The following is a 115,004-nucleotide window of genomic DNA, read 5'->3' on the forward strand; positions in this document are numbered from 1 at the left end:
GATTTGTTGCTGTTGCTAGAAAAAAAACAAGTTGCTAAGGAGGTACCTGGAGTCATCTTGGCACCGAGAGGGGAAAACCTGAGTATGATGCATCCCAGAGGAGAGCAAAACCAAATAGATGGAAAGACGTTCTGGACGAGTATCTGAATCCCTGGATCCAACTATGCCTGAAGCCAGATGTAAACCATTACATTCCCCTTCTTTGCTTAAACCGAGAGAGACAGATGTTCCTAAATCTACAGCCAGACATCTGGCTGGTCCTCACATCTCTCCCACCCTTTCCCTGGGGGTCCCCAAACCCTCTAAGAATGTCAGCAAGGTGTTGGCAGTGACAACTTTATTAGGGGAGGGTGACTCTGGCTCCAGAAAAGGGGGGGGGGCAGTGGGGGCCTAGTAACAACGACCATTCCAAGGAAGCCCTGGCCCTGAACCCAGGGCTCTGACAGGAAGCAGGGAGGCACCTGAGCCCTGCCACCCCACCCCACCCCGTCCCCCGCCCAGGACCTGGGTATCCAAAGGCACCATGGCGGCTGTGTTCAGAAGGAAGTCTCATTGAGCTTCACCTTGGGGGGTGCAAGGGGAGCCCCGAGACCCGTGGAGGGCCGAGGCGCTGGTGTCGGGGGCCGTCGGGACTCTGGCCCACTCCGCACCAGCTCCTGGCAGCGTTCCACAAAGCTGCCTCCCCCGCGGCGCCGGGCCTCAGCCTGGGGGGGGCTCAGGCTCCCGAGACGGCCAGACAGGGAGGCTGAGTGGAGACTGGGGGGGCGGTGAGGAGGGTCAGTGAGGGTCATCGTGGGCAGGGAGGCAACTCCCCCCCCCTCCCCCGCCCCTCCCCCATTGCACAGAAGGGAAAGTGGAGTTCAGTCTACCTGGTGAGAGAGGTGCGAGGGGAGGGGCTGGGGAGAGAGCTCCGAGAGGAAGCCAGTGGCACCGGCTCACCTTGCTCCAGCTGCTCCATCAGCTCTTCCTCGGTCAGCCCACCTGCTGGGGGGGCAAGACAGGGGCCACTGGGCAAGGGACAAAGGTCACACGCAAGGCTTGAGGCCGGGATAGGAGCAAAAACACAGAGGTCAAAGGCTAGGGGTCAGAAGCTACGAGAGGGTGGAAAAGCGAGGGCAAGCTGGGGTTCAAAGGCAGAGGAAAGGGGTCAGAGGGCCAGAGCCTGGGGAGGGAGACTGGCAAAGGAGGTTGTGGACAGGGGCCGGCACGGAGGCCAGGTATAGGGAGTACCAGGGGCCTGGCCGAGGCCGTCCATGGCGGTGGTCAGGTCCCACATGGCCAGGCTGCCATTGGCCTGGCCGGTGAGCAGGTAGCGCCGGGGCCGAGAGCCGAGCCGCCGGGAGCCCTCACACTCGAGCACCGTGAAGGCGGTGGTGGGGGAGCCGTCCACCGAGCGCACCGAGCACACCCTGAGACGGAAGGGAGAGGGGTCACCCTGGCCCCGGTCCCTCTCCTCACCTGTACTCCCCTTCCCGGGCCACAGTCCCCACCATTATGGCTTTAGTCGCTGCCTCTCCAACCGCCACCCCAGGCTTCTTTCCCCTTCCCCCATGTACTCTCGGGGTGCAGCGGCCTCTGGGATGGCTCCTGTCCAGCATCACCCCACGTCCCCATGGGGATTCTCCCCCAAATCTGCTGCTCTCCCTTCTGGTTCCTGACTCAGAGAAGGCCTGTCATCCTGGGGGCCTCCCTCCCCTCCTATCACCAGCTTCCAACCCCCTGCCCCATCCCTTCAGCCTCCAGGGCCCCCTCCTCCCCTCCTGTCTGGCCCTGGTCAAGCCCTGCCGGCTCCTGTCCCCACCTGTCCCAGCCTCTTCCCTGGACTCTCGGACTCCTGTCCCACCTCCAGTCCAACCCCCATGGTGGCCACGGCTCCCCAGCAGCCCAGGCCAATCTCAGCTCCTTCGTGCCCCTCAGCAGCCTGTTCGGAGGTCCGGCCCCCAGACCACGTGCACCTCACTGGCTGTCCATTCCCAGCCTTCACCCGCACTGTTCCTTCAGCCCGGCGCACCCCTGCCCCTCCTTTCTTCTGCTCATTGCTGTTTATCTCCAAGGTCCTCACGAAAACCCTCACAGGCCCCCTCCCCAGACTGGAGCAAGCACCTCCTCTGGGCTCCTACAGCTGCCTGTGCCCCCCCCCCATCCCCGGCACCCCCACCTGTGCCTCCTGCCCCGATCCCGGGCTCTGGCCACACCGAGTGACCTGCGTGAGGTCCGGCACAGGCACCTGGGGCTTCCCCAGCCTCACTGCTACCCACACATGTCACACCTTGAATTCCTCCAGCCCCCAAACCCAGGGCCAGGCCTCGTGCCCCCTCCCAGCCTTTGCTCCTTCAGGCGTTCCTTGGCTAGGACCCCCTTTTGGCCTCCGTGACCCAGCTGGTGTCCTGCCCTCTCCCCTGACCACCCTCCCCGTTCGATGGGACGGTCCTCACCGCTGGCCAGTGGATGAAAGACGCACAAAGAGCTGGCTGGCGGTTGGCACCACCTTCTGAATGAACACTTGCTGGTCGTCCCGCTCGCCGTAGGGGCCTGGACCAGGATGGTGGGGGGAGTCAGGGCCAGCTGGGCTCCCTGGGACTCCAGACCCTAAGGCTCTGCCCCCTTCTCCAAGATGAGCCCCCTCCCAGGACTAGGTCCCCATCCCCAGCTTTCTGGAATTGGGCGGGGTCAGAGAGGGCTAAGGGTCAGTCAGTGGAGCTCAGGGCTGTGGGGTGGGGGTCCCGGGTCAGGTGGCGGTCAGCAGGAATCAACGGGGTAACAGAATTCAACGGGGGTAGCTGGGAGTAAATGGAGATTGACAGGGGTCAGGTGGCAGCCAGGTCAGCTGGGTGGGTCAGGAGAGGTCTACAGGGGGTCAGGGAAGGAGCCAGTGGAGGCCAATGGGGGTCAGGCAGGGTGCATGGGATGGGGGGCCAGGGGCTAGTAGGCACCAATGTCATTGCCAGCGCTGCAGCCACCATGCCCGTCGGCCGACTCCAGTGCCAGGATCTTGAAGGAAGCGAGTGGGGTGGAGCCGGGCTGGGTGGAAATCATGCCCCGGAAGCGAGTCACGGACCACGTGCGCACGTGGTTGTTGTCGGCACAGACTGAGGAGCACAGGGGCAACGGCCGGTCAGGCCAGCTGTCATCACCGCGGCCCAACCTTCCCGAGCCCCAGGATGACCCTTTTCAAAGGTGTCAGGATTCGGGCCCCTCTGGATTCTTCCCTTTCAGAGAATTCGCTCTTCCCCAGAACTCCCAAATGGTCAAAAATCCTCTTGGTTCTTCCTCTAAAATTGTTCCAGAGCCTGATCTCATCTAACCCTGTCACTGTCCCCACCCTGGTCCTGTCCATGGCAGCAGCCTCCTCCTGCTCCTGTCCTGCCCCGACGCATAGCCAGAGAGTCCCTGTGAATAACTGTGTCAGATGATGGCCCTCCTCTGCTCACAACCCTCTTTCCCATGATACCTACCCAGTCAAGGGCAAGGACAAAGTCATCTTCATGGCTTACAAGGTCCTACTGTCTCCCTTGCCCACTCTGCTTCCTCAGACACATCTATCATCCTCCTGGCTCAGAGCCCTTGCAATGCCTGTTCCCTCTGCTAGAATGTTTGTCCCCACCGAGCTGCACTGCTTATTTCCTTGGTTTTGCTCAAAGCTCCTTCCTCAGTGACCCCAACACTCTCAAGCCACTCGCACAACTTTTGTTTTTATTCATGGTCTTCATCGTTGCCTGTTGGTGACTTATATTCTGATTTATTTATTTGTCATCTGCCTTCCCGCAGAACATCAGCTCCCTAAGGGCGGGCACTTGGCCTGTCTTGTCCATCACTGTATCCCCTGGGCCTGGCACACAGTAGGTGCTCAACCAGTGTTTGCTGAATTGATGAATTTCTTACTCTTGCTTAGATGGGTCCCCTTACACTATTCTCTCACTTCTGCAATTGCTGTTCCAGGTTAAAATTCCCTCCCCCCCCCCGGAAGCCCCACCCCCTGGTTTCATGCTCCCCTCCAGGCCATCCTCTTGCGAGGAGATGGGCAGTTGGGGCAGCCCGGTGAGGCCCACCTGAGATGAGGTGCTTCTCCGAGAGCATGATCTTGGTGACGGGGCTGCGGTGCACGGTGAAGGTCTGGAAGAGCTGAGGCCCGGAGCCCACGGTCTCGGGGTGCTGCACAATGACCCGCACACCCCCCGAGCTGGTGCCATAGGCAATCTCGATCCAGTTCCCGCTGTCACCTGGTGAGGGGCCGAGGATGAAGGCAGCGACAGGGCCACAGGGAGACAGCAACCACGGCAGAGAGAAAGAGAAGGACAGAGATAGAGTCAGAAAGCAAGGAGACAGGGGCAGACAGAAATAATAAGGCAGTGAGATGTCAGAAAGGGAGAGACAGAGGGAGAGATCAGAGAAAGAGAGGAGCAGGGACAGAAAGTAAGGCAGAGAGAGAGACGGAGCTAATAAGAGAGGGGACAGACAGAAAAATAGAGGGGCGCCTGGCTGGCTCAGCTGGTTAAGCATCTGACTTTGGCTCAGGTCATGATCTCACCGTCCTGGGATCGAGCCCCGCGTCTGGCTCTGCACCGACAGCTCAGAGCCTGGAGCCTCCAGCCTGCTTCAGATTCTGTGCCTCCCTCTCTCTGCTCCTCCCCAGAAATAAATAAATATTAAAAAAAATTTTTTTTCTCTCTCTCCCTGTGCCCCTCTCCTGCTTGACTGCATGCGCTCTTTCTCTAATAAATAATTTTCTAAGTAAATGATATTTAAAAAAAAAACAAACCTAGCCTAATTTTCTGCATTTAAAGCCAAGAAACCAAATCAAAAAAACTGTCCCCAAGTGAGAGAACTCGGTTTCATCCGCCGTAAAACACGCACCCTCTTTGTTTTATGAGCGTGGAAACATCATGTCCTCATTGCAGAGGTGGAAAAGAAACACAAAGACGAACTGCTCGTGGCCAAGTCAGGCCCTGGTTGGAGAGACCTGCCACAGCTTACATACAAGCGGTGCCCGGTGTTTGTTGAATGACTAAGTGAGAGTTGAATCTTTTCTCCTCCCAGTAAATCTCACAGGGTCATGCTACACAGTGGTGGGGAGGCGGCTGTGGGCTGGGGCTGCTGGCAGCGGGGTAGGGGGGGTAGATGGGGGGAGCCGGTCATAGCTTACTGGTCTTGGGGGTGAGGTAGACGCTGAGGGCCGTGACTCCGTCCTCTGCCGGGTCCCGGTAGAGCTCACTGACAAGGAGGTCGTTGTCCTTCATGCGCAGGGGAAACTTCTGCACATCTAGGGCGGGCGGGGAGAGCAGCGTGGGCTCGTTCAAGGTGCTCAGCACCCCCCCCCCCGCCCCCTGCCTTCCCGGGGAGGTTCTCGGGCACGCGGGGTACCAGCTGCTGCTCACCCACGTAGTAGATAGAGCCGTTGTCACAGCCCAGGAGGAGGAAGGAGCCCGCCGCGTCGTAGCTGGTGATGGGCTGCACCTCCTGGACCTGGGGGCAGGCAGGACCGGCTGTGGCCGGGAGGTCCTCCCTGCCTCCACCTCCACGGCACCCCTCAGGGTGCTCCTCGCCCCCCCCCCCCCCCCCACCGCTTCCAGAACCTACCCGGGGTTTCTAGGCCCACTTCTCTCCAGCCTCACCGGCTCTAGTTCTATCTCCATCTGCGTCTCTCTGTCTCTGGAAGTCTCTGGGTCAGCGGTTCTGCCTCTTGGCCTCTCTTTGACCCCATATTGCTGGCTTTTCCTATTTATTTCTGTCTGTCTCTCTACATCCCTTCGGCACCACCGCCTTCTAGTCCCGGCTTCACTCTGCCCACCCTTCCCTCTCTCCATCACCTCTTTCTGACTTCCTCTATTGCTTTTTGTCTGTCTCCCCCCCTCTTTCTCTCTCTCCTTTCTCTGCTTTTCTGTCTCTCTCTCCCAAACATACTTTACAGGAGAAAGCAATACCGTAGGTATATTTTTCTTTATGTTTTGCACATGGCTTGGGAGGGAACGACAGACGTGTGCACGTCTGTCTCCTACGGCATCTTCACTCACCTGCTCCCCCATCCAGTGCCTGGAGAACCCGCTCTCCTCCTTTGCAAACCCACCATCTTCCCTGTCAGCTCAGCGGCCGCTCTTCCAGAAAGGCCTCCCTGACTCCTCCTCCTTAGGCCTTTATCACCCCGGCACCCCCACCAGATCTGGCCCGCGGCTGGGTTCTCCGGCTGTCTCCAGTTGGGCTGGGGCAGGAAGGAACCCCTCCCCGGGTCCATGCAGACTGGACGCCTGGGAAAGAGGCAGCCAGGCCGGCCACCCCTCTGACCTGCCAGTGCTTGGTGACGGCGTTCCAAACCCCGATGCGCCCCGTGTGGCTCGTGGCGATGAGCTGGTTCCCAACGAAGAATAAGGCCTCCACGGGCACCCCCAGATGGAAGACTCCTGCAGAAGGCAAGGAGCACTCAGCCAGGACCCCGCTTCCTGGGGGAGAAGGAGGAGGACTGGGGGAGAAGCCAGTCGCTCAGTGGACCAGGAAGAACTCCAAGGGCCAGCGGATTCGGTGGGGCCACAGAATCTTTATAGGCTAGAGGATTCCAGCAGGAATTACAGAGGATTACACAGGCCAGATTTCTGACAGCGTGTGGGACTCTAACATGGTCGCAGTTTTCAATAAGGCAAACTGACGGGCGCCTGGGTGGCTCCGTCGGTTGAGCGACCAACTTCGGCTCAGGTCATGATCTCACATTGTGAGTTCGAGGCCTGCATTGGGCTCTATGCTGACCGCTCAGATCCTGGAGCCTGCTTCGGATTCTGTCTCCCTCTCTCTCTGCCCCTCCCCCACTCACACACACACACACACACACACTCTCTCTCTCTCTCTCTCTCTCAAAAATAAATAAAACATTAAAAAAAAAAAATAAAGCAAACAGAGATGTCTAATGGGAACATAGACTCTAGCCGGCTCTGGGATTCCCCTGGCATGGAGGTCTAACAGGGCAGGGAATTCTGGACGTGGGTGGATTTTTCTACAAGCCAAGGAATTCGAACAGGATACGGAATTCTAAAGGGTTGGAGTATCTTAATAATGCAAAGAATCCCCATGGGTGTAAGAACTTACAGAGTGGGTTAACAGGCCAGAGAATTCCAACGGGGTGGAAGAGAATCCTAACAGACCACAGGGTGAAGCGTAATTCTAAAGGGCAGAAAGAAGGTTCTGGAAAAGTCGCGGCGCCATACCTATCTCGGAGCCCCCGCCTTCTGCCTGCAGAGCCCACAGCAGGATCTCGCTGCCTGTAGCCGCTGCCACCATCTTGTCATGTTCACCCAAAGCCCCACCGAGCGCCCGGGCTGTGAGTGCCAGTCGCTCGATGGGCCAGTCCAGGCGGGGACTGGAAAACACCAGCTGCCAGCCAGAGGCTTCTTTTAGCCTGGAGGATTGGGGGATGTCATCAGCCCTCACCGCAAGCCCTCCCCACCAACAGGGCTTGAGCCTCCGGCCACCCCCCTCCCCGAGCACCTATAGCAGACAAGAAACTGGGTATAGGCCACAGCGATCCAGTTGTGGTGTCCACACACCAGGCGCACGATCCCCGGCTCCTCTGGTGGCCCTTGGGGGGGAAGAGCAGGGATCAGGGCAGGGTCGCAGGGACCCCACTGGCTGCCCCAGTCTCCCAGGAGACAGAAACATACCCGATGGGGAGGGAGGGGCCCTCTCATCCAGCACTCGGCCCAGCAGCCCTGCATTGCCCAGGTTGGGGGGCATCGTGTTGCTCCGTCGAACAGGGGCTGGGCGTCCCCCCGACTGCTGGGGCCCCACCAGGCTGTGCCGGTTCCGCCGCTTCACTGGGAACGCTGTGGCGGGGAGAAGGAGCAGAGTGACAATAGCTGTAATAATTGCCACGTAGCAAGCGCTTCAAATGCGCCAGAAGCCGACTTCCCCACACGTGGGGGCATAGTGTCCCGGGCGAAAAGATTCTCAGTGGTGTGGGGACGTGGCACGAAAGGACACGGAATCACCCAGCAAGTTACTGCCTTTTCTGTTCCTTTGAGCACATCACAAGGGCCGAATCAGTTTGGTGCTACCATAACGGTGCTATCTTTTCAGTATTTGCTAATCTTCTGTTTTAAGAAATGGAAGCCTAGGGGCGCCTGGGTGGCTCAGTCGGTTAAGCGACCGACCGACTTCACCTCAGGTCATGATCTTGCGGTCCGTGAGTTCGAGCCCCGCGTCGGGCTCTGTGCTGACAGCTCGGAGCCTGGAGCCTGTTTCGGATTCTGTGTCTCCCTCTCTCTGACCCTCCCCCGTTCATGCTCTGTCTCTCTCTGTCTCAAAAATAAATAAATGTTAAAAAAAAAAAAAAGAAGAGAAAAGAAATGGAAGCCTAGGGGCGCCTGGGTGACTCAGGTCATGATCTCACAGTCTGTCAGCGCAGAGCCCGCTTGGGATCTTCGGTGCTCACCCCCTCTGTCCCTCCCTGGCTCCCACTTGCGCTCTCTTGCTCTCTCTCACAAAAATAAATAAAACATTAAAAAAAATTAAAAAAAGAAAAGAAAGAAATGGAAGCCAATTTCTTTGGCAGGCAGTAGCATCATAACTGTTATTTCAGGGTTTCATTTTCACATTTACTTATTTATGGTATGAAGGCAGTGATAGAAAACTTCTATTTATTTTTTTAAGTTTATTTATTTATTTTTTGAGAGAGAGAGAGAGAGAGAGAGAGAGAGCGCACAAGTGGGGGAGGAACAGAGAGGGAGAGAGAAAGAATCCCAAGCAGGCTCTACACTGTCAGCACAGAGCCCAACGCGGGGTTCGAACTCACAAACCGCAAGATCATGACATAAGCCAAAGTTGGACACTCAACTGACTGAGCCACCCAGGTGCCCCTAAAGCTTCTACTTAAAATGACTCCTTTATGGGGTGCCTGGCTAGTTCAGTCGGAAGGGTATGCAACTCTTATTTTATATATGTTTATTTTAATTATTTTTGAGAGAGAGCGAGCAAGGAGAGGAGGGGCAGACAGAGAGGGGTACAGAGGATCCAGAGCAGGCTCCATGCTGACAGCAGCCAGCCTGATGTGGGGCTTGAACTCACAAACCATGAGATCATGACTTGAGTCAAAATCAAGAGTCGGATGCTTCACCGACTGAGCCACCCAAGTGCCCTGAGTATGTGACTCTTGATCTCGGGGTTGTGAGTTTGAGCCCCATGCTGGGTTTCCAGTAACCACTGAGGCATATCTTCCATGGCCAGTGGGGTTGCTGATCTAAGGTCCCATGGAGATTATGGTCAATAATTCCCCTTAATATTTCCACCTCCATGCAAAATGTTTTATTTTATTTCTTCTAAGCTTCCTCACAGGGAAATCAAACGTGGACTGCAACCCCCATCAGGCTCCAGAACATACATCCTAGCCTCAGGGGACTAGCTGGCCCACTGCCTCATTGGAAGTGAGTTCCTACTTCCTTTCCAAGCATCAGTCCAGCCTCTGATATAAGGCTAAAACTCCCATCATGTCTCAGGGCTCACAGCACAGGTAAGCACAGGGCTCACAGCAAGGGCTGTGACCTTATGGGAAATGTAGTCTTTAGTCCACCCTCCCTCCCCTCCATCCCTTAGCTGTGCCCACCTGGTGGAGGCAGGTAACCGTTGAAGAGAACGTTTCCACAGGAAGATCGGTCCAACTCCTCCCGCAGCTGCAGGCGTCGAACTGAAGCAGAATAACTCCATGCTGGGACTTGGGGGGTACTGAGGCAGATTCTAACCCCCTTACCAATCTCATTCTCCACCCCCATCCCCCAGATCCAGGACCAAATCCAGTGCTCTTGGCTCTAACCCAAACTTCTTTCAAGAGAGGGGAAGAGGGAGCATCTTGAGAGCTGGGGCTTGTTTTCTATGCAGTGAGGATGCTCATGGGGCCCCCACTTACCCAGAGGAGTGAGCCCATAGAACTGGGCTTCGTGGAGGAGGCTGGAACCGTGGACACCCCTGGGTAGTAGAATTGACTAGGGGTCAGAGTCTGGGAAATGGGAGTGAGTGGAGAATTCTAAGGAGGAAGTTTTCAAAACTGTACAAAGAGTCCCAAGAGGTAGCAAATTTTGACTGGATCAAGACTCTAAGGAGTGATGTTATTATATATGGGCAGTGAAAATGTGCGTGTGTGGTGTTTGGGGTAAGTTCTAAGGACACGATTTAAATATGATCGAGGAGCTTAGGTGAACATTCTGAAGGGAAGAAGGTGAAGACAGTGGGGTCCCTTTATCCCCATGCAAACCTGGGGTCCAACTCTTTGGTGCGCAGGAAGTTGAGGATGGGGGCGAAGACGGTGGGGTCCCTGTCGATGAAGATCTGCGGGAAGGGGGGCAGAGGATGGATGGGACAAAACACGGGGCTGAGTGGGGCTCCTGTCCCTCCTCCTACCCGCTGCCCCGTTTCAGCTCTTGCCCTACTCACAGCTCCAGTCTCATCTTTCAGTGTAGAGATGCGTCCGCTGAGAAGACTGTTGGGAGGGGATGCAGAGTAGGTGTAAAGGGCAAGGGTGTGTGTGTGAAGGGGGTGGAGGGTGGGGAGGGTGAGTGGGGCATTAGGTTTTCCCATACCCTCTCGTCCTGCCCCCCACCACCCGACCCAAACTGTCTCTCCCGATCACCTGGAGAAGAAGGAGTCTGGGATCCAGGTGAGAGTCTGGCGAGAGGTACTGAACCTAAGCGGGGAAAGTGAGCGCACAGTAGGGGATGGAAGGATGGAAGGAGGGAAGGAATGTAGCTCCTTACCCCACCGCCATCCCGGGCGCCAGTCCGAGCACTCGCGCTTTCAGCAGGGGGCGGAGCAATCCTTGATGGACAGGGATTCCCCCAGAGAGAGGCGGTACTCCCACCCCGTTCCCGGTCCCCGAGGTGGGGGCCTCAGGAATCTCCTACACTCACCTCTTGCCTCCCACGTTCAGATGAATCACCTCCCCCGGAGGCCCCCGACTCGGGACCCCTTCTGCTGCAGGTGCCGCGGCTGCCATGGCCCCCGGGCGAGCCGGCCGGCCAGCACCCGCTTCCGGGTCTACACTCGGGTCCCGCCCCCCACTGCCTGCTCATTGGCCTGGAGACTCCCAGAGCCACCGGCGATTGGACACAGCGCTCACCGGTCGCAGTTAAATTCTCCGCCTCCTTAAAGGGACCCGCCTTTCCTGTGCTGGACGGGGCGCACCACAAGGCTGTTTTGGGGAAGTTTAGTTACAAGGGCTAGCAAAACATTCCCCTAGGAATGGTTCTCATTTTAGGAATGGAATCTAGGTGCTTCGTCGGGGACGTGTGTTTAGACCCCGAAGTTAGTTCACATCAAGGGGACATCTAAATGTTCTCTGCAGCCGCAGTCTCTCCCCGCGCCACCCTCCATTCCCCTCCCCCCGCACCCCCTCTCAGGCGCAGCCCATGAAACGCGAACAAACCAGCATAGACCGTCAAAGCCAAAGTATTTATTATAGGTACATACAGTGTGCGCCTGCCACACCGCCCCACACCCCTGGGCCCCAGCGGCTCCTCCAGGTGGCTCTGGGGGCTGCCCACAACCCGGTTCCCCCACTCCCTAGGGAGGTGCTTCTGCCAGAAGCATGCAGGGGGGAGGGCTTCCCCTCGCCCCTCCCCTCACGTAGCGGCATTTACAGCTGGAGGGGGGAGGAGAGAGGAAGACAGTTTTGAGCTTTGACGCCCCTCCCATTAAAAGCCTTCGCGGATGCGGGGCGGGGGAGGAGGAGGTCGACGTTTTGCAAAAATAAACTAAGTCAGGAATTAACCGCATGGCTCTGAGACGGCGGAGTGCAGGGGCTAAGGCCCCTTCACTCCTCCTTCCCAGACAGAGATCAAGGCAGCATTGGAAGTGAGGTAAAGGCGGGGAGGAGACGTCCCCTCCCCACCCCCTAGCACCCTGGATGGTCCAGGGGACCTCACCAGCGGCCCCATGCCCATCCCTAGGGCGGAGAGGGGGGCAGGAATTATCGCCCCTACCACCCCAGCTTCTTGGGGCAGGATCTGGGGATCGGGGCAGGGGGCTTGGCTCAACTGGCCCCTTACCCGCCCCTCCCAACTCAGTTATTGCATAAAAATAATGGAGCCCCAGCACCTGGGGTGGGGTGGCGAGCAGGAAGGGGCCGAGATATGGCTATAGGGGCAGCAATCCCCCCACCACTTCCTGGAGTGCAGAAGTCCCCTCCTTTCCAGTGCCCATCTTGGCGCGTCCGCAGTGTTGGTGGAACTAGGGGCTCCCGCCCCTGCGGAAGAGAAAGTGTCTTTGTGCCCACAGTGCGGAGAGAAGGGGCGGGGATGGGTCAGGCCCAGGGGGTGGGAAGTCACTTCCGGCGCCCGCTGGCCCTGCGCTCCCCTGCCTCCCGCTTGGGGTTGCCCTCATCCGTGGAGGACGTGGTAGGTAGTGTCTGCCCCCAGCGGGCGATCTCGGCGTGTTCTCCCACTGAAGCGGCCACAGCCTCCAGCCAGCCGTTCATCTCCTCCTGGGGGAGAGAGACAGGGCACAGAGTCCGGATTTGGAAGAAGGCAGACTGAGTAATAGATGAGCCTGGAATCGGACTGCCCTCTGAACTTCCGTTTTCCAGTCTATTAAATGGGGGTGATAACAATAATGCAAACCGTCGCATAGCACTTCAAGATGTGCCAGGCTCTGTTGTAAGTGCTTCTGTGGATTAATTCACTTAATCCTATGCAATAGGATTATATCTAACACCCACTATAGAGATAAACAACAACACAAACAATGATAACATCAGCGACATTTATAGAGCACTGACCTTTACCAGGCCATGTAAGTACTCTGTATGTATCAACTTAGTTCTCATAAGAACCCTAGAATGGAAAACTGTTTTCATCTCCATGTTAAAAGTAAATTGGCAGGGAGAGAATACAGGCCTACCCCAGAGCCTCTGGTAAGAATGAATGAGATGATGAGCATTATTATTTTCAACATCTCTTTAAACCACCTCCATGCCTGCTCCTCCCCTGACCTCTCCCCTTAGCCTCAGTCCCATGGTTCACTCTCTTCCACCCCCTCCTCCCCTCCCCACAGGCCGGCTGGGGGCCAGCCTTGTGCCCTCACATGTGGGTGCCTGTCCTGGTTGCCTCCTGGGCTCCACACCTCCTCTGTCCCTCTCCCCAGTCTACCCTGCACATTGTTGCCAAAGGATCTTTCTTAGACATCACTGTAACCTCTACCCCCCAATCTTGCTCAGACTCTGCCATGGCTTCCCAATGCCCTTAGGACAAACGCCAACCCCCTCCAAATGGCCCACAACCCCTGGGAACCTTTCTGGGATCCTTCCTCCTTGAACCCTCCACCAGCTCAGTTAATGCTTTGTATTTCTGCACCTCTGGTTCTTCTCTGCCTGCATCATCCCATTTTTTCACTAACTCCCATCTTTTATCTTTCCAGTGGTGCTTCAGGGGCCAAGGCAAGGAGGTTGGACTTTGTCCTGGGGCTTCCAGGCAGCCCTCCAGGTCCCTGCCTCCCCTCCCCCCCTCCTTAGGTTAGGAACTTCCTCTGGGCTCTCACTGTCAATAGGCTTTCCCATCATAGCCTGGTGACTCTGGCTTGTGTTTCTGGCTCACAGTTGCATCACTCTGGGCCAGAAACCAGCCAGCCAGGTTGCTCCTGAGGTCCAGAGAGGGGAGAGAAAGGACCAGATCTCACCTCATCTTTAGCCTGGAGCAAAAACTCGCTGCCATCCTGGGTCCTGTAGGAAGGGGACACAGAACTTGGGGAATCTGGGGCAGGGGCCCGGCCCACCCATCCACCAACTATCCTCCAGGGAAGCAGGGTATTGCTGGGGGGGAAGGGGAGTCGGGCCTTGGATCCCTCCCCCTTGCCCATTGGGGGGCTCACTGGAGCTTGAAGACGTGCTTCTTTTTCTTGTAGTCACTAGCCACCTCGCTGGTGGCCTTGTGCAGGCTGAGCAGTGGCTCCCCGCCGTGTGTGCCCCCAGACGCCGGACCCTTGGCGTCCTTGTAGAAGCCCAGCTCCCCCTTGCTGAGAACGCAGTACAGGCTCACCCAAGACCTGGGGTGACGATATGGGGCTCAAGGCAGAGTCACAGCACTCTGCCTGGGAACTCTTCATTAATACCTTTCATGGCTGAAAACACCTGAGCCTTCCTTCTTCTTGGGCCTTTGCCTTAGCCGGGCCATGTGTCTGGGGTGCTCTTCCTTATGGATGTTCCTGAGCTAAGGGGAGACTCTAAGACTCTCAGTTCCAAGCCTTATGCTGACCCCTGCTGGGCCTGCCCTTCCATTTCCCCTCCCATACTGAATTTCCTGAAGGCAAGACTTAAGCTGTCTTCTCCATAAGCCTTTGCTTGGGCGTGTTCCTTGCCTACTCCTTCACCCACCATGGAATCCCCTGAAAGGAGATCTCTGCGTCTTGTGTCTTGTATGAGAAATGCCTATCTCCTATTCGGCCAAAGCCTCAAAGGAGAAGGAAGTCTCTTGAGTGAAATACACAGAAGGTGCCCCTTTATTCCCACCTTGGCCTCACTACCAGGAAAAAAGACTGCCTCAAGGCAAAACCTCAACCTGTTTTGCTCTTTTCACATCTTGGGTCTAGGCCTCACTCTGCTCGCTGGCCACCTCTCCCCAGATTCTGCCTCACAGTTGGACAAAAAAAGGGTTGGACAAACATGAGCTGAACTCCAAGAGTAAGTCGCTATTTAGACATCTGCATGTGCCCCCTACCTCAGACCTCAGAGCTTGGGCTCTGTCCCTTTTCAGACCTCTCCAGCCACCCCGGCAACAATTTGAAACTTCGAGGATGGATCCACCCCATTCATTGAGAGGTTGGATGACCTCTCCAAGCTTCACCTTACAAACCATTGGAACCCTGTAGGCTAGACCCCAAATCCAATTTGCCATTAGCTCTATAGTTAGCTCCTGAGTTGGTTGCTATGAGTTTGGGTGGCAATTTATTTACATTTGGAATATTTTCTTCCTTTACGGTCCAGCTCCCCACCTAAGCTCCACCCCCTTGGCCACCGAACTAAACCCTAAGTCCCGTTCCTCCAATTCAAAGATTCGAGTCCTTGGAGCCCCGCCCCTCTTCAGGCCCCGCCTACCCCCGCCACCCGTAGGACTCCAGGAAGTTTAGTACCACCCCCAGGCCCATCTATTCATTTATTGGACACTCTGAGCTTGGGACCCGCCTTCCAAAACCCCGCCCACACGCTCACCGGTTGGACGACTTGCGGTTAGCGTCGAGCTCGCGCTTGCGCAGCAGGAAGCCCTCGTGCTGCACTGTGTGAGTGGGCGGTGGCGGAGGCGCGGGGGCGGAGCCGCCCTGGGCCGGGGCGGAGCGCGAGCGCCGGCTTCCCCCGCCCTCACCACCCTCTCTGGGCCGCGGCCGCCGTCGCGGCTTGGGCCGGTCCCGTGCCCGCGGCCGGTCCGGCCGAGGTGTCCGCTCGGGCGGCTCAAGCCCGTTGGGCAGGCGGCCTGGGGGAAGCTCACGAGGCTGAGGCAGCGACGGCTGTGTGGAGGGAGGGGGAAGAGGGGTGCTGTCCATAGGGGGGGTGTTGGAGCCATCTGCCTGGGGGACTCACGAGTCTGGGGGATCCCATCTGTCTTGGAGGCGAGTATGGGAGGGCCTCAGGGCTGGAGACCCAACTTTTAGGGGCCCCATCGGTGTCGGGAGTGAGACTGTCAGGACTCCTGGGTTTGTAATCGCTCTCGATCTTAGGGAGGAAAGCGCTAGCTCTTTGGAGGTGGGTGTGCAGGCACGTTGATGTCCCGGCTGTCTGTAGGAGGAATCTGGGACTTCTGTGTGTGTGTGGCTGTCTGTGAGGATATGTGAACCCCCCACCGGGTTAGAGAAAGTCTAGGACAGATGTGGGAAGAGTGTGGAGTCTGTGTGTAGAGGGGAGTAGGAGTCTCCTTAGGTTGGTGGCCTTATCTTTCTTAAGGAGAGATTTTCAGTTTGTGGGAGGCATCTGGGGGCCCTTTCCATCACCCCCTGAGAATCTCTGCAGGGTTCAGATGGGGAGGGAGAGGCGGGAAGCAGGGCTAGGCATTGGTGTTTCTGACTCCTGCTGGGAGGAGAGGGTTCCCCATACCCCCACCCATCCTGAGGCTCAACTTACCCCAACAGGGAGCCCTGGGCCTGCTTCTTTCTCCTGCAGCTGCTCCACAATGTCAGCCAGGGTGGCCTTCCTGGGAGGGGGAAGCCGAAAGACCCAATGGAACTGGGGACACCCTCTCCCAGGGACCAGCTTGGTTTTGGCTGGAGGAGCCTCCACCTCTTAGCCTGAGATGCCAGGCCCCTGTTCACTTCTTCAGCTACCTTTCTCAGATGCTTGCCTTGTACACCATAGGTACTTGGAATATGTCTGCTGGAGGACAGAACCTCTCCTTTGAGTTTTAGCCATAGAAAAATCCAAACTGGTGCCTTCAAGCCTTTGTACATCATGCTGCCTTTTTTCCCCACCCACCCCCTGAGATCCCAAGCCCCTCGGACTTCTTTGGTCATTTTGGGTCATCACTATCCATTGTTTCCCCCGCTGGACTGGGATCTCCACCCAAACAGGGCTGAGGCTGGTGTGGCCACTGCTCTAGCACATACCACATACAGAATGGGGACTCAGCAAACGTTCATGATATGCAAAATTAAAAAGGAGTCAAGAAGTCATTGTCTCCAAAACATATTTGACCAATGGTCTCTTAGTGGGGATACAGCTGATAAGATCAATCTGCCCATCATGCTCTGGTTAACACTGGACTCTGAAAGGCCTGTGTTCCAGTCCTGCTTCATCCAAACTGATCGACTTGCCCTCTCTGAGCCTCGGTTGCCCCATCCATAAAATGGAGATGACAGTAGCCCCCAGTTTAAATGGTGGAGAAAGCCTGTGATGAAGGGTTAGAAGATGGTTTCACCATTAGCCCAGTAGAGAAACTGAGGTGCAGGGAGGACAAAATCCCTGCCTGGACCACCTAGGCAGGGGCCAGAACTCAGTAGCTAAGTCCTTTCCTCCAACAGAACTGCCACTGTGGGACCATGGGCACCTCTCCTCGTCTCCTTCAGCCTGTTTGCACCTCTGCAAAATGGGTACCAGGGCAGTAAGCAGTTCTGAGCCCCAGCAGCCCCGCCCCCCCCAACGGGCCCGCGTGGCTCCAGGAGCTCTCCGTGTCCCCGCTCCCTCATTCCCTGGGCACCTGAGGGCCTCACCCCTTGGCCAGCTCTCCTCTGGTAGGCATCTCCTGTTCGCTGGACTCCTGTCTCTCCAACCGCCGCTCGCGCCGCTCGCGCCGCCGCTCCATCTGCTCATAGCGGCCCAGGGTGAGGCTGTGTGCCGCCTCGTGGTCCGCGGATTCCTGCCGCTCTGGCCGTCGCCTCCGCGCAGCCTCCTCGGGTTGATCGGCCGATTCCTGACGCTCCGGTCGCCGCCTCCTGGGCAGCTCCTCGGCGCGATCAGCTGACTCCTGGCGCTCTGGGCGCGGCCGGACCTGCTCCGCCGCCGCGAGGGCCCCGGGGGTCTCCGCCGCATCCTCGGGTGCGGCCGGCGGGGCTGGAGTCTCCACCCTCCCCGGGATCTCCGGCAGCCGGTCGATGCGCGGCTGGAGGCGCTCGGGCTTGAGCTCCTGGCGCACGTACCCCACCCGGGTCCGCACCTCTGCGGACAGTGTGTCCGAGGCCCGACGAGCCAGGGGCTCCAAGCCCCTCTCGTAGCCCCCTGGCCTCAGTAGGGGCGCTGCCTTGGCCGCCAGTTCCGTGGGGTCTCCAAAGAACTTGCGCCCCAGCAGGGGCGTCGGGGGCTGCTTGCTCTGTTCCGCCTTGAGTTTCTCTATCTGGGAAGGGAGGGGCCAGGGTCAGGTAAAGGGGCGTGGGGAGGGGGGCGGTCTGGGAAGACGCCTCTGGGTTGCCTCCCACACCATGCAGTTTAATAGTTTCTATTACTGACAAGGCAAGGTTGTGCAGGCCTGCGTCCATGTTTTCTCCCTGCCAGGAACTTAATTCCTTTCTTCCTTGGCAAACATCTAGGGCATTGAAACAAGGGTCTTTCCTCATTCTTCAAGTCTCACTCAGATAGGCCTCCCCCTACGCCAGGACAAGTGCTCCGGGCTCCCACAGCACCTTGTGTTTCCCCCATCCCAGCCCTGGGCTGTCACTGTCTGGTGACAGGTCTGTCCCCTTCCTGTCCCCCACTGGACTGGGAGCCCAGTGAGGGTCTGCCTCAGCCCTCACTCAACTCAGCACTGAGTACCAAGTTCCAGTCCCGGTATGTCTGTCTCATATAGATGGATGGGGATGGGGGGGTGGGCAGGATCTCGGGTGCTGACCGTGGTCAGGCGCCGCAGAGAGCTGAACCTTTCTTCCCAGGCTGCAGCCGCTTTGCGGAAGGCCTCGTGTCGCCGGATAAGCTGTTCCACCTCATCCACGCTGCTGCCCAGCTCCCGGCTCTGCAGGAGCGGCTCTTGGGCTGTCAGCCAGGCATCGGCCACCACTGCCTCCTGGGCAAATTGGTGCACTTCCAGCACTGAGGGGAGACATTGGGGGTGAGGGTGAAGGGTGCACCTGTGGGCCCTTCACAGGGCACTGGCTGTTTTCTCTGGCCCTCCACCCCGCCCCCTCCACATCTTCCCGCTTCCTGTATCCCAGCCCTGACCACTCTGGGCTCTGCAGGAATGAGAGGGGCTGGGGGTATTTCTGAGGGCACCAGCTTCTCCCCTAGGTGTCCACCACCAGAGATTCAATGGCAAGACAGTCCTCTTGTCCACCGCCGCCCTCCAGGCCATCATGTTTGCTGCTGGGCACCCATGAGTGGTGTACAAAGCATGCTGGGTCACCCTCTGGGCCTTTCCAAACATGCAAATCCCTGTGCCCTTGAACCCCATGCATCTGGGCCCCCACTCACTCTGCTGCAGCCATTCCCAATGGCGGTCCCACTTCTCTGACACCTCCTCCTTCCTGGTTCCCAACTTGTCCAGCTGTGCCTGGATCTGGGAGTGGTGGGTGGGTAGGAGAGGCGTCAAGGGAGGTTCCTGCCCCAACGGGCACAGATGGCAGAGGGGCACCCCCGCGCCCCTTCCCACCTCGTCAGCCATGGCACTCTTGTTGAGCAGCAGAGAGCGCCCCAGCTCCTGGCAGGCTGTCAGCTCAGGCACCCGTGCCTCCAGCTCAGTCTTCAGGCCCTGGTGGTAGTTCATGAGCACCTCCACTGACGACACGTCCCTACAGTGGTCGGGGGCGGGAATCTGAGCCTCAGATAGCCTCTCCAGGCCCCCATGGCAGATGCCAGTCCCGGATGAACCCAGATCCCTGAGCCAGCTGTTTGGTAGCATCTCAGGACACCCACCTTGTCAGGCCAGGTGCTGAGGGGCCAAGCTCTTCACTGACTCAGTGACTCCAACTTTTTCCAAGGTGCTCAAATGGCACATTCTGGTGATTCTAACCTCAGGCGTCAAGATCTAATTGTTCTAACTTTTAAAAGCTAAGCTTCTGAAGGCTCCACTGGCCAATGATCTGAACTTTCCAAGTCTGGGCTATCCAAACGGCAGGCAGCCGCTAGACCTGGGTAGCAAGTGAGCCCTTGAAATGTGGCTGGTCTGAATTGAGATGTGTTGAAGTATAAAGTACACATCCTATTCTGAAGACTGTAAAATAGCCCAATGATTTATTAAAAAAAATATTTTGGGGGCGCCTGGGCAACTCAATTTCGGTTAAGCGCCTGACTTTGGCTCAGATCATGATCTCACAATTTGTGAGTTCAAGTCCTACATTGGGCTCTGTGCTGACAGCTCAGAGCCTGGAGCCTGCTTCGGATTCTGTATCTCCCTCTCTCTGCCCCTCCCCTGCTCACACTCTCTCTCTCTCTCTCTCAAATATAAATAAACATTAAGATATATTCTTAATTTTTTTTAAATAAGCTCTACCCCCCAACATGGGGCTCGAACTCATGATCCTGAGATCAAGAGTCACATGCTCTACCGACTGAGCCAGCCAGGTGCTCCTCAATAATTTTAATACTGACTACATGTTGAAATGATATATATTTGGGTTAGTAAAATGAATCACTGAAATTAATTTTCACTTGCCTCTTTGTACTTTTTTATTGAGTTAAAAAAAAATTTTTTTAAAGTAATCTCCACACCCAACCTGGGGCTCAGACTTACAACCTTGAGATCAAGGGTTGTGTGCTCTACTGCCTGAGACAGCCAGACACCCCTGTACTTTTCTGATGTGTTTAGAAGAAAAGCTTAAATTATATATGTGGCTCACATCTGTGGCTTGCATTATGTATCTACTGGACAGTGCTGTTCTCAGCTATCCTATGCCGAAACAAATCCCAAACTTCTGAAGGTTCCCCCAGTCAGCAAGCATAGCTTTGTAAGACTTAATACAGCCAAACTTGCTTCTGAAGATCCTGAATTATAATGATTCCTGCCTAAGACTTAGTACGTCTGGAATGATCTATTTCCCAAAAGTGCCCTCCTCTGAAGTTCTCCATCTCAATAAATTCACCCATTCATCCATGGACTCCTCTTTTTCTCTCAGCCCCTGAAGCTAATTCATCAGTCAGACCGGACATCTATAACTTTAAAACACACTGTGAAATGCTGTGACACCTCTGAGATTTTGTATTAAAAGAACTCAGCAAGGGGTGGAGGGGGAGTTGGGGAGCACACAGATGAAACAAGGTGGGCCAAATGTTGATGGGTGTTCATTCTCTGCGTGGGGGTTCACTGTACTGTTATCACGACTTCTGTGTACATTTGAAATTTTTCCTAATAAACATTTTTTTTAATTCCTAAAATGAATAACTTCTCCCCATCTCTACAACCATCACACTGAACCAAGCCCCCATCATCTCTCACCTGGATTATAGCAGCAGCCTCCTGGCTGGTGCACCTGTTTCTACCCCTGTTCTCTGTACTCCTTTTCCCACAAGGCATCTGGAGTAATCTTTCTCAAATGCACCTCATATCACATCACTCCCCTGCAGTGAAGTCTCCCACGGCTCCCAACTCAGGGAAAAAGGCAAACTCCTCACCATGCCCTATTGCCCCTCCCAGCTCATTTCCTACCACTCTCTACTCTCCCCCACCCCCACTCACTCCATCCAACCGTAATGATCGTCTAGCTCCTCCTCAAAATACAACCTACCTCGGGGTCTTTGCACTTGCTGATCCTTCCACCTGGAAAACTCTTCCCCCCCCCCCAAAAAAAAAAACTTTACCCAACTCACCATCACTTCCCCAAAACTTTACCCAACTCACCATCACTTCCCCCAAACTTTACGCAACTCACCATCACTTCCTTTAGGCCTCCATTCAAACATCACATCCTCAGAGAGGCCTTGCCAGCTAGCACCTCATCCCCTTACCTTGCTTTGTCTTCCGAGCGCTTATTACTACCTGAAATAATATTAGGTGCTTTTTAATTTATTTGTTGCCTGCCTCTATGCTCAGAATGTAAGCAGCATCAGGGAAGCAGCTTGGTCTTGCTAACCATCCACGCACAGTAGGCATTCAAGAAATATTTGCTGAGTAAATGAATGTAGGCAAGGCCTCACAGTCAGAGTCACCACTCTCCAAATCCCTGTCTTCCTGGACATGCTGCTGAACTACATTTCCCAGCCTCCCCCGCAGACAGGTTGGGGCTCCTGGGCTGACAGATGGGAGTGCAGGTTTAGTCCCTGAAACCTCCCATGCGATCTTTCTCTCCTCTTCAGCGACTGCAACTTCTGGGGCCAAGTGATGGAAAGCCCTTGGGTCCCCATCACCGCAGGATGGGTTTCTGTTGGCCGCTCACTTTGAAGCATCAGGTCAGCAATAAATCAGTGCCCTCCACCCACTAGGTTAAGCCACAAATGCAGTCCCACACCTTGCTTTCCCTATCCTGGCTGCAGCCCACTCCGTGATGTGACACAGGGAGGGCAGCAGTGGGCAACTGGGAAGGCCAGAAGGAAAGAGGATGCCCTGAGCTGCCAAGGCCAGGCCTGACAAGGGGTCATAGCACACATGAAGCATTTCGTCCAGTGCCTGGCAGTTGGGTATTGAGATTTCTTCAGGGAAGGGGACTGCCGATGGGCTGCGACGGGGAGGGGGGTGGTGCCCAGAGGCAGGTAGGGAGCCCGAGGTGGGATGAGGGGCACCTGGGCTTGTCAGCTGCCCCAATCTGGCCGGCGATGCCGTCCATCCAGGAGAGCAGGTCACGGGCCTGGCTGTGGAATCGCAGCGCGTCGGCCGTGGAGCTGACGTGCAGGCGGGCGTCTTCACAGGCTGCCAGCAGCTCCTTCCAGCCCTGCAGCACCTCCTGCTCCCGGCTGGCGATGGCCTCTGCGTGCTCACCCGCGTACACCGTCCGCAGCTGGGCTGCCCCCTCCTGCAGCTGCCGTACCTGCGGGGCATGCCAGGTCCAGCGCCGGCCCTCCTCGGGAGCCAGGCCCCGCCCCCCGGATCCGGGCCCCGCCCCGCCTCCGCTGGCCAGGTGTAATGAGCCGCCACCCTTGTGATCCCACAACTGGCTCTCCCCCTTATCCGCTGCCTGATTTCTGTTTGGGTTGCCCACTTTCTGATTGCTTCTTAGACGCATACCATGTTTCACTCACGTCTGCTGCCTGTTTGTCACTGACTCACCTGCGTTCTGACTGCTTTTGGACCTATGACCAGGTTTCTTTCAGTCCGCTGCCTGATTTCTTTTGGTCTGAGAGCCCTACTTCCACTGGGTCTGCCTCTACCTCAGTACAGACCGATCTGATTTCCTTCAGTAAACCTCTTTCCACCCTGATGTTGAGTAGACATACTGTCCATTTTTTTCTTCACTCAGTTTTTTTTTTTTTTTCAGACTCACTACCTACCGCCCAAGTTCCTTCAGAATGCTTATTCAGTTACTATTAGGTCTCCTACTCAATTTCTATCGGCTTTGCCATGTGAGTTCTACCAGACCGGCCACTCACTCCCTATTGGTTCAGCCGCCTGACTTCTTTTGGAGTGACCACCATATTTCTATCAGATCCACTGCCTAATCACTATCAGTCTCCCTGCTTGATTTCTAACAGTCTGACAGTCTAACAGCTCCACTGTCATTTCCATGAAACCCACTCCCATCAAAGTTCTTGCAGGAAAATCATAGGATACCATCCGAGACCTATCAAATTTCTATCTGCCCCAGAGCCAAATTTCTCTTAACCCTCTGAAATTTCCTTTAGGCTCTCCATGTGGATTTGGAAAAGATTCCCTTCACAGTTTCTAGGAGAACCCCTGCCATTGGAGAAACTGTCTGAAATCTATCAGACATTCTGTACCACCTTTCCCCCCACACTGCCTGAGTTCTACGCACCAAGCAATCAGGCGGTTTTCTGCCTGCCCCATCATCTGGCTTCTCCCTGTTCTGTGGTCTGTTTTCATCTGTTCTACTGTCTAACGTCGATCTGTTCTACAGCCTGACTTTCGCCTGCTCTGCGGCCCAACATGCCTTGGCCACGCTGTCCAGGCCCTCCCACCTCCCCTCTTGGCCACCGGCGCCCCACCTGGGACACGAGGAGCTGCAGGTCATGCTCAAAGGCCCGCAGGGTCCGCTGCATGGAGCTGGCGCTGGGTCTCGGCTCAGGGGGGGCGGTCAGACGGGGCAGTCGCCTCCGCTTCTCCTCGATCTGACCCTGAAGCTCTCGGGCATCGCTGAAGAACTTATGCAGCTCCCGAGAGGCGGCCAGCAGCTGAGCCCTTGTGCCCATAAGCTCCAGCAGCTCGGCCCAGGCCTCGTTCAGCCCGTCCTTCCACTCAGCCATGGTGGCCGCCGCCGTGTGGCCGCACTCAATCAGCTCGTCCACCATCTGGTTCACGGCCGCCAGCCGCTCCCGCCCTGCCGTGCCCGTCTCACTGGCGAACTCGGAGAATTTCTCCTGCAGCACCTGCCACCAGGAACACAGCATGGGCCAAGGCCCTGTACACACGAGCCCCCCTCCAGCCCACAGAGCACTTGCTCTGTAGCAATAACAGCAGCAAGAAAAATAATCCGATGACAGTAACCGACACCATCTTGGGCACCGTGTGTGCTGGGTATTGTCCTAAGCGCCTTCCATTCTGGTAAATTCTTGGGGCCCACAAAAGAGCCAAGAGGTGGTTGCTATGATCATCCTCGGATTCGGGCTGGGGAAGCTGAGGCCCAGAGAACCTCAGGAGCATACGCGGTAGCCGCGGGTATCAATGTCATGACTGGTGGTGCTCACCGTGACGTGCTCAAAGTCCTGGCCAAGCTCAGGGGAGCCGGCCACCACCTCCTTCTCGGCGATCCAGTGCTCGAGCTCGTCCACCTGGCGGCTGAGCTGGTACAGCCAGTACTGCTGCTCTAGGCTCACCCTGCGCTCTTCGCCCAGCTCCTTGAGCGCCACGTACAGGCGGTCCACCTGAGACTGCCGACGGCTGATCTGCTCGCTGACGGGGGACACGGAGGGGCAGGGATGGAGCCCCCCGAGACTTCAGGACAGAGCTGTGACCCCCTGCCACCACCCCCCTCTCCGGGCAGGGCTGTGTTTCCTCTGAACCTTCGGCCACAGTAGCACCTGCTCGGACTCCTTCGCGGGGGCTTCTGTTTTCTGCAAGACTCGGATTCAGTGAACCCAATACTTGCATCTATCTCAGCGCTCAGGGGATACCGCTTCCCTAAGCTTGACAAGCTCACTGCCCCTCCCCCCTCCCCCCCCATCTTCTCTGTGGTCCCACCCCCTGCCCCTCCAGTGACCTGGGCGGGGCTCCCGACTCCCTACTTGGGTCCCCAGCCAAGGCACCTCACCTCCAGTCCATCTCCTGGCTCAGGAGGACAGAGGTCTAACCCTGGGCCCCCTCTCAGGTCCCAACCCTCGTCCAGGCTTCCCAGAGATGGCCCCTACTCTTGACCTTAGGGAGGCCATACACCTGGCCACCCAGGAGGTCTCAGGCTACACCCAATCACAGCACTCCAGGGTTTTCTGTCCTTCTGGACACTTCCCAGACACTGGGTGGAAAGAAGGCCCTTCCCTGTCGAGCTCTTCCTTCTCTCCTCAGTCTGAGGCATCACCTCGCATCCCTACACTCAAATTCCAGTACCCCTGGCCCCACCCTCTCAACCATCCCTGGGCACTGCCCCTCCATCCGGGGCCCCAACCACGTGCTGAAATCCGAGGGCTCCAGCTCGGGGCAGTGAGGGCCCCTCCCACCCCAATGTCCAATTTGGGACAGTGTCCCAATTTCCACCAGCGAAGCTTCAGATCCTGCTGGGCCATTCCTTAAGAACTGGCTCCGCCCCCGCCTGACCCCAATCCCCCTCCCCCCCCCCCGCCCCCGTCCGCCCACCTGTCCGGGTGCCCCATCTCCAATAGCGCCCGGCACTGGCGCGACAGCTGCGCGATGCTTTCCTCGTAGTTCTCCACGCCCTGCTCCAGCTGCAGGTGCTTCTTGAGCAGCTGCAGGGTGCTCTGTTCGTCCTGGGGGCACACGGCGCCCGCGATGAGGCGGCAGCGGCCGGCCCCGGGCTCCAGAGCCCCCAGGTCCCCCGCACCCCCCAGCCCGGGCGCACCTTGCCCTTGTCCTCACTCATCATGAGCAGCTCCTGCTCGCCCAGCCACGCCTCCACCTCCGCCACGTCGAAGTAGTACTGCTCCACCTGGAAGGCGGCGTCCAGCACCTGCTGCCGCCGCTCCGCCGCCTCCCGCAGGCCGGCCCAGGCGCCCTGCAGCTGCTCCTGACCTCGGCGCACGGCCTCCGCCTCCGGGCTACGCAGCGAGGCCAGCGTGCCCGCGCGCTCCAGCACCTCCTCCAGCCGCGGCCCGTGCGCCTGGATCTCCCGTCGCAGGCCCTGGGGGCGGGAGGTGGGGGTGTGGGTGGAGAGGGGCTTTCCGAGGCCCGGCAGGACCGCGTGCGCACAGCCCACGGAGGGCATCAGGACCCCCCCCCCGCCCCCCGCCCCGCAGACAGCCCTCCACCTTGCTCCAGGTACCACGGAAGCAGTTTGCTGTAACTCGCTCACTCACACCCCCATGTTGCAGGTGGGAAAACAAGCAATTAGTAAGGGGGTGACAGGACTTGAGCACAGGACGCTGGCCCCAGAGACTGTGCTCTCAACCAAGCCGCCTGGTGGTGTCAGATACCCTCTAATGGTTGAAACAGGCTGCGAATCAGGTTGCTTAGGGGCAGTGGCTGTCTAACTCACGGGCAGTGAAGTGTGCAAATCTTTTTACACGTGGGTACACCGTGTACCCAGGGCAGGATGTGGAACACTTCCATCACCCTCCAACGTTCCCCCTCAAGCAGCTCTGCACTTGCCGTGTGCCTTCCTTGGCTTCTGTGCCTCAGTTTCCTCAAGTTGCAAACGGAGATAATACTTGCGGACACTGAGCGCCTGCTGCCTGGCTGTCAGGCACTTTGCCAAGCAAGGGCTCTGCATGATGTAGCAGCTCATCTGGTCCTCATGGCAGCCCCAGGCGTCTGACTTCATTCTATCTCACTTTACAGATGGGGAAGCTGAGGCACGGCGGGGTGGGGGTGGGGGGCGGGTGGTGTTGAGGAACTCGCCAACTGCACATGGCTGGTGGTAGCCCTAACATCCACCTTGTGGGGTTGTTACTATGGCGCACTCAGAACTGTACCTGGTATGCAGTAGGTGCTCAATCAGTACCAATTGCTATCACTCGTCCAACAGCTCCTGAGTGTCCAGCACTCTTGTGCAGGCACAGCTGAGCTCCCCCAGCGTTAAGCACGAAGTGCACTTGACTGCTTGCCTCAACCGTGAAAAGGACAGGCCAGTTCTGCTTGTCCTCAACACTGTCAATGGCCAAGAGTGTGTTCATCGAAACAGAGACACGAAAGCTGGGGCGTCTGGGTGGCTCAGTTGGCTAAGCGTCCAACTTTTTTTTTTTTAGAGAGTTTATATATATATATATATATATATATATATATATATATATATTAACGTTTATTTATTTTTGAGACAGAGAGAGACAGAGCATGAATGGGGGAGGGTCAGAGAGAGGGAGACACAGAATCTGAAACAGGCTCCAGGCTCTGAGCTGTCAGCACACAGCCCGACGCGGGGCTTGAACTCACGGACCGCGAGATCATGACCTGAGCCGAAGTCGGCTGCTTAACCAACTGAGCCACCCAGGCGCCCCAAGTGTCCAACTCTTGATGTCAGCTCGGGCCGTGATCTCGTGGTTGTGGGATCGAGCCCAGAGTCAGGCTCCATGCTAAGCGGAACCTGCTTGGGATTGTCTCTCCCCTCCCTTCTCCCTGCCCCTCCCCTGCTCATGAGCTCGCTCTCTCTCTCTCAAAATAAATAAACTTAAAAAAAAGAAGAAGAACGAAATCTAAAAAAACCCTCCATCTGTGCAGCGTGGTCACAAACTTTTGAGAATAATTTGTAAACCCACCTCCCCTCCATCTCTCAGTGCCCATTCTCCCAACTCATATTCTTTGGTAAAGGGGGTAATGAGAATAGCTGGTAGGGTTACTGTGGGGATCAAATTCAACAACGAACATACCCCCCTAGGATGGCACTTGGCACACAGTAAGTCTTTTAATCCATGTGTAATTATTATCGGTAGTCGTAGTATTCCTCTTTTATGTGTCTTACACTAGGCTTTGACTGAGTTGCTTTGACTGAAGAGTCCTTCGGCTAAGTGATTTGAAAATTTAGATGTGGAACTAAGGCCCGGAGAAGTGAACAGAGATCCAGAGAGATCTTTGGGGCTCAAAAGCACCCCCACCTTGATCAGCTGGGGAGTCAGCGCTCTCCCACTGATTATCTCGTCCTTTCTCCCTGTGGGTGGTTTGAGTTCTCATCTACTGTTGTTTTTCTTTGTCCTTGCCCAACAGCCATGCTTCTCTGTTACTCATGGGACCCTGGCTTTCCTTTGAGGAACCCCCTTGCCTCAATCTCAGCCCAGGTGATTAGCGCTGACTCCACCTGCAGGTTCCAAGAGTGGGCCCTGAGTCCAGACCAGCTCAACAGAGCAGACAAATCCCTGGCCACCATGATTAGTTCGGGGATGGGTATGGGACTCAAGCTTGGCCAGGGAGAGTTTATCCCTGGGACTATTGCTGAAAATATTGAGAGAGAGAAATCCTCTTCAGTTTTACTGGTGGGATGTACACTTGAATCTGCTGGAGGTCTTTCGCTACCAGGGGAGAAGAGCTGGCCCTGAGAACAAAGCTACCACAGAAACATACACCCACACACCCACACTCACACCGTGTTGAGAGATTCGTGACATCACGGAAGTACCTGGATGCATCTATACCTGCTGTCCATCACAGTCTTCCCCATCACAAGAGCCAGCGAATTTCCTTTTTGGGGCCTTAACCACTTGAACCTGTTTTCTCTCATATCCAGATGTGTCCTAACCCACACCCTCACCCTGGCTCTGCTCACCTGGTTCTTTTTGATGTACTGTTGGACAGCCTGCAAACCACTGCCTCGCTCGGTCTGCATGGCCAGTGGCAGTCGCTCCTGGACCCATGCCTGGGGAGGATGCAGGGAGCAGGTCAAGGGGAGAATGCACCCAAGGACCCCTGCATCCCAATTCAACTGGAAGCCACCGGCACAGTATCTAAGGCCCTTCCTCACCAAAGAGTCTTGGTCACATCTTTGGCCCCTTCTCTTGACATGCTCTGCTTTGCTCTCTGCATGCACTCAAGCCAGGTTCGTGCTTACCTCTGTCCTCTGCACAGGCACGTCCTGCTTCCTGGAATTCCCTTCCTGCTCCCTCAGTGGGCTCACTGGGACTCTTTCTTCCTGTCTCCACTCAGACATCCCCTCCTCTAGGAAACCCTCCCTGACTCTGGACCTTGGCCAGCTGCCTCCTAACTTTCTCATAACAGCCCTAATCACCCTGGATTGTCACTGTCTGCAGAGAGCTCTGTCTCCCCTCCCCCCCCCCCCCCCCCCCCCGCCTTGGACTCTTGAGCCCTCTATGGGCAGGAAAGGGGTCCATCTTGGTCACCCCCATTGCATTATCATCCAAGCCCAGAGCTGGGCCCATAACGATCAAGTGAATGAGCAAATGCGTGAGTAAATGAACGAATGAGCAAATGAGGAAGTGACTAACTGCGAAAATGAATGAATGAGGGGCGAGCGAATAAATGGATGGTAATAAATCAGCGAGGGAAGGAATAAAGGATGAGTCAGTGAACAACTAAATGGCTTCATGAATAAATCAAGGAATGAGAGTAAGTGAGCGTGGAAAAGGTGAATGAATAAATGCGTGGATAAGTGAACGAGTGAATGAGTAAGGGAAGGATTGAGTGACTGGGTCTAGCGCGGTGTCAGTCGGTAGGTCTCCCAGTCAGCTCCGCCCTTGAACTCGCCAAGGTCCCACGGCCTCGCCCCCACTCCCAACCTCCACTCCCCCGCTGGCTCGCCGGCTCGCCTGTGGCCTCCTAACCCGCCCCATCCGCGCAACCCTCACCTCCCGGTTACCCCGGTCCCGCCCCGTCCCCGCGCCGGTCCTCACCAGCTCGTCGTCGAGGTCGTGCGCCACCTGGTGCAGCTCCTTGGAGGCGAGCAGCAGGCGGCGGCGCTCCTGCAAGGGCTCGAGCAGGCGCACCAGGCGCTCGCCCACCGCGTTCTGCCGCTCGCCCACCAGCTCCTTGCTGGCCGGCTCCAGGGGCAGCGCCGCGGTCTGCGCCTGCAACTCTCCCACCTCGCGGTACCACTCCTCCACCTGCGACTCCATCGACTGTGGGGACAGGGGCAGAGACAACGGGCTCCACCCTCCCTCCCCATCCTGCTGCGGCTCTCCAGGACCTTCATGGTGACGGCCAAACCCGTCACCACGAGGCACCATTTCACTGGGCCCTTGCCCTGCAGAAGCCCTACCCTCCTCGCCGATGCTGCCACACATTAAACAAGTTCCTGCCTCAGGGCCTTTGCCTTTGCTATTCCCCCTACCAGGCATGCTCTGCCTTGTCAATCAGATTTCAGTTCAAACATTATTTTCTCAAAGAGGCTTACCTGCCCCCCCGGACTAAAGCGGCCCACTAATTCGTTAATTGTGAGAACAACCCTTCAAATTTCCACCCTACTTTACAGAGGTGGAAACTGAGGCCCAGAGAAGTTAGGTAACTTGTCCAAAAGAGCCAACCTTTCCAAACGTCATAAATACAACATTATAGTGATTTAAATGGCTGGTATGCCATAGGGGTAGACAGAAAGTGCAAAAGCAGACCCAAATACACTGGAGAATTCATACATTTTATAGATGCCATTTCAAATCTCCAAAGAAAAGATGGATTATTCAATGAGTGGTCATGGGCCAACTGGCTAACCAGTTTAGCTGGATCCCTTCCTTGCTCTTTGTGCTGAAAACAATTCCAGATGGATTAAAGACTTAAATGGAATAAGTAAATCCACAAGGCAGAGAAGAAAACCTGGACAAATGCTTTTATAATCTTAGGATGGAGAAAATCTTTCCAAGCAAAAAAAAAAAAAAAAAAAAAAAAAAAAAAAAAAAAAATCATAAAGGGAAAGATTTATAAATTTGGCCACATAAAATACTTTTGCATCAACCAAAATTTCTAAATGTAGTTGGAAGGCAAGTGACCACCTGAAAAAAATATTTAACACATATTAGAACAAGGAGCTAGTTTCTTTGACAGTCAAAGAATTCCCCTTCTCCCTGCTTCCTTTGTCTCCACTTACCACCATCAGATAATTCTGTCTTTATTTGAGGGTTTTTTTTTATTGGTCTCCTGCTTCTAGAATGGGAGCTTCATGAGGGCAGGATTTGTGTCAATTGGCCTGTGTATTCCTGAGCACCTAGAACAGTGTCTGCCATGTAGAAGGTCTTCAGTTGTGATTTGTTCAATGCCAAAGACAAAGGCTGGCCCAATGTGAACAGGCACTTCTCCCAGTGAAAAGGCATACACAGAAGACAAACTAAGCACCGGAAAAAGATGCCCAGTCTCACTAATCAGCAGGAAAATACAATTTAAAACAAAGTATCTTTCCCTATCCACCAGATTGGCAAACATGTAAGGGGCGGTTAATATCTAGTATTGGCGAAGATGTAGAGGGACGGTCAGGCACACTCAGCCACTGTCGGTCGGTGGTGGTGCAAATTAGTAGAGCCTTTTTGGAAGGCAATTTGGCAAGTCCTATCAAAATGTAAAAAAAAAAAAAAAAAAAAAAAAAAAAAAAATGTGCATACGTTTTGACCCAGCACTCGCACTTGCCCTTCTAGGAATGTAACTAAAGAAATACTGGCACATGTGCACAAAGATGTTTGTCCCAGGATGTTCATTGTAGCTGTTTGTCCAAGGATCACATCGTAGCAGAGTTTATAATGGGAAAAAATTAGAAATAAACACAATGCCCATCAAGAATGAAATGGTTAAACAAATCCACATCAGTATGGAATAATGGTCAAGACCTACTGTTAACAGAAAAAAGCAACTTAGGACACACATTTGAATATATTACATTTGTCATGGGTTGCACATGCATAACGAGTCTCTGGAATAAACGAGAAATTAATCACAGATGGTACCTATTGGGGAGACAAGAACTCCATGAATGGGGCAGGGGTGAAGGAGAGACTTGTTGCATAGGATTTTTTTGTACAGCTTTTGATGTCTGAGCCATAAAATATAATTATTAAAAAATTTAAGCATTAAAAAATTAAAAACAGTAAAAATCCATGCAGGTAGTGAATGAGTGCACAGAAAGAGGTCCAGGAGGATGCACACCAAATCATAATTGAGGTTTCCTTTGGGTGCGGGAATGAGAGGTATGGCTAAGGGAGACTTTACGTCTTACTGAAGACTTCTAGGTTAGTAAGATCTTTTACCAAAAGAATATATTAATTTATTACTTGTGTGACTCTAAACAGATGGGGGAAAGCCATAAAAGAAAGCAAAACAATAATGAAATTAAGTGGTAACAGATTAGAGCAAATGACTGCAACTCAATACTCAAGACCCAAGAATCAAGTGAAGACTTTTTGTTCCAAAGTTCGGTAATGCAGAACTGTTGGTTTTGCCAGCCCACCATTCACCCTTTCCTCTGCAGCACCTCAAACCCTGCTCTCAGACCTGAGCTTCCTGAGGGACTAAAAGAACCTTGAGCTCCAAGGGTGGCCACATGACCCAACCTAGCCAATCAGAACACTGAAACCAACCATCCTGGCCACAGGGATTGGGTAACAGATGGCATGTGACCTAAGATCAGCCAATGAAAACTCTTCCCACTTTTGCGGGAAAAGCGAGTGAGCTCAGGCAGGTGCTCTCTTTCCCATGGGGTCCCTTAGCTGTTAGAACATATGCCCGGGGTGCTGGGGGCCAAGTTGCCACCAGGAAGGAACAGACTCCCGGACAAGGAGGCCAACACAGAAGAAAGCAGGTCCCAGAAAAAGAGACAGATTGCCCAGGACATAATTTGAGTAACTGATCCAGCCATGCCTACAGCTGCATACCCGCTGGATTTTTCAGCTAGGTGAGCCAAGAACCTCCCCTTTAGCCCAAGTCAATGTGGTTTGAAGTTCTATGAACTGCACCCTTGAGTCCCAGCTGATACAGTTAACAATCTGTAGGAGTCATAAAAATGGATAAAAATCAAACGTTATAACAAGTCAAAACCATCCAAAAGAAATTTCAAAAGGCATAATTACATGCTGCAGAAATCAAAGCAAAGCAAAAGAGTCACTCCAAAACCCTTTTCACTAAGAAAATCACTGCAGCAATGTGTAGAAAATCAAAATGCATTCGAATTCTGGAAACACATAAATCTGAAATGTTAAGGTTACAAATTCTAGTTCTCCACTAGATCAAAACCCCTCCATAACCTGCCCACCAAGTGGCTGTGTGAACTGAGATGCGATAATTACAGGACTGACACTTTTCTACTTCTGCAAGAATGCCACATATTTTGAACACTCATTTAATGTGAATCCTTCCCTGTAAATGTGAGCAAAGGTTACAGAAGGACAGTTGGTCATTAAACACACAGAAAGATGTTTAGCCTCCTTCAGTGTTAAGGGAAATGCAAATTAAAATAACCATAAGACACAGGCGCCTGGGTGGCTCAGTTAAACGTCCGACTTCGGCTCGGGTCATGATCTCATGGTTCATGAGTTCGAGCCCCGTGTCAGGCTCTTTGCTGACAGCTCAGAGCCTGGAGCCTGCTTAGGATTCTGGGTCTCCCTCTCTCTCTGCCCCTCCCCTACTCATGCTCTCTCGTGTGTGCGCAAAAATAAACATTAAAAAAAATAACCATAAGCGTCTTTCAGGGGCGTCTGGGGAGGCTCAGTTGATTAAGGGTCTGACTCGATTTCGGCTCAGGTCACGATCTCACAGTTCCTGAGATCCTGCATTGGGCTCTGTACTGACTGTGGAGCCTGCCTGGGATTCTCTCTCTCCCTCTCTCTCTGTCCCTCCCCCACTCATGCATGTGCACCTGCTCGCTCTCTCTCTCTCTCAAAATAAATAAATAAACTTAAAAAAAAAAAAGAGTATCTTTTACTTCTCAGATTAGCAGAGATGAGAAAGCTTGATGATGACCACTTGGGAGGAAGAATGCTGTCTCATGGAGGTGTGTCCACTGCCTTTTCAAAATCTCTCTCAAAAAGTTTAACACATACACGTTTTGGGCCAGAAATTGGACCTTGAGGACTCTTTTCTACAGAAGTGCTTGCACGTGGGCTCAATACGTATGGATGGGGATGTCTCTCGCAGTGGTATTCATACTAGCAGAAGATTAGAAACAGCCCAGAGGTCTCTCAGCAGAGGGCCGGCTAAAGATGGATGGTGGAGCCACCCAACACGAGATCCATATATTCTTTGACAAGAGAGGACACCCAGGGTGTTTTGTCAGGTGAAAAGGGCGAGCTTCAGTGTGGTCCATCTCTGTGTCAAGGGTCTCGTCCCTGGAGAGCGAGACTGTGCATGGGGGGGAGGCGGCGGGGAAGGAAGCCTTTTTACTTTTCACATTATACTTCTTACCATCACAACAACCATAGGTAACACATCCTGTTGCCTGCCCCCTGACAGGAGCTGCTCTAAGCGCTTGGCCAGGATTAATTTATGTAATCTTCACAGCACAGGAGGTCAGGAAGACGGGGATGTTTGCTTCATTCACAGCTGGATCTCAGTGCCTGGCCCTGTGCCTGGCACAGAGTAAGGTCTCTGTAAACGTGTGCTAACTTTGTTTGTTGGACTAGTCACTAAGCTGTTCTGCTTCTCTTAGCTGGGCAGTATGAAAAATTAAGAATTAGGGGCTCCTGGGGGCGCCTGGGTGGCTCAGTCGGTTAAGCATCCGACTTCAGCTCAGGTCACGATCTCGCGGTCCATGAGTTCGAGCCCCGCGTCGGGCTCTGGGCTGATGGCTCAGAGCCTGGAGCCTGCTTCCGATTCTGTGTCTCCCTCTCTCTCTGCCCCTCCTCCACTCATGCTCTGTCTCTGTCTCAAAAATAAATAAACGTTAAAAAAAAATTAAAAAAAAAAAAAAAAGAATTAGGGGCTCCTGGGTGACTCAGTTGATTAAGCATCCGACTCTTGATTTCAGCTCAGGTCATGATCTCACAGTTTGTGGGTTTAAGCCCCTCATCGGGCTCTGTGCTGACAGTGCGGGGCCTGCTTGGGATTCTCTCTCCCTCTCTCTCTGCCCTTCCCCGCTTGAGCTCTCTCTCTCTCTCAAAAACTAAACATTAAAAAGTTTTAATAAAAAATAAAAAATAATAAAAATTAAGAATTTTAAAAATTAGGGGTGCCTGGATGGCTCAGTGGTTAAGCGTCTGACTCTGGCTCAGGCCTGCTTTGGATTCTGTGCCTCCTTCTCTTTCTGCCCCTACCCCTCTCACATTCTGTCTCTCTCTCTCTCTCTCTCTCTCTCTCTCTCTCTCAAAAATAAATAAACATTAAAAAAAATAATTGAGGCTCAGAAAGGTGGGGTCACTTGCCCTGGGTCACACAGTAGTGGAATGGGGCCTCAAACCCTGGATGTGCAGCTCCTGAATCAGACTCTCCCCCTAGGCCATGCTGAGTTCATGAAGAAATGTGACAAAGAATGCTTGGGGGGGGAGGGGTGTTTCCTTGGCCAGAGAAAGAGGCTTACTTGGTGCGGGGTGTGTGTGTGTGTGTGTGTGTGTGTGTGTGTGTGTGTGCAGGGGTGGGGTGGGTGGTAAGGAGTCCCCAGAGACTCAGCCTAGCAGCTGCAAATCCTCCAGTGCATTTTCCCCTGGCCCGTCCCCCTCAGATGGCAGGAGACCAGCCACCCCCCTCCCCAGGCAGGAGCCCATGGCTGAGCCAGACCAGCTGGTCAGGCCCTTGAGGACCTGGCAAGTGGGGGCTTGGGACTCCACCATCTGGTCCCTGGGCCTGGAAGCACAGTTGGGCAGGAGGCTCTGAGAGAGGACTCTGGGTCACGTGGCCTACGCCTCAGGTGGGCTCCCAGGAAGCCGGCGGCAGCAGCTGGGGAGGGGGGAGGGAGGAGGACACAGGAGGACACAGGGATCAGGAGAGATCAAGGGAGAGATGGAGAACTGAAAGAAAAAGAGAAGAGAGTGAGAGAGTAAGGGAAATAAAGAGAGACACGATGATGGGAGACAGAAACTCCCAGAGTTTCCACACAGAGGAACTCGGGGAGCAGGGCCGAGAGACAGGCCCAGAGAGAGGCCGAGAGGGCAGACCACTCACACATCCACACCCCCTCTGCCTGAGCCAGCCCGCTCCAGCCCTGCCTGGCCCCGGGGCCTGAGGGGTGCGGCAGCCAGGAAATGTGCCGGCTGGATGGCGGCCGCCCGCCCTCCTGCGTGTGCCCAGTGTCTGAGCTCTCAGGCGGCCCCAGGGGACAGCGGGGCCTTGGGCAGCCCCTCCCCTCCCCAGCGGCAGCTCCAGAGGCCCAGCTGGGCTCCATCTGGGGGCCGTGGCCTACTGAGTCACTCCCCGCCGCCTCGGGCTCCCTCTGCTGGGGAAAGTCCCGTTCTGGGGCCTGCCCCGACTCCCATCTCTGTGTGATCCTGGCCAGACCCTTGTCTCTGCCGGGCCTCAGCCTCTCCCTGGAACAAATACTTGAACAAATGTTTCCTTCCTTGGGGAGGGAAGAGTAGGAGGCCCCAAATCCTCCCTCCAAAACCTAAATGGCCAAAAGAAAGACAGGGATGTTCAAGCTCACCAGTCACGGGAGAAAATACAAATGCAAACACCCATCCATCAGACTGGGAAAAATCTAAAAAGTGACAACACCGGGTGTGGGCGAGTATGGGAGGAAACAGGAACCCCCGTTCGCTGTTGGGGAGAGAGCATTAATTGGCAGCACGCCTCAGGCAAGCTATTTGGCAAGATCACATGACCTGAAGATAGCTCTAACCTTTGGCACTATGTTAACGTTTCATATGTCACCCCCCAAAATACACTTTTTTTAAAGTAGGCTTCACACACAGCACAGAATCCAACACGGGGCTTGACCCCATGACCCTGAGATCAAGACCTGAGCTGAGATCGAGTCGGACGCCCAACCTACTGAGCCACCCAGGCGTCCCCCAAAACACATTTGTAAGAGAAGTTTATTTATTTTGAGAAAGAGAGAGAGCACATGCATGTGAGCAGGGGAGGGGCAGAGAGAGAGAGAGAGAGAAGGAGAGAGAGAGAATCCCAAGCAGGCTCCACACTTTCAGCGCAGAGCCCGATTAGGGCTTGAACTCATGAACCATGAGACCATGACCTGAGCTGAAATCAAGAATCGGACGCTTAACTGACTGAGCCACCCAGGCACCCCCCACCCAAAACACATTTTTATAAAGCAAAATGAGGGGTGCCTGGGTGGCTCAGTTGGTTAAGCGTCCGACTTCGGCTCAGGTCATGATCTTGAAGTTTGTGAGTTCTAGCCCCCCATTGAGCTCACTGCTATGGGTGCAGAGCCTGCTTTAGATCTGTCTCCCTCTCTCCCAAAAATAAATAAACACTTCAAATAAATAAAATAAAATGCAAAATGAGTGGGAGGGATACCCCAAACGGAAAACAAAGGAAATAACTGTTTTGCATAAATAGCAACGACACCGAAGGCCAGGAAATAACTACCAACTAACTTTGAACACACTATAGTGATGATACGCTCCATCCGGTTGAAGAAAATGAAAACAAAAATTTAAAAACCTGTAAACAAATACTGAAACAACTCCATAAATTATGTCTTTGAATCTTCGCTACGTCCACGTGAGGTCAGTATTATCATTGTGCCCATTTTACTGACGAAGAGACTGAGACACAAAAAGTGAAGTAATTTCCAGGTCAATCAGTTCGCAAATGAGAGAGCCAGGGCTTGACCCCAGGCAGCTAGGCTCCCACAGCCATGACCTCGCCCATGGTGCCCCACTGCCTCCCGCGGTCCTGCTGCCAACGAGTGACCTAGCATGATGGTGTTTCCCATCACACAGAGCAGGACCTGAGGTGTGGAGCTGGAGGCAAAGCCACTTGCCTAACATCGTATGGCTGGTAAGACGCAGTGTTATCATTCAAACCCAGACCCGCCTGATTCCTGGGTCTGTGCCTTTACCCACCGCAATGTGCTGCCAGGGAGGAATTAGCAATAGCAGTAAGACCATTAACAACGCTAGTAATAGTTTCCCCTGCACTGGCTGCCTTCTTTCGCCCCTCCTGACCGCCAGTCTAAGCTTCTCCACCCTGCTCTGTGCCCCAGGGGCCTGACCCGTACATGCAGACGGCCTCAATCGGCCCCCCTGCCTTCCGGCTTCCAGATGGGCTGGGCTCAGGACTAGCTACAAAATTTGTGGGGCCCAGTGCAAAATGGAAACGCAGGGCCCCTTGTTCAAATATTATGAAGAATTTCAAGACAGCGACAGCAGAGCATTGAATTTCCTCAAGTTATCCTCGGTGGGGCATGCTTTCTGCTTCTGTCTGGGACCCTGACAGTCACAGATCCTCGTTTCTTAAGAGCTCACAACATCCCCAGCACCTTTTCAAGGGGTGTGCAAGGTTACAACTATTTTATAAGAGTGCTAAGGTGTTTTTTGCCTTTATCACACCCATTCCCTTCCAAGAATATAGTGTGGTTCTGCAGGGACCATATGACCCGTGCTATTGTAACCAAATGCTGGCAGAAGCAAAGGTGAGAATCTTCTATCAAGCCAGACGGGAAAGAGTTGCGGCACTGAAAACAGTGCCAATCTTCCAGTGTTTTTTTCGTTTTTGTTTTTTGTCTTGGAAAATATATTCTCCACAAAAGAACCCTTTGGGCTTGACGTGTGATTGATTTCTTATTGCTGTTTGCATGTGAATCAAAAATGGAAGTATTTCTCAGGTTTAATTTTTAGTACAGTAAATATCAACAGGCATAATCCACCTGAACAAAAGCTCTTGGGGGATCTCCACGATTTCTAAGAGTGTAAAGGTGTCCTGGAGACCGGGCCATTTGAGAGCCGCTGCTGTGTAGAAAGCAATGACATCACTGGTATCAGATTCAGATCTATTTGTCTCTCTGCTCCTTTGCCTGTCTCCCCACTAGAACGAGAGCCCCAGGAAGGCCATGGTTTTTGGTCAGTTTTGCCCACTGCTGTATTCTGGCACCTAGAAGAGCACCTGGCATACAGTTGGTGCTCAATAAAGATTCGCTGCATGGATGAATGAATAGATGGTAATTAGTGTCATGCTTTTATTATTAGTCAGCTTGGTTTTTTGTTTTTTTTTGTTTTGTTTTGTTTTTTGGGTTTTTGTTTTTTTTGCCAGACCCTATGCCAAGCCCTTTAGGAGCATAACTATGCAGAAGATATATTAAAGGAGCAGTGAAAAATCAAGGGTGTCCTGGATTTGAATCCAGGCTCTTCACTTGCTACCCTGGGCCAGTAAGTTCACCTCCTGGAGGCTCAGTTTCCCATGGGTCATGGTCAGGCATAGTTCCTGGCACATAAAGGCAGGAGCTGTCACATCTTGAGAGGGTGCAAAGCGACGCCCACATTCGCACCACCAGCCATTCATGTCAAATGGTCAGATACTGACCACTGGCCAGCTGCCAGCTAGAAGCGGAGATAAGGCAGACACTGTGTCTGTTCCCTGAGCCCTCTCTGTGTCCTAGGGAGTCACTGGCTAGCTGTGTGTCCCTGGGCCAGGTGCTTGCCTTCTGTGCCTCACTTTCCCCATTGGTAAAATGGGGGATCATAATGGGTTGCTGGAAAGAGGGAGAGCTTGGCACACAGACTGATAGAGGAGGCTCTCCATGAATGTCATTCTTTCTCTGTGCAAAGCCATTCCCCTACCTCTGGGCCTTGGTTTCTCTATCCAGGAAACAGGCATCAGGGTCCTGTGAAGCCGTCAGTGCGCTGGCTATCTAACTACTGCTTCTTGGTTCTGAATTCTTCTTCTCCCCTTTGTACCCCAGGCCCTCCAGGTGGTGGCTACCTCCAACATTTACTATTGACTGGATTTCCTCAGTATTCTCCTTCTGTTCTTCCAACACTCCTAACACATTTGAAATAAATCTCTGTATTGAATCCCTCTGTATAAGACACCTTGAGTGGAGTCTGACCCTGATTCCCATCACCCCGTGGCATAGGGAGTCCCTGTCTGGGTGAGCCAGGCCATACCTGTAGCTTCTTGAGCTGGCTGTTGACGGTGGCTAGGTCCCCACCAGGATCCACGTCTTGCAGCTGGCTTTCCATGTGAAGGAGCTTCTTGTCCAGCTCCACGAAGCTCTGCACCAACTGGTCGGCCTTGCTGGCCTCAAAGAGCTGTCTTGCCTTGGCCTGGGTGGTGCTCTCCAGCTCGGCCCAGCACTGCCGGATCTCACCCAGCTTCTTCCGCACTGAGGCCGCCAGCTCCGGCTTCTCCTGCATCAGTTGTTGGCCCTCCTGTCCCAGACAGGCAGGTGACAAGAAGTGAGAGGGAGGGAGAGGAAGGTGAGGAGGGACAGAGAAATATGGAGGCAATGGGACACAGGGAGAGATGTGGAGAGAGAGAGACAGGGGCAAGGAGTTGGGGACACACAAAGAGACAGAGACATGAGGGGTGGATACAGAGACAGGCCCAGAGATGGAAGGAACCAAGATGTGGGAAGAAAGATGAGGCAAGAGACAGACAGAGAGACACAAACAAAGACATGGGAGGAAGACAGGGAGAGACAGACAGACATAGAGTGGTGGACACAGAGACATGTACATAAAGTCAGAAACACGGGAAGAGGGCCATAAGAAAGACAGATACGTGAGAGAGATAGAGACAGAAGAGAAATAGAGGAAGAGCAAAAGAAGCAGAGAGAATGGACTTCCATTAAACTCAAAGAGTAGCTTTGCCCTGTGCCACCAGTTGTGGGGCATCAACGGCCATTTAAGTATTCAAGGCTGACTTGGGTGTCCCCTTTGAGTCACAGGAGAGGGGGTATTGAGGGCTGTAGGTCTAGGGGACCAGCAAGAGTAGGGATCAGTTTGAGGGTTGAGGCTGGGTTCCTCCAAGACCGAAGTCAAGCTCCTTGGTGGCCTAGAGCTACATATGTTATATCACATATGAAAAATAACAATACCGTAGCAATTAAGCTCCTAGGTGCCTGGCCTTGTATTAAGGACTTTACTTGCACAAGAGTCCAGGGAAGTAGCAATATTTATTATTTCCTTAATTTTCAAGCAGAGCAAACAGGCTCAAAGAGGTTAGCACAATTCCCCAAGGTGCATAGCTGGTAAGAGGCGTACACACAATTAGAGCCCAGGGTTGTAGGAATCCAAAGTTCACGTTTGGGCTTCCCAGGACTGCTGTAGCCTTTGTACCTGAACATCCATCTTAGGAGCTCCAAATGGAGTGAGAGAAAACCTGGTGGGGGAGTTAAAACACTTAACAACCAGGAAAGTAAGGGCACCACGCAGAAGAGATGCTAGCCATTTTACAGATGGGAAAACTGAAGCTCAAAGAGGTTACATGAATTCCGCAAGGCCACATTGCTAGGAGCAGATGTGGAAATGATCTGAAGTGGTTCAGAGATGTGCGAGTGGGCAGGGCAGCAGTGGAGGGCGCAGGAACCGAGATGTGGGTTCCCCGGAGGCCTCCAGCACCTGGCACGTGCAGAGGCACCTTCTACATCCTCACCCTCTCGATCTTCTCCAGCCACTCCTTATTCTGAGCCAACTCGGCCATGAACGCCTGGTGCCGGAGCCATCTCTTATGCAGCTTGTGGCCGTCTTCCCGCGTGCCATCGCGCGCCATTAGCATCTTCTCATGGATCCAGCCATCCAGCTGTGCAGGACAGGGGGAGGAGCTCAGCCGATTCCCCCAACCTGGCACAACACCCTATCCCCTCCAGAAGGTTCCAGATTCAAAGCCCAGGTTGCTAGATTTAGGGGGAGGGAGGGAGGGAGGGATGGAAGAACCTTTGCAGGTGAGGTCTTTGTTGAAGGGTGGGCACAGCTCAAGCTCTTTCTTAAGGGGTGGAGGATGGACGGGCACCCACAGAATTCCCAACGTCTTAGCTGCCCTGTCCTCAGGGCAGCCCTTCTCAACTCCTCATAAGCCCCCAAAGGCATGGCTCCTGGGCCAGTCAGCCTCCTCCCATCCAGGACCAATCAACCCTCCAAAACTAGACCTTCACCAATTTAGCTAACTTCCCGTTTAGCCCATCTTCCCCCACCGTCTTCCCAATAGTAACACTTTGACCCTTCGATTCAGTCTTAGCCACCTCCAATAAGGTCCAGTTCGAAGATTCCCAACCCATTCCCAAGCGTATCAAATGAAGCCTGTATCTAGCCCTAACCTCCCAATATGGCCAGATGAACCCTTAAACATCTTCCCAGCTAGATCCAAGTCTAGTTCTCCCCAAACGAGCCCTCCAATCTGGGGTAAACCCATCCCCCACAACCCAGCTCCAGCTTCCCTAATAAGCCCACAGGACTTTCCACATTCAGCCCTGGGACTCCAAGACCACAGTTCTCCTAAACCATGACTAGTTGCAGCCCCTAGCCAAAGCCAAACTCTCAAAAGTAAGCAACAGGGCTGCCTTCTCTGGCTCCGCGAATGAGCCTACCCCAAAATATAGTCCCAGACTCCTCAACAGGATTGGATAGAAGCTTCCTAAGCCAACCCCCTTCCCAAACTAAAGCCAGTTCTACGCCCCCCCCTCGCCCAACCAAGACCAGTCATCTAAAATGCAAGCACAGAATAGAACCCCCTCAGCAGGTGGACCAATCACAAGGCTGCTTTCTGAGCGACACCCCCCCCCCCAAAATAAGACTTATCCCCCAAGCCGGAATCTCCCTACCCACTCATGGCCAAACCTGGCACCTGGAACATTTTGCTCCTCCCCCTTTTTCTCCCCCCTCCCCCAGTCACAAGATCCTCCTCTTCCCTCCTGGAAGAAAAAAAAAAAAAAAAAAAAACAGACTCTAGCTGGTCTGAGAGGCAAATGCACAATTGCAGTCATAGCCAAGGACAAATCCTAAGCCGGCCAAACCCCACCCTGTGTCCCCTGAGCATGTGCTCCCTAGGGGTCCTGGTCAGCTTCAGACTCCGTCATACACACACACTAGAGCCAAGTCAAATGCTGAACCCCCCAACTCAATTCACAGGTTTCCAATACACAGGGAAGAGTTTGCCAATGGCAGGCACAGCTCCCAGGGAAGGCAAAGCCCCTAAAGGAGATGGTACTTCGTCATCAAGGTAAAGTCCCCCGAAAGTGACTGACCCCCATCACCGAGCGCAAAGCTAGAGTCCCAAACAACCAAGGAAATGGCCCTCAAAATCAGAGCCCCCAAACCCAGAACAAATCCAAGACCCTCATCGTCCAAAGCCGACCCTCGCAAAAGTGATTTGCTGCCATCAATCATCTAAGGCTAATACAGATCGCGCAAGAACCAAGGAAGAAACCTCTCAAAAGGCTGAGAACCCCCAGCCCCAGGGCAAACGTCAAATCCCCCATTACCCAGAGGAGAGCTCCCTAGAGAGGATGAGACCTCCTTAAGCCCCAGAGCAAATCCAGACTACCTCCGGAGTAGCCTTAGAAGTCCCCCCTCTTTCGCTTCCCTCCCTGGGGACCCGGCCCCTCAGTCCCGCCCGCACCAGCACCGCGGACAGCTCCCAGCATCCCTGCCCCTCCCCAGGGCTGGGGTCCCTGCGCGGGTCCGACCCGCCCCCGCGCCGCCCGCGCCCCTCCCTCCCGAGGCCTCGGCAGGCGAGCACGCGCCCAAGCCCCCTCCCCCGAACGCCTCGGCGGGGACGCGCGTCAGCCCCCTCCCCTGGGCGCCCCGGGGACCTGAAGTGGCGGCGGCGTTGGCGGAGGAGCGTTCCTGCGGCGGGCGGGCTCTCGCCCCTCCACTGCGACGGCGGTGGCAGCGGTGGTGACGGCTGAGACTCTAGCGGATGCGCGCCCCCGCTCCCGCCCCCGCGCCGCGGCAGCGCGCCCGCCCGCGCGCGCCCCCTGCCTGCCTCCGTGCCCGCCTCCTTGCCGGGCCTCAGTTGGGGGGTGGAGGAGGATTCACCACCTCTCTAAAGCTTGGGGGGTGAGGGGAGGGTTCTGCGCCATCTCAGATTATTGCTAGCTACTTGGTCCAGAACAATCTCACAAGAGGGAGGAGGAGTTCCTGGACCTAATCGAATGGCTGGAGGGGGGACCTGGGGCCTGGGCTACCTCCGCCATGTGAAGTATGGGGTGGGGGTGGGGTGGGCTCTTGAACCATCTCGAATGAGAAAGCACTCAGATTCCTGGCTATCTCAGAAATACAGATAGAGGATATGGGAGGAGTCCTGGAACATCTCTTATAAGATGTTCTGCCAGAAGGACTTATAAGATAGACTGCCAGAATAATCTCCATTGGGAAGGAGGAGGACAGGGGGTTCCTAGACCCATCTCTAGTGGGCTTGTGTCCCAGACCCATCTCTAATGAGCTTGAGTTATGTGGGGGTGGGAGGTATGGAGGCCCTTGTCCATTTCATATGTGGGGACAACAATCTCCCATGGGGCTCACCACGGAGGGTGTCAAACCATCTTTAATAGGAGGAATTGGGAAATAGTTCCTGAACCATCCTTGTTTGGGAGGAACTTGGGTACTGGATCATTAAGGAGCAGGGGGCAATGATCCTGGGTAGATGGCTGCGACCAGGATCATCTCTGGGGTTAGGAAAATGTTTACCCGGCCATCTCTAATGTGGTCTAGAACAGTTTCTATGGAACGCAGGGGAAGGAAGGGGAGATAGCATGTCTCCTGAACCGTCTCTAATGGGGAAGGAGACCTGGACCATCTCTGATTTGGGGAGATCCTTACAGATGTGTAGATCATCTCTAAAGGAATAGAGCTTGATTGCTGGACACTCTTAAAGGGGTTAAGGCTTGTTTTTGACTGAAGTTGCGCTCTGGGCCTCTGGTCTACCCAAGCCTGCTCCTGACCCTGCGTCTTCCACCACTCTCCCCAGCAAGGCGCTTCTCACAAATCTCCCGAGAGAAAGGTGAGATCACCGCGCGTCCCCGCGGGACCCGTAGGCGCGAACGCGCGCCGTTGCCAGGGGCGCCCAGGGCCCCTCCCTCCTTCTCCACGGGAAAGGAGGCGGGAGCCGCGGAGCTTGCGCACTGAGGCTGGAATCCGTGCGCCTCCTGGCGGCTCCAAGTGAACGTCGCTCCGCGACCCACTTAGACGGGGCGTCCCCGCCCCCATGGCGCCTCAAGCCCAGGAACACTTCCCTCCCTAGGAAAGAAGTCACTGTGCCCAGCACAGCTGGAGTTCCTACCTCATGGCAGTCTCGGAGGAAGTGCTGCAGCCCAAGTTGGTCGTGTAGCTTCTGCATCCATTGCTGCGCCCGTAGTTGGTTTTCTTGGCTCCTGGGGATGGGGAGAGAGGGGCTGGGGCATGCCTAGGTCCGGGGGGGGGGGGGGTGAGCAGGGGGGACACTGGCTGTAGGGCTGTGAGGGCATCAGGCTTGGCAGGGCTAGGAACCCGGAGCATATGTAAGAGCAAGGAAGAGGAGAGAGTAAGGCAGGGATGGGGGGAGAGGCAAAGAAACGTCAATGAGGGCAGAACCAGGGACGAACTGGAGAGGGGCAGAGGGAGAGTGAGAGAGCAAGAGAGAGAGAGACAGAGAGAGAGAGGGATGGAGACAGACATCTGGAAAGAAATACAGATACTTATAAAGAAAGAGGGACAGAGAGACAGACACAAGCCCAGAGAGAGAGAGAGAGAGAGAGAGAGAGAGAGAGATAAGAAACCTGCAGACAGAGTAAGAGATACAGAGAGATAGCAACTTAGAGATCAAGAGACACCTAGAGAGCAAGAGATTAGGAGGGGAACACAGATTCAGGGAGAGAGAGAGAGAGGTGCAGAGGCCTACAGAGAGAGATAAACACAGACACAAGACTAGAAACAGACCTTAAGAGGAAGTGATTGACAGATACCCACAGATAAAGAGAAAGAAACCCAAGAAGAGAAAAAAATAAGGAAAGACAAGTAAAGAAAGGCAGCAGGGAAGTGCCAGAGAGGCAGAGAGACCAACAGCAGTAGACAAGGAGAGGGAGAGAAGGAGGCAAAGGGAGTGAAAGTGACAGAGTCGGGGCAGGGACAACCGGGAAAGGCAGAGAAGTGGCAAGCCGATAGCAGTAAAAGACACAGCTGGCCAGAAAGGAGGGTGCAACAGAATTGGAGACAGGGAAGAGAGTGGGGCATGGGAAGAGAGGGTGGGCAGGTACACTGGCAAGCAGGGCCAGACTTTTGGCCTGGGTGAACTGGCAGGGCTGGACCCAAGCCCCACCACCCCGGAGCCAGCCAGGACCACAGCCCCAGGCAGCCTGGCCTCCTGCCCACAGTACAAATGCCCAAGAGTCCCGGTGGAGGGGGACTGGGGACATCCTGTTTTCCTTTGCCTTAAACAAGCTGCTCCTACCTCAGGGCCTTGGCATTGGCTGTTCCCTCTGCCCAGAACCCTCTTCCCCTCAACATCTACTTAAATACCACCTTCTTAGCAAGGCCCTTCTTGATCACCCTCCAACACGTTCTGGCTTTCTTCTTTAATGTTCTCTCTCCAACTTAGCACTATCTAATACACTGTATATGTTACATATACATATGACATCTCCCCCACTAGAATGTCATTCCGTGAGAGCAGGAATTTTTGTCTGTTTTGGTCACAGATGTATCCTCAATGCCTAGAAAAAGAGCCTGGCACACCTTAGGTGCTTGATATATATTTCTTGAATGAATGAATGAATGAATGAATGAATGCATGAATGAAGGCAGAGAGAAAGAGAGATGACAAAAACAAAGGTAAAGTGTATGAAAAAGAGAGGGAGGCAGAAGAGAATAAAGAGTCAGAGAGATGGAGATGCAGGTAGAGAAAAACAGGGAGAGACACAGAAGGAAACAGAGACACAGAGATATACAGATAGATGGAGGCAAAGAGGCAAAGCTTGTGAGAGAAAACTACAGGGAACCCGGCTCAGAGCTGGACAGAGGAACCAGACAAGGCAGAGACAAACAAGCCAAGTACTGATTCCCTCCTGCCCGGGGCTCAGCTCAAGAGCCAGAAAATGGGAAATGCCTCTGAAACTGAACTGAAATAATCCCTCCAGGCCTTCACCAGCCAACTTGCCTAGCATCAGTTCTAGGAACAAGGAAAATCCCTCCTTTCCGGGAGGGAGGGAGAGAAAACAGCAGGGTTCACATCCTTCGTATCACGGCTGGGTCACATCCTGGCTGTGACCTTAGGCAAGGCCATTCCCCTAACCAAACCTCTCAAGTGCAACATGCAGATCATGAGAACACTTCACACACAGGACTGGGCCAGGTTCCAGGTGATGCGAGGCACATGGAGGGACTAAACGACTCACCCTGAATCTCACAGGTTGAGGGGTAGAGCAGGGGCTAGCATCTGACCCTGTCTGATGTCAGGGCCTCAGCCCACAGCTCTGCACTGGTTCTGTCCCCCTTATGGGTGTGGAAAGCCCTCCCCCCAAACCCCAGCAAATGGATGTTTTAGAATAACTTCCACAGGGTGGAAAACCTGTCCCTAGGCAACTGTCAGTGACCTAGGGGTGAGGGAGGCAGGGATTAGAACTGTCTCAGTTCCTGCTGTGTTTCCCAGCCTCACCCAGCACAAGCCTAGGGCAGATATCACCCTGGGGCTCCCACAACCCCCTGCATTTCTCCCATCCCAGTCTCGACCATTCTGGGCCATCCTTGTAAGAAAGCATGTGAGCTCTGTGAGGGCAGGAGTCATGTGCTATCCTGGTCACGGCTGCACGCCCAGCATTGCCCCACGCAGGGCCTGAAACAGAGTATGGACTCGGTACCTGAGTCCGCTGAATACATGAAAGAATGAATGGAGCGATTAATGACAGAAAAGGAAGGAAGGAAGAGGGAATCAGAGAATGAGCAGTCCACCAGGATCCTCCTCTTCGTTCTGCAGAGCCTGGCATACAGCAGGTACTCAAGAAGTGTGGGGTAAAGGAAGAGTGGGTCCAGGCCTGGTGCTGGGAGCAGATCATGAGTTTATACCTTCAGGACCAGAACCCCCATGAAAGTTTCCTTGACAAAATTCCAGCCTTGGGGCACCTTGGTGGTTCAGTCGGTTAAGCATCTGACTTTGGCTCAGGTCAGCATCTCTCGGTTGGTGAGTTCAAGCCCCACGTTGGGCTCTGTGCTGACAGCTCAGAGCCTGGAGCCTGCAGTCTGCTTCTGATTCTGTGTCTCCCTCTCTCTCTGCCCCTCCCCCACTCACGCTCTGTTTCTTTCTCTCTCTCTCAAAAATAAAAATTTTTTAATTTAAAAAAAAAAAAGAAAAAGAAAATTCCAGCATTGTCCCAGATGAATTTAGGGGAAAAGGACACCTGAGCCCCAGACAGAGGAAGGTCTGGGGTCTCTGGGCTGTGGATGGTGGTGGAGGCACCAGGCATGCTTTCCATCAGATGGAAAGACAGAAGGAGCAGCGCTGGGCCCCTGTGGCTCACCACGAGGGGCAGAAACAGTGATGATGATAAAGTCAGCCTAGAGGAGCCCCTATAAAGGACTCTACTTGAGGGCTGCAATTTGGGGGGCGGGTACTGTTTTGTTCCGGGACTAGGATAGTGCCTGGCACACAGTAGATATCAGTAAATGTCTTTGCTTAATTAGTACAAAGACAGACAAGAGACCGGGCGGTGGTGACAGACAGATGGTAATAGAAGAGACTGATAATGTGCAACAGCAGCAGGAAAGACACACACACACACACACACACACACACACACACACACACACACCATGTGTGCTTCCTAGGAAACTAGGCAGTTGGGGCCAGAGGGAAGTGCTCACTCACAATATCCGACAACCAGCATGGCAGGGGACACCGTCCCATCTAGAGAGCTAGAACAGAACACGGCTCTGGCCTTTAGCTGCTAGATCGGGGCACCAGAAGGGCAGGGCAGATGCAGGGCATCCAGGAAAAGAAGTTAACACGTTAACAACCAGTTCGGCTACCTCAGGCTGAGGGCAGGCTTGACAGAGCAACTTCATTATATATCCTTGTGTATCTTTTGGGTTTCTGAGCATGAGTTACCTTTCCGCACAGTATCAACTTAAAGCAAATTTAAAACGGTATGAAATTAAATAAAAATCCGAGAGAGGAAGAGAAGCAGAAATCATGATGTAAAGCAGAGGAGCCCTGACCTCTTGATCCCTCCCCTGTGCCGAGACCACACCCCCTGTACTGAGACAACACCCCCCCCCCCCCGCCTAGACCACGCCCACTATGCCCAAACCACACCGCCGTGCAACAACCCCCGCCTAGACCACGCCCACTATGCCCAAACCACACCCCCTACGCCCAGACCACACCCCCTGTGCCTCTGGGGTCCGAGGGACCTACTTCTCCAGCAGCCGGGTCACAGCCTCCTGGGCCTGCTCTCCGTAGGCGTTGCCCTGCCTCAACAGGCCCTCGGCAGCCTGCACCGCCACCTGCATCTTTTGCTGGTTCAGCTCCATCGTGGTGAGAAAATCCCGGTGCCTTTTCAGTGCCTCCTCCACTGACTCCACCGTGCCCGGGAGCTCCAGACCCGACAGTGCCACCTCCTGGGAATGAGGAGGAGGGGTGGTGCTCAGGTCCGCCCTGCTCCATTCCGTCCTGGACCTGGGAGAGGCTTGCCACCTCGCTCCTCCCCCTTGCTCACTGTGCTCTAGCATCCAGCAGGCCAGGCATGATCCCACCTCAGGGCCTTTGCCCATGCTAGTCCCTCTGCCTGGCTGGTCCCTCCTTTCAGATATGCCCATAGTGGGCTCCTTAACTTTCTTTAGGTCTCTGGCCATCTGCCAAAAACACCACCCTGCACCCCAGTTATATCCCTTTACCCTGCTTTATTATCTTTCACAGCATTACCTGACATGATATTATATATATCGTGTGTGTGTATATATATATATGTATGTGTGTATATATATATATATATATACACACATACATATATATTTGCATTTACTTGTTTTTCATCTTCTCCCTCCCCACACACACTAGAAGGCCAGCTGCACGAGGGTGGGATTTTGTGTTTTGTTTCCTAATGTGTGCTCAGTCCCAGAATAGTACCTGGCACAAAGGAGGCACTCAGTAAATACTTGGTTAACTGATGAAGCCTGAACTGGGTGCTGTGTGACTTCAAGGAAGTTCTTTCCCTCTCTGGGATTATTTTTCTAACTGGTAAGACGGGTGGGTTAGAAAGGTTCTCTTAAGGCCACCTCACCTCCCATATTCAGTATCCTCAGAATTCCAGGGGCTCCCCGTCTGTCCCCCCAGTTAACCCTCAAACTGGGTCAGCTTCCACTAGATGACCAGCACTGGTGGTCACCCTTTCTAAAATCTCCAAAGCTTGGTACCTACTCTTGGGCAATCTGAAAACAGGATGTTCTGTCTTGTCCAAATGCTCAAACTTGGTTCCCACATCCCAGAATGATCTCCCAATGGATGCGCTCTTCCCAGATAACCATGGCACTTCATCTCTCAAACCATAAACAGTTACCCTCTCCGTAAGGAATGCACGTTGCCATTCCCAATAAGAAGATTATCTGCTAATTTGGGCACCCACAAGCACATAATCCACAATCAATTGCTGATCCAGATAACCTCTCAGCCTGAATTACCTGTTTCCATAATCTTTATCCTCCCTCATCCACCCCAAGATCTTTGAACCCCATTAACCATCATCAATTAACCTCACCTTCTTATTTCCTTCCAGACAATCCACAAACGCAGGAAGCCAGTGCAATGTATATCCAAGTGCATTACTGACTTGGGATAGTGCACACACTGTTAGCCACCTTAGATAAAACACTAATCCTCAAATCCTGTTACACACCTGCCCACACGTGTTCACACTGGATGAGCCACAAACCCGCGATCCCAAACACCCTCCCCGCTCCCACTGACCTCGGACAAGCCACGAACACAGCGGTCCCTGCAAAAACTCCCTCCATACATTTTCCCCCGTCGCCACAATCCCCCACCGCGTGAACACTGAAGCGGCCACCTGGTTGCGCAGCACCGCCCGAGCCTGGCGTAGGTCGCGCAGAAAGAGCTGGTAGACGTGTGCCTGCACCAGGGCCTCCCTGCGCGCCTCCCACAAGCCGAGCAGCTTGTGCCAGCCGAGTTCCAGGTGCGGCAGCCACTCGTCGAGTGCCAAGCCCGGGCCCAGCTCGGCGCCGTCGGCCGCCAGCAGCGCCTCGCTGGCCGCCACGATGCGGGCATAGTCTTCCTCGCGCTGGTCCACCTCCTCCTTGAGCGCGGCGTGGCGAGCCAGCAGCGCATCGGCCTCTTCCAGGCTGCCGGGCAGGGGGCCCTCGACACCGCCCGCCGCCTCCTGGGCGCGCACCAGCCAGTCCAAGAAAGCGTCCAGGTCGTGCAGGAAGCGCTGCAGGCGCCCGGCCGCGGCCACGGCCTCGCCACAGGCCTGAGCCGCGCTGGCCAGCGCGCCCCACTCGGCGCCCAGTTCTTCCGCACCCTGGTGCAGCCGCGCAGCCTGAGCCGGGAAGCGCACGGCCAGCAGGGCCGCCTCCTCCTGGAGGGCCGCCTGGCGGGGCTCCAGAGCTTGGAGAGCTGCCTCCAGGCCGCTGAGACGCCACTGCAGGGCGCCGCCCGCTCGGGGCGCGCTCTCCACGGCCCTCCGCTTCTCGCGCACCTGGGCGCGCACTTCGGCCACCTCCAGCACGTGGTTCTCCACCAGCAGCACTGCGCTCACCTCCTCTTTGCGCTGTTCCACCAGCTCCACGATGCGGTTCCACCTGCGGGGGGGTTGGTGGGGGGAAGGAGGGCGGCTTGAGGAGGACAGGGACTCCTCCTGGGCCTGGAGGGCCCAACGACCTGGGATAGAACGCAGCCACTGTGTGACTTTGGAAAGTCACTTTATCTCGCTGGGCCCCAGTTTCTGCTGGTGTAAAATAAAACCCTACAAGGCACACTTGCTTAGAGCAGCGGTTCTCAAAATGTAAGCTGAGCGAGGTCAAAAGTATCTTTGTAATAACGCTAAGACTAAGACTCTATTTGCCCTCTCCCTATTCTCTCCCTGGTGTCCAGGGTACTTTCCAGAGGCTGCGTGAGAAAAGGCAGAACGCAGAAGCAGATCCGAGAATTCGGCTGCCTTCTCTTCAGCCGGACATCAAAGAGATGTGGGGCGCCTGAGTGGCTCAGTTGGTTAAGCCTCCAACTCTTGATTTTGGCTCAGGTCATGATCTCCCGGTTGGTGAGTTCAAGCCCAGCATGGGGCTCCATGCTGACAGTGTGGAGCCTGCTTGGGATTCCCTCTCTCTCCCTCTCCCTCTGCCCCTCCCCCAGTTTTGTGCTCTCTTTCTCTCAAAATAAATAAACTTAAAAAATGTTTTTCATAAAAGACTGGCAAAAACACAAAACAATGCCACTCACTACATTTTTTGTTATGAAGAGCAGTTATTTTTCATAAAATATATGAGTATGCTGGTTACATTAACATAATGGGTTTATTATTATTTTATTTTTTTAAGTTTGTTTATTTATTTTGAGAGAGAGCGAGTGGAGGAGGGGCAGAGAGAGAGGGGGGGAGAGAGAGAATCCCAAGCAGGCTCCGCACTGTCAGCACAGAGCCCAATGCGGGGCTTGAACTCACAAGTTTCGAGATTATAACCTGATGTGAAATCAAGAGTTGGACGCTTAACTTGACTGAGCCACCCAGGCGCCCCTATTATTGTTATTTTAAAACAACTTAATATCTTTACATTTCCCAGTATTAATTCCCAACATAGTAAATATTGATACATATAACTCACGAAAACAAGCTCTTTGGGGCCCCGAACAGTTTTTAGGAGAGCAAAGGGATTCTGATCCCACAGTGCAAGAAGTGTAAGAATACTATGTTGCATCCAGCAAATAGAAACCGGGTACATTCCACAAGCCAAGTGCTGAGGATCAAATGATGTACAGGCAAATCTGTTCTATATCAAAATAAATTAATGGGAAAAAATACGGATTTCTTTGGGCCCTCAAGCAAGTGATGACACTTCACTGGGCCTGTGCTGACAGCTCAGAGCCTGGAGCCTGCTTCAGATTCTGTGTCTCCCTTCTTCTCTCTGCCCCTCCCCCACTCACACTCTGTCTTTCTCTCTCTCTCTCAAAAATAAATAAACATTAAAAACATTTAAAATCACCTCCAGCCCCCAGTTGTGTTCTACCAGGTCACTTGAACTCTCTAAATATCTTGTTCATTTACTTGTTTATTTGTTCACTGTCTCTCTGTCCCCACTAGAATGGACATGCCACAGAGCAGAGATTAGGACTCTGAAATCAGAAGGACCCAAGTTCAAGATCTGCTTTGGCCAGATTCATCATGTGACCTTGGGCAAATCATTTCCCGCTGCTCCTCAGCTTCCTCATCTGGAAAATGGGAATAATAATGTCCATTTCACTGAGCGTCTAATGATATCTTGTGGCTAAAGCACTTGGCATATAACCTTATGAAGCACCGTCAATCTTTGTTGTTGTCCTTTGAGACCTTGATGCTTTGAGAGTGTCAAGGCTACCTCTGTAGGTTATCACTGGTTATTGGAATCTTACAGCACAGCAGTTAAGAATACCGTCTCTGAGGGGCTCCTGAGGGGGCTCAGTTGGGTGAGCGACCGACTCTTGTTTTCCGCTCAGGTCATGATCTCATGGTACATTTCTCAGCCCTGCATCGGGCTCCGTGCTAGGACAGTATGGAGTCTGCTTGGGATTCTTTCTCTCTCTCCCTCTCTCTCTCTGCCCCTACCGTGTGTGCGCACTCTCTCTCTCTCTCTCTCAACAATAAATAAAAGAAAAAAAAAAAAAAGAGTTTAGCTTTGAGTCAGACAAACTCAACATGAAATCCTGGCTTGACCCCCCCCCGCCCTGCCTACTTTGCTGTGTGACTTTGGGCCGGTGTCTTCGCATCTCTGGAGCCCCAGTTTCCTCTTCTCTAACATGGAGCAATTTATGCCCCAAAGGGTTGCTGAAAAGACTAATAAAAGATGCTCAAGAGCCCCAGATCCAGATTCAGACAGCATTAGGTTTGACCTCCTACTTACTGTACCGGGTAATCAATCATATTAAGGATTCCGCCTCCCCGAATCTGTCTTCATCCATGAACCCTACCCACATTGGAAAAACAGCTGGTAGTGTTCAAGGGGGAAAGATATTAATTTGTTACCATTTTTAGTAAAAGGCGAAAGATTTATACGATCTGAAGACAAACCAGAGTATCCATTTTTAAAGAGTTCTGAATTCTGGAAACTTTACTATGGAAACTGGGATATTAAAAGATAAAACAAGGCATATAAAGTGCTTAGAAAAATTCCTGGCAGATAGTAGATCCTCAGTAAATCATATCTGTACAAGCCAATTAATAATCCACTAAAATATACTGTATCCTCATTTTACCATATCCTCACTAGCACTGGGTATTACCATTTTCCTCCAAGACTTTGCTGACTTCCTAGGTGGGCACGATCACCTCAGGGTGTCAAAATTGCACATCCTCGACTCGCAACAGTTGAGTGAATGAGGAAAAGAATGAAGGAAAAGAACTGGCCTGAGGCGCCAGGCCCCGCCTACCTGCTGTTGAGGTGGTCCTGGCAGGAGCGCACCTCATCTGAACTGGGATGGCCTCCTTCCACCAGCTCCTGAACCGTGTGGTTCACATCCAGGACACGGCCCATCAGACTGTTCATCTCCTGGTCCAGGCTCTCAAATCTGTAGAAGGAGGAGGGTCGTGCTCAAGCAGGCCTGGACCCTGGGGACCTGCCCACGTCTTGGCCTTCTCCTGGATTTCCTTCTAATTCTTATCCTCTTAGGACCCTGTGCCAGCTCCTCCTCTTTCTACCGGTCCCTTAAGTGTTACATTTCTCAGGGGCACCTGAGTGGCTCAGTCGGATAGGCGTCTGACTCTCGGTTTCGGCTCACATGGTTTTTGTGCCTCTCTGGGTTCCCAGCCACCATTCTCAACCCCTCCAACATACCCTCTACACGGCAGCCAGGAAGATCTTTTTAAAGCTGGGCACAGTCCTCCCTTTTTTAAAACAATGCCCAAAGCTGTGGCTTGGGTAATTGTGGGCACAGTAAGGGCAGGGACCAGGCCTGGGTCTCAGCTATGCCCAGCACAAGACCGAGAACAGAGCAAGAGCTCAATAAGTTCCAGCTGAATGAATGAGTAGGTGAACAAAAGGGCTCATCCACTAATTTCACAATTCATTACTAAGTCAGCCAACAGACCGATGTATGTAACATGTCACAGCGGTTAAATGCTATGAAGAAATGTAAAACAGGGTGATGGAAGAGAAAGTGACAGGGTCAGAGCCACTTCATTAGCTAGGGAGGTGACATTCGTGCAGGAACCGCGGCAGTCCCAGGGGAGGGGCCAGGTTGCCGTGTCTTGAGAAGTTTTAATTTCCTGCCAAGTGAGTATAAGTCCCATAATGATAGCAAACGCCCCTGAAATGCTCCCTGTACCAGGTATTTGCTCAGTGTTCTATTAAGTATTTACTCATTACTCGTCACCTGTGAGGTGGGGACTATTATCATTCCCATTTCACTGGAACCCCTGGTCGCAGCTGAGAGAAAATGGGAACTGTTGATGCACGAAGGCGAGGCTGTGTGCGTGAGAAAGGGGACCTGGAAGTCCCAGGAGGGCGCGCTCACCGGTGCTGCACCACCTCGACGTCGTCGAGCGAATCGGGCACACGCATGGCCAGCAGCCATTGCTCCTTCTCACCGATCCACAGCTCGCACGCGTGCACTTCGCCAAACATGCGGTAGACCGCCAGGGCGTCTCGCAGCCACTGGCGCCGCAGCGCAGCCACCTCGGTCACCTCGGCGAACAACTGCTCCGCCTCCACCACGCGCACCTGCAGGGCCACCACCAGTGGCCCGGCGCCGCTGGCGCCCCCCAGTGTCGCCAACTGACGCCGCAGGCCGCCCACGGGCCCGCGATGCGCCTCCACCTCCCCGGTGAGCGCGCGGTGCTGGCGGGCCAGGCGGCGGCTGGACGCCTCGTCGTGGCCGAAGTCGCCCGCGGCTGCTAGGCGGTACGCGTCGCGAAGCCAGTCGAGGAGCCCGTCGAGGTCGGCGCCGAACTGGTGCAGCGCCCGCGCCTCCTGCAGCCGCCGCTCGCGCCGCGCCGCCGCCTCTTCCAGCCGCTGCCAGCGCCGCCGCGCGCTCGCCGCGCGCTCCGCCAGGCCCGCCAGGTGCACCGTCTCGGCGCCCGCGCCCACGGCGCCGCCGGCCGCAGCCAGCTCCTCGCCGCGCCGCAGGGCCTGCTGCAGCAGCGCCCGCCGCCCGCCCAGCTCGCCCTGCAGGATCTTGTGCTGCGCCAGGAGGCGCGCAGTGCTGGACAGGTCGTGCGCGCCGCCAGCCGCGCCCCCCGCGCCCGCCGCGCCCGCCGCGCCGCCGCCGCCGCCGCCGCCCGCCGCCTCTAGGAGGCGCTCCTTGTCTCGGGCCCAGCTCTCCGCCTCCTCCAGCTCCTGCAGCAGCGCCCACAGGCTCCGCGAGGCCTCCAGCTCCGCGCGCCGCCGCGCCGCCTGCTCCTGCAGCTCCGCCAGACAGCCGTGCACGTGGTTCACGCGGTTGCAGATGACCTGCGGATCGCAGGGCTGGTAGCCTGGGCCAGGAGAAGGGGAGGATCCCGGGTTGGGCACGGGCCAGGGGGCGCCCAAGGAAGGGAGGTACAGGCTACCTGCCCTGTCTGTCCTTTGCTAGGTAGGCATCATCAGGTGCCAGGTTGTGCGTCCCCTCCTCCAGGCAGCCTTCCCTGACACGCTGTCTGGGGCAGGAACCTTCTCTGGCTCCCCAGGCTTCTCTTATCCCAGCCCTGCACCTCTGCCTGTGCCCCACGGGCACCATCCCTGCCTGCCCTGACCCCTCTGGCATGTCACTGCCTGTTCTGTCTCCCCCACTGGGCTGAGAGGCCCATGAAGGCAGGGTCTAGGGCTGTCTCCGTCACACTGTGTCCTCACCATTGCCTAGCACGGGGTGGAGCCCAGAGCAGTAACCTAATGAAAATGGCGACTTATTGACTGAATGATGTATAGAAACTAAGATTCAGAGAATCCTAGTATCTGTAAACTGTGTTTCCTTCAGAACTGGACCAAATGAAACGTCTCTATTTTTTTTAATTAAAAAAAAAATTTTAATGTTCATTTATTTTTGAGAGAGAGAGAGAGAGAGAGTGAGTAGGGGAGGGGCAGAGAGAGAGAGGGAGTCACAGATCCAAAGCAGACTCCAGGGTCCGAGCTGTCAGCACAGAGCCTGACTTGGGGCTCAAACTCAAGAACTGCGAGATCATGACCTGAACAAAGTTGGGCGCTTAACCGACTGAGCCACCCAGGCACCCCACTATTTTTTTAAATTTTATTTTAAGTAATCTCTACACCCAACCTGGGGCTCAAACTTACACCCCTGAGATCAAGAATCGCATGCCCTATCCACTGAGCCAGCTAGGCACCCAGATGTGTCTCTATCCTTAAGCCATTTTCTGGGTTCCCTCTCTCATCCTCTGTTGCCTTATCTCTTAACTTCAATGATGACCTGAACTCCCATGTTTCTTCAAATACTTCACCTTCCTCCTAGACTTCTGGTTTGTGACAAGAGAACTGTGAAATTAACTTAATGGCTGGCTGCCAATGTTGCTTTAATGGAATAGAATAGAATGACTAGAAAATATCAGGATGCAACTTGCGGGGTAAGGGGAAGTATTGTTTCATACAGTGTGTGTGTGTGTGTGTGTGTGTGTGTGTGTGTGTGGACTGTGGGTCAGGAGGTAAACATATTTCTTACTGGGTCAAAACACTGCAAGAGACACTGCCCTAGATGGGATACACCATTTCTGGAATTCTGGACATTCACTGAAATTGACCCAAATACCAAGGCATCCACCTGAATAATCAACAACAATAGGCATCCGTGTATCCAGACCTGACTCTGGCACAATGCCACCGTGGGGCAGTATCCTTACGAGCCCCATCTTACAGATGAAGAAACTGAGGCTCAGGGAAGGAAGCCACTTGCCCAGGATCAGCTAAGAAGTGGCAGATCAGGAGGCCACACTCTGGACCACTTATCAGGCATTGCTCCCTCCTGTCACCATGACAACACACATTAGCCTCTTTGCTGTTTTTGTGGTGCTGTTGGCCGCCACCAGGCACCAAGATCTCACAAGGAGAAGACAGAAGGAGCCTCCTGGGACAAACCTTCACAAGAAGGAGAGGGTCTCAATGAGCCTGTCCTGGGGTTTGGATGTGGGTAAGAGGGGCTGAGCCAGGGTGGGCATGTCCCACTGGGGCTTGGAAGGAGACTTCAACATTTGACCCAGCCCATGAGGATGAGAACCGCCCCCCTCCTCCTGCCCCAACACACACACCATCTTGCAAGCCAGATAGGCCTTGCCTTTTCTACTGATGCTTCCGGATTCCAAAGGGCTGTGGCTCCAGACACAGGAGTGAGACAGGCCAGCCCTAAACCCTCTGAGCTCTGCGGTTCTGGGCCTTAGTTTCCTCATCAGCAAGAAAGCAAAAAAGCAGCCTTGTCAGCACTCACAGCTAGAGACACCGTTTCTCAGGACGCCAACTTCAGACAAGGTCACTCTGCGACCATGGTGGAATGGGATGGAAACAAGACCATTCCATAATCACGTCTGAGCACACACAAAAAAGAGGTCACTGGGCAAGCCACAGAAACCATCATCCAGCCCCTTCATCCAGCTAAGCTGAATGACCGCTACCAACTCCTGTTCCTCCCACTACCTGGATAAAAATGATTAAGATGGGCGATCACCTAATTACTCCCACCTCCAGTGTCCAATCCGCAGCAAAAGACACTGCATAAATCATCCCCAAATCACCTAACACAAGCCCACATCCTATCACAAGCCCCTTCCTAACACCCTCCTACTGAGAAGCTCCATGGTTCTCCAGCGTGTGTGCAAAAAGCCAACAGACCCAGCTTGGTTTGACAACAGGGGGATTCCTGGTGGTCTGTGGCTGGAAGGTATTGACATCAGTAAAATGAGAACCTTTATTAGAGCCAGTCTTGGTTTTTCCTATCAGCATCCATGCCCCCGATGCTGGTAATGGCTTTCCACCCTCCTCTTCTTCCTCCATTCCTGTCTTTGGAAAGAGCCAACCCTACTCTTGGCCATGGGTTGGGCATGTCACATAGATGTGGCCAGTTAGCTCAGTGCAGAGCCTGGGGTCACAATGCTTGGCTAAGTAGAGGGCATGGAACCCACAGTGGGCTAAAGAAAGCTTTCCTGGAATCTTTTGTCAGAAATATTGGGAGAAAGGGGCTTGTCTCCTGTTGGGTCCGCTAAGTTGCTAGGATGTAAACATGGGGCTGAATGACCCCAGATTTACACCACAAGGGAAGGAGCTCCCCAGTAGTGACACAAACATAGAGACTACAGTCAGAGAGATAGAGTCTTAAAAGCATCATCAGACAATCCCTGGATCCAGCCATACCTGAAGCCAAACTTGCCTTTTCCTGGACATTTTAGTTACACTGGCCAAGATACTCCCCTTTTCTCCTTAAGCTAACTGAGTTGAGTTTCTATCATTTGCTGCCGAACAGGCCCTGACTATACATTACCTCACACGGTTTTCATGGTATTCACTGAGATTTGGCTGTGAGGGGCTTAGCATAAAACAAGTATTCAATAGGGCCACCTGGGTGGCTCAGTTGTTAAACGGCTTTCTTCATCTCAGGTCATGATCTCACAGTTCGTGAGTTCGAGCCCCGTGTCGGGCTATGTGCTCATAGCTCAGAGCCTGGAGCCTGCTTCAGATTCTGTGTCTCCCTCTCTCTCTATCCCTCCCCTGCTAGTGCTCTGTCTCTGTCTCTCTCTCTCTCTCAAAAATAAAATAAACATTAAAAAAAAAAAAACCACAAGTGCTCAATAAATGTGAACTATTACTGCAGAATCTCAAAGCAGGAAGAAATCATGTGGTCTAACCTCCACCCAAGGCAGTAATTTCCCCCATGATATTCCCTGATGGAGGGTGAGCCTATTTTGTGCTTGGATGCCTCCAAAGACAAGGAGTTCACTCCTTCCTTCTGTCTCTTAGGGGTCATTCTGCTTCCGTTAGCACCAGCCCTGGAAGTCTCCACCCCAATCCCGACCCCAGACTCACCCTGCAGCTGAGAGAAACGCAGGGCAGCAGCGTTGAGCGCCTCCACTCGCTCACTCTGGGCCGCGATGTCCCCCTCCAGCAGTCCATGCTTCTGCAACAGGTCCTCCGCCTCCACCAGGTGCTGCCCACATTCCCGGGACAGCAGCTGAGCCTAGAAGACGGGGCAGCCCTGAGCACCTTTTAGGCATTGGCCTCAGGCAGGCCCCACCCCACATTGTCAGGCCCACTCCTGTGCTCCTCCACCCCATCCCTTGAACTCGGATCTCTATCTCAATCTCCTGGTCTCCGTCAACATCTCCCGCTGGCTCTCCCTGACTCCCTGTGTCTGTCCCCACATCCCTGCGCTCTGTCTCTGTCACGGGCGCCACCCTCTCTCTGCTCTCTGCCTCCATCTCTCTCTCTGCCTCTGTCTTTCCTGTTTCCATCTCTCTCTGCTTCCTTCCTTCTTATCTCCATCTCTCCCTGTACCTGTATCTCCAGCCTGTCTCTCTCTTTCCCAAAAGGATTCCTTCTCTTATGTGTCTCTCTGTGGCCGCTTAGATTTCCATTGCCACCCTCGTGCCTGCTTCTCTAGTTTGATGATCTCTTTCTGATTTCCCCTTCCCTCTCTCAAACTGTCACCATCTTCCTCTGGCTTAATCTCTCTATCTGTCCCTAGCTCCCTCTGGCTCTGTATCTCTGTGGCTTTTTTTTTTTTTTCTTTCTTCTCTTTTTTTTTTTTTTTTTTACATGTTTTTTAAATTTTATTTTTGAGAGAGAGACAGAGTGCAAGCAGCGGAGGGGCAGAGAGAGAGGGACACAGAATCTGAAGCAGGCTCCAGGCTCAGTGCAGGGCCCGACGCGGGGCTCGAACCCACGGAGCGCGAGATCACGACCTGAGCCGCGGTCAGACGCCCAACCGACCAAGCCACTCAGGAGCCCCTCCTCTGTCTCTTCCTTGATCTTCCTTTTTCTGCCTCTCTCGGCGTCTTTCTGTCTCTTTCTCTTTGTCTCTCGTTCTCTTCCTCTTCCTGTCTCTCTCTCCGTCTCTGTCTTTTTCTCCTCTTCCTGTCTCTCTCTCCGTCCCTCTCCGGCTCCCTGACAACCCGTTCGGTGTCTGTAGCCCTCCCTGCCCTCCCCGCACACCATGCCCACCCTTGACCCCCAGGGCCGGCCCCACCTGCATCTCCTCCATCCAGTCCACCATGTACACCATCTCCTGGAAGATCTTCTGCAGGGCCAGGTTCTGCTCGAGCCGCGTCCGCCGGGCACCTACCAGCCCGGTCAGCAGGGCCCACTGGCGCAGGACGCTGTCACGCTGGGCCGCCACGCGCCGGGCGTCGTAGTAACCTTCTGCCGCCAGGGCCTGGGCCAGCTCGGCCACGCCCTGCACCCGCTCTTCATAGGCTGCAATGTCCGCCTCGATGGCCTCGTGTTTCTTCATGGCTGCCTCCACCGCCGGCAGCTCATACCCGAAGTTGTCCTGGGGCAGGGCAGGCCACAGGTGCTCACCTGTTTCCTTTGCTATCCACCTGTTACCTTGACCCTGCTCCGCCATCCCCAGTAACCCTGGAGACCAGCCCCACCTTCCTGTTGCCCCGGAGACCAGCCCCACTTTCTTCTGTTACCCTGGAGACCGGCTCCACACGGCTCCATTACATATCTAGCCTTAAACTTGTCACCCAGGAAACAGTCACCATCCTCCCGTTGCCCTAGAGACGGGGGACCAGGCCTACCCTACCCTCTTACTTAGGAGACCAATTCTATCCTCCTGAGTTACCCCGGACACCAGCTACAACCTCCTTCGTCATTTAAGAGTCTAATTAAATACTCTCCCTATTTCTGATGAGCCTAATTTTGTCCTCTCTAGTTCCCCAGGGAGACCAACCTCACTCTCCTGTTACCTTGGAGATCAGGCCCGCCCCCCTCCCCCACCGCTCACTTAGGAGGCCAGTTCTCCCTTCCCACCCTCATTTGCCACCTAGGAGATTAATCCAACACTTCTCTGTCACTCAGGAGACCGAGTCTCCCTCTCTGGTCCCAGGGCCACCAGCCCAGCATGCCTCCCTGCCCCCACCCCCACCTTTCACCCAGAGCCAAGTCCTGCACCCTGTACCTGGGAGACCAGGCGCTGGTTCTCATTCAGCCAGCTCTCCCTCATGGCCACCTTGTGGTCAAACCTCTGGGCCAAAAGTTCCAGCTTCTCCTGCCGGATCAGCTCAGCTCGCAGGGCGGCCTCCCGTTCGTGCTCTGCCTTCTCCAGCTGGCCCCATGCCTGGGGAGACGGGAGGAGGCCAGTCAGACCCCAACAACGCCCCACAATTCAATGGCCCTGGCTTCTCTGTCTGAGGTGGCTCCTAGCATTTACAGCACCTTTATGTAAACTGGAAAAAGATATTGCTCCTTCGTGACACTTTCCTGCTGGAAAACTGTCAGAATGAATATCCAGTCCAGGATGTCTACAGTGTAAATGGCTCCCTTGAGCAGTGCACAACCTATACGAAGCCACGGAGTAACCCTGCCGCTCCTCCACATGCTCGGCCTCACCTTGTCGATATCCCAGATGCCACAGCCCTCCCGAGGCACAAAGAGGCGACGATTACAGGCACGCAGTTTGCTCTGGATGCTGAAGAGCAGCACCTCCAGGTTCCCCTTCTCCTGAAACCTGAAGGGGCTCGGGCTCAGGACCCCCACCTCCAGACCTCCACTTGCCGCCCTCCCTCCTGAGCTGGGCCTCACTTGACTGGCTTCTCCAGTGTGCAATAGGCCGTGAAAGCCTGAAGCTGCTGTTGCACCCCACTCAGAGAGTTGGCAAACTTCTGATTGCTGATGAGGCCCACGGTGCGATGGATCCAGGCCAGGAGCTCGGCCGCCAGCTCCTCATAGCGCTCGATGATCTTCCCCACCTCCAACACCTGGTCCAGGACCTGACCCAGCAAAGGAAGGTGGGGTCAGACTCGTCCCGGATGTGCCCCCAGGTGGTTCCCAAGCTCCCACCCACCCCATCCCTTGGATCCCCAAACCTTCCCGATCCGCTTCCCCTCCACAGCCAGAGCCTTCATCTTGGAGAAATAGTGGTAGAAAGAGACCACGTAGGTGATGATGGACTTCTCATCTGGAGCCTCCATGTTCACATCTGGGAGTAAAGGAGAGCAGGGGAGAGCAGGACAGTGAGGGTGGAGGGAGGGAGAGCCCACTCTTACTAGCTGTGTGGCCTTGGGCAAGACAAGTAGCCTCTGCGCCTCAATTTCGGTATCTGCCAAATGGGGATCTACCTCATGAGATTAAATAGTACCTGACACCTACAAACCACCAGAGAAATTATCCATAATTACTTCTTGAACACACCATTCTACCTTCCACCTCAGGGCCTTTGCACATGCTGTTTTCGCTAGGTAGAACAATGTTCCCTCTTCTGTATGCCTACCTCCCACTCATCCTTCAGGGCTCCACTCAGCTTACACTTCCTCAGATAAGCCTCCCTGTTCGCCCTGTGTAGAGTCGGTCACCCCTGTTACTCTTCCTCATGGCATCTTATCATTGCCTCCTGGAACTTATCATCTGCAATTAAATATTCATTTATGCAGTCATGTCCTTATCTTGAGTTTGAGTTCCATGATGACAAAGGCTATGCCTGTCTTTTTTCCCATTGTTCTGGTCATGCCCAGCGCACAGTAGGAGCTCAATAAATATTTACGAAGTGTATTTATTTATTTATTTTATAAGTAAATAAATTTATTTTATGTATGTATTTATTTATGAGGGCAGAGATCAAGGGTGTGGGCTTTGGAGGAAACGTGTGCTTAAATCCCTGTTCAACCACTTACTCACTGCATGTCCTTAGGAAACAGACCTAACTTCTCTTCGCCTCAGTTTCCCCCATTGCAAGGCTGAGGATTAGCACAGTGCCTGCCAAAAAGGAGCACTGTAAGTTTTAGAAAGAATAGTCTGGCACAGAGGAGAAACGCAGTAAATTCCAATTATCGTTTTGATGTGCCCACTGAATGCACAATATTACACTTAGCTCTTACTCCACCAACTCATGGTTGGTGGAACAGATATCCACTAAACACCTACCATGTGCCAGACACAGAATATAGGTATCAGAAGTCCCATGTAGGGGCGCCTGGGTAGCTCGGTTGGTTAAGCGTCAGACTCTTAGTTTCAGCTCAGGTCACGATCTCACAGTTCGTGGGTTCAAGCCCTGCGTCGGGTTCTGCGCTGACAGCATGGAGCCTGCTTAGGATTCTCTCTCTCTGCCCCTCCCCCCCCCCCCAAGAAGTCCCACGTACTGGTTTTCAGTGTGACACTGGGCAAGTGACTTCACATCTCTGAGACTTCATTTCTATCACTTTAAAACAGGACGGATAAGGGGGCATCTGGGTGGCTCAGTCGGTTAAGCGTCCGACTTCAGCTCAGGTCATGACCTTGCGGTGTGTGGGTTTGAGCCCCTCATCAGGCTCTGTGTCTCCCTCTCTCTCGGCCCCACCCCCACTCGTGCTCTGTCTCTCTCAAAAATAAATACATATTAAAAAAAATTAAAACAGGGGCGCCTGGGTGGCGCAGTCGGTTAAGCGTCCGACTTCAGCCAGGTCACGATCTCGCGGTCTGTGAGTTCGAGCCCCGCGTCGGGCTCTGGGCTGATGGCTCGGAGCCTGGAGCCTGTTTCCGATTCTGTGTCTCCCTCTCTCTCTGCCCCTCCCCCGTTCATGCTCTGTCTCTCTCTGTCCCAAAAATAAATAAAAAACGTTGAAAAAAAATTTTTTTTTAAATAAAAAAAAAATAAAAAAAAAAAAATTAAAACAGGATGGATAAGTTCTATCCATCCAGGTCAGTGTGAGGGTAAAAGCGGGAAGTTCTGCTAAAATTCCCAGCCATGTGCTTGGCACAGAGCAGACTCTCAGAGAGAGGGAACAGCTGTTATTCTAGAGATTGGTGGGTCGGTGTTGGCATGGTCTGGGATTAGGATTGAGGCTGAAGTCAGGGGATAATGTTGGGGGTGGGGTTGGCTCTGGAGCTGGGACCGGAGTTAGGGAGGGAGTGGGGGTTGGGCTTGGGGGAGCTGACTGGGCTTGGGGTTGGGAAGGGGATGGGGTCAAGTTGGAGGCAGGAATGGAGACGAGTCTGGGGCTGGAGACAGAGATGCGAAAGGAAGGGACTGGAAGATGGGGGCAAAGGGGATTAGAGGTGAAGAAGGGGAGGGGCTGGGTGGGAGCCAGGACTTAGAAGGACTCGGGTTTGGGACGGTGTCGCAGCAGGATGGAGAGGAGTTTGGGCTGGCATTGGGGTCGGGGGTCCCCCCAGGAGGAAGTCCCGCTGGGGTTGTGGGGGGCTCACCCTCAGGGTCCAGCAGACGTGTCAGCCCCAGGTGCTGCTCTGCCGTGCGGAAGGCTCTCTGCAGGTTGTAGTTGGCATTGGACTTGGTGAGTTTGCTGAAGTCCACGAGATCGGGCCTAGGCAGGGGCACAGAGCGGGCAGGCAGCAGGCAGGCTCCAGAGCCAGGGGGCGAGCAGGCAGAAAGACCTCCCGGCCTGAGCCCCACCCAAAGCCAGGGGCAGGAGGGGTACCGCCTCCCGAGGGGAAAGCTGTGTATGCTGGTGCACGTCTGTGCACTTATCTGTGGCCGTGAGTACTGCGTGCGAATGAGTGGGACCGACTTGGCAATGCACACATCTACTTGGGTGCTTTGCTAAACAGTATTACGTAGCAGTTAGAAGTGTGAGGTCTACAGCCAGCCCACGCAGCTCAAACCCCAGCTCGGCCATTTCCTGGCTGGCTGTCACTCTGGGTAAGCTATTTTGTCTCTCTGTGCCTCAATTTTTTCATCTGCAAAATGGATGATAATAGCATCTGCCTCACAGGCTCACTGACTATTAAATGACTTATTGGAAAGCTCTTAGAACAATGCCGGGTATACAGAAAGCACTTAGTAAATGTTACCGTTGTTAGTATGACATGGGTACAGCTGGTGGGTTTCTCACTGTGTGGGGGGGACGGGTCTCCCTAAGTGTATGGGTGTGTATGTGACAGGCAGGGCTTGTGAACGAACATGTGTCCACAGCAGAAAAGGCTGGGTTCCACTCCGACCACACCAGAGCAAGTCCCTCCCAGGCTCCGGGCCTCAGTTTCCCTCATCTGTCATATGGATAGTCACGATGTGGGTTCAACTTGTCTGGATGCCCACCTTTCAACCAATTCAGCGCCAGGCCCTGGGGTGTGAAATGTGGGTGCACAGGGAGCCGGAAGGGGGGCTCTGCGGCTTGCCTTGAGGAAGGACCACCATGCACACACCAGAGAAGACCATCCATGGGGGGTGAGCTCTCCACCCTGGAGGCATCGAAGCATCAGGCACAGGCTGTGTACGTGCATGAGTATGTGTGTGTCTACGCAGCTGCATGAGGGACGTGTGTTTCCACGTGTACACAGACTATGGGGCCCGGACAGGGTTCTGTGCAGGTGTGTGCCTCGTGTAAGTGTGAAGGGATGGGTCCTTGAGTCTCTGCGTGCCATCTACATGCATATGTGTACAGGTGTGTACCCAAGGGACATGGGGGAGGGGGAAGGGCAGGGCCAGGCTGCCCCAGGCCACGTGGTACCTGTGCCGGTGAATGAGCGCGTTGAAGGCCAAGCCGTCCCGCCAGCTGGTGGTGAAATTCTGGATGTTTACCTCAGGGTAACTGGCAGCATGGAAGGGAGAGACAGAGGCAGAAATGGAGACAGTCAGGAGGGAAGAGGGAGGGAAGGAGAGAAGAAGGGAGAGAGAGACATAGATGGATGGTGGGGGGGTAGATAGATGATAGGTGGATGGAAAGATAGATAGATAGATAGATAGATAGATAGATAGATAGAAAGATAGATAGATAGAAAGATAGATAGAAAGAAAGAAAGAAAGAAAGGTAGATAGATAGATAGATAGATAGATAGAAAGATAGATAGATAGATAGAAAGATAGAAAGGTAGATAGATAGAAAGATAGATAGATAGATAGATAGATAGATAGATAGAAAGATAGATAGATAGAAAGATAGATAGATAGATAGATAGATAGATAGATAGATAGATAGAAAGATAGATAGAAAGAAAGAAAGATAGAAAGATAGATAGAAAGAAAGAAAGGTAGATAGATAGATAGATAGATAGATAGATAGATAGATAGAAAGATAGATAGATAGGTAGAAAGATAGAAAGATAGAAAGATAGATAGATAGAAAGATAGATAGATAGATAGATAGATAGATAGATAGATAGATAGATAGAAAGATAGATAGAAAGAAAGATAGATAGATAGATAGATAGATAGATAGATAGATAGATAGATAGATAGATAGGGGCAAGGACGGAAAAAGAGAGAGAGACGGAGAGAAAGCAAGATACAGAGATGGAGAAAGAAAGGAGGAAGGGGAGGAGACAAGAAGGGAGAGAGAAGGGGGAGGGAGAGACAGAAACAAGGAAAAGCAGGCATAGAGGTAAAGACAGACACATGGAAAGACAGAGAGTGTTGCAAGACAGCCGGCCAGCCCCGGAAGGCTGAGCATCAGAGAAAGCCCAGTCTCCATCCATACCTGCTCTCCGCTTCCTCCCAGGGGCAGAGGGCACCTGAGTTTCAGGCCATGCCCCTCCCGCAGGGCAGAGAGTTGGGGGACCAGGAGACTTCCCAGCAGACCTGAGTGGCCCCCTTCTCAGCCCCACCAAAGGTACCCAGGAGCCTGAACTTCTCACGGGAGCTGCCAGAGCCCCGGTATACACCGTCCTCGGCTGCTTTTGAGGTGGGGGTGGCCAGGACTCAGGACTAGGGCTGGGATGTTCACACAGGTGCCCACAAGGCCTCTCGAGGTACAGGATGAGATACAGGAGACCGAGCAGGCTGGGGACGGTCCACCACTAACCAGCACTGTTTTCTGAGGAGCCCAAGTTCTAAATTTGAACCAGGCCTTCCAGATTCTTACACGGGTTTATTTGTCAAGGTCAGAAGAGTGGACGTATTTTATTTACCAGTTCCTTAACTTCAAATGTAACATTCTGACACTGAGGACTTGGGTGGTCCCTTGCACTCTTGTCCCAGAAGGGACCCTCAAGATCAGGCTAGGGCCCCACCCGCCCAGTGGGGGCGCAGGGTGGGGGGGTGCACTTACCCAGCTGTCTTCATCTGACACCACAGGAGCAGTGCGTCCTTGGCGGAGCGCGTCTCTCTGTTGTCCTCAGTCTCAATTTTGATTACTTGAATCTGTGAGGATATAAAACATGGCTGCTGGGACCCAGAGGGCTTGTGCCTGGGACCTGCCGGTGCACTCCGCTACCAGGGACAAAGGGGATGGGAGGGGCGGCTTCGGGCTGGGGTTGGGGGTTCAGGAGCGTGAGGGTGGGATCTGGAGTGGACCGGGACATCCACAATTGGGGGAGGAGGAGGCTGCAGACTAGGGTCTCATTTTCCAGGGAAGCCTCCATACTTTGGCATCTGGGCCACTTCTCTGATCCAAGCCACCATCATTTCCCCCTGGGCTAGTGCAATCACCTCCAGGCTGGCCTCCCTGCTCCTGACCCCACAGTCTGTTCTCCTCATGGCAGAGAGGGACCCTATGAGCACCCAGATCAGACCACATGTTTCCCATCCTCTGGACTTTCCGTGGGTCCGTCTCACTCACGGTAAAAGTAAACTTCCCCTCGTCATGCCTCTGACCTCCTCTTCAGCAGCCCACTCTGCTCCAGAGACCTGCTATCCTCTTCACTAAATCACCAGCGTCTTCCCACCTCAGGGCCTTTGCACTGCTTGTTCCTTCCCTCAGGGGCCCACATGGTTCCACCCCAATTTCAGGTCTTTTCTCACATATCACCTCTGTGAGGCCTTCACCAACCACTTGATTTTAAATCACAGTATGTGTACTCAAATTTCACATCCTCCTTTTCTACCATATTTATTTATTTTTTCATCTTTTATTTATTTTTTCATTTATTCATCTGGTGTACTGTCTCCCCATTGTGGACTGAACTGTGTCTCCCCCAAAATTCATAAGTTGAAGCTCTAACCCCCAACTGTGACTGTATTTGGAGATCGGGCCTTTAAGGAGGTAATTAAGTTTAAATGAGGTCATAGGGTAGGTCCCCAAAATGATTGGTGTCCTTATATAAAAAAAAAAAAAAAAAAGGAAGAGATCCTAGGGACGTGCGCACACAGGGAAAAAGCCATGTGAGGACACAGAGAGAAGATGGCTACTTGCAAGCTGAGAGAGGCCTCAGGAGGAACTGATCCTGCCAGCAGCTTGATCTTGAACTTCCAGCTTGTAGAACTTGAGAAAATAAATTTCTGTTGTTTAAGCCACTCCGAGTGTGGTATTTTGTTACAGCAGCCCTAACAGACTAATGCACTCACTAACTTATTAAAGCTCTAGGACCACAGGATGTTTGTTTTGTATTCTGCGGTATTACACTTAGTAGGTGTTCAATGATGTCCTCAGTGACCCAGAATCTAAAGCAGGTTCAAGAGCCCCGGATGGGTGTTGGAGACTTAGGTCCTGGACTCAAGAGCTGAGTTTGGCATTTGGGTTCCGAGGGAGAAAACCAGGTTCCAGAGAGGTCTCAGCCCCTAGCGCATGGCTCCAGCTGCCAGCAGGGATCCCGCCCTCCCGCCCCCAGTCTCATTCCTTGATTTTGTACTGGCAACGCCCATATCTGTCTCCAGCCCCCACCCCTTCCTTGAGCTCTATTCCCATGATCCAGTGGACTCCTAAATGCTCCCCCTGATGTTTTAGATAGCAGATTCCTCATCACCATCACATCCCACACTGTCCCTCAAATCTGCTCCTCCTTCAAATCTGTCCCTGGGTGACCCCACTTTATCCCCCCTGGTCCTGAGCCTTGAATGTTGTCCTGGACACCTCCCTCCCTCCCCTTCCCCTGCCCATTCCCATTACAGGGCATCTTTCCTATCTGCCTCCCTCTGCACTTCCCTCTGGCCCCACCCTGGTCCAGCTCCAGTCTCTTCCCTGGGCTCCCAGCCCCCAATTTTGGCAATCACCCCCAATGCAGAGGGATCTGTGTAAATCTGATGATGTTGGGGTGCCTGGGTGGCTCAGTCAGTTAGGAGACCAACTCTGGCTCAGGTTGTGATCTCATAGTTTGTGGGTTCGAGCCCCGGGCTCTGTGCTGACAGCTCAGAGCCTAGAGCTGCTTTGGATTCTGTGTCTCCCTCTCTCTCTGCCCCTCCCCTGTTCGTGCTCTCTCTCTCTCTCTCTCAAAACTAAATAAACATTTAAAATAAATAAATAAATCTGATGATGTCTATCCTTTTGATAAAAATCTCTAATTTCTCCCCATCTCAAACAGAATAAAATCAAAACTGCTAATCACAGATTACCTAGGCCCTGTCAACTCCTCTGACCTCCTCTCCTCCCTGGCTCCCCCTTGTCTCCTATTCTCTAGACATACTGGTTTTTCTGGACCTCCAACATTTCAGCTCCTTCCCACCTCCCTCAGGGCCTTTGCATCCTGGCTGTGCCTCCTGTCTGGAATGCTTTTTCCCTTCATCTTATGTCATGCAGCCATCAGCTTCTCAGAGAGTCCTTCTCTGACCACCAAGTCTAAAATCTCAACACTGTCAACCTGATATTTTGCATTCTTTTTACTGTCTTATCATAATCTATTCTTGGGCGCCTGGCTGGCTCAATCCATTGAGGTTCTGACTCTTGATTTCGGCTCAGGTCATTATCTCAGGTTTGTGAGCCCCAGCCCCGAATCAGGTTCCTCACTGACATTGCAGAACCTGCTTGGGATTCTCTCTCTCCCTCTCTCTGCCCCTCCCCACTCGCTCTCTCAAAAATAAACTTAAAAAATATATTAAAAATAACCTATTCTTTTCTGCATAGCTCTTACCTAGAGTTATCCACTTCTCATACATTTCTTGTCTATGTATTTACGGGTTTGTTTATTGTCTGTCTCCCTCACGACAATGTAAGCTCCATAAAGGCAGAAAATGTGTCGGTTTTGTTTCTGAACTGAAACAAAATTGACTGGATTTGAATTCCAGCTCTACTATCCAGCTGTGTGACCTTGAGCATATTACTTCCCCTCTCTGGGCTTCAGTTTCCTCTCTGGTAAAATATAATAAATAGTATCTACCTTATGGGGTTGTCGTGTGTATTAAATGCCAAGTGCTTAGAACAGTGCCTGGAACAGGGTGAAAAATATATAAATGATCACAGTGGTGGTGGTGATAATGATTATTACTTTTATCCCCACCACTTGGAATAGGGTTCCTGGATCATAGTAGGAAAATTTTTGGAATGAATGAATGAACGGATAAGCAGATGACTGGGCGGCGGAAGCCCTCCTAAGGCCACACCTTGGGACGGTGGGCTGGGCAGGGGTCACTTGGGGATCACCTGGAAGCGCAGGATGATGGTCCAGACTAGCCCCAGGGTCAGCCGGTGGTTCCCGTCCACAATGTCATGCGAGCCCACGTTTTCCAGGTGCACGCGCTGCTCCTTCAGGAACTGCAGCGCCTTGTCCACGTTTTCCAGCGAGTGGATCCTCATGCGACCTCGAGTGGGTCTTGGCTAGAGTGGCAGGGGCGTTGGGAGGTGGAGGGCCTGGCCAAGGGCCCTGTGCCCTCGGCCTCCTACCAACGAGGTCGGCCCCCCATAGCCACGCCCCCTGGATGCCCAAACCCAGGCCACGCCCCTTCAGTCTTCTCAAAGACCACGGACGCCTTTGCCCCTTCCAGGCAGACCCTTTCAAAAGCCTGTTCCCTTCCTGGATTATTCTAGTTCCTGTCCCCACCCTTTCTTTCTACTGAAGTTCCACATCCAACCTGATGGCCACCTCTTATCCAGAAGCCTCAGCAACCTACCGGTAACCACACTCCTGTCCTCTGCCTTTGACCTCTGTTCCAGGCCCCCCAGGTTTGGCCCCTGGCCTCGCCCCTCACTGCCTCCCTTTCAGGCTTCGGCCTAGAGCCACGCCCATTCCCCTAGGTCTCCGAGGGTTCTACTATTACTTCCAACGTTTCTGTTCTATAGTCATGCCCCACAGGACTTCGGAGCTCCAGGCTCTGGTCCTTTAATGAACCTCTAGCTCCTCCCTTTGCGGTGAACCTTTAATGAACCTCTAGAATCCCACCCTTTGCGGTGAAGCCTCATCCAAGCCCAGATACACAATTGCAACACGGGACGCCAGGGTGGCTCAGTGGGTTAAGCGTGGGACTCCTGGTTTCCACTCAGGTCGTGATCTCGTTCTTCGTGGGTTCAAGCCCCGCACCGGGCTCTGCTCTGACAGTGCAGAGCCTGCTTGGGATTCTCCCTCTCTCCCTTTCTCTCTCTGCCTCTCCCCTGCTCATGCTCTCTCTCTGTGTCTCAAAAATAAATAAACTTAAAAAAAAAAATACAACAGCAACTCATATAAAAACAAGCCAGACCCATTCCAGAGTTCTGTCTGGTTACCCAGATTTCCACGACCTAAGCCTCCCCTTCTGATGACAACTGTACCTTCATCCACAGACCCTCTGCAACAGGGTCCTGCCCCTATTTTACGGCCAAGCCTCTTGCTACGGCACTACCCAGGCCAGTCGCTTCTAATAAAGCCCCTCCCTTCTCCAATTGCCCCACCCCTTCCCACTGAGCTTCTCCCCACCACAAGCCCAGAGTCCGCTGGATCTCCGGCCTTCACCTTCGGCAGAGCCCAGCTTCGGTTCCCAGCCACGCCCCCACGCTGCTCACGCCCAAGCCCCACTTCCGGCCATAGCCCCACCCACCTGAGCAAAGAGGCCGCTCACCCATCGGGCTCTTCCAGGACACACCACACGTCGGTTAGCCAGGCCCCGTCGTAGCCCAGCCCGGAATCCCGGGGCCGCCCCCTTCCCCCAGGCCCGCAGGCCCCCTCACCAGCTGCTCCCCGGACAGCACTTCCAAGAGCCGCGTGAGCACAAAGCCGTCCCGGAGGTCGGCATACAGGTCCCCGATGTGGCAGCCGACGCGGGCGAGATGCGAGTTCACCCACTTGGTGAAGGTCTTCTTCTGCACGGCCTCGCGCTCATCTGAAGGACAGGCTCTGATGAGCCCCCGCGCCCCCAGCACCTCTCCCCTTGCAGCTTCTCTGCAGCCCCTCACTCCGGGCCAAACCCTGTTTCGGCCCAGCTCTGCAACAATCAGGGCTTCGCACAAGCGGCTCCTCCTACCTGGGACGCCCGGCCCACCCTTCGCTGCCCGCCTGGAGACGCGTCCTTTAAAGCTTTCCTGAGACATCGCTTCCACAAGAAGCCTTCCCTGATTCCCACCCCAGCCGGCCCTATTCATTCGCTCCGTACATACTGGGGCATCTACTATGTGCCTCCGCACTCTTCTTGGCTCTGAGTACAGACAGAGGCCTTCCCTCCCAGAGCTCAGTTTAGTGGGGCACAGATAATACACTAGGGAGCTAGAGAAGGTTAAGGAGAGGGCGGGAGGGAATGAGAGCTGTGTTTCAGGAAGACCTCTTGGCTGCTGTGGAGAGGGTGGGTCAGAGAGGGCAAGAATGACAGCCCAGGGCAGGGAGACTGGGGAAGCGACTCTGGAAAGAGCGGACCAGCCGCACCAGGGCAGAAGCTGGGAATGGGAGAAGGGGACACACCAGGGATAGTTACAGATGAAAAAAAATAATAATAATAAGACTTGGGTGTGACGGGTTGTGGGGGGAGAAGGGGAAGGAATATGCTAGAATGAATGCCCCTGAGGAAAAGAACCGAGTCACAGACACCCTCAAGCGGTAGCTGAACGGCCAGCTACAACCTGCATTTCCCACATCCCTAGGGAGCAGAGTGCCCACGTGACTGCCATCGGAGTGAGGGTGCAGGGGGGGAGGGGGGAGGGGTGCAGGGTGGGGGCGAGGTGTCAGAACAATGTGGGCAACTACTGCTGCACTTACTTACAAAGGCATTGCTAACTCTCTCCTACAACGTTTTATTTTATTTTATTTTTTTTAGTAACAGCTTAGAATGAGCTATAATTCACCTACTATCAAATTCACCCTTTCAAAGCGTAACTTCGGTGACTTTTAGTATAGTCACAGGGTTGTGCAACCCACACCACCATCTGATATCAGAACATTTTCATCCCTCCGAGGAAAAACCTTGCGCCCTTTAGCAGTCACTCCCCATTCCCCCTTCTCCCAGCCCTGGGACACTATGAATCTCTTTTCTGTCTCTCCGGATTTACCTATTCTGGACATCTCATATAAATAGAATCATACAATATATGACCTTTTGGGTGTCTGGCTTCTTTCACTTAGCATCATGTTTTCAAAGTACATCCATGCCATCACATCTATCAGTACTTTATTTCTTTTTTACGGCTAAATAATATTCCATTCTGTGGCTCTCCTGCATTTTACTCCTCTACTCATCAACGGATGGACATTGGGGTTGTTTCCACTTTGTGGCTATTATGAATAACGCGACTATGAACATTCGAGTACATACAAGTCCTTGTGTGGACACATGTTTTCAGTTATCTTGAGTAAATACGCAGGAGTGAAATGGTTGGGTCCTATGGTAACTCTCCATTTAAACTTTTTTTTTAAGTTTATTTTTGAGAGAGAGAGAGAGAGAGAGAGAGAGAGAGAGAGAGAGAGAGACAGCGAGCAAGCCTGAGCAGGAGAAGGGCAGACAGAGAGGGAGAGAGAGAATCCTAAGCAGGCTCCAAGCTGTCAGAGCAGAGCCCGACGTGGGGCCTCAACCCACAGACCGTGAGATCACGCATGATCTGAGCCGAAATCAAGAGTCATGTTCAGCCGACTGAGCCACCCAGGTGTCCTTACATTTAACCTTTTGAGGAACTGCCAGACTGTTTTCTCAAGTGGCTGTGCCATTTTACATTCCCACCGGCAATGTACGAGGGTTCCGGTGTCCCCACATCCTCAGGCCACTTGTTATTTTCCATTTGATCAGGGCCATTCTAGTGGTATAAAATGGTCTCTCACTGTGCTTTTGATTTGCATTTCCCTGATGACTAATGATGTTGAGCATCTTTTCGTGTGTTCATTGCCCACGTGTGTATCTTCTTTGGAGAAACATCTATGCAAATCCCTTCCCCGTCTCAGTTGGGTTAGTCTTTTCTATCATCTGTAGTTTCTTTGCAACTTCGTGTAAATCTATAATTATTTCATAATTTAAAGTGTTATCAAAACAGGCGGTGCCCGGGTGGCTCAGTCCGTTGGGCGACCAACTCTTGATTTCAGCCCAGGTCGTGACCCTAGGGTCATGGGATCGATCCCCGCGTTGGGCTCCTCACTGAGCGTGCAGCCTGCTTGAGATTCTCTCTCTCTCTCTCTCTCTCTCCCCCTGCCCCTCTCCCCACCTCCCCCGCTCTCTGGCTCTCTAAAAAATAAATTAAAAAATAAAATAAAGTGTTACCAAAACAGGAAACTACTGCCTGGCCTTCCTTTCTCTTCTCCCAGCTTCCACAAGCTTGAGCACAAGGTCCACAGGGCACAGGATAGAAGGACCTGGAACCCACGCTGATAGCTTGGAGCAGAGCCTCCCTGCCCACCAGGCTGCCCATCTCAGGATTATCCAGGAGGGAGAAATGAGCTTCTATCTCCTTTAAGTCACTGCATTGTGGGGTCTGTCTCTTGCAACAGCTCAGCCTGCACAGTATGGTTAGCATTTCATTATTAAAGAACTTCATTGTCGCACTTCTAAGTTCCCTAGTCATGCAGTAATCAACATTTGTATAGCCAGTCTATTTCCCCTTTTAACCATTTGACAGCTCTCAATTTCTTTTACCATAACATTTACCTTTTGTAATACTATTTTTTTTAATTAAGTAAACTCTGCCCCCAGTGCGGGGCTCAAACTCACGACCCCAAGATCAAGAGTCGCATACTCTACCCACTTAGCCAGCCGGGCGCCCTTTCATAATATTATTAAATATCGCATTTGACTCTGGCAGTAGAAAATATGCACTGTAGAGCGCCTGGGTGGCTCAGTCGGTTAAGCTTCCGACTTCAGCTCAGGTCAGGTCAGAGCCTGCTTGGGATCCTCTCTCTCTCCCTCTATCTCAGCCCTTCCCCCACTGATACCTTGTCTCTCTCTCAAAATAAATGAATAAAACATAAATAAATAAATAAATAAATAAATAAATAAATAAATAAATAGGGGCACCTGGGTGGCTCAGTTAGTTAAGCTTCTGACTTCAGCTCATGTCATGATCTCACGGTTTGTGGGTTCGAGCCCCACGTCGGGCTCTGTGCTGACAGCTCGGAACCTGGAGCCTGTTTTGGATTCTGTGTCTCCCTCTCTCTCTGCCCTTCCCCTGCTCACACTCTGTCTCTCCCTCTCAAAAAATAAACATTAAAAAAAATTTTTTTAAAGAAAATATGCAATGCTGGAAAATATCCACTGACTGACCTGTATTTTTTTTTTTTTACATTAAACTAGATGTTGAAAGTTTACCTCTAAGTTGAAAGTGAGTATGCAGAAACTAATAGTAAATTCACATGAAAGATCTTGTTTGTTTAAATGTGGGTTTCGTGCTGTGTGGATAGGATGGGGACCCGTGTGAGCACCTGACCATCAATCACACACGAAGAAGGGATCACGGAATAGACGCCGACTCGAGTATTTGGTTATTTTGCCTTCTAGTGGCCGGTGCCTGAGCCAAATGGCAGATTTGGGCGAATGCTGAAGCCAAAGTGGAACTTCTGTGCATCCCCAGCATGGTGCCAGAATGGGGACAATTGCATTCAGTCCTGCCTCCATTGATAACATGCTGTTTGACTTCGAGTGGCCATTTCTCTCCTTTGGGCCTCCATTTCCCCCATTTGCAAAATGAGGAGTTTGGACTAGATCAATGGACTCTGAGGGACTCTGAGTGTTTGGGAACTCGTGCTTGGAAGACGGATCCACGAGAATATTGTCTTATTTTGTAATCTCATTTTGCTGGTACCAAAAGAAAATTAATAGAAACACATCCTGGCCCATCCGGATGGTGACCTCATAAAGCACAATACCGTGAGATATTGGGTTTTGTGATTACAAATCCTGTTAGCATGGGGACGCCTGGGTGGCTCAGTCGGTTAAGCGTCCGACCTCGGCTCAGGTCATGATCTTGCGGTTTGTGAGTTCAAGTCTCCTGTCGGGCTCTGTGCCGACATCTCAGAGCTTGGAGCCTGCTTTGAATTCTCTCTCTCTCTCTCTCTCTCTCTCTCTCTCTCTGCCCCTCCCCTGCTTGCATTCTCTGTCTCTCTCAAAAATAACATTAAAAAAATAAAAATAAAACAAATCCTGTTAGCCTGATTGGGGGTCCAGAACTGAAATGCCCGCAGAGGTCTGGCAGGCTCTGAAAAGGAGAAACCTAGGCCCTCTTAAAAGGGGCAGTGGTCACACAGCACCTGTGCATGGAGCCTCCTAGCAATGAAAGCCCACTGTTGCCATGTCATTTGATGTTCCACAAGGAGCCCCGAACCTGCATTTTTAAAGATAAAATCTCCTTATTTTCATTTTTAAAAATTTTTTAAAGTTTATTTATTTATTTTGAGAGAGAACGAATATGAGGAGGGGAGGAGCAGAGAGAGGAGGAGAGAGAGAATCAAAAGCAAGCCCGGTACTGTCAGTGCAGAGCCTGATGCGGGGCTTGAACTCACGAACCGTGAGATCATGCCCTGAGCTGAAATCAAGAGTCAGATGCTTAACCGATTGAGCCACTCAGGCGCCCCCCAAATCTCCCTACTTTTAAATGCCGGCAACTGATTTATGTGTGTATAAAACACAGTGGAGGGGCGAGTCTGGGTGGCTCAGTCAGTTAAGCCTCTGACTCTTGATTTTGGCTCAGGTCATGATCTCGAGGTTTGTGAGTTCAAGTTCTGCGCTGGGCTCTACACGGACATCTCGGTGCCTGCTTAGGATTCTCTCTCTCTCTCTCTCTCTCTCTCTGCCCCTCCCCCCGCCAAGAAATAAATAAATAAACATTTAGGAAAAAACTACAATGGGGGTGAAACCAGATCTGCCCCAGAGTGCCACTTCTGACGTAAGATGACACTGAATGTTTACTGTGTTGGTGAGTGTGTTCGGTTACCACGTAGTGTGTTCCGTGTACCCTGAGGCCACCTCTACTGTCCTGCCTGTGCTCTGAGCCCAGGGAGACTGTCACTGCTGACTGTCTCAAAAGGGTTCCCCCGGCCCTCAAAGGCCTCAGACTTCCAGTTGGGTTTGGCTAAGAGGAGAAAGGAAGGGCTGAGGAATTTATTCCCTCCCTGCCGGACCAGCTTTCAGCAGCGCCTGGTTCCTCTTTCTACAGTCCCCGGCGTGTGAGGCCTCTGTCCCCCTCACTGCTCCCTGCCCCCATCCCTGAGTGTCCACTGACCTTGTAGGTGCCTGTAGCCCTGGCCACACCTCTGCAATTAGTCCCTTCATTAAGCTCCCCTCAATTTTACCCCCTTGAGGGAGCCATCTGCTTCCTGCCGAGACTCTAGCTGGCACCCATACCTCTGGGCTGTCAAGACTCCCAGCCAAATGACAACTGTCCTACCTCTGCCATTGTGCTCATATGGAGTTACCATTTATGTATTCTTCTCCTCTGTGCTAATCACTAGCGCAAGCAAAACACATTTCCTCAGAATAAGACTTCAGGGGCGCCTGGGTGGTTCAGTTGGCTAAGCGTCCGACTTCACCTCAGGGTTCGTCATCTTGCGCCTCTGTCTCCCTCGCTCTGCCCCTTCTTCCTGCCCCCTGCCCCCCGCACTCGCGTGTGCTCTTTCTCTCTCAAAGATAAATGTTTAAAATCAATAAATATATAAAAAAAATTAAAAAAGAATAAGACTTAAATTCATTCATCTCTTTAATACATTGAAACTTTCACGGAGCTGAGGAACCACTATTCTTTTGTCCATTATTGGTTAAGGAGAAAGGATATAGAGAGACTTAGTATGTCACCAGTTTGGCTACTGGTCTGGGAAAAGTTAAGAAGCCAGAAAATACCAGTAGTGGTGGAAAGGTGGGGACATCCTAACCTTCCGTGTCTCCTGGTGGGAGTTACAGACTAGGGCAGTCCTCTGGGCAGCAATCTGAGTCTAAATAAATTCGAGCACACCCCCATAACACAGCAGTGCTTATGTCCCATAAACTTTTCCACACTGGTTTATAAGGAGCATGTATGAGGATGTTCAATGCAATGCAATTTGGGGGGCAAGGGGCAGAGGCAGGTTGGGGGTTGTATAGGGCTGTCAGATTTATGACAAAGTGAAATTGCAGATCGGTAGGGAAAAGAAAGTCTTTTCCATAAATGGAGCTGAGTCAACCTGCTACCCAAAAGTGGCAAAAAACAAACAAACAAAAAAAAACCTGACCCCCCACTATACACAGTAATAGAAATATCATTTGGCTTCTAAATCTAAATGTGAAAGGAATAAGACTCTTAGAAGAAAATACCAAAAAACATCTCCCTGACCTTGAAGTAGGCGAAGATTCTTTTTTCCTAGAGAGCATTTCCTCTTTTGTTTGTTTGGTTTTTTTTTAAGTCTATTAATTTATTTTGACAGAGACAGAAGGCACAGGGGAGGGAGAGAGAGAGAATCCCAAGCAGGCTCTGCATGGTCAGTGCAGAGCCCCATGCTGGGCTTGAACTCACCAACCAGGAGATCATGACCTGAACCGAAGTCGGACACCTAACCGACTGAGCCACCTGGTCACCTCCCGGCCAAGATTTCTTCAACAAGACAACAAATGTGAGCCACATAGGAAATATGTACTAATTACCAAATTAGACTACATTTAAATTAAGAAATACCGTTCATCAAGAGGCAACATTAGAAGAGTAAAAAGACAAGCCACACAGTGGGAGAAAATATTCACAACACATACATCTGACAAAGGACTTGGACCCAGAATATGCAAGAACTCCTACAAAACAATCAGAAAAGGGCAGGAAAATTAATATGCAAACGGGCAAGGGACTTGAATGGGCATGGCACAGGAGGCTATCCAAATAGTGAATAAGCAGATGAAAAGGTGCTCCACCTCATTAGTTGTTATTAGTCATCAGGAAAATGTGAATTAAAACCACAATAGAATGCACACCCATCAGAATGGCTAAAATCAAAAAGATGGACCACACTAGGGGCTGGATGTACAGTAACTGAACCCCTCGTACACTGCTGGTGGGAATGTAAAATGTTACAAATCGGCAGTTTCCACTAAAGTTAGATATACACCTACCCTATGACCCAACACTTTCTTTCGCTCGATGTGGGTGTAAGTCACCAAAAATGAGTGCTTACGCCCCCCAAAAACAGGTACGAGGAAGCTTAAAGCAGCAATAGTTTGTAATAGATTGAAATACTGGTAATTACTGGTTTGTGATAGTCTAGCTTGTGCTGGCCCTAAACCAGAAGCAACCCAAATGCTCACCAACAGGTGAATGGGAAAAATTCGCCGTATTCACACTGTGGAATACGATACAGCAACGAGAAGGAGCACCCTACAAGTACGTGTAGACAGGGATGAGTCTCACAAGCACAGTGTTGACTGAAGGAAGCCAGATACAAAGGGGTACATCCTTCAGGACTCTATTTTTACGAAGTTCAAAAAGCAGGAAAACAAATGTACGCTGTTAGAAGTTAGGCCAGTCTTAGGGCACCTGGGTGGCTCAGTCGGTTAAGCGTCCGACTTCGGCTCAGGTCATGATCTCACGGTCCGTGAGTTCGAGCCCCGAATCGGGCTCTGTGCTGACAGCTCAGAGCCTGGAGCCTGTTTCAGATTCTGTGTCTCCCTCTCTCTGACCCTCCCCCGTTCATGCTCTGTCTCTCTCTGTCTCAAAAATAAATAAACGTTAAAAAAAAAAAAGAAGTTAGGCCAGTCTTTACTCTAGGGAAGTAGTGAGAGAGGTAGCCTTAGGGGGGCGGGCTTCTCTGGGGCCGTTACATTCCTTTTCCTTATCTGGGGACTGGTTACCACCCGCTGCTCATTGGTGGAAATGCTGGGGACTCACGATTTATCTGCATTTTTATGTGCATATAATACTTTAATAAACAGTTAAAGTATGATATACATGCCCACTAATTAGCAATGCACATTTTGTAAAATCATTGACCCACAAAGATAAGAATTTGCATTAAAACTATCAGAATGGGGAGCGTCTGGGTGGCTCAGTCAGTTAAGCATCCAACTTCAGCTCAGGTCATGATCTCACGGTTCGTGAGTTCGAGCCCCACGTCGGACTCTGTGCTGACAGCTCAGAGCCTGGAGCTTGCTTTGGATTCTGTGTCTTCCTCTCTCTCTGCCCCTCCCCTGCTCACACTCTGTCTCTCTCTCCCAAACAAAACAAAACAAAACAAAACAAAACAAAACAAAACAAAACAAAACAAAACAAAAAAACTAGGGTGCCTGGTGGCTCAGTTGGTTAAGTGTCCGATTCTTGATTTTGGCCCAGGTCATGATTTCACTGTTCATGAGTTCAAGCCCCACGTCCAGATCCACACTCACAATGCATAGGCTGCTTGGGATCCTCTCTCTCCCTTTCTCTCTGCCCCTTCTGCATGCTCTCTCGCTCTCAAAATAAATAAATAAACTTAAAAAATTTTTTAAGTATATATCAGAATGGGAGGGGTACCTGTGTGGCTCAGTCAGTTGAGCAACCAACTCTTGATTTCGGTTCAGGTCATGATCCTAGGGTCGTGGGGTCGAGCCTTGCATTGGACTCGCACTGAGCGTGGAGCCTGCTTGGGATTCTCTCTCTCTCTGCCCCCCTCCCCCACTTGTGTTCTCTGTCTCCCTCTCAAAATAAGTAAATCAACAAACAAACAAAAAACTACCAGAACAGGGCACCTGGGTGGTTCAGTCCATTAAGTGTCTGACTCTCGATTTCAGCTCAGGTCATGATCTCACAGTTTGTGGGTTCAAGCCCCACGTCAGGCTCCATGTTGACAGCTTGGAGCCTGCTTAGGATTCTCGCTCTCCCTCTCTCTCTCTCTCTCTCTCTCTCTCTCTCTCTCTCTGCCCCTCCCCCACTCATGCTCTCTCTTTTTTTCTCTCCCTCTCAAAATAAATAAATAAACATAGAACAAGAGAGATGAAAACAGTTGTGGGTTTGTTGCGTTTAGGAAAATTATAGATGTAATAACTTAAGAAGACATGGGGCACGTATGAGAATTGTTTTTTTTTTTCCTTACAGGGGATGCCTACACTTCTCTGGACTAGATGTTTGTCTGTTTGTGGTATCGGCACTGATGTTCTGTGAATCAGTGAAGAGTCCTTGATCCCCATGTTACCACATCCCACCCCTGCTTAAAATCTTACCATAGCTCCCCAGTGCCCTCACAACCTACATGGCGGCCTAGAAGGCCCCTCAGGATCTGACTCCAGCTGCTTCCTTTTGCATTGCATTAGTCACCACCTCATTCTACCCACTCCCAACTTTTGGAAGGGTTGCATATGCTGTTTCCTCTGCCTGGAATATTCTTCTGCTCTCCCCCCCAGGGTTCACTCTTATTCATCCTTCTGGGCTCAGCCTAGGCATCTCCTCCTCCAAGAAGCACTCTGCCTCTCTGGACTGAATCAGGCACCTCATCTGAGCTCCAATAGTCCCTGGGCTTCCCCATCCCAGCCCCCTGCCTGTGCCTCACCATCCTGGCCCTGACCACTCCGGGTCATCACTACTCTCCCAGGGGACTGGGAGCTCTTTGGGCTGGCTCAGTTACCATCATGTCCCTCAGATTGTCCAGCATAGGTCAGGCACAGGGGAGGCACTGAATATTTTGTGGATGAAATCATCTAGAATTCTAAGTTGATGTGATCCCAAGTTTTTAAGGTTCTAAGAATCTAAAAGTATGATTTTAAGTTTCCACGAGTGTATTTTATACCAGTCTAGTTTCTTTTCTTTTTTTTTTTTTTTTACGTTTCTTTTCTTTTCTTTCTTTTTTTTTTTTTTTTTTTTGAGAGACAGAAAGACAGAGCACAAGCGGGGGAGAGGCAGAGAGAGAGGAAAACACAGAATCCGAAGCAGGCTCCAGGCTCCATGCTGTCAGCACAGAGCCTGACGCAGGGCTTGAATTCACAAACTGCGAGATCATGACCTGAGCCGAAGTCGGACACTTAACCCACTAAGCCACCCAGGCGCCCCTCTGGTTTCTTTTTTTTCTTTTAAGTTTATTTATTTATTTTGAGAGAGAGAGAGAAAAAGCATGAGTGGGGGAGGGGCAGAGAGAGAGGAGAGAGAGAGAGAGAGAGAGAGAGAGAGAGAGAGAGAGAGAATCCCAAGCAGACTCCTCACTGTCAGTGCCAGTGCAGAGCCTGATTCGGGGCTCAAACTCATGAACTGTGAGATCATGACCTGAGCCAAAGTCAGATGCTCAACCGACTGAGCCACCCAGGCGACCCCATTCTAGTTTCTAAATCAGAGGAAGCTGGCCATCCATTAGGTAATTCTCATTCACACTTTTGTGGAACATATAGATTTTTTTTAACTGGGAAATTGTACAAAAACATCAGAGCTAGGGGCACCTGGGTGTCTCAGTCACTTGAATGTCCGACTTCGGCTTAGGTCATGATCTTGCAACCCATGAGTTCAAGCCCCGCATTGGGCTCTGTGCTGACAGCTCAGAACCTTGAGCCTGCTTCAGATTCTGTGTCTCCCTCTCTCTCTGCCCCTGCCCCGCTCACGCTGTGTGTGTGTCTCTCTCAATCAAAAATAAATAACAATTAGGGGCGCCTGGGTGGCTCAGTCGGTTAGTGTCCGACTTCGGCTCAGGGAATGATCTCACAGTTCATGGGTTCAAGCCCTGCATCGGGCTCTGCGCTGACAGGTCAGAGCCTGGAACCTGCTTTGGATTCTGTGTCTCCCTCTCTCTCTGCCCCTCCCCCACTCACGCTCTGTCACTCTCTCTCTCAAAAATAAATAAACATTAAAATTTTTATAAATAAATAAATAAATAAATAAATAAATAAATAAATAACATTAAAAAAAAAAATCAGAGCTAGCAAATTTGGGCCCACAGCTCCCATGGCTGGAGCTGGTGACCAGGGTATTGTTCCCCAGTTGACCATGGCCCCCAGTCTACTCTCTCATTTATGTCACCTGCTTCTGGGAGGCCCTTAGGTTTGACACCACTCTTAAACATCTTATAATTATAAAGTTTCAACAATCTTAGTATCAAAGATCCCATGATGGATATGTTGAGTTACTAAAATTCTGAGATTCTGAAGGAACGGATTCCGACCTTAGGGTTTTAAGATTTCATGATTACTACAGTCTTCGTTTATGTTTACAACATTCCACGTTTCTGAGATAAGAAGGTCCCAAGGGTCAAAGGTACTAAGGGTCTAATGTTTTAAAGGCTTAGGGCTCATGGTTATGAAGTTACATGTCTCTGAAGGTTCTCAGGGTCTTTGCTCATAGCTTTTTTTCTTTGTTTATTTGTTTAGGCTTATTTTGAGAGAGAGAGCTAGAGAGAGCACACACAGTCATGTGCGAACGAGCGGGGGAGGGACAGAGAGAGAAAGAGAGAGAATCCCAAGCAGGCTCTGTGCTGTGAAGGACAAGATCATGACCTGAGCTGCAATCGAGAGTCAAATGCTCAACGGACTGAACCACCCAGGCACCACTGTTTGTTTGTTTTGAAGTAGGCGCCATGCCCAGTGTGGGGCCCAATGCAGCTCCCCTGCCTCCCCCGAACTCACAACCCTGAGATAGAGACCTGAGCTGAGGATCAAGAGCGAGACGCTCAACCGACTGAGCCACCCAGGAGCCCTTGCTCCTAGTTTTAGTGCTGATGATTAAATAACTTCTGAGGTTCTAAAGCCCTCTCTGAATATGAAGTCCTAAGGCTCAAGGGTCTACAATTCCAAAGGTCTTCGGTTCTAAGATTCTATCACTATATGGTTCAGGTCATGATCTCAAGGTTTGTGAGTTCAAGCCCCACGTCGGCCTCTGTGCTGACAGCTCAGAGTTTGGACCCTACTTCGGATTCTGTGTCTCCCTCTCTCTCTTCCCTTCCCCCACTCATGTTCTGTCTCTCCCTCTCTCTCAAAAATAAATAGACATTAAAAATTTACAAAAAACAAAAACAAAAACATCAACGTAGGGTGACCGACCATCCTGGTTGGCCCCAGGGTTTCAGAGGGTTTCAGTGCTAAAAACTGGAAGTGTGGTCATTCTATCTCAAAATTCTTGGGATCCACATTTCTATTCTGAAATTCTAAAGGTTTAGGATTATAAAGCCCTAAGGATCTATGTGTATTAGAGTTTAGGTTTCTAAGGGTCTAAGATCCAAGGAGGTCAATGATTAAAATTTCTAAGGTCTATGATTATAAAGTTCTGTGTTCTAAGAGTCTCATTTCTAGAGGCCTCAACTTCAAAGAATCTTGGAGTATGACATTCCAAGGTCCAAAAATCCAATATTTCAGCATCTTGAGATTCTAAAGAAGTACGCTTATAAAATCCCACATTTCTTTTTTATTTAAAAAAAATTTTTAATGTTTATTTTTATAGAGAGAGGGACAGCATGAGAAGGGGGCAGAGAGAGATGGAGACACAGAATCCGAAGCAGACTCCAGGCTCCGAGCTGTCAGCACAGAGCCTGACGCGGGGCTTGAACTCACAAACTGTGAGATCTTGACCTGAGCTGAGGTCCGACGCTCAACCAAACTGAGCCACCCAGGCGCCCCAAAAATCCCACATTTCTGAGACTATACATTTTCAAGGTTGTAAGGCAGCACTGCCCCATACAGTATCCACAAGCCACATATGGCTACTTAAATTTAAATTAATTAAAACTGAATACAATGAAAAATTTGGTCCCTCACGAAGCACTGGCCACATTTCAAGCGCTTACAGCCAAAAGTACTAGTGGTTAGTGGTTAGTACATCGGACATCACAGATAGAGAACATTTTCCCATCACTGTGGAAAGTTCCATTGGACAGTGTTGGTCTACAGATTCAAGTGAAAAGGGTCTGTAACTCTCTTCCCATCCTCCAGGCCATCAAGGTTCTCAAGCTCTGAGGCACACAGATACCACCCCAACAACCTCCTCCCTTTCCTCTTTCCCTCCTCCCACCCCAGCCCTCTTCCAGGTACCTGCCAAGGCCTTGATCCTGGAGCACTCAAAGAGGGAGGCGGCTGCCGTGGCGGCTGCTGGCTGCTCCCGTTCCCAGCCCCGATCCGGACTCTCCCAGCGGGCTGCAGGATTGTTGTTGTGAGGGGCCGGCAGGCCCTCCATGTTGTCCACTTCCCCTGGTACCTGTGCCATCGGGGAAGGTGAGGCCTGGGGAGGAGCAGAGGCAGGTTAGGCTAGACACAGGTCCGGAGCTCAGAGGTCCCACTTCTAACAGCCGCTGTCTGTGAGTCCTGTCCACTCCCTCGCCCTCAGTTTCCCTGTCTTTAAAGTGGACCTAATACTACTGACAATAATATTCACTGTGACCACTTCATAGGGGTGTGATAAAGCACCCAGCTCAGCACCTGGAGCAGGGCAGGGGCTGGGCAAATTGTCCCTATATTATTGTTAGAAGGATGACACTTATCAGTAGAACTCTAAAATGCAGTGAAGGGGCTCTTGAGGGGTTCAGTCGGTTAAGTGTTGGACTTCGGCTCAGGTCATGATCTCACAGTTCGTAGGAGCCCCACATCGGGCTCTGTGCTGTCAGCACAGAGCCTGCTTGGGATTCTCTTTCTCTTCCTCTCTCTCTGCCCCTCCCCTGCTTGCATGCACGCTCTCTCTCTCAAAATAAATAAATAAACATTAAAAAAAAAAAAAGACATTGGGGTACCTGGGTGGCTCAGTCGGTTAAGTGTCAGACTCTTGATTGTGGCTCAGGTCATGATCTCACAGTTCATGGGTCCGAGCCCCACATCGAACTGTCAGTGCAGAGCCTGCTTGGGATTCTCTCTCTGTCTCTCTCTCTGTCCCTCAAAAATATATAAATAAACTTTAAAAAATATAATGTTTATTTATTTTTGTTGAGAGAGAGAGAGACAGAGTGTGAGCAGGGGAGGGGCAGAGAGAGAAGGAGACACAGAATCTAAAGCAGGCTCCAGGCTGTGAGCTGTCAGCACAGACCCTGATGCGGGGCTTGAACTCACCAACTAGGAGATCATGACCTGAGCCAAAGTCGGATGCTTAACAGATTGAGCCACCCAGGTGCCCCAAACTTTAAAGGATTAAAAAAAAAAAAGACATTATAGAGGAGGAAACTAAGGTCCAAGGTCGCAAAGCTAGTGGGTAGCCAGAGTTCAAACACAGGTACTACATTTACATTAAATGGCCCCAATTCTTCATCCTTATAACCACATCCTTTGCCATAGAACTCTGGAGAGTTCTATGTAGGGAGGGGAAAAGTGGAAGAGCGTCCCCTCACAACCTTGACTTCCGGTTTGGGCACATGACTAGCTTTGACCAACAGAATTAAGTGGAAGTGCTGTTGAATTCTAAGCCTAAAACTCAAAGGACTTTGCATGTTTTTGTTTGTGCTTGATTGTGACTGTGAGAAAAACACTCTCAGGGTAGGCTGGGCCTAAGGCCCCAGTCACGAAAGCCAAGGCCGGCTAAAGCAGCCAATAGTCAGCACCGCTCCCCACCCCACATCCCAACACGTGAATCAGCCCCACTGAGACCAGAAAAACTGTCCAGCGGAGCCCAGCCTAAGTCCCTGACCTCAGACTTGATGGGTAAATAAAGGCGCCATGTTTTCAAACACTGAGTTTGGGGTGGTTTCTTATGCAGCATTATTGTGGCAACAGCTAGCTGACATATTGTCTGATCCAGAGCTATGCTCTAGAACACTTGCCAGATTGCAAATATGAAACTAAAGAGGGTGGGAGGCATTCGGATACCTCTCCTCCTCCCTCTGGGCCCCCAGGCCTGATTCTGAGACTACAAAAGGAAGGAACTGTGAGGAGATCAATGTCCTTCTCAAAGACCCAAACAGCTGACAACACACCAGATTGTAAGAAAGCAGGGTCTGGGTGTTGGTCAGTGTAGCGGAGATTGTCCCTTCTAGTGGACATTCCAAAATCCACTGTTATTCTTCTCTCCTTCTACAGAAAGCTTATAAGTAGGCACATGGCTACTTACCACCTGTGTGACCTTGGCCAGTCACTTCCTCTTTCTGGGCCTCAGTTTGTTCATCTGTAAAATGGCAATAATAGTGCCCATATTCTAGGGATGTTTGTAGATGAAATGAGTTAATAGTGCAGGAAATACGGTATCTAGTACATGCAAGCCCTTGATACATGGTCCTTGTTATCATTATTCATCCTCTCTGGTCACATATCTTAGCAAATCAAAGTGCCTGTGCTGGAGTCAGAGAGAAAGGAGTTCAAGCCCTGCTTTATTCTTGCTGCATCTTTAACCCATCTTTAACTTGGCCTCCCTACCTCAGTTTCCCTCCCTGTTAAATGGTGATCACAACTGTTTCCTCCGTGGAGAACACTTGGGGATGGGGAGGCACTTAGCACTTGGTGAGCTCTCTGTCAGGCTGGGAAGAGCGCTGGCCATTATGTGATTGAATGGAGAAGGAAGGGAGGCAAAGGAGATGGGGGAGGTGGAAAGAGGTGTTCCAGGGCCCCAGCAAAGGCTCCAGGCTGGGGGTGGGAAAAAAAAAAATAATAATCGATGCTTTAACCCTTCCGAGGCCGCGCTTCTCTCTCCCTGCAGTCTAGTCACTGTTCGAAAGCAGGGGACCTGGGAAGGACAAGGCCCGGGAGGAAGACTCACGCATGGCGCGGAGGCTGGCCTGGGTTGAGGTGTGGGGGCTCATTCTGCCCTGGACCCTTCCCCTCCTCCAGCCCGGGAGACCCTAGGGGCTCAGGCCATGCCCACGGCGCGCGGGGGAGGGATTCTCGGGCAGGTGGGGACATGCTGCAGGGAGGGGCTATCACCCAAAGCCGCTCACCTGGGCCCCGTGGCCGCCGGTGCCGCCGTCCTCGCTGCTCGCGGCGCCCGACCGCCCTCACTGGCGGCGTCCGGTGCCCGGCCCAACCCGGCCCGGCTCCGCTCGGCCCCGCCGGCCCCGCCGCTCGACCGGATCCGCATGCGCCGCCGCCGCCGCCGCCGCGCCTCCCCCGCTCGCGCGGCCGCCGCGCTCGGCGCGCCCCCGGGACCCCCTCCCGCCAGCCGCCTCGGCCGCCTGCGGCGCTGGCCCACGCGCGGTCACACACCGAGCCACGCCACTCGCCGGGCCAGAGGTAGCGTCACACACAGCCACGCACTCTCACGGGGTCACACACTCCCACACTGTCACACGCACACACACGCACACACACGGGGTCACATACAGCGTCGCAAACATTTACCCACAGCCACACACTCACACGGTATCACCCCCCCCCACCCACGGGGACACACAGAGCCAAACATGCAAACTCACACGCAGTCACACGCTCACATGGGGTCCCACTCTGGCACAGTCCCCGACAGCATCACACATGGTGACACGCTCAAATAGTGCCACCACCCACACCATGTCACACACAAGCACGCATATGCCATGCACTGTCGCACACTCCCATGGGGTCACAAAGAGTATCATCTGCTCACGGGTCACGCACAGCTTCACAATCACACAGTATCACACACTTTTTTACACACTCAAACTTGTTACACCTGTCACACATCTTGCAGGGTCATACACTCATACATCATACAGTCCCAAGAGGTCACAAACAGCATCACAACAGTTAACACCCACAGCCACACACTCAGATAAGGTCACAGTGACACATCCTTACATGTCACATGTGGTGTCATACACTCCCATAAAACACATCTCACACGTGTCCCACACCACATCCCCCAGCTTCATGGATGCATACAGCATCACAGACTGACACAGTGTCATCCACAGTGGCACCACAAGGTCCCAAAAGAACAGCATCAATGTTTGCCACATGTCTCACACAGTCTCATACTGCAACATAGTGCTACACAGAGGATGGCCCATGGTGTCATCCACAATTTTGCTCTCCCTTGGGGCTACTCAGTCACACATAGTCACATGGGCACGTATACACACAGTGTCCCACCCTCCCTCATTTTCTCCCCTTGCAGCTTCCGAAAGGTCTTGGGGCACAGCGTGGGTCCCAGGTCAGCCTCAGGCCTTAGGAGAGGGGGCGTGAGCTAGGAGCGGTCGGTGGGCGTGGCCCGAGCTCACCCCGCCCCCGACTAGAGCGCAGAGGCGGGGCACCGGGTCCACCCACGTTCCTCCCAGTTGTCCAGATGCGGCCACGCCTCCCAGTCTAAGTGGCAGGCGGAGGGGGCGGTGCTGGACGCCAGGTGGAGGCGAGCAGACTGCTGCCGCTCCCTCGGCGTTCTTCCTGGCTAGAGGCGTGGCCTGTTTCGCCCCGCCCCTCGGCCTGAGCCTGGGCCCCAGAGGCAGGCTGAGGCGTGGCCTTCGGTGCCAGCCCCGCCCTGTCCCTCCCGCCGGAGAAGGACGAGAGGGAGGCCCAGTAGCCAGCCAGTTCCCGCGCGTCGTGCAACTCCGTGGCCTCACACCCCCACGAGTCCGCAGAATGAAGGTCAAGAAGATTGCCATCTTCGGTGCCACGGGCAGGACCGGGCTCACCACCCTGGCGCAGGCGGTGGAAGCAGGCATGAGCTGGGGTGGGCGGGGGATGTCACGGGGTGTATATGCCCCTCATTAGGAAGGGGCATCCTGGGACCCGGGCAAGGCTGGTTGGGCCATCCGTGCTTTGATTTGTGACCTAGGGGCAAAGCAGGTGGCGACGGGGACAGAAATGGGGGACGCCGTGAGATCCAATTTTATGAGTCTGAGGACTAGGAATTGGCCCTGGGAGGCAGAGGAATTCCAGTGACAGGTTTAAATACAGTGCTCTTATGAAATGCTGTAGTTGTAGTTGTGGTTGTTAGCACACCCAGCGAGGGCTTACTAAGCCAGGCAACGGCTTGCCTCCCAGCCCCTACCGCTCTTCCCCCTGTTAAATCCTCCCAGCTCTCATGTGCGGGGGGGGGGGGGGGGGGGTACTCATATCACCTCACTTCACAGATGAGAAAACTAAGGCCCAGAGAGTGACTTGCCCGATATCAGACAGGTGGAAAGTGGTGGTGCTGGGATTTGAATCCGGCCTGTGCTCTTAACTGCCAAAAGTGCACTTGCTCGTGGCCTGGGCATCAAGGCTGGAAGTTTAGAAGGCTGGGTGGCCAGTTGATGTGAGCACGTTATGGAAAGAGGATAACGGAGACGTAGGTGAAGACTTGGGCGCTGGTCCTGGGAAAGTGGGTAAGAGTTGCAAATTCAGTTGCTCCGAGAAAGGGGATAACGTCCTGCAGCCTCCCCTGCCTCCACCATCCAGACTTCACCAACGCCCAGGGGTGCCTGGGACTTCCAGATATAAGGCCCCACCCTCGCTGGCCTCAGTGACGCTGAAGATATTGACTATCTGGGTGCCCCAAAAGGGTGGAGGCTGTCAGGATCCCACTCTCTATTGTCTCCTAGCCCAGCCCTTGGAGGGACTTGGCCTGACAGTTCCTCATCAGGCCCACTGCTCTCTCCCTCTCCAGGAAGACTCGGTGAGGATCTTGATTTGTGGGGAGGGGAGAAAGAAATTTGCTGATAACTATTTCTCGGGGAGGAAGTAAGAGGGAGAAGTTGAAAGGTGCTGAGTCACCCTGAGGATCCAGATTCCCATGTTACTACCTTACCCTTTATCCTGAATTCTGCTGAATTCCACTTGTCCACCCTGCTGGTCACAACTGGGACTGCACCCCAGGGAATTGAGAGCTGAGGCCGAGGGGAGGCCCTGCCATCTCACGGTGGCTCTGACAAGTCTCTTCAGAGCCACATTGAGCCTCCGAGCCTCACTGTCTCCAGCAGGAAAAGAGGAGCCTGATTGAGCTGGCTTTTTATTTACCTCACTGATTCTATAGGCTGGTGCCAGCCTGCCCGCCTTCACATCCCAGCTCTGCCACTCACCACCTACATCGATGGACGCCTTGTCGTCTGTGTACCTAGACAGCTGGAAAGTGGGGATACAACTAGTAGCACTTGGGTGCCTGGCTGGCACAGTCAGTAGAGCGTGCAACTCCTGATCTCAGGGTCGTGAGTTCAAACCCCACACTGGACGTAGAGATTACTTAAAAAAAATTTTTTTTTTTTTAAATGTTTATTTTTGAAAGAGAGAGAGAGCAGGGGAGGGGCAGAGAGAGAGGGAGACACAGAATCTGAAGCAGGCTCCAGGCTCTGAGCTGTCAGCACAGAGCCTGACTCGGGGCTCAAACCCACGAACCCCAGCCAAAGTCGGATTCCTAAACGACTGAGCCATCCAGGCACCCCCCCCACCCAACCAAAAAATTTTCTTAGAAGAAAACTAGTATTGCTTGCTCTGGGGTGCTTGCAATGATTAAATGAGATAATATGTGGAAAATGCTAAGAACCATGACCAATACATAGTTGGTAATTCAATAAGCCCTCTTTTGGCTGAGTGAACTCATAGCTGTGTGAACTTGGCTCAGTTAACCTAAAATGGTCTCAATTCCCCCATCTTCAAAATGGGCATATAATAATATCTTTTAGGATTGCTGCAATCTGGTGCTTTTCAAACTGTGGGTCATAGTTCCGAAATACATTTAATTGGTTATAAAGGTGTCAGTATATCATAGGTTAAATATTGGTTTTATGAAACTTCTTTCAATTATATATGCATGGAGTTGTATATACTGGGTTAGGCATGGAAATCTGTTTTGGACTGAGGGTTGAGATCAAAAATTTTAAAAGGGGCATGATCTCTGCAACTTACTCTCAAATAGTTAGGAAAAAACTTTACGCACATGTTGTATGTGTGTGCGTGTGTGTGTGTGTGTTTATATACACACATATATAATTACATATGTTATATATTATACACACAGAAAGATAAAGCAAAAGCAAACATGAGAAATGACGTCTTCCAACTTTCATATACAATAGAATTTCTTTTTTAAAAAGTTTATTTCAAAATAAAAAATTAAGAGAAAAATATAAAGTTAGGGATTTGTAAAAAAAAAAAAGTGTGGAAGTACCTTACCAATGCTCTTGTTTTTTCTAAAAGGTAAAGTATGTGAATTCTTTTTTTTTTTTAATGTTTATTTGTCTTTGAGAGAGAGCAAGCATGAGCAGGGGAAGGGCAGAGAGAGGGAGAACAGGGGATCCAAAGCAGGCTCTACACTGACAGCAGAGAACCCCATGTGGGGCTCAAAACCACGAACAGTGAGATCATGACTGGAGCCAAAGTCAGACGGCCAACTGACTGAGCCACCCAGGCGCCCCCCAAATCTGTGAATTCTAAAACAATGCTGTTTGATATGGTAGCCACTAGTTATATGTGGCTATTGAAATTTACATTTAAATATGGGTTGTTTAAAAAAATTTTTTTGGAAAAAGGGGCGCCTGGGTGGCTCAGTCAGTTAAGCAGCTGACTTTTGATTTTTGGCTCAGGTCATGATCTCACAGTTTGTGAGATTGAGCCTAAGTTGGTCTCTGTGCTGACAGAGCAGAGCCTGCTTGAGATTCTCTGTCTCCCTCTCTCTCTCTCTGCCCCTCCCCTGCTCATTCATGTTCTCTCTCTCTCAAAATAAATAAACATTTTTTTTTTAATTTTTGGAAAAAAAAATACCATTCATCTATGGAAAGAGCTTAGCACAGCACTTGGCATATAAGAGGTTCTCAATAAATGTCATTAATCAGCAATAATATAACACTAATGGGCACCCTTGTACTGAGCATGTGTCAGAGCTCTCACTCTCCAGGAGAACATTTTTCTCCCTCAGAATGCTCACAATTTACTAGGGTCCGTTGTAACCATTGGTAGTTAACCGATGCCCACGCTGGCACCCTGAAAGTTCCCACTGCTCCCTGATGTGTGTGAGGACAGCCATTCCCTTCTGAAAGGTGGTCACACAGGATGGGGACACTGGGAATTCTCGTTTTCACTTTAGAGAGGAGACTGGGGTCCAGCCAGGGAACGTGTTTCCTGTGGTTCCTCAGCCACTTACTGGTAGAGCTGGAGTTTGAACCCAGGTCCATGGGGCAGTAAAGCCTGTGCTTTTGTGTTTATATTGTGTGTATATCCACCCCTGTGCTTTTGTGTTTATAAAACATCAGGGAGATGGTGACGAATATGACAACGTCCCTGGAACTGCAGGGCCATTATTTACTCTAGGGCAGCATAAGTAAGACAGTGACAGAGGAAACACAAGCAGCTGGGGGCTTGGGGAAAGGATCAAGGGTGCTTCTGGCTGAGGGAACAGCATGTGCAAAGGCCAGGAGGCAGGAAACCATGATGCATTTGAAGAACTTAAAAAAATACAGTGAGTTAAGAGGGTAGTGGCTTCAGCACAGGCTGGAGAGGGGAGGCCAGACCCCGAGGGACTGGAAGGCTGTCATGAGGAGGACAGACTTTATGTCCAGGCACTGAGGGGATCATGGGAGGGATATGAGCTGGAGGGCACTCCAGTACAACTGTGGAAGGCTCTGTCTGACTGCCATGTGGAGTATGGATGGGAGGGGGTGAGACAGGGGCCGGGAGCCCAGGGAGGACTAAACCAGGACAGGAAATAACCTTGTGAGATGATTAAAAAGTATAGTAACAGCCAGCCCCACATACCGCCCCTTTCTGTGCCAGGCACCCTCCTCAACTTTTCATTTGTTCGTTTCAGTTCTATGCTTTTTAAAACACCTTTATTAAGATTTAATTCACATGCCATATAATTCACCCACTCAAAGTATACAACTTAGTGCTTCTGGCCTATTCACAGAACGTGCAAACACCATCGCAGTTAATTTGGAACATTTTCATCACCCCAAAAAGAAATCCCTAGGAGTCACCCCCTCCGTTTTCCTTCTTAACCCCTCCCCCAGCTGTCTACAACCGCTCATCTCCTTTCTCTTTGTACCTATTTGCCTGTTCCAGACATTTCATGTAAATGGAATCGTACATCACATTGTTCTTTGCCACTGGCTTCCACCGGCTTCTTTCACTTAGCAAAAAACATTGTTTCAAGGGGTGTCCGTGTTGGAGCACGTATCAGTCTGTCATTTTCTTTTTTTATTGCCCAGTACTATTATGTACATTGGATGGGTAGACCGGGTTTCATTTTCATTTTATCCATGCAGTCCATGGAGGACGTCTGGGTTGTTTCCATTTGGGGCTATTATGAATAATGCCTCCATGGAATCATGTGCAAGTTTTTGTATGAACATGTGTCTTCATTTCCCTTGGACATATACCTAGGAGTGGAAAGGCTGAGTCATATGCTAACTTCATGTTTATCCTTTTGAGGAACTAACTACCAGACTGTTTTCCAAAGCAGCTAGCTGCATCATTCAGCACACCCATCAGTAGCGTATGAGACTTTCAGCTTCTCCACATGTGTACCAGCATTTAATGTCTTTTTTATCATAGCCATTCTAGTGGGTGTGACGTTGTATCTTTGTGGTTTTGATTTGCATTTCCCCGATGACTGATGATGCTGAGGATCTTTTCATGTATTTATGGGCCACGTGTGTATCTTCCTTGGAGAAGTCTCTGTTCATATGTTTTGCCCAATTTTTAATTGGGTTTTATCTTTTTATTATCAAGTTGTAGGAGTCCTTTATGTATTCTAAATACAAGCCCTTTATCAGATGTATGATTTACAAAAGTTTCCTCCCATTCTATTGATTCTCTTTTCACTTTCTTTTTTTTTTTAACGTTTATTTTTGAGAGAGAGAGAGAAGGAGACACAGAACCTGAAGCAGGCTCCAGGCTTTTGTTGCTTGTGTTTTCGATATCATGGCTAAGAAACTGTTGCCTAATCCAAAGTCACAAAGATGTATACCTGTTTTTTCCTAAGATTGTTTATTTATTTTTAATTTTTTAATGTTTATTTATTATTGAGAGACAGAGAGAGACAGAGCATGAGCATGGGAGGGGCAGAGAGAGGGGGAGACATAGAATCTGAAGCAGGCTCCAGGCTCCGAGCTGTCAGCACAGAGCCCGACGTGGGGTTCTAACTCACAAATCATGAGACCATGACCTGAGCCGAAGTCGGATGCCCAACCAACTGAGCCACCCACGTGCCCCTCTAAGATTTTTTAAATAGTTTCAGCTCTAACATTTAGGTCTTTGATCATTTTGAGTTAGTTTTCATATACAATGTGAGGTAGGGATCTGACTTCATTATTTCACATGTGGATGTCCAGTTATCCCAGTACCATTTGTTGAAAAGACTATTCTTTCCCCACAGAATTGTCTGGGCATCATTGTCAAAAATCAACTGACTACATTAAACCTTTAGATGTATTATTTAAACCTACATTAACCCTGTGAGGTAGAGACCATTATCAGTGTCGCCTTATAGATGAAGGCCCTAAGGCCAAGAGAGATTATGTGACTGGCCCATTATCACACAGCTAGCGTGGCTGCAATTCAAACCCAGGGTTACTTTGAGCATTAAATGAGTAAAATATATGTCAAACACATATAGTGAGTATTGCATACATTTTATTTATTATTTTCTTAAGAAAAATTTTTTAATATTTATTTATTTTTGAGAGAGAGACAGAGCACAAGCGGGGGAGGGACAGAGAGAGAGGGAGACACAGAATCCGAAGCAGGTTCCAGGCTCTGTGATGTCAGCACAGAGCCTGACTCAGGGCTCGAACTCACCAGCCGTGAGATCATGACCTGAGCTGAAGTCGGACGCCTAACGGACTGAGCCACCACCCAGGCACACTGTTTATCATTATTTTCATCATCATTGCCCCAGAGTGTTCAAATCTCCCATCACTTGTTTTTGAAATACATGACAGCTGTCAAGAGAAATGGAACAATTTTGCTTGTTGTTTTTCCTTTTCTTTTATCATTTTCTGGATAATGAACTAACCCTCTGGTAGCTGTTGGTGATGACTAATGAGGTTTCTTTGTTAGTATCATTCTGAACTCACAGATTTTTAAATATTTGATGTGTTTAAATTTTTTGTCAATTTTTTTTTTATTTACCAACTTAACCATTTTTTAAATTTCATTTATTTATTTTTGAGAGAGAGAGAGAGCATGAGTGAGCAAGGGGCAGAGAATCCCACGAAGGCTCCCCACTGTCAGCGTGGAGCCCAAGCAGGGCACAAACTCACCTGATGCAGGCCTCGAGCTCACCAACTGTGAGATCATGAACTGAGCCGAAGCTGGATGCTTAACTGACTAAGCCACCCAGGCATCCCTCTTTGTCAGTATTCTTTTGGACAAATCATATTGTCCCTGATTTTTCCAATGAGAACGCCTTCAAGTGGCTTCTGTGTCCTTTCAGGGGCGGCTCGGTGGCTCAGTTGGTTAAGCGTCCGACTTCAGCTCAGTTCGTGATCTTGTGGTTCGTGAGTTCGAGCCCCATGTCAGGCTCTGTGCTCACAGCTCAGAGCTTGGAGTCTACTTTGGATTGTCTCCCTTTCTCTCTGCCCTTCCCCTGCTCGCACTCTGCCTCTCTCTCTCCCTCAAAATAAATAAACTTAAAAATAAATTTATAAAAGTGGCTTCTGTGTCCTTTCAATATAGCCTCATCATTCTTTTTTTTTTCTTTTTTTTTAATTTTTTTTTCAACGTTTTTTATTTATTTTTGGGACAGAGAGAGACAGAGCATGAACGGGGGAGGGGCAGAGAGAGAGGGAGACACAGAATCGGAAACAGGCTCCAGGCTCCGAGCCATCAGCCCAGAGCCTGACGCGGGGCTCGAACTCATGGACCGGGAGATCGTGACCTGGCTGAAGTCAGACGCTTAACTGACTGCGCCACCCAGGCGCCCCTAGCCTCATCATTCTTTAAGCGACATTCCAGCCTCATCTTGTCCTTTCTCTAAGGAGCTCTGGTTCATTTATCACAAGAATGATGTTTAGAAGCTGTCTTAGTCAGCTCGGGTTGCTATGACAAAATACCATAGACTGGTGGTGTACAATAGGTATTTATTTCTCATAGTTCCGGTGGCTCCAAAGTCCAAGATAAGGTATTAATAGACTTGGCTTCCGGTGAGGGCCCTCTTCCTGGGTTGCAGACAGCTGCCTTCTTGCTGGATCCTCACATAGTGGCCAGAGAGCTCTGGTCTCTCTTCCTCTTATAAAGACACAAATCCCATCATGGGGTCCCCACCCTCATGAGCTCATCAAAACCTAATTACCTCCCAAAGGCTCCATCTCCAAATACCATCACATTGGAGGCTAGAGCTTTGGCATATGAATTTAGGGGGGTAGGGCACAAACATTTAGTCCATAACAGAGACCACAATTAATAATTTTTTAAATATCATCATTTCCATACGCCCAAACATTAACATCCTTTGCCATTGTTTAGAACAAAGGAAGAAATATGTTGGCTGTGAACTTATTTTATTTATTTAAAAAAATTTTTTTTAATGTTTATTGATTTTTTGAGAGAGAGAGAGAGAAAGAGACAGAGAGAGACAGAGTGTGAGCGGGGGAGGTACAGAGAGAGAGGGAGACACAGAATCCGAAGCAGGCTCCAGGCTCTGAGCCATCAGCCCAGAGCCCGACGCGGGGCTCAAACTCACGAACCGCGAGATCATGACCTGAGCCGAAGTCGGACGCTTAACCGACTGAACCACCCAGACACCCCTATTTTATTAAAAAAAAAAAAAAAATTAATGCTTATTTTTGAGAGAGAGACAGTGTGAGCAGGGGAGGGGCAGAGAGAGAGGAAGACACAAAATCTGAAGCAGGCTCCAGGCTCGCATTGTCAGCACAGAGCCTGACTCGGGGCTTGAATCCACAAACTGTGAGATCACGACCTGAGCTGAAGTTGGACGCTTAACCGACTGAGCCACTGTTGGTTGTGAACTTTAAAATAGGTGTGTATGTGTGGAGATACAGTTACTCAAAATTCTTTGGGACTCGACATACCAAGACGATGTTCAAAATCTTGAATGACCACTTAGGGCCCTGACCTTCAGAAGTAAGCCTGGGGACCAATCCCAGCATTGGGCAACCTTTGGGGAACTCATGTTTTCCTCTGTACCTCATTTTCCTCCATGGATGGGGGGCATAGACAGGTGTGATGCCAGGCTTTAACCCTTTAGTTGCTGGAGGGTGGAGAAGTCTGGGCAGTTCTGGGGGAGGCCCTTGGAGGCATCAGGGCAGGTTATTTATAAACAGGCATGAAGGTATTGTCCTATTTTAACAACCAGCTAAATGTCAACTGTGAGTATGCCAGCAAAAATATTTGAAGACTGGGGTGCCTGCGTGGCTCAGCGGGTTGAGCGTCTGACTTTAGCTCAGGTCGTGATATCATGGTTCTGAACGTGAGTTCAAACCCTGCATCGGGCTCTCTGCTGTCAGCACTGAGCACTGCTTTGGATCCTCTGTCCTCCTCTCTCTCTCTGCCCCTCCCCAACTTGCTCTCTCTCTCTCTCTCTCTCTCTCTCTCTCTCTCTCTCTCAAAAATAAATAAACCTTTGGGGTGCCTAGGTGGCTCAGTCAGTTAAGTGCTGATTTTGGCCCAGGTCATGGCCTCATGGTTCGTGGGTTCAAGCCCCATGTCGGGCTCTGTGCTGACAGCTCAAAGCCTGGAGCCTCCTTTGGATTCTGTGTCTCCCTCTCTCTCTACCCCTCCCCCACTCACGCTGTGTCTTTCTCTCTCTCTCTCTCTCTCTCTCTCTCTCAAAAAATGAATAAACATTAAAATTTTTTTAATTAAAAATAAATATAAATAAATAAGCCTTTAAAAAATGTGTGAAGACCACTTCCCCATAACAAGGGACCTGGGGGATGGATTTGGGGGTTCGTGGCACCCTCCGGGACCCAGCCCGTGGAGCCTGGGAGTGGCAGCCCACAAGCCTACTGACCTGCTTCTCTGCCCTTCTTTGCCCACAGGTTATGAGGTGACAGTGCTGGTGCGGGATGCCTCCAGGCTGCCCCCAGAGGGGCCCCAGCCAGCCCACGTGGTAGTGGGTGACGTTCTGCATGCGGCCGATGTAGACAAGACCGTGGCTGGGCAGGATGCCATCATCGTGCTGCTGGGCACCCGCAATGATCTCAGTACTGAGCCCCCTCTCTGCCCACGGCCCACCCCTGCACCTCGGCCCCCAGCGCCACCCCCGCCCCCGGCCCCACCCCTGCCACCCCCACCACCACCGCCACCTGCTAGTGACAGCCACTCTCTGTCCTCTCTAAGGTCCTACTACAGTTATGTCCGAGGGCGCCCGGAACATTGTGGCGGCCATGAAGGCCCATGGTGTGAACAAGGTCGTGGCCTGCACCTCGGGTGGGTGGTGGGATCATAGGGATGGGGCTGAAGGGTGGGGGGGTAGGTACTGGACAGGCAGCCAAGGAGCTTTGGAGCCATCCAAATGCAAGGAGCCAATGCAAGTTGCCACTGGAGCCATCCCAAGTTACTGTGCACTTATTGAGCACCAACTGTGTGCACGAACCTTGCCGGGTGATGCTGGGGACTCAGTGGTGACCAATACAGCCCTGGGCCCTGTACTCATGGGTCTCACGGATGGGAGGGAAGTGGTAAACAGACCCATCATCACACACAGTGGGACAGGCCAGAGTAGCCAGGGCCGAGATGAAGGGGCACAGGCAGAGGGTCAGGGCGAGAACAGGAGAGGCCTAGAGGACTACGGAAGCCCAGAGGAGGCACCTGACCCAGCCAGCCCGAGAGAGGGGCAGGGAGAGCCTCCTATAGGAAATGACAGAGCCGTGATCCACACACCAGGTCTCTACCTTCACAGAGCTCCCAATTTATGAGGAGAAGGTCATGAAACAAATGGTTGCCTTGCACAATCCAAAAGACAGGGTACAGGGTGCATAACAGGAGCAGTGAATGCTAACAGCATTCACTGAGCACCTCCTGTGTGCTAAGCACCATATGAGTACCTTAGGGATGAGTGCCACTTAGTCATCACAAAATTCTGAGTATTTATACTCCTACCGGCACATAGTAGGTACTCAGTTAATAGTAGCTGTTTTTATGCCTCCCTTGTATGGAAGGGAGTGGAGGCACGGGGAGGCCCACCGGCTGCCCCGCAGTCACACAGCTTGGGGCTGGCAGACCAGGCTGTGAAACCAGGCTGGTGGTCTCCACGGTCTCCGTGCCTTGCCTCTGTGCTTCATCCTCCCCAGGAAGGAAGAGACCCGAGGGAGGGCAGAGGGATCCGCAGTTGCAAAGGCTCAGAGGCAGGAGCGTGGCGCGGGCAGAGTGAGTGAAAGGGAGAGTGTTGGGTGCTCAGGTCAGGGGGCTAATGGTGCCAGGTCTGGTGGGGCCTTGTGGGCTCTGACGGGGACTCTGCTTTTACCCCGAATAAGGCTGAGCCACAGATGAACTCTGACCCTCTGGGGGTGCACAGGCCCTGTCTGGCTGCTTGCAGGGGGCAGGTTGTGGGGGCAGGGGTAGGCAGACCAGGGAGGAGGCTGCTGTCATGACCCAGACAGGAGGTAAGTGGACAGGAAGAGGTAGGGAGAGAGGAGGTCAGCCCTTACATGGCTGTGAGAGACAGGAAGCTGGGACAACTGGAAGGCAGTGGGGAGCCCCTGCAGGGTTTTGTCCTGGCATATGACCAGCGGGCTGTGGGCCTGGCCAGGCTGTCCTCAAGCCCTGGCTTACCCTGCTTTGTGTCTTCCCAGCCTTCCTGCTATGGGACCCGACCAAGGTGCCCCTGCGACTGCAGGATGTGACCGATGACCACATCCGGATGCACAAGGTGCTGCAGGAGTCAGGCCTGAAGTACGTGGCCGTGATGCCGCCACACATAGGTGAGTGGGGCTGGGACCTGGGGGCAGGGTTGCCACCAGCCACTCCCCTCCCATCAGATGGTGAGATCTGCCAGGCCTTCCCTGGCCAGTGTAAAATTGCAAACCCTCCCCCTGTACTTTCTGTCCTCTTTCCTGCTTGATTTTATCCCCTTTCTGATACCCTTTTCCATTACCTCTGTTTGACCAACCACCTCAAATTTAGAAATGTAAAACAACCCTTATTTAGTATTTTTTTTTTAAGTTTATTTATTTTTGAGAGAAACAGAGCACAAGCAGGGGAGGGGCAGACAGAGAGGGAGACACAGAATCCGAGGCAGGCTCCAGGCTCTGAGCTGTCAGCACAGAGCCCGACGCGGGGCTCGAACTCACGAGCTGTGAGATCAAAACCTGAGCTGAAGTCGGAAGTTTAACCTACTGAGCCACCCAAGTGCCCCAGCCCTTCTTTAGTATTATTATTAGAAGTGAGTTACTGGGGAAAAAAAAAAAAAAAAAAGAAGTGAGTTACTGGGGCTAGCCCATATTCAAGGGAGGGGGATTTACCTTTTACCACACATATCGTTCCTTTCTTTACCTTAAAAAAAATTTTTTTTAATGTTTATTTATTTTAGAGGGGGGAGAGGGGCAGAGAGAGAGAAAGAATCTGAAGCCGGCTCTGCGCTGACAGAGAGCCAGATGTAGGGCTCGAACCCACCAACCATGATGACCTGAGCTGAAGTTGAACGCTTAACCAACTAAACCGTCCAGGCACCCCCCTCTCTCTCTTTCTTTTTTAATGTTTATTTATCTTTGAGAGAGAGAGCACACACGCATGAGCAGGGGAGGGGTACAGAGAAAGGGGAACAGAGAATCTGAAGCGTGCTCTGCACTGACAGCAGAGAGCCCAATGCGAACCATGAGATCATGATCTGAGCTGAAGTCAGACGCTTAACCGACTAAGCCACCCAGGCACCCCTCCATTCTTTATCTTATTTAGCGTGTGTCTTTGTCTGTAGAATGCCAACTCTTTGAAGGCACAGATTTTGTCTTGTTTTGATCGCAGCTGTGTTCCTAGTGCCCAGAACAGGGCTTGGCATAAAGTAGATGTTCAGTAAATATCTGTCTGGTGAACCACATTTCAGGGTGCCGTTGTGGAAAGAATCAGTAAACCACACCTACACCCTGTTTTCTTCTCCCAGGGCTGGAATCCACCTTGGGAGAGACACAGGGAGGAATGAATGAATTCATTCATTCATTCAACAAATGTCTCTTGCATATGGAGTATGTACCCTTCCAGGCACTGGTGACACAGTCTGCTCTTATGAGGTTTGCATTTCTAGCAGGGGAGACAGGAAACTCGATATTACTGTTAGGTATGCTGTGGTGACTGAAGAAAGTATAAAGCACAGAGAAGGGAGACATGAGGAGGTGTTTACGGAGCACTGACTCTCTAAAGAGATGGCTTCGTGCAGCGAGGGAGAGGCCGGTGAGTGTCCAGGGCAAAGGAGGACTGGGGTGAGGGATCGGGAACACCAAGGCCCAAAGGCTGGGCACTTGAATCTGCCTCACATTTGCCTGTTTCACTGCAAGAGCAGCTCTGCTTTGCCCTCTGGCTCCTGGGATCCCTGACAAGAGAAGGTCTGCGCGCCTTCTAGAGGTTCAAATAAGGCTCAGTGCTTAGGTTCCGTTCAGGGCCCTGTGGGGACCAGAATCCTAAGCTTTGAATCGGCGGGGGGGCTACATGATGGAGAAACTGGGTGGAAATCCCAGCCCCAGCACTGTGTGGACTTCAGGCCCGGGGCTTCTGTGCCTCAGTTTTCTCCTCTCTGAACAGGGCTCATAATTTTACTTCCTGACCTCTGGGGTTTGAAGTGAAACCCAGAGACATCATGCCTAAACGTTATTTAACACAGAATACCTTTTTTTAGGTAGGGTTTGGTGGTTTTTTTTTTTTTTTTTTTGTAGTATGTGTGTAAAAACTTCGAAACCTCCAGAAAAGTTGAAGACATTAAGATTTATGAAGACCCCTAAACCCTTCATCTAGATTCAATTAACATTCTGTCGCTTGCTTTACCTTTTGTGCATGCACCTGATGTGTATATGTGAATACATGTGTAGTATATATTTTTTATAGTATTCGTGCATATATATAATATACATATATTTAAAAAAAATTTTTTGGCGAAAATGAACCATTTGAGAATAAGTTGCAAACATCATCACATTTCACTCCTAGAACTTTGATAGGCATCCCCCCAAAAGAGGTATCTTTGGGAATGGTCCACAGTACCATTGTTGCATGAAGGGAATGGACATTAACTCTACCATATCCTTTAGGGTCCATTCCATATTTAAAATTTTCCAATTGTTAAAAAATATTAGGGAGCCTGGCTGGCTCAGTCAGAAGAGCTGTGACCCTTGATCTTGGGGTCGTGGGTTTGAGCCCCATGTTGGGTGTAGAGGTTACTTGAAAATAAAATTTTTAGGGGTGCCTGAGTGACTCAGTTGGTTAAGCATCTGATGCTTGGTTGGTTCCCCATGGTCTCACGATTCATGGGATTGAGCCCCATGTCAGGCTCTGGGCTGACAGCAAAGAGCCTGGTTGGGATTCCCCTCTCCCTCTCCCTCTGTCTCTGTCTCTCTCTCTCTCTCTCTCTCTCTATATATATATATATGGTTCATGAGTTCGAGCCCCACATCAAGCTGTGTGCTATCAGCGCAGAGCCCGCTTCGGATCCTGTCTCCCTCTGTCTCTGCTCCTCCCCCACTTGCTCTCTCTCTCTCTCTCAAAAATAAATACGCATTAAAAAAATTAAAAATATGTCTCATAAAATTGACTCAGCCAGGTCTCTTTCTAAATATCCCATCTTCTGGATTTCTCTGCTTGTTTTCTCCCAGACTCAGATGAAACATTGTTGGCGGGAATGCCACTTGGGTGAGGGTGTGTGTTTCTTACTGCACATGATTCTAGGCTGTCCCTGCACTGGTAGCTGCATTCAACCCCTAAGTGAAGTTGGTCACTGTCATAATGCAGCCAACAGATGCCCTCCTAACAACCAAGTTATGCCTCCAAACGGAAGGACCCAGAGCAAATCTAGCGTTTGCTGCTCGGAAGTCACCCTTTGCAACCCTGGGAAGTAACTTCAAAGTAATCTCCCAGATTCAGTTTGCCCATCTGTAAAATAAGAGTTAATAATAGCCCCTAGCCTATTCTCTGCTTTTTCTCCATGTAACACATTGTCTATTTTACTTTCTTATCTGTTGCCTTTTCCTAGGGAATGATTGCATGCAAAGGGCAAGGGTTCTTGTCCGGTTTTTGCCTTGCTAGGTGCCCAGCACCTGACACATAGTAGGCCATCGATAAGGATTTATTGAATGAATGAAGTTAGGGGTAAAGATTAGCGTCCTGCTCGTGGGAAGGGTTTCATACATGGTTGACTCCTATACCCTCTGGGCTGGGCACACTGTAAGGCCCCTGGAATGATCACGTGTTGTAGGAAGGGGAAGGGGCATCTGCTTCACCCATTCCTGTGTCTTTACCTTGCAGGAGACCAGCCACTGACTGGGGCCTACTCAGTGACCCTGGATGGACGAGGCCCCTCAAGGGTCATCTCCAAACACGACCTGGGCCACTTCATGCTGAGCTGTCTCACTACTGATAAATACGACGGGCACAGTACCTACCCCTCCCACCAGTACGACTAGGGATCTGACCGCATCCAGGAGGACGGCGTTCTGAGAAATGGAGAACAGAGGAAAGGAGCAATAAATCTTGAGCCCAGAGCTTCACGTTATTCTAGAAGACCCGACTCTGACTCTTCCTCTGTCTGGCTTTGTCTGGCTGATTCGGTGTCTCTATCTGCCTCTGTGTAAGATTTTCCTTCATTTCTTCATCTGGCCCTGTGCTGGAGACCAGGTGAGGACTATGAGGACCCAGGGGGTGACCCTCCCTTCACAGATCTCACAGTCCAGTGAGGAAGACACCCTTGCCCGTGACAGTGACCACCCAGAGTGGCCAGGGCTCTGAAGGAGGAAGTCCAGAGGGCTTAGGAAACTACCTAAGCCCGCTCCAGGAGCAAACAAGTTAATAATACTTGGCTCGGAGGGGAGGAGTGGTCAGCCCCAAGAGGCTGTTACATGGAAGCTAAATTGTGCAGAATCATTGTAAAAAGCTTGAGCTTCATTCTGAGGTTCTGTGCTAGGAGGGGAGCAGGAGAGAGGTGGAGAGGGGCACAGTCAAGTTTATGTTTTATAAAGCTGCCCTTGACTGCTGTGTAAATGTGGATCGGAGGCGTGCAAGAGTGGAGGCTAGAGCCCCAGGGCACCAAGACAGAGGCCTTGACGGAGGCAAGAGAGTGGAGGTGAGTGGAGTTGGACAGTCCATGATGGAGGGGAGAGAGGCATTCAGGCTTCATGGGACTGGAACCTAGAGATGGAGTTACAGTGAGGCCACTCTGAGATGGGGCCTCTGGAAGAGGGGCAGGATTGGGGGGGTGGGGGGAGAATGACCCCTTCTTAATCATGTCCCTCTTTGGAATCTACTGTCCCCTGCCCATGTTGCCCAGAGACACCTTTTGCAGGTTTGAGTGAGCCACTCCTCTGTCCCCACTTCACAGTCTCCCCCACCTACCCACCCAACACCTTCCCCTCCAAAAAAAAAAAAAAAAAAAAATCCATTCCAATCATATATTGCTTCTGCAAGCAGCAGGATGACTGGTTGATAAATTCCAACCCGTGAGAACTGGTCTGAGGAGGCTTAAACCTCCCTTCCCAGGGGTAGCCTAGAAAAAACTCCCTCTCCCTCCTCTTGGTGAAACTTTTGGGTAGGGCAGTACTGGTCCAGGCTTTCAGGGCACTAGCTCGGGTTTTTTGTTTTTGTTTTTGTTTTCTGCCCTCTTTCTCCTTCTGTCACATTGGGCATATTTAAAGAACTTTCACTGGATGCCTGCTTTGTGTCCATGTGCTGGGTGATGCTACGGACCAAGCCCTGGGTGACAGAGATAACCTCAGTACCTGCCCTCAGGGCCAAGAATGGGAGACATGGGCAGAGGGGTCAGGGTCAGGATGGGGGGGGGAAGCCCAGGACACCATAGGAGCCCAGAATGGGTCCTAACCCACTCAAGCATCAAGGGAGGGCTTCTGAGAGAAGGAAATCTTTGAGATGAGACCTGGTGAGAAACAGTCTGGGAACGGAAGGTGTACTTTCAGGATGGGGAAACAAGTTTAAAGATCCAGAGGCCCTTTATTGTCATTTTTGAGTACTCGCTATGTACCTAAAGCATTGGGGTTAAGGCAGGGAAGAAAACAGACAAAATCTGTGTTTATGGTGGTGGCGGGCACTCGAAGTCATTTTAGAAAAACTGAGAGTCAATCTGTGGTCGGATCACAGGGAGCAAGGAGTGTGTTTCAGGGACCAGACCGTGAAGGGCTTTGTGGCAAAAGGGAGGAGTTTGGATTTTGTCCCCAGGGGAGTAGCGAGCAAGTAACGAGTTCCCAGCAGTGCCATCCTGAGAGGGGAAGGATGGGGCGTCGGGGGTTGCAGGAGAGACCACCACAGGACGTGCTGAGAAGTCCTGAAGATTAAGAAAGGGGCCTCGGGGTAAAGTACTGGGGGGCGGGAGCACAGGAACTGGGCTGTGATCGCCCAGGCAACGTAGGCCGCGCCAAACTATTGGCTGGTCTTCAGCTACGTCATCCTCCGCCCCGCAGCGTCCGCCCTCGGAACCCCGGGGGCGCGGCCTCCGCGAGTGGCTCAGCCCCGCCCGCCTGGAAAACAGGGTGGGGAGGGGCGTGCCGACCAGCCTCGCTCCCCGACAGGGTCCTCACCTGGTATAAAGGCATCGCAGAGATCAATGTTGACGACTTTGGAGCGAGGACAGTGGCTGAATTGAAGGAAGCAGTTCTGACGTCCCCGCCACCCTCCACCCAAGAGACGTGGCCCCTCCCCCGGGCGAGTCGGAATCCTTTAAAAGGTCCGGGGTGTAAGGAAAGGGAGGGCCGGCCGGGTGTCTCCTGGCGACGGACCGGTGGCTCCACCCAGCCAATCCGCGCCCCGCAGCGGGCAGGGCTCCAGCCAATCGCGGCTCGCAGTTCGGCTCCTGGGCGGAGCGGGGTGGGCCGGAGGCCAAACCGAGAGGCCCTGGGGAGGTGAGCGAGGCTCGTACCCAGCACTGTTGGGTTGTAAAAGCTACGGACGTTCCACGACTTGGTCATTGCGAACCTGGCAGCTGAGGTGAGAGAGTCCACCTGGCTTGAGATTTGCCTTAGTTTAGGGAAGGTGGAGGCGTGCCCCCCGAGAGTCGTGGAGGCGGGGTCTGGGCGTGAGTCGGGGGCGCAGATAAGGGTGACTGATAGGGTTGGTGGGGCTTCGAGACTGAAATCGAGATCCCGGACTGAAGGCGAAGTTGTTGGGGTAAGATCTTCAAGTGGAGGGAGTTTGAAGCTGGGACATGGGGTGTTTGGAGAAGCGAGAGAACCGAGGAAGGAACTTTTGGGGCAGGAAATCTGGAGATTAGGACAATTCGAGTCTCCCGGACGGGTTGAATTCGGGGCTCTAGTGTTCTGGAAAAGGGGTGAGGGGTTGGGGCTGGGATCCTGAGCATTTGGAAAAACGGAGATAACTACGGGCAAAGAATCTTGGCAAGGGAGATGCAGTGGCTGTGAGGAGGTGCTGGTGAGAGTCCCATATTCAGGTCTTGGAGTCAGAGGGAGAGTTTGGAGGTGAAGTCGAAAGGCATTTGAAAGACGGGAGAAAAGGGGAAAGTTGACGGGTGAAGGTATCAGAATTAGTCTCCCAAACGGAATAAATCAGAGAGCATTTGTAGTTTTTGAGCGATGTGTTGGAGTCTGGGTTTCTGGACCCGAGAGCAGTTTGGGGAAAGAATCTAGGACCTCCTTGGGGTGCGAAACCCGAGAGAAAGCAGTTTTAGGGCCGGAGCCTGGGGTGGGGGAGGGGCGTTCCGGGCTTGGAGCTCAGACCCGCAGCCCTAGAGGCAGCAGAGGGCGGGGCTCGGCCGGCGCCGGGCAGCTGGACGTCCGGGTTCCCTTCCCCCACCCGCCCCGGGCACTTGTGCGCATGCCTTAAGGGAGGGCGGGGGAGGTTCGTCCCAAAGGCGTGCGGCACCCTCTGGGTATTGTAGTGCAAGCTCAACGTTAACGCACGTGCCAGGCGGCTATTGGCCCACATTTCCCAGAAGCCCCTGGGCCAAATTGTTGCCTGCCTGGACGTTGAATAGAGATCCAGGGAGGAGGCGGAGTCGGGCGTTGAGTCAAGTTTTAGCAAGTTTCTTGTGGGGCGCGCTTGGGGGAAGTCGAAGGCGCGGGCTAAGAGAATGAGGGAGGCTCCTTCCCTGCTCTTGGGAGAGCTCCCAGTCGGTTAGGAAGAGGGCATGGTCAGAAATATACTCCCTGTAAAAGAAGAGTTTCGACAAATTGGTGTCCTAACAGGGCTTCGGTGGCAACAGGCAATAATAGATAAATATTGAATGAATAAATGGCAATTAAATTCTTCTTCGTTAAGCGTTAACTGTAGATGGGTACCGTGTATATTACACATCGGATCTCCTTGAGAATACGGTGAGAATTTTTACATTCCTCTTTTTACAGGTGGGGAAACAGACCCAGAGAGGTAATGTCACATAACTTACAAAGATCAAACAGCTGAGCAGTGTCAAAGGCAGAATTCAAATCCAGGTTTCCCTGCCTCCAGTCCAGGTCTCCGTACTCCACAGCTGTCATACGTGACACTGTTGAAGAACCGAGTATTGTAAAAAGAACAGTGTTAAAGCTCAGGAACTTGATCCTCATCTTACAGCTGAGGTAACTGAGTCTCAAGGAGGCAAATTCACCATTCAAGGCCACACAGGCAAGTAGGGGGATGCAAACCCACCTATGTTTCAATCCAGATCTTGTTTTCTTAGTCATTTACATTTAGTCTCCTCCTCAGCCCTGTGGAATTCATATCATGTCCATTTTATAGATGAGGAAACAGGTTTAGATCATAAAAATGAACAACAACCGGGAGGTGCCTGGATGGCTCAGTCGGTTAAGTGTCTGATTCTAGATCTCCACTCAGGTCTTGATCTCAGGGTCCTGAGTTCAAGTCCCGCTTTGGGCTCCACACTGGGCATGGAGCCTACTTAAAAACCAAACAACCATACAGGAAATTCGGGATCTGAATTATCCCTGCGGTGTCTGACTTGCCCCTCTTCTCTCTACAGGGCATCATGGTAGGAGGCTTGAAGAGGAAACACACAGATTTGGAGGAGGAAGAGGAGGATGAGAAGTGGGACTGGGGTCCAGCAGGCCTGCGGAGCTACCAGCAAGCCCTGCTTCAAATCTCCTTAGACAAAGTCCAGCGGAGTCTGGGCCCCCGAGCACCCAGCCTACGCAGGCATGTCCTCATCCACAATACCCTCCAGCAGCTCCAGGCCGCCCTTTGCCTGGCTCCAGCACCTGCCCTACCCCCTGAGCCCCTCTTCCCGGGCGAGGAGGACTTCTCCCTGTCCGCCACCATCGGCTCTATTCTCAGGGAACTGGAGACCTCCATGGACGACACGGAGTCCCCTCAGAATCCAATAGCTCCCCCGGGCCCCCAGAACGAAGTGCTGCCCCAGCCTGATCCAGTCTTCTTGGAAGCTCTGAGCTCCCGGTACCTGGGGGACTCTGGTCTGGATGACTTCTTTCTGGACATTGACACATCTGCAGTGGAGAAGGAGCCTGCACTGGCCCCACCGGAGCCTCCTCACAACCTCTTCTGTGCCCCAGGGTCCTGGGAGTGTAATGAACTTGATCACATTATGGAAATCATTCTGGGATCCTAAAACTTCCAGGGGCTGTTTCTCATCTCTGCCTCAGTGGGCGGGATCCCTGGATGCAACTCTGTGTGTGTGTGTGTGTGTGTGTGTGTGTGTGTGTGTGTGTGTGTGTGTTGCAGGGGCTCTAAGCAGTGACTGTGGCCTCCTTTCCTCCCATTTCAGGGTTCCACAAACCGTCTTGCATGTGTGTGTGTGTCTGGTTGCCACAGCCTTCTGTGAAGGTGGGTCTTCCTGAATTAATTTATCTGTTCCAAATGCCTTAACGTGACTCTGTTTCTGGGAGTCTGATTTCCCACTTCCCACATTTCTTCTGCCTTTTCCTCCAGTTCCTGCTCCCCTGGTGACCACTGGGGCCTCAGGGAAGATAAAGCTGGGCCTGTATGTTGATGACTGGGATGTGCTGCCTGGTTGCTATGGGAACTCAGACTTTGTCACTTGCACCTGGAGGGAGCAGGAGGGACGGACCTCCTCCCTCAAGGCTGATCCCCACCTCATTGGCAAGACCCCAGTCCCAGCAGTCTCCTGATGCATAACCAGGCCGGACCACGTGCAATAGGGTGGAAATCAAACCGCTCCATGCCACATTATTTAAAAGAAAGGCGGGTTTTGTGGTGGGTTTTGTTTTGTTTTGTTTTTGATTGTTTGTAATGACTTTTTTTTTTTTTTTTTTTTTAATAAAAGTATTTTGGAAAGGGTGATGTTGCCTGAAGTTTCTAAACTTCAGCGGGTCGATGAGAGGGACCTGGTAAGTTCCCTGGACACCTGCACCACCTCCCCACACCCCCGCCAAAGTTGGGGCAGGCATATTATTAAACATAATATTTATAGAGTATTTGTTAAGAGTACTGTTGTATCCACTTTGTTTGGATTAGGTCATTTAATCTTCATGATAATACAGAATTCTGTTAACAGGTTTTACATAGGAGGAACCTCAAGTTCAGAGAGGCCAAATCACTTGCCCTAGGTCACACAGCAAGGAAAGCAAGGACCAGGGAGCTAGGACTCAAACTCAGTTTGCCTCCAGGGATTGGTTTTCAACTATTGTGTTTGTTGCTCCTTGGTAGACTTAGACTCCCCAGCCACATGGGTGCACAAAGAAAGGAGAAACTAAGTCCCATGAATTACCAAACTGTCAAAGGATAGGTGACTCTAGCAACTAAAAGTCATTTTTTTCATTGCATGCAATGTGTTGCTGGGACCCAGAGGGGAAAGAAAATGCCTAAAGATAGTCTGCATTAAGAGTAGATCTTTCTAGGGGTGCCTGGGTGGCTCAGTGGGTTAAGTGTCTGACTCTTGATCTCAGCTCAGGTCATGATCTCACACAGTTGTGAGTTTGAGCTGTGGGTCAGTTGGTCCCTGCACTAACAGAGGGGAGCCTGCTTGGAGTTCTCTCTCCCTCTCTGCCCCTACCCCACTGGTGTTCTCTCTCAAAAGGGGAGGGGGGGAAGCTCTCTCTAGAAAACTTGGCTAGGAAGTAGAGACCAGGTTGAAGTTAAAGTGCTAAGGATTTGGGGCTTTCGGGTGGCTCAGTGGGTTAGGTGTCCAACTTTCACTCAGGTCATGATCCCATGTTTCATGGGTTTGAGCCCTGCTTCAGGCTCTGTGCTGACAGCTCAGCCTGGAACCTGCTTTGGCTTGTGTGTCTCCCCTCTCTGCTTCTCTCTCTCTCTCTCTCTCTCTCTCTCTCTCTCTCTCTCTCTCTCAAAAATAAACATTTAAAGTGCTAAGGATTTATTTGGGAGGTACAAGCCCAGGCCTGTGAGAGGAGAAAAGAGGGGGGCCAGGAAGATGCAATGCTTAGCACTGGCTAAGCCACTTGCAAAGACCTTTGAAGACAATGCAGCAGGTGAGTTTATACAGCACTAGGGACTCTTCTAGAAGGTTTGCAAAGAGGAACTACACCGGTGGAGTCCACAGGCAGGGAAAGGAGGGGGATTTTGCTTGTGCTTTCTGGCCCAAAGCCAAGGTTCTCAGCTTAAGAGGGGCTTTGCATCTAAGTCTGAAAGCATTGGGGTAACTGACAGGTGCCAATGGGGAGAGAGAGAAGAAATGGTCATGAGAGCCTCAGGCACATGCGTTTCACATCTCATTGTGGATGCCCATGTCTTACTCCTACTTAAAACTCTCAGTGACTTCTCACACTCAGAATAAAACCCCAACTTCAAGGCCTGCAATACAGCAATCTTGGGGCACCTGGGTGACTCATTTGGTTAAGCAGCCAACTCTTGATTTTGGCTCAGGTCATGATCTCAGGGTTTGTGAGATCGAGCCCCACATTGGGCTCTGTGCTGACAGCAATGAATCCCTACTTGGTATTCATTCTCTCTCCCTTTCTCTCTCTCTCAAAATAAATGAATAAACATTAAAAAAAAAAACAAAAAACCTGTCAATCTTGCTCCTAACTTCCCCATTTGAATCTCCCACTCTTTCACACCACCAGTCACCCTGGTCTCATTTGACTCCATGCTCATAACCACCCCAGGGCCTTTGCACTTATTAATGGCCCAGAGGATATGTCCCCTCTAGCTTCACCAACATAAATATCCCTTTCTCAGAGAGGTCTTCTCTGCCCTTCCTAGCTCAACGTGTCTTGCTGCACCGAACATTCACCCCACTGTTTGATTTTCTTGGTAGCATCTATCCTATCTCAAGTTATTTATCACCTGTTTATGGTTAGCCTCCTGGTCTATAAAAACTCTGAGAGGGAGGGGTTTTGGTGGTCTTAGCCCAGCTGTGTGCCCTAGTGTACAAAACTATGCTCAGTACAGGTGTGCACTCAAAAACAATTTTTTTTGGCTATTAAAAAAATTTTTTTTAATCTTTATTTATTTTTGAGAGAGAGAGAGACTGAGCATGAGTGGGGAAGGGGCAGAGAGAGACGGGGAACACAGTATCAGAAGCAGGCTTCAGGCTCTGAGCTGTCAGCACAGAGCCTGCCGTGGAGCTCGAACCCACAGACTGAAAAATCATGGCCTGAGCCTAAGTCGGACGCTTAACTGACCGACCCACCCAGGCGCCCCTTTTTGGGCTATTGTTGAAAAAATGAACCGACCTTGCAACGGTCAACCCTCCCTCTTACCTCTCTGAATTCACCTTCCTCACAGTCTCCCCACTACTATGCTCCAGCTATACTATTCTCTACAGTTCTTCAAACAAACCAGCATGTCCCAACCTTAAGACTGGATTCACACCTGCCTCCCTGAGCGATTGTGCAAACTGGAAAGGAGGGCCTGATGCATGCCAAGGATTCCAATAATTGCTCAAATTTATTGTCTACGGTGGGCCTGGTGCTCTTCCAGGCATATGAATAAAACAGACAACTCCTGCCCTCATACAGCATGGCAGTTGGGGAAGGCTGCAACACACAAATAACTAAAACGGACAGTCTGTCGGGTGGTGACAAATGCTGTAGAGAAAAAGAAAGGAGAGCGATGGGGGTGTTAACTATTTCAATGGGGTGGCCAGAGAAGGCCTCACCGACAAGGTGACATTTGAGTCAAGACCTGAGGGAGGTGAGAAGTGAGTCATGCCAATCTGAGGGGGAACGGATGTCGATGCAGATGCAGACAGAGGTAACAGCCGGTGCGAAGGCCCTGAGGTGGGAGCCTGAGTGGAGCGTTTGAGGGACCTGAAGAGGTCAATGTGGCTGGAACAGTGCAAGAAAAGAGCATCCTAGGAGATGAGCTGAAAAAGACGTATGGTCTTGAGGGACTGAATTTTACCGAGTGAGATGGAAGCCATGGGAGGCTGTTGAGCAGAAGAGGGATGAGACCTGACTCACCTTTTAACAGGTCCTCCTTGCCCTAAAGATAATCGAGTGAAAAGGAATCAAGTAGCTTTCTAGTACCACAGTGAGGCCACTATAAGGAGCATCCCCACTTTCCAGATGGACAAACTGAGGCTCGGAGAGGCCCGGTATCCCCCGCACCCCGTTAAAGAGGCTGATGAGAGAAGTAGAAAGGCCGGCCCGCAGAGGGACCGGGTATCTGAAGACAGAGTCCACCTTCCCCAAACTGCGCTCTTCCGGCCCGCGGTGGGGGGAGGGGGCGCGGCCGCCTCGGGGCGTGGCCGATGGGACAGGCCCCTCCCACCTGCCCACTCCCCATCCCCAGCCGGCCGGGCGGTGGAATACTTCGGAGGTAGCGGCTGCGGCTGCGGCGGGAGCCGGCCCGGCGCCTGCTCCCTCCCCAGAGGCCGGGTGGGGCGGGGTGGGGCGGCCGGCGGGGGGCGGGGCGCTCCCCGACCCGCTTCCCCCTCCTCCCGCCGCGGGCGGAGCCTCCTCCCCAGGCCTGCCGGGCGGGCCTCCTGCTTCTGGTTTCATTTGCCGAGGCCTGACCTCTCTCCCTCTCCCTTCCCCCAGCCCTTTGAATTCCTGGCTCCTTCTGCACTCTCTGGTCTCAGCTCCAGGGTCACCTCCTCAAGGAGGCTCTCCTGGACCATCCCGCCACAGGCCTCCCTATTATACCGCCCTGTTTTGTTTTCCTCAAGGCACTGAACAGGGGCCGAAATTATCTTCGTCATGTATTCATCTTCTAGGGTCTCAGAATAAAACACAGTGTTCCATAGAGGGCTCTAAACCGCCTGAAAGCTTCTCTGACCTCCCAGGCAACACAGTCCAGCTACACTGGCCTTGCTGCCTGGCAAACTCCCTCCTCGGGGCCTTTGCACTGGCCCTTCCCTCTGGCCAGAACACTCTTGTTCCAGAGCTTTAGTACCTCTCTCGTTTCATTGGGACTATTCAACGTCACCTCTTCAAGGAACTTCCTACCAGCACCAACCAGCATCCTATCTACACCACGCACCCTTTCACTATTCTCCCCCTGCTCTGTTTTATTCTTTTCCTTTTCACTTCACCTTCTAAGAAACTAAGTAATTTCTTTATTGTATTAAGTGTATTGTCCACCTCCTCATGTCAGGGGTTTTTGTCTTTGTAGTTTTACTGCCGTATCCGTGCGGTATCATCCACGGTACCTGGCACACGGAAGGTGTTCAATCCATGAATGTTTGTGAATCAATGAATGTCTTTGTTTTCATATTTCTTTTCTTTGTTTACCTCCTCCCCTGAGCCA

At 52.0% G+C, this 115,004-nt stretch overlaps 4 protein-coding genes across 18 annotated transcripts; 2 read left to right on the forward strand and 2 right to left on the reverse strand.

Moving 5' to 3' along the window:
• Positions 1-302: 302 nt before the first annotated feature.
• Positions 303-11,002, reverse strand: SHKBP1 (SH3KBP1 binding protein 1). Of its 4 annotated transcripts, none has more exons than XM_042969585.1 (18): positions 10,878-11,002; positions 10,601-10,654; positions 10,405-10,450; positions 10,226-10,299; positions 9,881-9,939; positions 9,581-9,661; positions 7,644-7,805; positions 7,471-7,561; positions 7,191-7,381; positions 6,280-6,395; positions 5,376-5,463; positions 5,144-5,260; positions 4,050-4,220; positions 2,934-3,089; positions 2,436-2,532; positions 1,231-1,409; positions 870-981; positions 303-756 (listed from the first exon to the last, which is right to left on the reverse strand). In XM_042969585.1, the coding sequence occupies exons 1-18, from the start codon at positions 10,961-10,963 to the stop codon at positions 537-539; spliced, it is 2,100 nt and encodes a 699-aa protein (XP_042825519.1). In that variant the 5' UTR covers positions 10,964-11,002; the 3' UTR covers positions 303-536. The 4 variants fall into 4 exon arrangements, with proteins under 4 accessions (XP_042825519.1, XP_042825518.1, XP_042825521.1 ...); XM_042969584.1 differs by having other exon boundaries at positions 870-984; XM_042969587.1 differs by having other exon boundaries at positions 613-756; positions 940-981.
• Positions 11,003-11,418: 416 nt separating this feature from the next.
• On the reverse strand, positions 11,419-85,665 carry SPTBN4 (spectrin beta, non-erythrocytic 4). The gene is made up of 35 exons (XM_042969534.1): positions 85,494-85,665; positions 72,334-72,485; positions 70,837-71,010; positions 67,594-67,685; positions 66,058-66,138; positions 64,799-64,914; positions 62,485-62,597; positions 62,201-62,388; positions 62,009-62,126; positions 61,578-61,736; positions 60,642-60,944; positions 59,483-59,633; positions 55,002-55,959; positions 53,919-54,056; positions 50,353-51,103; positions 48,705-48,907; positions 44,601-44,691; positions 40,977-41,123; positions 39,488-39,751; positions 29,411-29,635; positions 28,330-28,419; positions 25,480-25,758; positions 25,257-25,387; positions 24,155-24,359; positions 23,456-23,836; positions 22,079-22,323; positions 19,017-19,155; positions 18,839-18,923; positions 18,264-18,460; positions 17,152-17,771; positions 16,070-16,139; positions 15,167-15,459; positions 13,831-14,004; positions 13,639-13,681; positions 11,419-12,448 (listed from the first exon to the last, which is right to left on the reverse strand). Exons 1-35 carry the CDS (start codon positions 85,663-85,665, stop codon positions 12,290-12,292), a joined length of 7,707 nt encoding a protein of 2,568 aa, XP_042825468.1. The 3' UTR covers positions 11,419-12,289.
• A 4,158-nt stretch (positions 85,666-89,823) lies between these two features.
• Positions 89,824-104,921, forward strand: BLVRB (biliverdin reductase B). Its single transcript, XM_042969216.1, has 5 exons — positions 89,824-90,003; positions 99,260-99,424; positions 99,561-99,650; positions 101,015-101,143; positions 104,667-104,921. Exons 1-5 carry the CDS (start codon positions 89,925-89,927, stop codon positions 104,822-104,824), a joined length of 621 nt encoding a protein of 206 aa, XP_042825150.1. The 5' UTR covers positions 89,824-89,924; the 3' UTR covers positions 104,825-104,921.
• Positions 104,922-106,307: 1,386 nt separating this feature from the next.
• Positions 106,308-110,593, forward strand: SERTAD3 (SERTA domain containing 3). 12 transcript variants are annotated; one of them, XR_006211824.1, is made up of 4 exons: positions 107,125-107,351; positions 108,725-108,983; positions 109,339-110,156; positions 110,262-110,593. XR_006211824.1 is itself a non-coding variant. In XM_042969223.1 (4 exons), the coding sequence occupies exon 4, from the start codon at positions 109,345-109,347 to the stop codon at positions 109,939-109,941; it is 597 nt and encodes a 198-aa protein (XP_042825157.1). In that variant the 5' UTR covers positions 107,125-107,351; positions 108,725-108,746; positions 108,828-108,983; positions 109,339-109,344; the 3' UTR covers positions 109,942-110,593. The 12 variants fall into 12 exon arrangements, 11 of the variants coding, with proteins under 11 accessions (XP_042825153.1, XP_042825156.1, XP_042825157.1 ...); XM_042969223.1 differs by having other exon boundaries at positions 108,725-108,746; positions 108,828-108,983; positions 109,339-110,593; XM_042969219.1 differs by lacking the exon at positions 107,125-107,351 and adding an exon at positions 106,308-107,091 and having other exon boundaries at positions 109,339-110,593.
• The last annotated feature ends 4,411 nt before the right edge of the window (positions 110,594-115,004 follow it).

This window comes from Panthera tigris, chromosome E2 (assembly GCF_018350195.1).
Source record: "Panthera tigris isolate Pti1 chromosome E2, P.tigris_Pti1_mat1.1, whole genome shotgun sequence".
Taxonomy (NCBI): domain Eukaryota; kingdom Metazoa; phylum Chordata; class Mammalia; order Carnivora; family Felidae; genus Panthera; species Panthera tigris.

Excerpts from the sequence above, each read along its gene's own strand:
- SHKBP1 (XM_042969584.1), bottom strand. The coding sequence starts at position 10,963 with ATGGCAGCCGCGGCACCTGCAGCAGAAGGGGTCCCGAGTCGGGGGCCT. Across the intron at positions 7,382-7,470 it reads CAGTTTCTTGTCTGCTATAG|GCTAAAAGAAGCCTCTGGCT; the intron begins GTGCTCGGGGAG and ends CCAATCCTCCAG. Across the intron at positions 4,221-5,143 it reads CTACCTCACCCCCAAGACCA|GTGACAGCGGGAACTGGATC; the intron begins GTAAGCTATGAC and ends GCCCCTCACCAG.
- SPTBN4 (XM_042969534.1), bottom strand. The coding sequence starts at position 85,665 with ATGGCACAGGTACCAGGGGAAGTGGACAACATGGAGGGCCTGCCGGCC. Across the intron at positions 28,420-29,410 it reads ACGACCTCGACGACGAGCTG|GCATGGGTCCAGGAGCGACT; the intron begins GTGAGGACCGGC and ends CATCCTCCCCAG. Across the intron at positions 18,461-18,838 it reads TTGGGAATGGCTGCAGCAGA|TGCTGGAAGTGCACCAATTT; the intron begins GTGAGTGGGGGC and ends GTCTCCCCTCAG.
- BLVRB (XM_042969216.1), top strand. The coding sequence starts at position 89,925 with ATGAAGGTCAAGAAGATTGCCATCTTCGGTGCCACGGGCAGGACCGGG. Across the intron at positions 90,004-99,259 it reads GGCGCAGGCGGTGGAAGCAG|GTTATGAGGTGACAGTGCTG; the intron begins GCATGAGCTGGG and ends CTTTGCCCACAG. Across the intron at positions 99,651-101,014 it reads GGTCGTGGCCTGCACCTCGG|CCTTCCTGCTATGGGACCCG; the intron begins GTGGGTGGTGGG and ends GTGTCTTCCCAG.
- SERTAD3 (XM_042969219.1), top strand. The coding sequence starts at position 109,345 with ATGGTAGGAGGCTTGAAGAGGAAACACACAGATTTGGAGGAGGAAGAG.